We start from the raw sequence: 144,179 nt of genomic DNA, 5'->3' as shown, positions 1-144,179 counted from the left end.
AAATCATATTTTGCTGAAACTGTTCCTATATTCTGACAGTAGTATATGAGACGGATAATCTGTGAAAAAAAAATCATGTTCCTCTGTCTCCACCTGGTGCTCGTAATGGCATCTGTGAGACTCTACAGCACCTCACAGAAAACAACCAATCAGAGCCAATGAGTCTTTCACGTTAATCATTAATCAAACAAACAGATTCTATAACTGTAAAGCCTATTTCTCACCTCAAATGCTTCCAGAAACACATTTTAGTGTTTGGTTTAGCTGTAAAAGGAGAGTATAAGTCAATATAAGTCAAGTAGCAAACTAATCATTTATTAATCCTTTAGAAATTTATGAAAACGATTTGTTAAGTGTATCGGCACTTAAATGATCGGCTCATAAGGGACCTAAAAACAAAATCATTTGATGATCTACTTTCAAATGTTGTACGAATTAGAAACTGCAAATGAAAAGAGTTTATTTCCAAAAGCAGATATCTACATTTTTATGACTTTTCACAAATCTTGTTTAGTTTTTTTTCTTTTGTGCGTTCTAGGTTATACCAATCAAATCCATGTTGGGTTGCTCTGATAACATAAAAATAATTCACATAAAAATAGGTAACAAAATTAACTCCAATGCCTTTTTTTCCAAAAACATTAAATAGCAGCAAATTCACTGGCAATATTACCCGTTTACAAGGTCATACCCTGGAAATCTCTCGCCGGACCACAAACCAGTCATGCAAATGTCTCTACCTGCAGGGTTTTATAAGAACTCATCATACCTTATTTGAAGAGCTTCCTCAGTGGTTTGCCTCATATTGAGTCTAAATGTTACAACCCTTTTTTAATTCCCAATAAATGTATGGGAACTGCATTAAACTTGGGAAACATTTTTTCACTGTGTTTCTCTGTATTAAATATTTCACGGATGAAAGAATGAACTCAGAATTACTCTGTATTTCAGTGTTCAGTGTATCTCATTATTCCACATTGTAATAATAACAAAAGATACCTTTGAATTGTCTTTGTTTTAATCTTTTGTCTTGTCTTCCTTTAACTCTCCACAGTGTCCCTACTAACTTCAGCACCCCAGCTATTTTTGGAGACCAAAACAACACCAGTGGTCGATGTCCTGAGGTAAAAGCCCAGGAATGGCACAGTACTGTGCTGCCGGTGTATATCCTGATCGTCGCTGTGCTGGGAATAGTGTTCAATGTGTTTGTCCTGATAGTTTTCGGCTTCCACAAGAAGTCCTGCACCGTGGCTGAGATCTACTTGAGCAACATGGCTGCCGCTGACCTCATCCTAACGGCTTGTTTGCCCTTTTGGGCTGTCTATGCAGCCAACAAATTCAACTGGCCATTTACTAAGCCCCTGTGCCGACTGGTCACCCTTTCTATCAACATGAACGCCTACTGCAGCATCTACTTCCTAGTTATGATTAGCATAGATCGTTATGTGGCACTGGTGCACCCGCTGTCCCATGGAGGAATACGTAGGCCGAAATATGCAAAACTGGGCTGTCTGCTGGTGTGGTGTTTCGGCTTGCTCCTGAGTGTCCCCACACTCGTCTACAGGGAAGTAAAATATTTTGATGGACCAAAGACTCATTTATGCTTTCTTGATTACCCAAATACACAGGTCAGACTGATTTTTGGTGGGTTTCTGACAACATTCAGCTTTGTCATCCCCATAATTATTATTTCCTTCTGCACTCTCAAGATTATTCAGGCTTTGAAAAACCGGCTAAGTGAGGGCTTAAACAACCAGAGGAAGGAGCAGACAGAGCAGAAGGCCACCACTCTGGTGCTTGCGGTCCTCCTGGCATTTATGATCTGCTGGGTGCCACACAACCTGGTTATGATACTACAAACACTCCTACTAGCTGAAGTCCTAACAGGGTGTAGCCTAATCGCAGCCCTAAACATTTGCAGCCATATCTTCATGTATTTCGCCTTCTTTAACAGTGTTCTTAACCCCATCCTCTATGTTATTGTAGGAAAAAACTTCCAGAAGAAATGTAGGGAGCTATTCAAGCAGTGGAGCTCTAACAGAACAATGACCCTCAACACGACCTCCATACGCTCAACCTTTTCTAGTGTTAATACAACGGTTTAAACTGAGGGTGTCTCAATCGGATCTCAATCCTTCTTTTGGGGAAGCTAGGGTTTTTGTTCCCTAGAGGATAGGAGAAGTATTTAAGTATTACACTATTTAAGTGTGCGTAGGCTGAATATATATAATAAATAGGAACCTGCTAAACATGAACTCCCTCTTTGATTATTTGCTCTGGGTAAAACATAACCCTGGGCTTTAGCTAACAGAGAGGTGTTGTGTATGCCGCCACAGTGTTAACTATCGTGTTGGATCTGTTCCTGGTTGTTCTCAACACCCTCTGCTTTGTACAAGTGTTCGATGAAAAGATATGTCAAACATTGAAACCTGACCTCAGTTTTGGAAATTGGCCTTTCTAAAAAAGTGTCCTGTCTTCTTTGGGCTTCTGGAGGAAAGTGAGGGAGAAGGATCATCACAGATGATCAAATAACGCCACATATCTATGCTTTCTCTTTCATTATGTTGTTTCGTTAGAGATGCTTTCAGATTTAATATGATAATAACACTGCTACATAATTAAACAACATTACCAGAGTGTGTTTTATATTGCAGAAGTAATGGGCGCAAATTTAGATAACGGATTTAATAGATGTAAACAGACTTTATGTCTCTGTGTAAAAGCAAGGGTTTAAAGTCTTAATGACACTTTAATGGTATGTTCACGCCCATCTGTATGCATGTCTCCATGTGTCTGATGTGTTTTACTCTTCTCTGTAATGTTACACAGTGTTGTTGTTACTGTCTTGTAATATTTTAATGCTTAACACCCAAAAACAAACTCTACCATATTGTATAACCATGTATTCTCCATTCTGTAACCCATGCATCTTTCATTTGACTCCAGTAGGCAAACAAAAGAGAATGGCCACCTACATACTGTGCATACATTTGCAGGCTTGTACAATTTGTTGCTTTGTACAGTTTATTTACTATTCAAAGTCACAGTAGCCTGAGGAATAGAGACACAAATGCAGTCATGTTGGTATTTCTTTACAGTGTGAACAAGCATCAATGTTGCTGAAACAACCCATGTATTGTTAAACAATTTGCATGATCAATTTAATGTGACACCTGGAGTGGCATAAATGCAAAGACTTGTCCTGACCTATACGAATAAACGTACACCTATGGGACTGTATAAAGAGATGCTGTTACAATGAGTACTTTTTGTCAGCACTGCAAAATTGTGACAAAGCTCTCCTTAATGAACAACTAGTTCTTGTGCAAGATAGATCTCTTTGTGTTTTAGAAATTGACATTTCCATCCAGCAAAATACTTTTATTTGTTCTCTTTTCTCTTAAGTTTGATAGAAATATTAAACTATAGTGTAGTATAGTACTTACCAGCTCTTATTCTCTTCGATTTATTTTCTCGGTTATGATAACATTGTTGTCTCAGAGTTAAGTGCTGTACTCTGGGAACAAAATGTCACCTCTACAATGGCAGTTAATCAGGAATGTTATAAACTGGCCAACACTAATTGTCAAATTATCTAAACCACCATATATGGAAGTTAATCCAAAAGTGAGTTCACCTGAAATGTTGCCAGTAATCCACATTTTTAGGAAAGCTGTAAGCAGAAGCAACAATCGGAGACACAGTTTGTCAGTCTGAACTGTAACACATGTTCCTGCTCAGTCCCCTGAATCATTTTCACTGATGTTGTACCCAGATCATAGCAATAAACTTAGTGAGTACAATGTTTTATTGGAGATAGGAATAATAGCCAAAACTATGGGAGCGATGGGTTTGTGTTTTAAAGGGGAAGTGCTCTGATTTAACACATCAAAGTGAGTGAGTTTACCAGACTTCTGTAGCCGACTGCTTAATGCTAGACGCTACAGACACATGCATTACAGACCCAACTAAACAGTTAGATTGGTCAGGCTAGAATTGGATAGGTCGTTGGGTAGCGAGTCTTAGGGGAGTTTTTGGGATTTTTAATCTAGGGTTAACACCTAGACATGACCAGGTTTTGACAAGGAATAATAATAAAGTGTATTACTCTGGTTCTACGGCTTTGTAATGGTCCAATGTTAGAGACGCATTACTACATTGATGGAATACTCGGCTTTTAATGCAGGCTCAGAGGAAACTATATTTAATTCAACCCACCATAGTGTCACTACTTTGTTTAGTCAAGTTCTACATTGTTAATATGTATACAATTGCTTCTCCTAGCTGTTTGTTGTGCTGTTAGAAGCAATACAATAATCAAACTCAAAATTAAAAAATCAGACCTACACACTGATTTGCAGAGTTACCCACATTCAAATGATTCTCTAAAAAGAACTTAATAGAAAATGGGAAAAGTATCCACACTGCCTGATCAGTGAGTCATGTATTTATTCGGAAATGGTAGGCCGTTTTTTTTTTCTTTTTTTTTTACGATGGAATTCCAGCAACTCGCACAAGCCTTTATTTGGTGAGCTGTAATCCCAGAGTAAAATGGACCTAAAACAAACATCAGGCCGCTCTGTCCTCTCAAAGGATAGGCTTCTTAGTGTCAACAGATTCTTGTTGTGATGTTAACAACAAAAACCAGATCCCTATTCACATTGTGGTGCTGTCTGTGCCTGCCTTACAGAAGATGACTGCCAAATTCCACCTAAATGAAATACAACTAAACAAACAGATTCCGCCACTGCACCACATTTGCACCAACAGCAGGGGATGAAAGGACATGCAAATATGTTGTACATGCTGTTACTGGGCAGTCCTATAGATAAAGTACCAATGCTACAATGTAAAAAATAGTCAGTTACAAGTAAAAGTGCTGCATTCAATCCTATTCTAGAAAATGTACAGACACATTATCAGCAAATACAAAAAAATAAAAGTAACAAAGTTAAAATACTCACTGTGCAGAAAAACAGCATAATAGTAATAGTATATTTTGATATCTATTTTTACATTTGTTTAATTGATACTGATGCATCAATGCATGAATAGCATTTTGACTGTTGTAGAAAACCTAGGCCGGTCTCCCCCCCCTTTAAAAAAGTCACAAGATAAATGTGAGGGGTCGTGAGATGAGTTGTGGGATACAAAAGAAAGAAAAATATTATCTAGTTTTCTTTTTTATTAAATATTGAATAATTTCCTATTTGAATGATTTGAATTAAAACAATCGAGAGGTATAGAAAATGGAATTTTTCTCCCTCTCAACTTTAATCTGTGGGTTGATCTTTTGTTGCTTCTGAACGCTGCTGAAAAAAAAGCATGAAAGCATTGAATGTTGTTTTCATTTCAAACATGACAGCGTGTTTCACCAGGAACTATTTGCATTGTGGGGCTTATCTCAGTTCAACAGGACACAGTCCTCCATTTCCATTTCCATCCACATTCAGATTTGGTCATCGACACATTAGGATGGACGCCGCTCTGCTCAACCAGACAAACATGAGTACATCTACCTCATGCACCGTGGAGTCCTCAGTGGAAAAGCACATGTATCCAGCTGTCTATTCCCTTTTTTTTATTGTTGGATTTCCAGCTAACTGCCTGTCTTTGTATGTAGCCTGGATGCTGATGAGGAATGGAAACAACATGGCGGTCTACCTCATCAACTTGTCCATCTCTGACCTGCTCTACACAATAACTCTGCCTGTGTGGATTGAGCTGGCCCTGCATAGGCCTCTGGGTGGTCTCTGCAGTTTAGTGGCTGTGGTCATGCACAACAGCTTTTACATTGGCTCAGGCCTCCTTTGCTGCATCTCTGTTGACCGGTACCTTGCAGTGGTCTATCCTCTCCACTTTCACTGGGTCAGAGAGATGCGGACATCTGTAGTTGTGAGTATTGCTGTTTGGACTTTAGAGATTGCAATCCACATCATCTTGCTTCACCACACGGGGGCGCTGCAAGCTTTCTCCTCAAGACACTTGTGTGAGGAGCACATACCAATGACACGAGAACAGGCCAACCTCGCCCTTACACGAGTCACCCTGGGTTTCTTGGTCCCTGTCTTCATCATGACCTTTTGTTTTCAGCAGATCATGCATTCACTCCGACAGAGCACCTCCATCCTGACAGAGGAGCGCAGGAAAGTGGGACTGCTGTTGTTGCTCCTTCTTCTAACCTACATAGCAGCCTTTATGCCGTACCAGATTGTCATGCTGCTCAGGGTCATACTGGAGCCTGGGGCCTGTGTCTGGGCTACAACGCTCAGAGATCCATACCTGGTCACAGTTGCCACGACCACCCTAAACAGTACACTGGATCCTATAATATACTGTTTAATCAGTGAAAGCGCTCAGAAAGAGATTAGGAAAGCTTTAACCGAGTGTTGGGGAGTTTTTGTGAGGAGGAAATGGTCAAAGAGCTCTAGTGGAGTTCTCTCAGTTTCCTAACAACTGAAGTATGTATTTGCTTTATTTACATGTCATACTGATAATGTTATAATAATGTTATGTTGGGTATGCAAGGGTGTCATTTCCCCTGGAACACCAGTTAAAGATAAAACAGATCAGTTTGTATTGAAGGTGCACATGTATTATCAGTTGTATTTCCAGAAAGTAACGAAGGAAAGGAACTAAAAAATATTTCAACTAGGGGTAATGCATACATATAATGTTTACATATATGTATATGCATATATTCTGTACAAACAAATGCGCTTGTGTTGATGTTGTATTGAATGTTTTTTACTGGAATGTACAATGGTTGACTCTGAACAACATTTACATTAAATTCTTATTTTATTTAATGCTTCAAGGTTCACCTACAGTAGCTGTGCATATTCATCTTTTCAGTGTTCACTTATATTTTGTTTTTTTACTGTTCACATATTAATCATACAGGTATCTTGCATTTTTACTGATGTGTTTGTTATTTTACTGCCCCTTTACTGCTGTAACACCGCAAATTTCCCCGTGGGACTAATAAAAAGGATTACCTCATGATGATTTCATTTGAAGAGCAGACATTATGAATAGCCTCTTCTGAATTGTCTTTCCAGGTACATTATTGCATTAAATGATAGGTTCACATTTTTGTACATTAAAAGAGCTTTTGGTCTTTTCAGTTGAAAATGTGCTCTTTGATTCATTTTTATACATAATGAGGACTGTAGATTTTTTTTCCCCATTCACTTAAGTTGCTTTCAGAAGGGATCTTTTTGTGGCCAGCAAGTACAGGAGGAACAATTACAGGGACCAATAATGTTTTTAATGTACATATGGAGATGTGAGTATTGTCTTTCAGAGCACATAAGCTCACCCATAACCTCATAACTACGTGATGGAAACAATCAGACAACATATTCCTTTATCAGACAATAATCAGCATCACCACTACCTGCGCCCATGTCTGTATTGACACACCAAACATTAAGACAGCCTCATATAGACTTAGTACCAGAATTAAAATTGTGTGTGTTGTCCTCTAACACCGGTAGTTTGTTTTGCCATGGCCTGTCACCCAGTAAATGACAAGCAGTAGTCAGGGACGACAAGACTGCAGCTGCTGACTCTTCCTGTTTCGTTAAGCTGACTGATTAAGCAGTTGAGGACAAGACGACTGAATGAATGTTTTCATTTTGACGATAATGATTTTTCTGGACAGAATTTGGAGCAGAAACACAAATAAATAAAGAGTAAGTAGACCTTCATATGAGACATATTGAGTGTATGGTTTTCCTTATAAATTACTTGCTGAGTATATGTAAGTTTATGGTTGACACTTGAAGACTCAAAGTTTTTACATATTTTTAGCCAGTTAAATAGAATATTACTGGTGAATAGGCCAATTCTAAGCAACTGAAATATTTAAATTAGGCCTACACTTGAAACTTACTCTAGGAAGATATCACGCATAACGTCTGATCAACCCCTGCTTTTGTTACATCATGTTTTTATCATGTGATAATGCAGGATGAGTTGTGAAAGAACCTCCTTCCAAAAAAGTGCAACATCAGAGATTTTAGAACTGGCTACATTAGTTGTGTTGTTTCTAGGCAGATTAGAATGTAAATTAACACAACTTTGACCAAAACTAAAGTAGATTAAAGTTATTAAACCTTGCAAGATGATGTTCCAATTTTTCTGAATAGCCTGGTATCACCTAATTCAGAGCCAGCGCAAATGAAACATGAGCTCAGCAGATTAGTCTGGTTCCCAGACTAGAAATGTAGGTTAAATTCCCTTTAAGACTGCCAAGAAAGTGTTCAACAGTAGGGTAAAATAATTTATTATTATTGTGATGTTTTGTAAAGAAGCAGAGGCCTCAGGTATCCTGACTTTTAGTCTCAAGCAAGGGTCAAGCCCCAAAAACACTGAATTCTACAATTTCCCACAAATAGCATCTTTCAGTAAATTCTCTCGAGCCATTTTCCCATGTGAGCTTCAGACGATGTCTGATGAATTAGTTCTAAACACTGTCCAAATTTGCTTTTTCACACATGTTGCATGTAACAGCAGATTTTCGGTGTTAGACGCTTTCTCATGTACTGGAAACACAGTATTTGGTTTAGGTGAAGCGTGGTGTCTGTGTGTGCAGGAGGTAGGGCATGATGCAATTTATACCCCTGTCACATAGCCAGTTCTTGATTTGGTCGTTTGGTTTCAAATTTCATATTGTCGTCTTCTTCGTATGAATTCCTATTGTTCTTCACCCTCGGATATTTGTTTTGTTACAGTTTTGAGCGATCCGCATGATAGAAACAGGGAGCTGGCAGAGTAAAGGCTTTCTGTTAAAAGTTTGTGGTCACCAAGTCCAAATTAGCCTTATCACACAATTCTTAGACTTTAGAAAGCTCCCAACAATACCACAGAAGATATTATTTAACTGTTTTCACAGGCTGAATAGTACTCTGATGAATAACTGAATTCATATGCATTATTATTCTTCCTTATTTCCTTTCTTGTTTCTTTACAAGGTGTGAGCATATGAACGCCACATCTGCCATGGAAAACGTGACACTGGCCACAAATCATTCAGAATGTTACTCAGCTGACAGCGCATCCAGGAGGAGGCCATTTCTGTTGTTCTACCTGGCAGTCATCGTCACTGCCATCCCGTCCAACGCCTTCTCTCTCTACGTATCCTGGCAGCACATCAGACAGAAGAACGAGCTAGGTGTGTATCTATTCAATCTGGCCCTGAGCGACCTGACCTTCACCATCGGCCTTTCTTTGTGGCTGGACTTCCTCTGGAGAGGAGTTTGGGCCCACGGGGGCTACGTCTGTGTGCTATCTGTCTACTCTCTCTTCACTAACTTTTACACAAGTGACGCTCTCCTCTGCTGCATCGCTGTTGACCGTTACCTGGCAGTGGTTCACCCACTTAAGTACACTTTCTTGAGGAAAGTTAGCACTGCAACAGCAGTCACTGTTGCCATTTGGGTGTTGGTGATCTGTTTCAACGCCGCAACCATCACCTGGGAGGACTCATACCATGAAAATGACACGTTTTCAGTGTGCTTTGATGTCTATCTCCCGATGTCAGAGAACCTGGCTCGAGCTAATGTAGCACGCTTCATTCTGGGCTTTATTGTTCCCGTTCTCCTGGTAATGTTTTCCACCTGGGGGATCTGTAATGCAGTGAAATCCAACCAGGCCACAGAGCAACAGGAACGTAAACGGATTTCAAAGCTGCTGATGGTAGTTCTGCTCTGCCTTGTGTTCTGCTTCGGACCTATCCACCTCATGATGGTCCTCCGCAAATTAGTGGTTGACTGCAGGAATGTTGCATGGTTCCTTTATCCATACAAGATAAGCATAGCTATCTCAAGCCTCAACTGCCTTGCAGACCCTCTCCTCTACTGCTTCATTACCAGAACAGGAAAGGCAAATGTCAATCAGGTTGTTCTCTTCTTCCAGGTAAAGAAGAGGAGCAAAGATGAAGATGTGGTGTAGTTTAAATAAAGTACAGGACTAAATAATTTAACAACCTCATACACTTACTGCATACAGTTAGACATTAAACAGTAGAATATGATCCTGAAGTTAACAACACAATTACAGATATTTCAAATGTAAGACAGGTAAAGACTCATTAAAAAGGACAAAGCTGCATTTTTTATTTTTCTTATTGTCTAAAAATAAAGGAAATGGAAATAAATTAAATTAAAAAAAACAAACCCAATAATTGGTTCGTCTGTCGCTCAAAACTTTCTTGAAAGTTCTTGAAATTAACGTTTCACATTTTAAGGTTTGCATTTACATGTAAACTTAACAACTTTTATCACATGAATTATATGATGCACATCATTTCAGAATGTGAAATGTTTCACTTCACATATGAAAGATTGTATTTCACATGTGCTGAAGTTGCATGAAATGGAAATACTCACGTAAAGTACAAGTATGCTGAATTTGTACTTTACATACCATTACAAAACACTGTACATTGGAAGAACATATTGGAAGATGAATAGAAAAGTTAATCACTCACTTCCGACACGTTATGATCTAAAAGGCTGTGGATATGCAAATAAATGGCTCAAGAACCTTTTCAGTAGTAACTGAAACTAAGATTTTACAAGTGTTTTCAATCACTGGACTAAGGTGTGGTCGAATGAATGTGGATATCTGAAGCTCTCTAGTGGACAATTATGGAAGTGCAGCAAATTGTCTTACATTGTTATAGTTGAAGAGTTGATCATTTTAGATATACACTAAATCCATTATGGGTTGCCTCTGCACAAATGTTTGCATAACCTGTAGTGTTTTTATAACAGCAATTAAACATAACCCAGAAATGCATATGCTATAAACAATGTCCTTTTTTAACAACATGGTACATCAGGATCTAATAGGTTATCTGTGGTGGTCTTTCTGGTGTGTGCATACATTAACAATACACAATCCTGCAACTCATACACACAAACATGTACAAACATACAAACATGCACACACACTTTGACCGTAAGTCTTAAAAATAACCAAAAAAAAGCATAAAAGCAAAAAGCATAAAAATAACATGGTAGGGACTGGCTTTATGTCCTCAGATGAGAGGTGAGTCCCCATATTTATGTTTATAGAAGACAACCTCAGAGGTGTTTGCATGCAAGAGTTTGCATCTCACGTTTTTTCTTCCTCAGGTGTTTAAAATGAGTGACATGTTGCCATTCTGCCTTCAAACCAATAAAGGCTGGCAAGGACACCTGCTTTTCCATGTGAGCTGTAGTCCTGCCTCTTTCTTCCAGCCATTCATCCATGTCAGATAATATGCTTCACCTGACACTGAAAAACCTGCATCAGCAGAATCTGGAGGCTATAAAGCCCATCTTCTCACTTCAACCTTCAACTGTCCTTGGCTCTTCAACAGCCTTCCTTATATGTAATGTACATGTGTATGGGGAGATAGAGATAATAGAGGATCAATGGGTTTTGTCTGTGAATCCCAGCTTCACCTGGATGTTGGCAGAGTTCCAGCGGTGGCACGTGTGTGAGAGTGTGAGAGTCTGCTCCCTCTCAGGCACTACGGATGAATAGTAATCCACACTGGTGATCTGATTGTACGCTCACGTAATAAAAACATGATCCCTGTCGGAATAAAAAAAACACGAGCGCAAAGTGAGCTGTTGGGGTTCTGTGTTCAAAGTCGAGGACAAAACATCAAAGGTGAATCTGTATATATTGACCAGATCACTCCTGGTATCTTGTCATTAAAAAAGGTTCACAACATGCAATGAACTTCTGGAAATTTGGCTGAAAGAAAAAAGAAAGAAAAACATCTTAAAATCAGGATGCAAAGCCACATTCAGACCAATCAGAGCCTTGGCAGCTGTGAGCGTCTTGGCAGGCAGGCTGTAGAAAGGGAAATGTACACATGCACGTGCTCCAGAGCAAACCTGAAACAAATACACAGATGTGCTAAAGAAGGAAACAGATGGATAAATATAGCAGTGTAGAGTTGTGTGGTAACAATATTACATAAGCCATTTGAAACTTAAACTAAGAATAGACTCAATGTAGTTTGACTACAGTGGTTTGACTCTTGTTTATACGACTATTATCTGGATTTGCTGCAGTAAAAATATAAAGCTGTAATATTTCCTCCCTCATTGAATCCTTAGCTCAAGCTCATTTAATGCTCATTTTCATGCTATTTTTTCTCTTTAAATTAGTCATTATTCTAATCTAAAACCATTAATGAATCTGCTTTTGTCAGACACATCTGTCCCCTGCTATCTCTAAACCTATAATCCCAACTTCTCACTCACTTGTTTCCATCCCATTTGCAAGACATGCACAGTCTGACTCAGCCATAATAACAGTTATCTTTAGTCACTTGGGAGCAGAGAGGAAGAGAGCTCTTCAGTGTTTCACTGTGACTCATTTCTATCGGAATTTGCAATGGATTATTAGTTTGTATGACATAATGCTAGAAATGTGAGCATATGATTTTTCTGCAAGGGCATCAAGTCATGTTAAAGTCTAATGAGAAAGTGACCTGACCTGCAAGAACATGAATCACATTGATTTTGAATAAAATAATCTAAATTATACCTTATGGAAACTACCAGTCTTTTCTCTGTGTAGTTTTGTCCTTTATTTCCTTTATTTTTCTCTTGTTGCAGTGAAAATTTAAGACGTCAAAAAAAAAGATAAAGAATCAAAAAGACATGCCCCCATGAAAACAATGTTCTTAACATTACATGAAAAAAAAAAACTTTTTTTCATGTGATTTTTGGATCTTAGAGGTTGAGAAGTTTTGTTTTTTTGTCTAGTATGTCCAAAGTGCATGGAACATTTTGGGCTTTCTAAGCAGCATGTCATGCTTAGTGTTTGATTGTGGACAGTTCAGGGGGTGACAGGATATGAGGAGAGAGGATGACATGCAAAAAAAAACGTCACCCAGTGTCAAAACTGGTGTTAGACCACCAGCACGCCCCAGCGCAGGTTTGTTGTAGTTGTCAACCCCATTTAATCTACCTTATGTTCAAACACAACTGTCACATGATGAACTTGATTTGGCAGCATCTCTTGACTGGTTAAGATGACATCATATTGCACCTCTCTTCAGTATCTCAGCTGCCAGGCACATTGTCAGGCAGATTTCACATCTCTCGTGTTGTGTTTGATGTCAAGCACGACGGATTCCTCCAGGTGACTGTCTGACACTCCCTCCAACCTTTCCTCTTCATCAACCTCTCTGTCGCTCTAAGCAGCGCTTTCACACTTTCCTCACAACAGGTCCTACACTGTAAAACCAAAACAGTACGTCTTAATAAAATAAGTAAGTTAACATAACTTCAACTTGGAAAAAAGTTGGAGTCACTCATTCCAAGAATTTAACCTGTCTCAAAAATAAATTGTTGACGTAGCAACTCAGTCGTTGGAGCATTTTATGTAGTGATAATAGAATTCCAATTTGTTTCACTGACTCATTTTCTTTGAGTTTACTTTCGATCAGTATAGGAAATTATAATCACTTAAAAAGGACGGCAATCTTAGACAAAAATGTAATTTAAAAAAGTTGTAGTGTGTTAAAAAGTAGCAAAATGTAACATTGGCAGCTGAAGCAAGACAGACAAACCAGAAATGTTCATCAGTTGGACTGGTTATGAACCAAATTAACCACCTTAATTAGTGACTAACAGCTGATGCTGAAAATAGGAATGAAAAAAATACAAAGTGGGTAAAAAAAAAAAAATGTAAAGTCAGTTTGTTTGTCTGTTGGTTTGTTTTTCTGTTTTTCAGCTGGATTATGGAAAAACTAGGTGTACAGGAGTTAGCCAGAGAAGGACCCATTCAATTTTGGATTTAGGTTCCAATAAGTAACTTAAGTCACATTTGCTAGTTACGTAAGTTAAAGCTGCAGCCAGCAAGTCTGGCAGATTAAGTTGACTCAGTCAATTTTTGAATGTTTACAACTCTCACGCCCCTCACCCACTATCACTGTGTTCCTCCGCGCTCTCCAAGAGTGCTCGTCAGTGCGCGTGAACCAGGTTCCTGTGAATGCGCCCGAGTCTTCTCTCATCAATAAAGTGCATAGAGTACATGCTACATGGAGGTAGGTTGGCCACCACGAGAAAGGATCCTAATTGAATTTCCATTGGCAATGTTTCTGTGGTCACCACTTAAGGTATTGTTAGGGGGATGTGATTTCTGTGAGATCATGCTGCTTTCAAGCAACGTCCATTCTGCTCTTCGTCTATTGTGCTTTCTGTCTTTAAGGCGTTAGTGATTTTTGGTGTTTGAGGGATTACCTAAAATTGCAACAATACATTCTCCAGTTTTAATTTTGGAGAAAGCACAAACTGAATCCCACCCACAGCCTTATTGAGTCACGCCACATTGCAGGTCAAAGTTCAGCAAAGAACTGTGTATAAGAAGAATGCTTTAAGATTATACTAACAAGAGGTAGCCAAGTGCAATTTCTGAAAATATATGTGGTTTTGGTGAATAAATGCATGTTATTGGAAAACATTATGCATTACTAGAGATGTACAAACATAGGAAAAGAGTTAGCCCCTTGAAGAGACCTTCCTTATGAATGATGCATGGTCATTTTGAAAATGTGTTAAAGGGAATTGAATACGGTCAGGATTCTCTATTTAAACCCGTCTACTTGATCTATTGGCAACATGGAGTGAATTTGTTCCATACCCTTGCATCACTCCAGTAAAATAAGTGATCTTTCTGTGAGCTGCCTTAGCTGTAGCTGTGTAGCTGTGGCTGCCTTCACTGAGATTGCCTTTTGTATAAGAGCATTTGTAGACTTGGTAAGATTAGGATGTGTGATCATGCCGTGTAAGGCTTTTTTTCTCAATCTTAAACACTCTCAAACAGTTCTTGATGGATGAATTTGTGATTCCGCAGCAGCCTTCAGGGTAAATTGCACAGCTCTCTAATGGCTTTCTAAGTGCTGTAACGTTGACATCAGTTGATGTTTCTTTAACTGTCAGTTTGCCATGAAAACCCCCCTCAGTGTTGTCATGGAGATATGACCTAAACATACAGACAAGAATGTTTTTTGTACCAAGCCTTAAATATGTTGATTTTTGCTGAGAAAACCGAAAAGCAAAGAGACATACATTTTATGCAAATTTTATTTAAATAGTTTTGATTTGTGACGTGAAGGAAGAAGACGTGAAACACTGGAAAAATCATGGTTCATTATGCTTTCTTTGGAGTTTAGTTTTGTTCAAAGTATTGTTACAAACTGTCACTGTCTTATATGATTTAGAACAAACATAAAGAGTAAAAAATAGATCTAATTTTCAAAGATTGTAGTGTGTTAAAAAGTTGCAAAATGGTACGGGTCAGGAAAACAGGAAACAGAAACCTGAGGTATTGGAACAGACAGGCTTTTATAGACTTCAGTGATGCAGGTGCAATCAATGTGACTGATTATGTATCAAATTAACCTGATTCCATCAGCTGGAAACTGACAGCTGGTGCTGAAAATAGTCCTACTGGTTCTTTTTTTCAGTTTGGATTTGTTCAAAGTGAAGGGAAGAAAGTGAGAAGACATGAAAGTACACATGACTAATGACAAAGACGGATAAACAGTGAAGGAAAGAAGGCCTGTCCAGTGGGCAGGATCAAATTAGACAAGGAGAGCAGCAGATGTTTAATTCTTTAATTATGTTTACTCTTTACATGCATAGTATTTTGCTATGTACAGTATAACTACAGTACTATGGTCACACTTGTGTTGTAGTGGTGATGCTTCTACTGCATTCTTCTACTTGTTGGTATTGTTTTGTTCTCATGTTTATACTAAAATATATATAGTAGTTTGTCTTTTAATGTAAAGCATGCCATCACCAACCACCTTACAAGATTAATGTACACTTTTTTAAATCTTTCTAGTAAGTTATTTTGGTTTAAAGATGTTAAAAATCACAGGCTTCCTGTTGCCTCATATGCAGTAGATGCTGTTAATTAGTCACACCTGTGCAATCCGATGCAACAGCCTTTTTTTCAGTATTCACTGACACTGTGCTTGTGATGTGTTGATTATTTCTTAGTCTGTATTTAGTGCCGGTGTTTTTCTAAACTATCGACTTTATGGATTTAAACTTTCTCAGTCTAAATACAAATACAACCAAGATCATTATGTTTGGACGACCTGACCTATTGAATGACTAATGACTAATAATGTATTCTAACTGGAAGAAGAAAATGGGATTGCATAACACTAGTATCAGGCTTCAATTTTACATTTTTGTTGCATGTTTTTATGTTTCAAATGTCTTTATTCTCCAGTTAGAGCACTGAGGTCGACTAATCAGATGCTCCTGGATGTTCCCAGAGCTATAGACACAAAAACGGCCAAACTTTTGCAGTGGCTGCCCCTAATCTCCGGAACAGCTTACAAAAATTGCTCAGACCACAAAACCCTTTAAGTCGCTGCTAAAGACCCACCTTTTCTAGTTGGCCTTTAAATGAGTTGAGCTTGACACCTTGACTTCATCTTCTGTTATTGTTTCCTTCTGTTCTGTTCTTACTTTGTTTTGTAATCTCTATAAACAGATTCTGCATAGGAATATGGAATCTGCAGGAAACGGGACAAGATTTGGGCAGTGGAAGCCGTTTCCGTTTGTAGTCCGCGTAGTATTGACCGATCTCGTTTGAGCATGCTTTGGTTGCATGCAGGTAAACAGTCCGTGTGGAGGGCAAAAGTGACTGAACGCATTGGCCGCCATGCAATCATGGAACCCATGTTCTCTGATGATGATTCAACTTTGCATTAGCTTTTTGTTATTATTTATCTGTATTTATATGCAGATACGTAGATCTGTCCATCTCTCAACTCCAAAACCATTCTCACATTTCCAGTTTCTGGGCCATATCCACTGGCTACACAGGAAAGCCTGAAATATTACCCGTTGCTCAATTCTTGATCAATGTTGTGTAGAGATGCTCTGTAGTAAAAGTTACTCTATCAGCCTCTTCCGAATCAATGACTGCGATTGACTGTCTACGGTCGTGTAAATAGGCTAATGAAAAACAGACAAATAGCAGAACAATATTGTATATGTTTTAAATAATTAAAAAAGATCAATGGTGGTCGATTCATTGTGAGTGGCGCAGGAACAGAGATAAGGATAGAGAGACAGAAAGATAATGAAAGACAGACAAATGATGGAGACGAGTGGTTGAGGTCACTTCCACCTTGAAGGGTAAACCCCCACCCCCCCACCCCACACACACCCTTTCTATTACATGCAATCTGTAGCTCTCCCTTTACTGACCTGTCTCCGTGATTAATTTATTTTGTGGTGCTGTCAGCTGCGTCTTTTTTCCTCGGTGCCATACACACGTTGACGCACGTGACTGTGGCTCAGAGCAACAGACATGCACGGGTGGAGACCTTACGCTCCAGCATCCTGCAGCACGCGAGGAGTCAGTTACATAATAAAAAATTCTGTCTTTTAATTACCCAAAAGCAGCATCAAGGCAATTAAATGCCATGTCTATTAAATGTATTTATGTTTGTATAAAAAATTGGTCAAGCTAAAATTTTGAGATAACTGAAAAAAGTCTGCAGAGAGGCGATGCTTTGTTGCTGATTGTTTTTGAATATACAATAAACAGTAAATTGAGAACATTTGTTGGGATTTCTCTTTAGAGTCATTACTTCAAATTCTTTAGGACAAAATGGTAAACAATAAAAACTAAATAGATGCACAATCCATATATATTACTAGTACTAGTACTAGTACATAGTAGTATTTTGTATATTTTAAATAACTAGAGATGTTTGGATTATATAATTAAACTACATAAAATGCTCAAGAATATTTGCACATTTGTCTACAATGTTTTACAGCAAAGTATGGAAATGAATTACATTATGCTTTAGGTGAAATGTATTTCTTAAATGGACCATAATTCCTCACAGCCAAATAGAATAAACACCGTCTATTAGAAATGTCTAGTAAAGTGATAAACATGTCTAACAAGGGAAGATAATAATAAAAACTGAAAAACTGTCTTCTAAAAATGTAAGCCAAATATTTATATACCACAAAAAGTAACACATGCTGTAACCCATGCCCTAAAGGAGCAAGCCGCATTCTGTCCACATATACTAATTTATTCCACCTAGTTAGAGTTGTTGTTCTAGTCGTGTAGATGGTGATACATGGTTCTTTCTTTGTATTTTGTGGCTTAGAGACTCTGAGACCAGCATGTTAGCTTTAATGGTCTTCTTTGTCCACTAACTAGCCAGTCTGCACAAACACAGTTCACGAGTTCAGTAAGTAAGTAACCTTTAAATTATAACCTATAAGTCTGCATTTTTGTGCTATTAATGGGCCTTCATCCTTCTTACACATGTATAATAGGCCTTTTTCAGGAGGCACAGTTTGACATTTTCACAGTGCGTCAATAATAAACTAAAAGATGGCCAAATCCCATTTAGCTGCTTCAGATTCAAGGCCCTGGTCCTGCCTCACCGTCTGACTGGCTGGGATCCAGGGGGGACCTAGTCTGGTTTACTGGATTAACAGTGTTGGGATAAAGTCTGATGTGAGAAGTGCATCAGATGTCAAGCCCCTTACGCTACCTATTTTGCCACGGCACAGTTGCTGCATCCGGGGCTTAATGTCACCCAAGATGGTTGGTTTAAAGAAATAAAACCAACCCAGAACATTTTTTTCCCCTTATCACAGAATGATAACTCGTGCAGCCAGACCATACTCCACTGACACAGCGCTGCGGAGATAGGCCTGGCAATGTGGGACTGAGGGAATCTGACTTACTTACTGATTTAAGAGGATCCGGGGGTGTTGAGGGGGAGCAAAGCCATCAATAATGTTATAAGTAACACCTGTGCTTTTTTTCTATCAATGCCATTGAAGAAGCAATACCATTCCAATATACCCTGCAATACAAACAGGGTATATTGAATTAAGATGCTAATGCTGTTGATAGTAGAACAAGTACCACGTTTGAAACTTCTTTTGTCATGTTTATTATCTGGAAAAAGGCACTCACTACATTTAATGTGATATGCTCATAAAATAAAGTGTACACAACAGACTTGTCACAGGTCATGGTCATGAAAAGGTTAATGATATCAGACAAACAGGTTACAACGTACGTGTGTGTGTGTGTGTGTGTTTGTGTGTGTGCATGTGTGTGTGTGTGTGTGTGTGTGTGTGTGTGTGTGTATTTGCCCTCAGAAATGCATGCAATGCACGCTAGTGTTACATTTAACAATTCTGTAAAATTTAAAGAAGGCGTCAGGTAGCAGTGTCAGTGCCAATTTGTGAAATGCAAATTAAATTATTCATGAGTGAAATATTTCAATGAGTAAACCTAGGAAATACAGGAAAACACATATCAGTGTGAAGATGTTTGACCTTGTTTTAGAAAATAACTACAAAAAAAAGAAACATGACATATTAAGTTCATATTTTACAGTTCAATGGAAAATTCAACTCAAGTGCTTGGTTGATATAAAAAGGAGTAAACACAGATGCAAACATGCTTGATGAGTACAAAATCAACAGCATCACATTCATTCATTAAAAAAGTTATTTAAGTAGTCTGAAGACATTTGTGATAAAAGTGAAAATGATCTACAAAAAAAGTGTTTTCAACATGGCTGACAATCTCACGGCCAAAGGTGATTAAATGTGTCCGTCAAGTGAATTCCAGCTCAGAGTTGATCCACGATGGTGGCAGTCATAACTGGATTACATGTTGTTTTTTTTATCACAAGAAAGCAGTAGCCTACATTTCATTTTATTAAAACAATAAGAAACATTATTACAGCTGTCATTTCTAGCTTTCAAGTTAGTCAATTAACTGCTATGGTTGTGTTTTAATAGCCATGCACAATCAACATGGGTAGTTTGTTTATAAGCGCTCTTGGTACGTAGTAGTTTATACTCTAGGGCTTTTCAATGTCACATACCATGTAGGAATAATTGTACATGTCGGCTCGGTAAATGCTTATGTTGTCTATTGATCCAGCAGAAGCACAACCTCCCACCCTCCATTCATTTAGCGTTGTAGTCCTTTGGAAGCTGAGCTAAAAATAGCGACCACAGTATGAGAAAAATACAAAGCAGAGATCGATAATGTTTCTGAAGATGGATGACCTGAAGCTAGCTGTTTCGACGTCCTGCCCACATTGTTAAAAAATGAGATTCAACAATAACAGAAAACTGTTGCCAAAGTGTCTCACAAGGTCGACAAGGCTGAAAGACAAAAAAGCTGAAAAAGATTGCTCCTGTAGAAACCAAAGTTATTAACTAGCCCATTCCAACATGAGGTATTTTAACTACAGCCTCTTCTGTCTCTTCAGTTTTTTGGCAACACATTTTCTTCCCATGGCTATGGCATGATGACTGAATTTCCTTGGAGCAGCTCCAATATAAGCATAGGAAACATAAAGGCACATTTATTGACATTTCAAAGGACCATGCATTCGTGTTCTCCGTCTCTGTCAATGTTAAGCCCACTGTCACATTCAATGCCTAGTCATTTTCTCTATCTTTGGCCTCCACTGGTGTGAACCCATTCAACTTGCTGCGCTCCATTGCATACTGTGACAGGTTTGTCAGACTGGTGTTTGCCTCTTTTCTTTCTCCGCTTTCCTCATCTGGCTCCTCATTTTCCTCTTCTTCCGTCCTCTCCTCACCCAGCATGGCACTGCTGGTATTTATGCATACACTCGCCCGTCGCATATCTTCATTGATGTTCCGCCGCAGCTCACGGTTCTTGTTGCGTCTGGCCAGCTTGGTGAGAGATCCAAATCGCAGGTTGAAGAGATTCTCCTCTGAGGAAGATGCTGTCTGTTGTGTTTGCGCGCTATCCTGATGGTCATACGGCTCACAGGCCCCCTTCAGCCTCAGATTGTTGAGCTTGGTGTCGATGCTCTCCTGGGAGGAAGTCTTGAAGCGGCCAGCATCAAGGCTGGCAAACAAGGCTCGCTTTTCTGGAGACAGCATGTCCAGGGAGTGAGCTCGCTGCTCTAGGCCAAGCTGTCGGCGTTCCATGCTGCGGATGGTGGCAGCCCGCTGGAGCTTGTCATGGATCTCAACACTCAGGCGCCGCCGCGTTTCACGGAACTCTGCTCGAACATTTGCCTTCCATTCAGCTGCATGAGCTTTAATCTCCCCGACCTGTGATGACAGAATAGTAAGGAAATGATCAGTAAAACATTTGGAAAGCACATATTGGCAAGACATAGTCATGGTTTTCAACTGTTCTTTCTTTAAGACCCTAAAAAACAATTTCTCAATCAGCAAAATCTTCTGCCAAAGTTAGTACCATTTTGGTTATTTCAGATGATAGATTTCTAATTTCCTGACTGGTTTTAAGTAAACAGAGCCTAGTCACATACATACAGTCACACAGTCCTGATGGATCCAAATGTTAACTTTGATTGTTGCTTATTTAATCCTGATTATCTAATGCTATAGAGAAATACTGAACCAAGTTTTCAGGGACTTAAAAATAAACTAAAAAAATACATGATTGAAGCTCCTCAGAAGGTGATTTGAGGGACAATGCCATTCCTCTTTTTAGCAAAATGACCAAAGTGCATGCTCCTTTTTACCAGTCATCTGCCCTCTCAATCTCCTGGTAGCATAGAGAGTGCAGGGGCAGCTTGTTTTAGTTGAATGTTGGTCTAGTCTGACTGACTGATTGATTCTTTATCTGACTGAGGTTTGTGATAGTATGAATCTATGGCCCCGACCAAGGCTCCGAATTATCAATAGTGTTCTGTGTATTGATAAATCCAGTGCACTGTCCTTGGTGCTAAAAAGTATTGTTCACAGAGGGTTCAAGATTGTGTCAAGTGAGGCATGCAATAAACCTTGCAATGTTCTCAAAAATGTAAGTATGATTCTGTGTTTAAGAGACTGTCTTTCTCACCAACGCCCGCTCTCTTGCAACAGTCTCTTACACACATCTGGTGTACATAGTTATTGTTTTAGGTGTAAAGCTGCACACTGGTGTAGTTGCATCTGTTTGAGCCTCTCGAGGTACAAGAGATATTACAATACTGAAAATCTGGCCTTATTTTACTCTCTACCTTTAAGGTAAAAGAGCTTTACATCTTGAACACCTGAAACAATAGCAGCCTGTTACAAGACATTTTGACAAGGTCCAAGTAACAATTAATAGGCAAAATAAGAGACCAGAGGCACAGCAGGCAGTGAGAGTGACCTTTTCTACCCCTCTAATGTAATAATGTGCAGTGTAATTCAATGAACCTAACCTCTTCTTTGGTCTTTTTAGAAAGTACTCGAAGCCAGTCTCCAATCATGCTGAGGACGGCCGCAAAGTACGCTAAGCCCACCAAGATCCAGAACCACACCAGGGGCTTGTACCATGTCATATATTGGATCCTACGGTCACCACCTCGAGGAGAAGGAAGAAATACCAAAAATAAGTCACGATTGTTTGACAAAACAGTAATATAGATCATGACAGAAACAACCATCCGTCCCATAGATCTACCTGCCACATAGTCTCCTATTCCCACTGTGGTGAGAGTGATCACAACAAAGTAGATGGCCTCTAGAGTGCTCCAGCCCTCGATGTGTTTAAAGATGACAGCAGGGATGGTGACAAAAACAATGCAGCCAGCCAGGATGAACAGGATGGTGGACGTCACTCTGATCTTAGTTTGGCTGATCTGTTTGTGTTTTTGCTGAGAAAACCAAACAGGAGATGTTATGAGAACATTACAAATCATTTAAACGGATTTAAGGGTCATAATATGATCAACAAAGCCCCAGAGGAACAAATGTGGAAAAAAAGAACAAAAACCAGCTTAAACTTGCAACTCACCTTGAATATCTTCTCAACTCTCAAGATGCTTTTCACAAAAATGGTCCCCAGCTGGTCTCCAATCCCCGCCAACAAGAAGCCAAAGAGAGGGATGCCAAATATGGCATAAAGGATGCAAAAGATTTTTCCGCCCTCTGTGCTTGGAGCTATGTTTCCATAACCTGTCACAAGCAAGGAGAAATCAGAGAAGAAGAAAAAACAGTGAAGAAACATGGTGAAGAGGAGGCGGAGGAGGTGGAGTGTTAAGAGTAAAATGAGAAGCCGAAGAAGACGATCAAGACTTTCTTATGCATACATACTAATCCATTGAAGCCTTTATGTAATGCTTGTGATGCAGGGGTCTGCGGTAAATAAGCTCCTAGAGAGACAATAATTAAGTTTCCCTTGGAGAGAATTGCATTAATTATGACCCTATAGTGACAAAGATACAATGAGGAAGCCAGGGAGACACATCAAAGACAAGAATTGCACATAATACAATTTTATTGACTACTTTGAGCAGAATAAATGTGTTTTTTATTTGTCATACTTGTGTAATCTGAAGCTAGATATCTTAGTTTGTGTATTGTAACTTCAGATACAGTATTTCAAAATAATATATCTGGGAAGAGAAGTAAATTAAGTGACTGTTCAGCGGCATTAAATGCCATTAATTAAATCTCATTAATTAAAAACAGGTCAGGGAGATTGTTCTTCACTTAAATGAAGGGACATGCAGATAATAGAGAGAGCGTATTCAATTTAATGCATCAGCTTTGATGTTATAAACATGGCTTCGAAATGGAACTATTGAAAGTGCTCAAAGCGTACATATTTCAAAGGCCTTTCACTTACAATAATTTTGCTCAATCACAAATTGTTAATACTGTGTTTGTCTTATAAAAGCAAGAAAGCCTTTTGAGGGAGAAAGAGCACTTAGAGACACTGACATAAAGTAAAACCACAGCAGTGTCCTCGATAATGTTGATCTTCACAGGTTGTTAAATTCCACTCCAGTGGGTTGCATCATTTAGCACCATCTCATGAGGCCAATGGATTTGTAAAACTCACCTGAGCTGCAGTAAGAACGGGGAGGATTTATATAGCTTTAGAGAGTTCTAATGAGAAAACATCTTTGACAAACTGAGAGGAAAAATCCCATCCAAGCACTTCAATTTCTTTTAACAAATGAATTATCGCCCGCTTAGTCTTGCATTTATTAGCTCATGTTGTTGTTTGGTGGATCATCTTTCAGATCACCAAATGAAAAGAGGAAATATTTTGAAACGAGAAGAATATAATATCGTTTTCTCTCTACACATAAGCAGCTTTGTCAGGTTGGGTGTGTATAAGTGTTAAATATTATATAGACAAATAAGTAATTATGAAATAAATGATTACATAATTATATAGATCAAATGAAAAAATTAAATTTCAATTTGTAAAGAAACATCTTTGAAGTCAAGTCATTATTACATATAGTATTTCATATCTTTTATTTAGATAAGAGTTTTAGAAGAGGGGATAATTGGCATGAAATAAAACTGTCATTGAGTTTTAAAAAAAAGACCTTATGCATTAAAAAAAAAATAGCAGATTGAACTGGTATTAGAGCATTAAAGAGTGGATTGGTTCAAACTTTACCTATGGTTGTGATGACAGTTCCAGCGAAGAAGAAGGCACTGCCCAGGTCCCAGTAACTGGAATTGTATGATGTGTCTCCAATAGGACTCACTCCTGCACTCACGGCATCTATAGCATGCTGAAAAGAGAAGGAAATTATACATTTTTATGTTAATGAGGAAGAGGAAATAATCTTATCCTTTATTTGAGTCCGTAAGATGTTAAAAGATCATTCTTTAGGTAGAAGGAAAAAATAAGAAAACATTTATGAATATATTTTCATTTTTTTTTCATCGTTTTCATGTGTTTTCTTGCACCTCAGATTTCGCTTGCAACCTCTTGTGGGGGCCCCAGCCTCCATTTTGGCAACCACTGTCCTCAAGCACAATCTTTTATATTCATTTAAGAGAATGTCCCCGGTCTGAAAGTAATTCATTGCAGAGTAATTTTAGTATTCTGCAATACACTGATGCTGCCGTTTTATTATGAAGATAAAAAATCCACCATAATAATGTCAACATGTGAAAATATTCCTCCTGTGGACATAGGTATAATAAATGTGCAATCATCTAGCACAGGATATATTAACACTATTCAGTCTCTGGCTCTTCACACGGAGCTCTTTTCTCCACTCTGCACTCCTAACCACGCAGGATTTTACTAAAGCTACATAGATTTTCACTTGCAGCGGATGGACCTTTGTCTCTCTTGTCTTTTGTGTCAGCCTTTTTCTTTGGTCCCTCACGTTTTCCTTGTACCCAGCTTGTCTAGGGAAAACATTGTGAAGCGACAATGTTGTGCATTTACTGCATCATTATTCTCATTGATCTCCTTCTGAGCTCCATTATGTAGCCATTAAAACATAATCTACTATATCGCACTCTTTCTGAATTCCCTGTTTATGGGCATTTTATGAGAAAAGCAGTTACTTTCTTATCTCAGTGGAAATAAATAGTTTGAATTTTGCAACTGGGATCAAAATAAACATCTCTTCTGCCGATATGAAAGTCAATGCCTTTGGTAAGAAATACCTTCAGCTGCTTCAGTGCATTTACCCACATGGTGAGATATAAAGTGTAGCTTCTTCATCCAGGGCAACCCCCAATGTATCCATGCAAGCTGTTTGTAAGATGCACGTCCAACTAATAAAATATGTATCAACTCTTGTGACATACATTTCAAAGCAGACGGTGTGGAGGACCACTTCCACACACATCACTGCACATGCCTACTCATAATCTTGCATGTGATTACCTCAGCTCCATCAGTGCAGCCCCCCTAATGAGACAGATTGTGGTATCTAAAATAGCCAATTGCGGTAATGCTATATCATAGGTTTTAGCAGACACAGCTACTTTATAGGGGCAATATCAAAGCAGTAATTATATAATAAACCCAAAATAGCCTAATTCTGGTGTCAAGAGAGAGCTAAAAATAGCATCACAATTGTCTGAATACTGTATGAGAAGGTCTATTTTTGTCTCTCGCTTTTTTCACAGCCAAGTTCACGCTGCATTAGAGATGTGGAAAATCCTCTCTCTCCGCAGGCACTTTTGAGACACAAGGATACTGATTTTGATTTGTGTTGCAGAGTGTTAATTAGGACGACAAAAGGTGTTTTTGTTTCTCGGGCTCTCCTCCGTTCTGATCGCACAGAAGAATCAGCAAACACGCAGACATTCTTGCAGACACACACATTAACCACCAGATGCTTGTGTTTTTATATTCTTCACTGCAGGATCATTAGAGTGCAGGCTAACTCACTGCAGATCTTTATCCTCTCAGCGTGACTTTCTAACTCACAACAGGTGGACGGCGGTGATCCAGCCAGCATGGTGCCTCACTCGCTGTGAGCAAGTGCCAAGCACTCTGCAGCACTCTCCATCATTAATGTCTATAACTTTGCCCTAACCACCTTGAGGCTTTTAAAGGTGCACAGACGACTGCCAAACAGGAAGACTCTGGTCCATCACATGTAAGACCGCTTTGAATATTGTTTTATCTTTCGGCTTTTTGTATTTTGTTTTGACATTAAAAACATATTTCTTTTTATCTTAAATATGGAGTGTTAATAAGGTGCTCAGATTCTTTACTTACACAAAGTAGACAAATACTCCATTGTATACTGTATATATTTCATTCAAAGTCTTACTCAAGTAGAAGTATACTGCACAAAAGTATTACCAATGAGCTGTACTTAAAGTAAGAGAATGAGAGCAGAATGGCTCAAGGATTTTTTTTGTACATAAAACGTATAGTCAAATAAATGTAGTGGGCTTATAAAGTGCAGTATTTCCCTCAGAAATTAATGTAACTTAGCTTAAAATCTGAATCAAGTACTTTCAATTTGTACTTAAGTACAGTAATTGAGTAAATGCAAGTTACATTCCACCACTGTATGTACAGACATTTGAAGACATAAGTATCTATAATTATTGACCTTGATAGTCACTCTCACAAATCTATAAATCCACATCACCGCAATCAACTTGAAATCACGTAGTTTATGCCGTAAAATGACGGGATTGGTTGCATGGCCTGACGTAGATTCACTGCAGGTAGCTCATTGTTTATAAAAGTTTATTTGTAAGTACTGTGAGTGACTCATCAATAAATGAGGCTTGACTCGTGTCAATTACAGTACGGCTTCACATTGTGCCAAAGTGTGAGTCATCCCGACAGCGCTGGAAAAGCCAATTAGCTCTGTTGCCTTTGCGGGGGCACAGTGGGGAGGTGGACAGCACATACTGAAGCGACATGAACAGGTCAACAGACGTCCATGGACACACATACACATTAAGTTAACACATGCTGAGGAGCAAAGTTTTACAAGTGCATGCTCTATCGTCTACTTCCGTCTCACACACACACACACACACACACACACACATAATAGATACAAAGGCTTCCCAAGGTTGCCATTTTTCTGTCAACTCCTACGCCAAACAGATCGGCACAGTGAGTCACCACTGCTGTGTCACCACAGAGGATCTTTGTCTGAGTGACAGGCTTTGACACACAACACGAACGGACCAATAACACAACCTGTTAGAGGACCAGACAGACTCTTTGATGGAGTACTTGTGAAGAAGAATGTCCTGAAGGCCTTTTCTTGAGATAGCAAAAAAAAAAATAAGAAACTCTATGAGAGTGATGAGAGAATACCAGTGTATAACTAGGGGAGCTGGAGAGTTTGTTGTGACTCCAGCCTTTTGGCTTATCAAAGGTCTCCCGCGCAGCCTTTACCTTTCGTTTCGTGTTTTCTGGGTCTCCTGGACAATTTGGTTTCAAGTCAGCTGCTTGGTAGCAGTGGTTGTGTTAATCATTTTAGTGTTTTATTTCATTAAGCACAGTTTTGTTTTTTGTGGCTGTCCAAATATAGTCCGGTACATAAACCATGTGTCATTTTTACACTTTGTTGTTTGTACAAATGTAACGGTTAAGGCGTACTATGTATATGTTAATTTTATAGGTGCCAGTATGCTAAGCTAAGCTAACTGGCTACTCATGGTAGCTTTGTTGAGCTTCTCATCCAACTCTATGCAGAAAAGCAAATATCTCAACATGCTAAACCATTCTTTTAACATATTCAATTTGTCTGATGTAATTTTGTAAATAGGTTCAGGGCAAATAACTGTTGAGACATGGTGGCATACATTTTGTGTCTGAATCTGATCATTTGTGCAGGAGACAGTCTTGTCTGTGATTCAGCTGCTGCTACTATAGTGTTGCTGATTCAAGCTGGAGGAGGTCTGTGACTACTGGCCTGTGCAATGAATAATTGATTCCCTCCGGACCACAGGCACACCATGCTAAAGGTTTTTATTTCCTTATGTCTCCAAATACTGTTATTGATTTTTTGATTTTTCTTTTTACAAATTCTGATAGCTCTTTTGTGGCTCAAAGGTTGAGTGCTGCAAGGGAAGAAGAAAAAAAGGATGCTTCTCTGAGAAGGAATAACAACAGATGTGGGTGTACAGAAGGATAGAGAGAAAAATAGGCAAGCCAATATTCACTGGAGCAGTGTTGAAAAACTACCATCGAATGGAGCCATTCTAGTGGAAAGTGGTGCAAATGCCAATGTGGTCGGTTCTGTCTTTGGGGTGATTTCATCTTAACAGAATCCGAGGGGTCCATTGTGAGTATTTAATTTACAATTCTCAAACAAAAGAAAAACACGAAAAAAAACATTATTGTAAAAAAAACAACAACTAGCTTTTAACACTTTTCTCTTCTGTAAGATCTATTGTATTAACATATGTGTTCTGCTAATTCAGTAGGTTAAGTCATGTTGGCAAAAGGGATTTGCTATTTGATCCTTGTGTCACTAACCCTTACTCTTCAAATAAAATGTCCCATACTGATGCAGAATATCTCTCTCTTTTCTTTGAGAACTTCCTCTGCTAAGGAGTGTGTGAAAATGTTCCCTCCATACCTTTTTGCAATGCCTATATTTCCTACATTTCCAACAGCAATCACTGTCGTGCAGGCCATCCTAGTTAGGCAAAGTGTTGGAGCAATGAATTAGTTGGTTAATTTATGATTTAATTAATAAGTTATGAAAATGAATTTGGTTTTAAAACCATGCTTTCCATGATGGGTTGGTAGAAACGGACTAGGAGGTGTTTGTGGACTGAACTAAGGATGGGGGAGCATAATTAATATGGTTATATTTAAAATATCCCTCTTTGGTTTTCCTAATCCCCATGCAGTGGTTTAGTCCAATTAAGGTTGGGCCAGAAGCCACTTGGGCACTGACTGTGGGAGAGTTGTTGTTGGTAGCAGCTTGTTGCGAGACTATATTATTTTATCATCTTATTGACTCTTTGTTAATTTTCCCAGGAGTTTTGTTCTTCTGTACTTGGTGAAAAATACCAATGCCTGTTTTTGCATAGACTTCCTGCCTCCTGAGCCATTCTTCAACTCAACATATTCTTTTCTACTAACCTCCAGTGCCAGGCAGCTACACCAAAATTCCTCGTGTATATAGAATTACTACCTGTAATCCTAAAGAGTGATCTCAGTCCCACTTTTTTTCCTATCAAATCCTACTTTCCACTCTGCAAACTGCCGACACATCTCAAATGATTTTCCAATCTCGCCTCCAGTTACACGTCAGCTTGATGGAGTGACCTTAAATCTCAACCTATAATTCTGGGGGTGATATCACACAGCATGTGAAGCATCGCCATAGCGTGAGCTTTAAAGCGGCTGAAACCATAAAAAAAGACATGCACAGTTAAGTCATGTGATGGATTTTTTTTCACAATCTGCTTGTTATCTGGTTCAGCTCACACAGGTATTGGTTGGGAATAAAAGCTTCTCATGCCATGTTGGTAACGTGGAACATTGCATAAACGGCATGATTCAGTTCAGTTTTAATCAACCTCTGTGTCACAGTTTAAGGCTTGTCAGTCATGTTTTATCCAGGTTCATCTGTGAGAGATCTGCCACAAAATGAATCATTCTTATAGATTTCATATTTTAATTTTATGATGAGACAGACTTTGATAGTGTCATGTAGAGTAATAAGTATCAGGGTCGCTCAGCTCCTAACGTCTTCCTGGACCTTTCAAACCTCTAAGGGCGTACTCACACTGTCGTTCTGTACCGGGCCAAAACCGTTTTTTCAGCTAAAGCCCAGTACTTTTAAGCAGTGTGAGTGCACCCGTTCCGCGCATAACAGCCGACAGCTGGACGCTTGAAAGAGGTGGGCTTTAGCAGAGCCGTTTGCACATGTACGAGCACGAGCGTGCGCACGTGTACGAGCACGAGCACAAGCCCTACAGCGGTAGCAGTATGTGCGCCTGTTCGGACATAGTAAATAGAAGGACGGACCATGTGCGGACATTTAACAACAACAACAATGGCGGTGAAAGGTTCACGTTGGTGTGATGCGGAGGTGGAGTGTTTACTGCAGATTTGGTCGATGAAAATATTCAAAAACAGTCGACAAGAACACAAAAACTCAGAGGTCTGTGGAAATATTTGTAAACAAAGCCACACACACGCCATCAATGCGTATTACGTGTTACGGCGTGATGGCGTATGGACAGCAAGAAGCATTGGCCGAGGCCCAGGCAGTGTGAGTACAAACGGGGCTGGGGCGCGGGGGGAGAGGGAGGGGGGACAAATACCCTAAAGCCCGGGTCCCGGTGCGGAAGGACAGTGTGAGTGTGCCATTACTAAACTTCCTGTTAAAAAAATATCTCACACAGGGTTTAGATAGAAGAGGAAACTGGGCTTCAAATGTTTCTTACAATAAACACAGCAGTGCATTTGTGGCCGTGAGCTAGATTCCTTTTTTAAAACGTGTGGGTGTTGGTAAGCCTCACTCTGGAATTTCATATTGTACTAATACATTTATTATTGAGGGTATGAAGCATTCAGATACAACTTGGCCATAAATGTATTTCTCAAAACAACCCACTATGCAATTGTAAATAAAATAAGATGTAGGTTGTTTACAAGTTCTATTTGTTTGCACATGAATTGAAGACAACAAAATCCATAAAGGCCTTATTAAATTACATTTCACAATCTTCCACTCATAGCAGCAACGATTTAGCATAAAGGTCACGCTGAAGGGCCTTATTTTCTAATAGGATAAACATCAAGATGGTTCTTTGACCCTTTCTGCGAGATTACGTTTATGTACTGTTATGTAACATAAAACTGCATGTGCTCGCGTGTACTGTACAGTTTATTTGCAAACAGATGTGACATGTCACCAAGAATTATGGGTATCCCTGTGATGCCCTTGAAGATATTAATGTGCTTCCTGTTGAAGGGTGGACCTGCCTCTGAGTCTGCTAATGACATTTAGTAGAGGTCGTGTCTCCTGATGGTGCTTTAGTCACTGTATAAATTATGTATTGTCTCATCGACACAACAGAAAGACACCTAAGAAAATCACTGTCAAACTGCCTATCAATTAGCACTATTAATGTAATGACAACCCTCTGTTAGTGAAAAAAGTTGACTGAGTTCAATGTAACCCTCGATTCTTATAGATCTCAACTTCGATTCAGAGAATGGATCATTCCAAACCACTCACTTCCATACATTTTTCGGGACTGAGTGCCCCTAAATGGAGACGTACAATAACAACAATGCAGACTACTGAAGGCTAAGAATTTGCAACAAATACTACACTTGAGAAATGAAAGCAAAATGTACAGTCACTGCAGTGGGTTCACATTTGTAGAGTGGCTGAGGAGTGGACTCAAGTGCTCCAAGTTAACGCTAACACAATCTCATAATGATGCTTAAGCCATGAATGCACATTCATGAGGTGAAAACAAGTTCATTTTTTTAACTGTGGTCTCGACTCAAAAGGTCCACTTACTAGCTTTTCTGAGCTATCAACTGCATGTCATAATCTTTATTAATGAATGGAACAGGCGTAGGTGTCATCAAATACGTATCCATACATGACCACTTATGATCACATGGCTGACAATAGCCGTAAAGGAGCAACTTTATCATTCATTTGGACAGTTATTGTCACATATCATACATTGTTATTATTAAAATTATAAGTATTAAAGCCGCTACTCAATATTTAAAATAAAAATACTGTGTTTTATTTAAAACAAACATGACTGTTACATATTCTGTAAAATGATTCCTTCCTGTGATGGACCCTGGAATTGAAGGTTTAGTTTTCTAAATGTAATCTGGACATACAAGGATGTCGCATCCAAGCATTTCAAGATCATGTGACAAGCTAATGAAACCAGCATTAATTAACCTCTAATTACCCCTGATAGCATCATCTAGAAAATTGCTGCTGTAAAAGGTCAGTCCTCTGTCTTTCTTCCTCTCATCTACCAATCAAACACAATGACTCAGATAATTTTCATTCAGTTACTCTTATTGTCTTATGTGCTTACAAACAAATATGTTCCATGACTGATGAAAAGATTCAATAAATGCAATGTACTATTCCTGGAGCTTTCTGAGCAGTTGGAAGGAGGACATTTAAAAACCATGCCTCACTTTGTCTAAAACTCCAAAAGCTCATCTTCATTTTCAACCACTCACCTTGATGAGGGCCTCCAGCTCATCAGGAGTAACACAGGGGTGTCTCTCCAGGAAGGAAGCCTTCTCCAGAGTGATACTGGTCTTCTGGTTGCTCTCGAATGGCTGCTCCAGTGCCCTGAATGCCAGACCTCCACAAACCAGGTAGAGAACGACAACGATGAACACAGCCAGCACCGTCTTCCACTTCATCACTGAGTGGAGCGCAGCAATCGTGCCATCATAGCTGGCATCCATGCTGGCCACCACGCTGGCAGAGCGGGAGGAGATGGACAGGCGCGGCAGTGGACAATGACCATTGGCCTTGGGGTCACAGCCCATGGGGTTCTGCATGGTGGCCACACTGGCCTGGACAAGCGTTGACTTGGCAGTGCAAGACTGGACCTTTTTGGGAGGGACCACCATGTTGGTCTGTAGCGCTGAGAGGAAAGAGAGGACTACATTAATTTATGTTTGTCTTGTTTAGATCTGTGTTGGAGGAAACCAAGATGGAAACAGTTATTCTGTATCTTCTGAAAGGGAGTCTGATTATTTTAGGCAAATGAAAGTTAACACGCTGTTCTTGGCTGAATCCCCTGAATCTGTTGACTGGACATGAAAAAAAAATGTGAGACAGATTAAGTGTTGAGGAAAAACTTCTTCTCAGATGTTGTTTCGCAGTCTTTGAGGCTTTTTCACTGAGTTTGAAATTATTACACGCTGTCTGTGTATCTACACATCTCCAGTCCAGGCCTGTGATGACCAGTCGGTTATAATAATAATATATACATAATAATATATATATATAATAATGAAATGAACGCATGAAACAGGTTTAATTACATTATTCTCCCACCTTTAAGATTTCAATTGGTTTACCGGTACATGTCAAATACAGTAAAAAAATCCTTGTTATAAAAGTACAACAAATAAACTCTTCAATGCTTGAAGCAAAAATTGGATCTATATAGGTTTCAAAATTGATTGCCTCACTCTGTACCTGGGGAAGGGCTCAAAATATTGTATTTTTCTAAATTGAATAAAGTAAATAATTTAAAGGGAGTCCTTGGGAGGCAGAGATCAATGCACAGATTTGGACTCAAGTAAGACATGCGTCTGTTTTGCACAATGAACACTACTTTATAAAGACATAAACACAAGGGCATCACATCCGTTGAAAGTATAATCTTCTGCATGAAGCATTAAAAATGATTTCCTTCTATTGCTCTGAGCTAATATAGTGCTCTTCATAAATCCAACGCTCCATGCTTTCAGCAAAATAGCCTGTTATCCAACCGGTGTCAAAGTCGTCATCTCAACATTTTAACATGCAGAGAAATTGTTGCCGGGTCTATATATACAAAAGCCATTATTCCTGTGAAATGAAGCCTCGGAAGTCTGCAGCTACTGCCTCAACCACTAATGCAGAACACCTTCAAATTGAATTATTGTAATCAATGAAAGCCCTAAAGAAAAATGAATAAAAGCCATTCTAAATGAATACACCAACAACAGTTTGATTGATATTCCCTCGACTACACAATAATAAAAAAACGTTTGTATATCCCATGATGTACTGTTATATACACAGTAAGTAAAAATAAGAAAAAACGCAAACCCTTCGCAGCTACAGCTTTACAGTGTGTGGAGGTGGAGGTGAAATTTGAGTTACCCTCTTTGCTGAGAAGCAGGATTCAATTTTTCTAATAGACTGTAAGAGGGGGAAGGATAAGTGCCACTTTGAGTCATTGGCTCCTGGGCGGGTTTTTATAACAAATGCAAGGGTGCTGAAGCAGGTCAACCAAGTGGCAAGAAGCACCTATGAGGCAGCCAAATTTAGATTCCTTTAACGTATATTAAGCACAGTATAAGCTATTCGGAGCTCCAGCCTTCACCTCTCATGCCCCATCTCTCTCAGATGGGAGAGTGTGGTGTGCCTCAGAGCCATGGGTGGAGCCTGCTGTTGTCTACAATGATGCAACTCTCGTAGGTATATGAAATGGATCTGTTTCAGAGAGGCACTCTTTTGTTTACTGGGCTAGGATCACTTATGGGATATGCTAAGTAATGTACGCACTCGCACACGCACACATCACTTCTCATCCCACCCTGATGAGTCAAGGGCGTACGGGAAGAGTCTTATTCTCTGATCCAGGGGGCTATGAATCTTGTTAGTTAATGCTTGTATCAATGTTGAATCGATAACAGCAAAGTGATGTCAAAAGCTTAGGAAGGTGTAAAACTGACACTTTTAATTTATAGTACATGCCTTTAAGGGCGGCGGCTGGCTATTTTTAGAACATGAGATGAATTAGAAAATTAAGTCTGAGAGGTGAAATAGCAGGGAGAATATAACACTACATTAATATCTTCTGCTGTATTTGGAGCAGTCACGTCAATGGATACGTTTGAACATCTCCCGGTTAGTGAATTGCAAATTTACTGTCTTACTGTGACATTCATTGCTCTTCATCTCTCATTAAATAAATCAGCTCTATATGCCACAGCTATACACTGTATAGGGCAGTTCAGAAAGCTGGAGCCCATTGACTTTAGTACAGCTATTTAAAAAAAGAAACTGCTAAGTAATAAAAATCTCAAGTATAGAATGTATGTCTATATCTAAGTTTTAAATCAGAGAGGCAATATAATGTTACTGAGATTTTTGATGCTGTGTGTGGCATTCATCTAAAATCCCTTTTCAAACCACTGAACTTGCTTTATATTGATTTTTGCAAATTAAATAAGGCCTGAGTGGAAAGCAGTGCCTTTTATCTGAGTCTCTCTCTCTCTCTCTCTCTCTCTCTCTCTCTCTCTCTCTCTCTCTCTCTCTCTCTCTCTCTCTCTCTCTCTCTCTCTCTCTCTCTCTCTCTCTCTCTCTCTAGATGAAGGCAATGATGATGGCAAATGAAACATGGCATCAACCGTTACCACACCGTTCAGTGGGAAACTGGAAACATTCAGTTTGTCAACACTTCAGCATGTCAGCTGCATATCATATGTGTACAAAAGCTTTATTTCCGCACTGACAAACAAAAAGCTAAATTAGCAGTGATAGTAAACACGAGGGCACATTTTGGGTTCGGCTCAGGTCGGCCCAGTTATTCCCTATGGCACTAGACAGGTTTTGGGCGTTAAACTCACCACCTGAGACTCCAAATCAAGCGTCAAGTGTGCCTCAATCACACATGAAGGTCAAGGACTTCCGGCTGAAACTAATTTCAAAGTAAAACTTGGGACGTTGCAAGTAGTCTGTCTGCAGTTGTATTCTGTAACTCAATCTAACTATCTATATCTCAAAGCACAATGAGAACATTTCACTTCAATAGAAAAGATGTATCCTCATGCTATTGTACCTATATTTAAAAATATATAGCCTGTTTACCGTGGGCGCACAGATGAGGAGTCATAGGAGGAGTCATTTCCTGTGATATTAATAATTTTAATCCACAGTGAGTGACCAGCCATGTCTGCTAGTTAGAATCGGATATCATAGCTTCATATAGAGAATTTCGTGTGACAATTCCTTTAGGCTACATTGATATTTACGCAACAACTTGAAATGGCTTTATTTTGACAGCTTTCCGTTTTCACGCTGGTTATTTTTTTTGCGAGCTTGAAGCAATTAAAGCTCCGCTCCCCAGCAGCGTTTCCCTGCACAACTGAGCCCAAGGAGAATGGAGAATAAAGAAAAAACCCCGACCGCTTTGCCTCGTTAAGAGTCCTTTTTGCAGAATAAAAGCATAGGCTACAAATAAGAGAAAATACAGTAGAAATGGACAAAATAAAGAATAAGAAATTGTGCAAAATTGTTGAAGCCTTGAAAATGACTCCGCCTGGTGTTATTTATTGTGCCTCAGGTATCTCCATGAGATGTTGCTGAGATGAGTAATATTACATAACATTTCGGCACATATCCAAAGTTATCAGACAATAAGAATGCAGTATTCACTAACCTTGTTCGGGGTCCCAGTTAACTTGTTTCCTTGGGTTTTCTATTGGAAATTTCATCTCTTATTGTTTGTTCTCAACCAGAATGGCTATGGAAATGTTGGACAATCCGTCTATCAAAATAAAGAAAAATACTCAAAACACGAGGGATCCTCCTACATCTTCTCAGCATCTTGTTTTCCCTGGATGCGCGTGTAAATTGTACGGAGGAATAAACGTAGCGCAAAACCGCATTGTCTGCATCTGCTGCCCCCCTCCTTTTTTTTCTCTACCTCGCTTGGACGACGCGCGGTGCTCGTCTGACAAGAACGATGCTTGAGACCTTTCACCGAGCTGCCGCACCGCTCCGGGGACCAAACCACATCACGCCTCACACTCAAACACGCACACGCGCACACATCAGTGGTCCGGTCCACAAACACATCCAGAGTGTGTCCAGAAAAAGCAACTTTACCCACGCGTCACGCCGGCATCGAGAACAACGGGGAAGGATGCTCTCCTCCCTTTTATTCCCAAAGCGCTCCGCTCCACCTGCTCTTTAGCCTACTGTAACTAGCTGGAAATTTCCCCCTAGATTTGCATCAGCTACATTTTCGTTAATTTTTCATAATCCGTTTTTGAAAAGGCCTATTGACTGTTTTCTTTATCCCCCCCAAACAGGATTATCCTCTCGTCGTTTGGCAACCGGGGACGGAGCACATGGCGCAGGGCGGCAAGTCATAGATGTACGCCAAATCAGCGGCAGACTTAAACCATTACATCATTCACATGAATGGGAAACAGTGCATTATTAATGAACTAAAGCCGGGGAACCTCCTCCATCTCGTCAGACCCCTAAGCTGTGTAAACCTGTCTGAGACCCTTGATGGGGTTGCCTGTTTTAGGGTGCCATGATGGTTTTCAAGTTAAAGACATACTAGACACTTTGGTTTTTGCACCAATTATAATAAAACATCTAGGAGTTGTTCTATGAAAACAAAAGGCCTATTTCTTTCAAATTTTGTTCACAAACGTGTTGAAATCTGTGTCTGTGTGCACTTCTGGAGATAACCCATCCAGCTGACAGGTGTCACGTAAAAGGCCATTTGTTATGCTTATATTTTTGTTCAGTGTATATTTAAAGGACCGTACTGTTGTTTTTGTACGTTTTGTCCACCCATTTATGGAGTTTTTACTTTATTTTAATATATTCCAATTCATTAACTGCGTGAAAGTATAGGCTTGCAAAGATCTGAAGCATGCTTGAGAACTGCCTATATCTTTTTTAAAGGTATGTTACTGCAAATGTAATACAATCCTAACTTGTAAATACAATAATAATCCCTATTTTACAGTGAAAACAGTTACTCATTACCATTGCTACAACATATTCAAAAGGGGAAACACACCACAATATTTTTAAAAACTAAAGTGACTTCAAATTGATTTAAATTAATCAAATCATGGTTAAGAAAAATGGAAAAGAAAATATAAAACAAAGAAAGGGAGCTTTGAATATGGATTTAACATGTAGATACAGACAGACCTTGAAAAAAATCCAAAACAATCAGGCATTTTTTGAAAAGGAATCAGGACTGATGTAACATATGCTATATGAATTAATTAATTCAATCAAACCTTAATTTAAGCTTCAAAAATCAAAGAAGTGAATGAAAGAAGACACTCAGCATGTAGAACCATGGCAGGGGAGGATATGCACAGTGGGAAAATGTGAAGTGAAACTAGACTTGAAAAGACCTTTTTCACATGTCACTTTCAAACACGTGTAATATCATTCATTACTGCGTTCCATTGCAATTATGGCTGCAGGTGAGCCATAATTGCTTGTATTAGTCCCACCTGTTCCTTTCATGTTGACAGGCTGAATATGTTCTTTGAATCTGGTTTATTTTGGAACGATAAAGAAAGGGGGCCTTAAAGGTTCAAATTGTAATTTTGTGTTGAATGAAGTTTTTCTCATGGAAAAGAAAAGAGCACTCTGATTCATTTCCAGCCTAAAATAATAATGCAAACAGACTATAACGTTTCGACACGTATAGTAGTGTGTAGTGTGTCTTCAAACTGAACAAAGACAAAGCAAACACACTCTAAACCTGCAGGTGAGCAACCTTAGATAATTGGTTGAACAGTATTTCTTATCTACGGGATAATGAATCCATGAGTGGAAGCTGTCATTGTCAGTGTCCAAATGCCACACCCCATGCACCACAGTCACAACAGGAACAAAAAAAATACAAGCGTCTGTCTCATGTACCAGATTCAAGAAAAAGTCAGGTTTATAACATCCTGAGATACAGACTGACACTAGAAACCCATTTAAAACATGTTTTCTTATAGCCTTTACCCTTTACTGATGGATGCAATACTTGTATTCTTTGTATTTTGTATTTTTTTATATTTGTAACTTTAAGCGATATCTGTGTCCTTGTGTTCCTGATGTGATTGTGGTTGATGGGATGTGGCATTTGGACAGTGTTGGAAGATTAGTCTGTTTGCACTGTTAAAGGCTCCGTCCTTGAGCTGACAGGGACCTGATTCAGCTGCATGCTGCTGGAAGATGCAAAGAGAAATAAAGACTTTCTCAGCTCATCACAATTGAAAAAATAGTCCTGTGTTAGTCCTGTGTAGCCCACTGGGGTTTACACATTTTTAACAGCATGAGAAAACAGTAGGAATGTGTAGTTGTTGTCTAATTAATTTAAGAATACAGCATGTGGTATTGATAGACCATTTACTTCATACGTTAATTTGTACCCTTTTAAGGAGGTAACAAAATCAAACTGTTGAACACTGGAAATAAACTAAATGAAGCACAAATGTATTTGTGGTTAAACCATACTAGGAGCAGAATTAACAATGCGCTGCTGTCATTATGTTCCGATAACTGACATGCATTCAGTTGAATCAGTATATATATTTGTTGCATTCTGTGTTTTCCCACTTGGTCAGTTATTTTAGGCAACTAAACCTAACCTGACAAACTACAAATGTTATTTACATATTATCATATCATACTCTCATACAGGACTTTTTATATTGCACACTGCAAAAATAGTAATTTGATCTGTGTACATCTACCTGTAGACCAGCCAAGAATAGAACAAAATACATTAAACACGTGTAAAACTAACAGCTTTGTACTTTTCCTTTAACCTACAATCATTTTTGTGCCCTGTAATGCTTTTTAGTGTATTTTATTCACTGATGTGTTTTATCGTTCAATCATGGAATCAAAAACTGAGTTTGAGAATAGTTTTTAGGGGCAAGCTCCTGGAGGCTGAGGGGACGTAGCTGAGGGTCATTGTTTTGATTACAGGAGGTTGATTTCTTCCATTTGGCACACTTTGTTGAACCATCTTTCTGCTTTCTCTTTGTAGCATCTGCACACACACGCACACACACTCTCTCTCTCCCTCCCTCTCTCTCTCTCTCTCTCTCTCTCTCTCTCTCTCTCTCTCTCTCTCTCTCTCTCTTTCAAAACTTTCCTCCTTTGCAGCTTTGAAGAGAAGTGTAGTACATTTATACATTTATTTACATAATGTCATCTGCATTATAATGCCAAAGACTAGATTAGAATGACAAGTACATAATAAATAAGATGTGTGAACAAATGTGAGTTTTGTTGTTGTGCGCTGCCACAACACTCAGTGGTACAGTTATGATAACAAGCAGGTGAAATTGGGTGCTCATCCAGGGTCAGTTTTCTCACATTACAGTGAAATAAAAACAGACCCAAAACACTTTATTCAACCGCTTCTAATAAGAAATTATTATTTTCTAATCCTGCCATTAGATCAGATAGGCCTACTATATGAATGTGCAGTTAGCAAAAATGAGGCCCTTTCTCCTCTCTAGTGAGAAAGTGTGTCTTTTCTATGGACTCTGTGGAGGAGAGTCCTGGTTTCAGAGACACTGTAGAAGGACAGAACACCTGCACTATGATCCAGGTATTATTATTATTATTATCAAAGTACCTAGTCTGTAAAGTGTCCTGAGATAACTTTTGTTATGATTTGGCACTTTAAATAAATTTGGATTGAATAAAGTTGAATTGAATAACCAAGCATCTTGCCCTGGACTGGGAAAAATACATTAACAAAAGAGTGTATTTGTGGTAACCTAACCAAAATAATGTCAGCTAGATAGAAAAAAACTAAAGCGTCTCTACAGAAAAACACTTGTTCAACTGTAAGTAGAAAACTGATATAAGTGAAAGGTTAGTGAAACATGGGCTCTTTGCTGAGACACGTCGGACAACAGGCTTTATCCCAGCAATACACATCTAGTAAGCCAGACTATAATGACCAGCGAGAACAATATAGCCTGGCTGCAGTTTATAGGCTTCACACTGGCTTTACTTGCCGCACCCTGTTTGTCTAAAGTTCAAATGGTGGCTCCAAAAATCTCACTTCCACACGGAAAAATATGAATATTAAAGGTTGAATATGTAGAATCTTCATAAAAGCTTTATTTATAAAAAACGAATACACCCACGGGGCGTTTTGAGCAGTACAGAATGAAAGTATTGCTTTTCCATAAAAAAATATATTTAGTCTGAATAAATATTTTAAACATTTTTTTATGGGTTTGACAATGACTTTCTGTCACGTTCTGTTTACACTGTACCAGCCAATAGTGTCCGGCATTGCAGGGTTGCCAGGGTTGTCCGTTGTTTGGGGGCAGCTACTGTAGGCTGGCACTAAGTGAAGTGGTGTTTGCCAATCCTGCCGCTGCTTATTTGTCCCAGCAGCTGAGTGACTGACGGACAAAAACAGAGTCAATATTGGCCAAGCACTCACTCGATGGACTGAGATAAAGGAGATCAACGGCATTAAAGCTAACTTTCATGTTTACTTAGCTGTAACGGTAACTGGAGTCAAACTCCTCTGCAATACTTTTGTGGTGCGATTTGCAGGAGGGGATGGGTTCAAACATTCAAACAGACTGGAACAGACTCCGGTCTCCTGTAGGCTACTGGGCCGGGTCTGACCAATCTGGCAACCTGACTGCTGGAATTATTTTCTGTTGTTGCGACTACGATCTTGAGACACTAGATGGCAGTGTTCTGCTCATTCTCCATATTCAACCTCTAATGGTGAATGTAGTATGGGCCTAATTGTGTCTACTTTTCTTTCTGCTAGCATTATGTGTTGTTGTCAGTGGGATCAAAGCAAAGCAAAAATATTTATTGCATTAAAAATGATTTTAACAATCATAAAGTATGGGGATTTTATTGAAATCTTGCCATGTTGTTAGTTCTGTTGTGTGTGTGTCTGAGTGGGTGGATTTGAGGCGTGGACTTTCCTTACGCATGAGCGTGATGACGCAGGCAATCATAGCAACCAGCATGGCGACGGGGAAGCTCAACTTCGCCGCTCAGCTGCTTATAAGCTAGTATTAGGATGTTACCTTTACGTTAACTTCATTATCTTTCACCGTTGAAATGTTTGCAGTTATGTACACTGTAGTTTCTGGATGTGTCCGAGCTCTGCCTTCGTTGCCCCCAGAATATTTCGGAGGATAATGGGATACGATGAGTATAAACTTACCATGGACTCGAGAATAGGTGTGTAAATACTATTAGCATTAGCTAGCTGTTGGCTTGTTAATCAGCAGCAAATCCATAACGTAAAACTGGGACGTAGTTAAGTAGCTTGGGACACGATGCTTCAGTTAACGTTAACGCTAGATAACAGTAGGTTACTTTATTTTGCTACTTTGAGATGAGGACGACATGTTGCTGTGTCGTACGTTTGATGTTACTGTGTTCACAAAGGTATTGGTTTTTAAGATATGACCATTTATTACTGTAAACACGAACTAACGTTGTTAGGTAGTTAACGACCGAAATAAACAAATGTATGAACAAACTAAAATCAAAGTAAAATCGGCCAATAGCGGGGTTTTTTTGCAGATTAAAACATTATATTATAATATCTATCTATCTATAGTATAATAAATCTGACCAAAATTCAAAAACCCAAAAGGTTTTCAATTTTACAAAGATATAAAAAAGTATTTTTTAAAGTAACAAGTCATTTTTTGACACTTTTGAGAAGTTGTATGCATTGATTGAGCGATTTCAATTTTATTTCAAACATACAAGAAAGAAAACAGAAAATGTCATACAGAAAATTATATTTTACAACTAAATTAATAAAGATACTTGAATAACAAATATTATATTTATATATTAATCTCTTTTGACATGTCCAAAAAGGAGTGTGAAGAAGCATACACTTATTTACCCCCCACCCTCCATAGTTCAATTCAATTCAATTCAATTTTATTTATAGTGCCAAATCATAACAAAAGTTATCTCAGGACACTTTAAAAAACTAAGTGAAGACCACACTCTAGTTCAGTGTTAGATACCTAACAGCTTCCTCTGCCATACATTTATTAATTTATTTTTTTAATTTTTTAGAATTTTATTTCCTCAAACTCAAGCAAAAATATTTTTTACTTAACATGTAAAACAGGTACAAAAGTTTATCATTTATTTCTCTGTTTCCTATCAAATATATATATTATAATTTCCTTCACATTTCTTTAATTTAATCCAAAAATTCTAAATGAAATGCTTGGTTGATAAATGGCTCAGATATTTAAGCATTTATTAAAGCTGTACATTCATAATTTGTCAGTCAATCAAGCTATTAGTTGACTGAGGGGGTCAATATTTCCATATCCATCTATGTTCATCTTAGGGAGTGTATCTTCTGGAGCGTGCAGCCCTGGTGTGAGAGGACAGACTTTAAAAAGTAGCCGTAAGTATTGATATGTTCAAATAATGAGAAATAAGTCATTTGAGTATTGACCTTTTGTGAGATGAGAACTTCATGTTACAGTGCACTGTATGTTGCTCTTTGTCTTGTGTTTTTAGCTTTTTGCCCTCGCTCCTCCAGCAAGTTGACACAGTCCATCGTTAAAGACCACATGGTCTCTCATTACAAAAAGGTTTACTCAGCTAAAGGTGAGCTACATAGTACAAAAACATTATCATCCTTACACTGACACTCTTATGTGTTTAAACCATGTATCCATGTTGCTTAATAATTATGTTAATAACCTGTTGTGATCGTACACCTTTGCCTTGTACTGCAGCTGCCATTGATGCCTCAGTACCCAAAAGCATGATACACAGTGTAAAGTGTAAGTACCCAAGTGTCAAATATCCATTTAATTCAACTAAAACGCTTTTTCACAGTTGGAATAAGGGCTTGGTGATAGTTTGTTATGATTGTTTATCGTTTTTTAGTGGAATCTTATCTCGATGAAATCGTATATCAAGATATCATGATATGCAATTATGTCATCTAAATTAATAATAACAGGCACATACTAACTCAAATTTTTCAGAAAATCGGATTTAAAATATCAAGGTTTATATTTTACACGAAAGTTCCTAATGAAATACTCAGTATTTAACATTTATTAGGTTTTAAGTTCACACGGGAGTATACAAAAATAGGCTCTACCTTGTGGTTATTTCATATACTATTCATTTATTGAATTATTAGAGAACATGCTATATCGTGATATATGTAGTTATCGAGATATGAAATTACTCACCTTAGATATCTGGGCTAATTTTCTATAGGTTACATATATTTCTCAATTAAGCACACCCACTGTCTTTTTATAGCATGATCATTTGTTTGACTTCTCTCTAAATAAACCACTATTTTTTCCCATTGAGATCACAGATCTATTTTACTAACAGTCAGGTATTGGTTCAGTGGTTATAAGTTTCAAAGATGTTTTCTCTTTTAACTCGCCACTTTACACCATCGTTCAGTGCTCATGGTACAGGCAGAGGACAGTTGCTACACTGACAGAAGCCTCAATAAGCAATAATGCAATTCAGTCACTCATTACATTTGAGTACATGATGCAACTCCTCCTCATCATCATTAATGTTAAAAGTAATACCTCTTCACATAACCTTGCAAATCCAAATGCTCTGTCAAATGCAGTGAGCCTTATTATCGACTATTTCATTTGTCTTTTTATTTTTCATCGCCTGTTTACAGACAACGATCAGATCAGACAGGAGCGCTTGAGAAAAGAGGGTCGTCCTCATTCAGCCCACTCTCTCTCACAAAGTAATAGCAGAGCCTACTGCTCCTCAGCCCAGGTAAGAAATCAAAGCAGAGTCACTCATGTGTTTCTCATTGCTTCATTTGATGTAGAAAGCTTCAATGCAAAGCCTACATGATTTGTCATTCAAATGTTTCAGTATTTACGCTATCTGATTCAGTACATGATTGCTTTTCAGAGTCGATTATCGGTGCAGTATGATGACAGACCCTACCTCTCCTCAAGCAGTTCCACGGTCTCCAGCCCAAGGTTCAGCTCCTCCTTCCATGCCAAGGAGATAGTTTATCCAACGTATAAAGTCGGTTCTCAGTACCATTCTCATCACATTCGCCCAGCATCAGAAATAAAGTACCGTAGCCCGGAGGCCACTTCACGCAGAAAGCAGTCGACGTGTTCACTGGGAGCTTTTGGAGATCAGAGTTGCTACAAGACTTTCCAGGACCCCGTTCAGAAGACGTACAGCGGAGACTTGCTCCAAAAACATTCACAGCACTTTACCCGAGACAAACCTTTCACCCCTAAGACCCTGAAATCAGAAAAGAGTTCATACCTGTCACAGTATCGGTACTACAGAGCACCACCGCAGAGGAAACCTACTCAGGATTGCACCAACTCAAGACTGATGCGACAGGAGACATATCATGGCAGGTACTCAACAAACACCTCAGTGAGTCTCAAACCACAGTAATTGATGTCTTTACATCAAACCTCTTAACTTGTGTTCTAATGTGTTCAAAAACAAACTTGAAGTCTGTCCTTTTTTTTATGCAGCACAAAAACCATGGAAAAAACACAGGAATTTTTCGAGCCATCTCAGGTAATTATGAGATTTCATTTTATTATTTAGAGACGGCGTATTTTCTAATGTAACAATCATGATACAGTGTCCACACTTTTCCTATTAATGAATCCATTTATTGACTTACCTTTTTGTTTATGATGTGTGGTTGATTCATTTTCATATGTACTTTCTCACATCATTGGTGATGTGAGATCCTGTCTTGGTGCTCGCACTGCAGCAATTATTTGTTGCTCAATGTCAGTAATCCTTTCATGGTTAATCGTCCCAAGTTTAAACCATAAAGAACTGACGTGTTTACAGCCACGTTAAACATTTGATCACAAGACAGCCTTGACAATCTTCAATATACCCTCTCATTTACCATGCTTTTTGTTTTACAGGGATTTAATCCAGAGCATGAGTGGTCTGAAGATGAGTTCAATGGTACATATTTCTCAGCATCTAGACAACATAGTCAAGCAAACAAGAGCAGAGACCATGATTTGTTTGACTCATCATCCAGGTAAGATCATGAAGTGGGACTTCTATGTTGCATGTTGGGGAGAATGTTAAACCATGTGTATTTTCCGTGTTAACTTCAAAATAATTCAAGTCTAATCTTTTAGGGTCTCACCAGACGGTGGGAAATCTCCCATTATGAGGAGTATATCTGCAGAGTAAGTTGTCTTCGATAATGTCTAATCCTTATAAAGCTTTTAATTTACATGTGTATGGTACAAAACTATTGCCATATGTTTAGGGATTTGTGAGTGTGAATCTAAAATAATGTCTCTCTGAAGTGAATAATTCTCATGCGTTGTGCAAACAGGGAAGAAGAATTAATGTACCTCGAGTTCATTTCTGCTGTAACAGAGGATATATTGTCCAGGGGGCACATCTCTGACAGGTTTGCTTTATAGATTACTTATATTTACAGCACATGTGCAGCCTGGATAACATTGTCTTAATAGCATCTGTCTCATAATTGAGTATATTGTTAAACAGTGGCTAGTGTCTGGTACTACCTCCTGAATCGCTGTCTGTGTCTTCTGCAAGGCTCCTAGACCAGGTGATAAAGCGCCATATCAACATGAATCGACATCAGCTTGACGTGGTGAGTCTATATAACTTCATACAGAGTACCAACTAGGTTAAGCAAGCCTTGTTGAAGAGTTAGAGTAACAACTTTAAATAAATATTTGGTGGGGAAAAATGTTGTCACAAAGGACTCCTTCTCATGCATCTGATTGCACCGTTTGGTTTTAGGGTAAAATGCGCCACCTTCTGGACATACTACGTAAAGATTTTGAAGAGCCAATCAACACATCCACCTCCAGTACTCAGCACGAAACAAATGATCTGCTTGATTCAATACTACCACATCTGGAATCAGGGGGGAATGAAGTGAAGACCAAAAAAGACCTGTTCCCTTATGCGTCACTAATTAAGTACGACGATACGGCAGATTATGCAGATCTCCCATCTGTGTCTACACCCTTATGCTTTCCAGAAACGGCTGCTGCGTCGCCAAGTAAAACCAATGAAAAGGACCGAGAAGATGATAATCAGGAAAAGGGCATTAGCTCTCCTTGGAGCAGTGAGCCTGTTCCCAATAATACAGGAAACAGTGAAGAGGACCAGCAAAATCAAATTGACCCAACTGAGACTAACAAAGAAGTCAGCAATGAAAACGATGAATACACCACTACAACCAGTGAGGAAGGGTTTCATCGAGACCAAGCTGAAGTCAGTAATGATGGGCAATCTAGAGAGCTGGAGGATCTGGGCAGAGGTTTGTCAGACTTGCTTCACGTCTCCACACACGACAACAATGCAGAGGCTGCCACTGAGCAGAAAACAAATAGAGTTGCCTCTGTCAGTGATGATGAGTTCTGAGATTTGCTGTATTCAGGGTCTGAATGTCCTATACTGTTTTTGTTACCAAGTAAGCGTTTTTCCAGAGAGAAATGTAACATTTGAAATATCTGAAAGTATAATTTTGTAAATGTGATTCAACACCAGTTGTGTTTTACACGTTTTTGAAAGCCCCACCAATATGGTGTTGTAGTTCTCTTCTGCTTTTGTAGCTTTTTAAAGAAGCACAATGACATTTCATTTCACATAAGTAGACAGGGTTTTGCAAGTAGCTTACACCAGAGACCCATTTTGGGATATTGTTAAGTGTGAGTGGTTGAGCTCCAGTTGACTTCTAGAGTAATGCTCTTAACATTTTCTAAATGATTGCCACATTTTAAACTAGTATGATTAGCAAATAGTTAAGATAGTCCATAGTACTACACTGATGTCAGATGTGTGGAATTTGTGGTATCCTTTAGTTTGAGTGGATTTCGGAGAGCATGCCCAGTCAGTCTTGAGTATGATGCAGCTGCAGCTTTCAGAGTTTTAGAAAAAACACGTTTGTTGTAAAGAAACATATAGAATAGCCTATATTTTTCAGTGTGTTTGACTTGACATATGCCTCTGAGATGTAGCTACTAGGATTTGAGTGTCACCAAAAGTGTCTTTACAATTGCAATAAATGTTATATTCTTCGTATTCTTGTTTACTGGCATCTGATTATAAAGACTTTATTACAAATGGGTATTTATTCAACCTGCAACCCGCAACAACACAGTATGACCATCATACCACATTTTAGGATTGTGACTTTTTGTAACAATTACAGAGGGAAACTCTTTAATCATTGCGCAATAGTGTGTGTTTGCGATTACAGCTGTCAGTCGATGTAAAAAGTAAATAGACAGGTCAGCGGCCAGCAGTTCCAGGCAGCTGTCTCATTTCTGGCATTTTCATCGCTCGGCATTCCAGCTGTCTGATGTCATGGCTCTGAAAACCTCCGTGTATTCCTCCGCCACGGTGGGACTACAATGCATTTTTTAAGCGTCTGCCCCCAAAAATAGGGGTAAATCATATGATTTTGTGCGTTTATTCAGACGTCGCCCTGTATTGCGGTGTAATATGGTGATTTATCAATTCCTGAAGCACATTTAATTAGCACTATAGATCCGCGGATGTAGACGGAATCCGCTTGTTGCTCTTCCAATCCCAGGAAGCGAAACACGCTTGGAACTTGAGTGAACTGTTGGGCCAAGAGGCATGGGGTGCTACGGTAGTTTTGATCCACAAACTACAGACTAACGTTAGTGGGCAGCCTCTAATGCAGATACACATCTAAAAACGAAGAGTTAGTTTCACCTCGATGGCGGAATATCGCAGGACCGAATACTAGTCGGACTCCCGAATTGCACCTAGTGGCTAACGGTAATGTTAACATTTTTCCCCCAAATATTTACTGGCGACGTCAGCTTCCCATGGGTGTCGTCTATTTGCTGGAACGTATGTTTAGCACCGGTTAGCACGCTAGCCTTTAAGCTAAATCAACGCTAGTTGTACTTAACGGTTAAAGTTAAGGAGGTTTTAAAACTACTTATGAAAAGTAACTAGGTTAGTCAGGAACATATCAGTATTTGGAACAAATGGCTATGAATATAAGTAGCGCTAAGTCAGTCGAGTTAGATACATTGTAGTATAACTGATGCATGTTTGAGATGGAAAGGGATTTTGCAGTGTTGTTAGACAGTCACCGCGGATTGAATCAGGTCGCTCTTGTCAGTGTTTGGATCAGACTATTCACTGGACGGGGATGACTCTATACACACAAATTTGGAAAATTACTTGAATAGACAACGTTAATAACACAGATCGGGTAGACTATTATAAATTCCTCCACAGTTTTGAATCTAGTGTTAACTTAAATAACTGACTTTAGAGAAATGATAACGTTTTGTTAGCAAACCCGAGATAGCCACACTGGCAATTTAAAAGAAGAGGATTAACGTACTTTAACATGAATCTTGTTTGTTGTTTTTTATTCATAACTTCTTTTGGCAAGTTACATATATCATGTAACACAAACACTCATAAAACAGTTCGGCATCATACTTAATAAATACATACAAACATTACAATCTTACATTATGATGACATATCATAGGTTAACCTAAGAAGAGAAAATACTTAAATACACAATAAAAAAAGAGTAGTAAATAAAGCAGCTTATAGCGTATGATAAATTAATACAAAAATAATACAAATAATAATTGGAAGGTATGTTATATATTCATGTATTAGTAATTATTTGGATGGACTAAATTATTCTGAAATTCAATTTTAAAGGCATTAAAAGTTTGCCAGATGTTTCAGGGTGACAAGTCAGGTGTAAAGATATTAAAGTAATGTAATATATTCTCTAGTCATCAGTATAATGTTGTGCTATACCCTGTTGGACATCATGTTTTGGAGAGGTGATCTATTGGGCTGTTTCTTGTCTCTCTTCAGATCTGGCTATTGATGATGAACCTCATGATTTTCAACCTTCTCACAATTGTCGAGGGGACAGCAAGGAGAATCATTTCACTGCACTAAGTGAAGACCTCCCTCTTGAAGAAGTGTGAAACATGCCCTTGCCATTTGGCTTAAAACTCAAAAGGACTCGAAGGTATACTGTTTCAAGCAAGAGCTGCCTTGTCACTCGGATTCAGCTGCTCAATGGAGAGTTTGTTGAGTTTACACTTTCAGTGGAGAGCACTGGGCAGGAATGTTTGGAGGCAGTTGCTCAGAGACTTGAGTTAAGAGAGGTATGTATGTATTTTCATGCAATACAAGCGTTGCTCTCTTGTATACTTTTATACTATTGGAAGAGCTTCTCTTTTGGTCACATTCTTATTACGAACTAGTAAACAGGACATCAGAAACTGAGATAACCAGTCCGTCATTGTGTACTTATTTAATATGATCTCCCATAATCTCTGCTCATGACATGATTTGGGAATTTGTCAATTACATACATTACTATATAATTACATGTATGTATGAAACCAACTCATCACACAGATAAGCAAATATATTGTGCATAAAAAAATCCTTCAAACAGTGTCAGCTCTCACAGCATGAACAATATGGTCAAAGAATCTTCTGAATCAGGTTGAATAATATACTGAGCTTTATGTCTGCATTTGGTCACTATGGTCACAGTGAAAACAACCTGTAGGTCATGAGCTAAAAGAGATGCTGTCATTTCCAGTCGCACTTCAAACCGTCAGTTGTGACTGCTTGATACGCAGGCGATCTGGCCCAGGATCTTGCACCTATTTTTGCTGCATAATGTAGCAATACTTCATTTGTTAATGGTTTAGAGATTTTCTTGCATGCAGAGAGTAATGACCATATTGTTTGTTTATGATGTCCAATGTGCAATCATGGTTCTCAATCAATATTTGGTAGAAGGGTTATGCAGGTTCTGCCTCTGTAAATGGATTTAGGAATTAGATGTTGTAGTATTAATGTGTTTTCACTGATCAGACAACCAAATCTCACTGTCACACTTCTGCCATTCCTTATTGTGGGATTGCGCTACATATGTTAACAGTATTGGTTCTGTGTTTGAAAATGTAATTAGGACCACAGTTTCGTGTATGTTGGTCTGTAGACGATTTATCTTCAAACTAACTTAAGAAAGATGCCAAGACCTGTCTTAGTTGTTATTGTTATTTTTTATATTATTGAGTAGCCTAATATAAACATTATGTTTTCTCATAGCTGCTAACTGATGCTATCTAGTGTAAGTGTATGGTGGCGAGTAATTTTCTAGGTTTGGTTTAGACTATGTTCAATCACAATAGATCTCTTTCAGCTAAATTGTCTCTGGTAAAGAAGAAGCCTATAGGGGTTACTTTTCTTACCACTGTCATTCTGAGATGTTCAGGCAGTCACAAGACTGAACAGGGAGTGCAAACAGCCTGTAAATCTAGAGAAGTTTGCAAAGTTAAAGTTTCCAGGTCAAAGCATGTTTTGAATGTTATGATTAGAAGAAGACCTGCAGATATGTTCACATAGTGACTAAACAGAAGCAAAGTCTGATATTGATCCAGAGCAGTCACATAATATCTGAAGTAAAACGTGCACGATATACAAGTTGACTTAGAATTTCCTTGATGGCAGCGTGGTTCAGATGTAATTATTGTGCTTGCTTTCTTTGCTTGTTAGATAACATACTTCAGCCTGTGGTACTTCAACAAGCAGAACCAGCAGAGATGGATTGACTTGGAGAAGCCGCTGAAAAAGCAGCTGGACAAGTATGGGCTGGAGCCCACCGTTTACTTTGGAGTCGTGTTTTACATACCCAGTGTCACCCAACTGCAACAGGAGATCACAAGGTGATGTACCATCAGTGACACAAGGTTTCTTGTCAAAGCCCCTAAACGTATTAGCTTTGTGGCAATTTATCTTCATGAATAGCATTCAAAAAGTTATACATTTAGTTACGAAATGAGTGCCAAGCAAAGTTTGGTGCAGCCAAGTGTTTTTTGTTTTGTTTCTGTAAATACGCTTTGGCCAGGTTACAGTGTCCTAAAAGTCAAGACTATGATGAAGCTACTTCGGTGCACAGTTGTATCCTCTAAACCAGATGCCAGTTTATAATGATGTCTTCTTACCTCTCTCCACCCATCTCTTTTAATACTCAAATACAAGCATAGAAATATCAAGTATTACTTTTATAACTATGTCATATTTTTGTACTGCTGCGTTTGAGAAGGTTTGCTCTGTAATGGCTTTTCAGCTGTTTCTGCAAACCTGAACAAAGTTGTCATATTTGGTTGTTTGCTGCTTGTCTATTCTCTGCTCATAAGTAACCCTCTCTTTCCCCACAGATATCAGTATTACCTACAACTGAAGAAGGATGTTCTGGAGGGCAGGATCTCATGCTCACTAGAACAAGCTATTCGTTTAGCTAGCCTGGCAGTGCAAGGTAATATGAATGCACGGTACTAGCTGTTCAACATACATTTCAGTTTGACAAGCATGGTGTTTCTTGACATAAATATTTCTGCAGTGACAGCTTTAAGTCAGAGGCAAAGTAATTACGAACGCAATTACACAGAAATTAACCATAAATCACGATTTCTGCTGCTGAAACGCAAAACTTCCCCATAAATTGTCAAAACGGTACTGATAACATTATTTTCTATGATTCTCCCTGGCTCGTGGCAGTTCATTCATTTTATTTCACAAACTCTGCAAGTTTGTTAGGGTTATGGTTTTCAGCCAACTCTGATAAGCCTATTGATTCTAAAATAGCTAACTTTTAATCTCCGCCAGGGCAGGAGAAAAATAGTTTTTGCATCTAGATCTTTGTCTCATCTCAAAGCCCAGCTAGAAAAAATGTATTTTAGGTTGTAATTTAATATTTTTTTGTTGTGAACCACATCATTTTTTTTAATACCTCGCCTTGTTTTAACTTACCCACAGGTTTATAGGAACATTTTCAAGATTATTTTAATGTTCAGCACTTCACAAGCACCATTAAACCTAAACCAGCCCATGAAATTGGTCAGGGTTGTGTTTGTGTGTGAATGTGAACTCCCATGGCACGAGCTTTAGCCCTGACACGTCCTCCAATTTTTGCCCAGCAAGAAGAATCTCAAACGCTGCTGGCAAAGTTATATCAGGCCATGCAACTTGCTGGCCTGGGCGTTAGCATAGCAGAGATCCTGAGATCACTTACTGCTGCAGCCATGTTCCAGTGACTAATCAGCAGTACAGTAGTATGTGCATATAAAGAAAAAGAAACTTATTGCAAGTTCCCTTAAGATTTGGTCACTCCTTAAGTTGTCATGCAAACTTTGTATTAGTGCTGTTGTATTTCTATTTTCTGCCCCTGGCTAGGATATTTTGGAGTGAAGGGCAGTTGTAGCTTTTGAGCAGTGTTGATGCCTGAGATACTCAACATAGTTGTGAATGTTGCCAGCAGGCAGCCTGAAGCTGGTAACAGTTTTGGACCTCTACGTTGGCAGACGCTGAAGCAATTCCCTTTCTTAACAAACGAGCCCCTCCTCTCCTAAAATTAGTTCATCTTGTCATCATGCACTGCAGCTTTCCAAAAGGCATTACACCGTTCTGCAATTCATGAATGTCTATTTTGCCAGAAAGGGACATGTAATAGAATTAATCATAGAACAGTGTATGTAGAGTAGTAGTTGTAGTCATGTAGAGTGAGCCTTGCTGTATTTACTCATTTAGTGTCTTTTCTCCACAGCTGACTTTGGGGACTTCAATCGATATGATTCCCAGGAGTTCCTCCAGAAGTTTGCCCTGTTCCCTATTGTAAGCCGTTTTTTTTTTCACCATGTGAAATGAAACATGTTCAATTCAATTAAATTTTATTTATAGTGCCAAATCATAACAAAAGTTATCTCAGCACACTTTACATGTTGCAGCCGTTGTGTAATAATTTGTGATTCACACCAGATTTTTTTTATCAATCCTGTCTCTGTCTTTGCAGGACTGGATCCAGGATGAGCGAGTGCTGGAAGAGGCCACTCAGAAAGTGGCTCTTCATTATCAGTCATTCAGGTGAGCAGATGTTCTCAGCATCAGCCTGCCTGTTCTGTGTGTGGATCAACAGACAAACAGATTTGCATATGGCACAGACAGTTCTTTTGCATCTGTCTAGCTAATCTGCTTTTTATTATGTGTCATCATCTGGAGTCACATAGAATCTCACTGAGGTCATATATAAGCCCTCTCCTGTGATTTACACTTACACAGGCTGAATAGCTCTAACAAACCCAGCCTCATACCAGAACCTTTTTACCCACTCTGTAACAAACGTTTACTACAAACATAGCTGTTTCTTATCACTCCAGCAATCTCATTTAATGTATGACTTGCATTAATTGAAAAAATATGCACATTGACAGTTGCTTCATCTTGATTTTGTTGTCATTTTTGTCTTTCTAAGGGGTTTGTCAGCCCCAGAGGCAGAGATGTTGTACATGCAGGAGGTGGAGAAAATGGAAGGCTATGGCCAGGAAAGCTATCAAGCCAAGGTAGGTTTATGAGGTCCAGCCCGAGATCCCCAACAGTCCGAGCGGCGAAGAATTATGACGTTGGCTTAATAGAATCTGAACTCATATTGTCTGTCTGTTATTGACCTAAAAAAAAAACACTGTTCTGAATGTCTGCATTCTCTCCTTTTATCTAAACAGGACAGTACGGGCACAGATGTTTCCATGGGATCCTGCCTTGATGGCATCTTTGTCAAGCATAAAAATGGCAGGCCGCTTCTTTTATTTAGGTAAGTCTAGAAACAAGTTGCCAAATGTTTGTTTAACTATGTCGGCCATGTCTAGTCAGTTATATTGAGTTTGCACAGCTCTGAGCTGTGCAAACTCAGAGCTCCTACTGTGTTTCTTAATGCTTTCACCAACCTGAATGTGACCCAAGAGGAAATGAGTCATGAGTAGATTTGAACTGATAAGAATTGTGGGAGCATTGTCTGTCAGTCTAGTGAGTATGTGGACATTGTTCAACCTTAGCTGAACTTTATCTACTACATACCATGAATGCTAGATACTTTTTGATTGACTCCCACATGTGTATGGTTATTATTATGCATTATTAAAGCAGTGCCACAGTCTCTTTACTGCTTGACTCTTGACTGCCATGACATCATGTGTTTTTTCCCCCTCGTCTTTCTGGTGTAGGTGGAATGAAATTAACAACATGAGTCACAACAGGTCCTTCTTTGTCCTGGAGCTGACCAACAGAGAGGAGAGTGTCCAGTTCCAGACCGTAAGTCTCTGCTGCCGTTGCACCTTCTCTTCTCTACCCATCCCCAGGAACATTTCAGCCTTATTGGATTTAGCAAAATTAGAAAACTGCTGTCGTCATGAAGCTTACCATCCGCTAGACTGAACACTGCACCTATGTTTGTGTGTGGTTGTGGCTGTAACTGGGGTTGTTTGGGTAGGTTACGCATGTGTGAGTCATAAAATTACATACCATTAGCCGAAACTCAATGTAGAAGTATTTGAGGGCATACACATGAATGATTTTGCTTCAAGATAACTATGCAAACACCCCCACTGTTCTCATTGTCTCACCATCAAATTATTTTTCCTCTTCTTTTTTGTGTAGGACGACATGGAAACCTCCAAATATGTGTGCCGGATGTGTCTGGCCAGACTCAAGTTTTATAAGATTAACAAGAGTAGCCTGTAAGTGTGTGTGTTTGTGTTGTTGTGTGTGTGGTTTTTTTTACATGTCTAGCCTAGTTCCTGTCTCTTTGTTCCTTGTCTTCTCGTGCATGTCTCCTCTTTGGTGTAGCCTCACTTCTATCCTCCTCTCCTCCTCTCTCTTCAGAGAGGAGTGTGACCCCCTGCCTTCTGAGGGCTCCCAGAAGTCCCTTCTCACTCTATCCTTTCCTCGCTTTCCAATGCTCTCTCGTCCCTCTCTGCCTTCTAATAAGGGGTGAGCAACACTTTTAGCCACCGCCTACAGTATGGCTATCAAGCAGGTGCCAACACCAAAACTTTCCTGATTGCCTAGCCAGCAGTGCCACCACAAACAGGCTCTGAAATAGATCTGAAATGGGCCTTGGGTTGTGTAGCATGTAGTGGCTTTTTGTCCAATAAAGGATTAAATATATTTGGTTTATTATTTATGTATTGTTGTAAGTGATTAGACAACAGACAGACTAACATTTTAGTTCAAAATTTTCTACAGTTAAGGCTGTATTCTATTTAGATTGTGTTGGCTTCAACATTTAACACTGATAAGTCTGCTTTGTTTTGTTAAGCATCGTAAAAAAAAATGTATCGCGGGGACATGTAATTATAACACGTCAGGGACGTGATTTAACTTTGATGGACTTGGCCTGGTCTTGCTTTGTGCGTTTTCAAAGTTAACTGACAAAGGACAGAGTTGCTATTGGGTAGGCCATCCTTTTTTGACCGGCATTTGTTTTCCCACCAGACAAACCCAGCCTACAGTTGTCAACCCAGTCAGACGGAGATCCTCTACTAGAATATCTCTGGTAATGTCTCAAAACACACTTTTCACATTTTGTGTGCCCTCATTATTCCCTGATGAATTTCTGGCTTGCATTGCAGCACACAATGTATGGTCAAATAAGTGTCATAAGTATCCCCACAAAGTTATATTTATTCTTTGCTCCATGACACTATTCAGATCCTATGACCCATAACTGAATCCCCTCCTTGTTGATTTACAGCCAAAGCCTCAGGCCTACATGATGCCCCCTCCACAAATGCACTACAATGGTCATTTTACAGAGCCTTATACATCATCACAAGGTAACTATTCTATACAGTGGCTTGCAACTATGAACCTAAAAATTGGTGCATGGCATTACATTTGAAGTTATGACATGATGCAAAAATGTATTTTTTGCACTGTGCTAGAGCTGTCTTCAGCTAAATTCTAATGTAGCATTGATTTGTAAGTATAGTCCATTGCCCATCTGAGGATATCATTTGATCTCTCACAGACAACCTGTACATGAACAATCAGAACGGATATTACTACCACTCCCAGACAAGCCTGGACTGCTCTCCTCTGGAATACAGCAGTGGAGGGCGTTTACGCAACGGCAGTGTATACAGTGCCCACAGCACCAGCTCTCTAACCAATCCCCAGCACTACCATCAGCCCTCACCCATGTCCTCCAACCCCTCTATCACTAGCGACATCACCAGGCCGGACTATGTCCCCTCGCATCGCCACAGCGCTCTCATCCCACCTTCTTACCGTGCCACTCCTGATTATGAGACGGTGATGCGTCAGAAGAACCGGGGAGCAGGAGGAGGGATGCTTTTGTCCCAAGAGCACCGACAGAGCCACTCCATGAGGAACCTGAACATTGGAAATTCGTACGCCTACAGCAGACCAGACCCGCTAGTTTACAGCCAGCCAGAGATTAGAGGGGAGCACGGCGGAGCAGCCCAACACCATCACTATCCCTTCCATCTGGGCTCCAGCTTCCACAGCCCTTCTCCATACCCCTACCCGACAGAGAGGAGGCCCGTAGTGGGGGCAGTTAGTGTCCCCGAGCTCACTAATGTGCAGTTACAACAGGCACAGGAGTATCCAGCCCCTAACATCATGAGAACACACGTGTACCGCCCACCTCCCCCCTACCCGTACGCCCATCCTCGGCCTGCTAACAGCACACCTGACCTGTCGCGTCACCTTTACGTCAGCAGCAGCAACCCAGACCTGATCATCACAAGGCGTGTGCATCACTCAGTCCAGACCTTCCAAGAGGACAGCCTGCCTGTTGCCCACTCTTTACAAGAGGTGTCGGAGCCTCTTTTCAGCGGCCCCCCACAGAGACACACATACCATGCTCAGAAGCGAAACTCCATTGAGATTGCTGGATTAGCACATAGTCTCGAGGGGATGAGGGTCAAAGAGCGGACCGTGTCTTCTTCAGCAGCTGAGACTGCCACGCCCCCTCCGGCCCTGCATGGCGGTCGCTCTCAGGGCTCTCAGCTCAATGTGTTTTTGGAACGCACAAAGACAGGGGACAGGGGTGACATTAAGGAGGACGTGCAGTATGGACACAAAAAATCCCTTTCGGATGCCACCATGCTGGTTCACAGCAGTGGTGAAGAAGAGGAGTTTGAGGACGATGGTGGGCGTCACACTCCACTTTCTCAGGATGCGATAGCAGCGACGGTTCCTGACCAGACGTCACAGCAGCACCACAGCTTGACGTCTCTCTCCTCCCTGACATCTCAGCAACAGACTCCCATGGAGCCGCCTCCCGCGTATCCCATAGGCTCCTCTCTTGACCCCTCCATAACCAGCTCCATGACTTACAAGGTTCACTCCCTGATCCAGGAGGGTGAGCCTCTGTACCTGCTGTCAGATTTACGACAGTCCAGGATTATGCCCTCAGTCTCTGAGGGAGACCTTAGTGGGCAGTCCAAGCAGAAAACTAAGAAAGACTTCAAGAAGAGGCCCGTGTCTGATGTGCCTCCTGGGAAGAAAACAGTAGAAGGTTTGCCACCTCCGGTAAGTCCTGTTCCAAAATATATTGCCTTAGCGTACGCAGTAATTTATTTAAAACATTATGAAATTGAGAAATTGAGATATTTTCGCCATGCTACTTTGAGAGTGTTATCAAATTTGTCTTCTCTAAAGATTTCTAGACGTTTTTCTTTAAATGTGTATGAAAGCAAAATTGGTAATATAGCAGCCTGTTAATGTTTTTAGGATGTTGAGCAGTTTTACTGTAATTTATTCAATTACACAATATTCAATCATTCTCATGCTTTATATTGCTCTGTAGTTGCAGTGTAGTACCTCAAAGCAGAAAAATGCTCCCAGTTTTCAGGGTTTTTTTCTCAGTACCATGACGTCTTTGCCTCAAAGATCACATGGGTATGTATGTACATAGTGATAGAGGGAGTTTCAGTGGCCAGCTTTGAATGACACAAACAAGCTAACTTTGACACATATTAAAAGAATGTAGTTGGACTACCTTAGAAAACCGGACAGGTGACATTCACTCAGACAACACTCAGCGAGGCTGCGCTGTCCCTCCTCTCTTGTGTGCTTACTCCCTATCCGCGAGGTGCACGCACAATCATTCTCACTTTTTCTCTGTCTCTTCTCTGTCATCACACCAGGGCATGAAGAAAGGAGCTAGGTCAGAGGTGAAGAAGATGGGCCCCCTGAAGATGGCTCATCTAAATGGCCTGTCAGTGTCCAGGCAGCCAATGTACGAAGAGGTCAAAGATGAGCCTGAAAGAGCGTCTAATGACGAAAGGGTAGGACACTGCAGAGTCTTTAATTTTGTCAGTGAGTGCATCTTGACAGACACATTTACATTTGTGTTTGTAAAGAAAACACAAATGTAAATGTTTAGTTTAGGCAGTGAAAACATATGAGATGTGTGATATTTGTTCCATGTTGCTGGTGTATCCTTAATGACTTATCTATGGTTAAAAAAAGAAGCTCATAACCAGGAGCTGCTGGTTATGCTGGTATACTTAACCTCCCTGCAGGTGAGGCCTAATGCAGGGCTCCTAAGTGTTCAGACATCAATGCACAGCTGAACTGGTCAGCCTTGTTATACTTGATGCTTGTTGCTTTGACAATTAAGGTAAATTACAGATGCATTAAAAAAAAAAAAAGTATGCCAATCAAGTGGTTTCATCTGTGAGCATACATACAAAGACGAAGATTATTACAAAACATATTACAATAAAAAAAAATATATATAAATTGTAGTTCATTCCGATTGTATGATATGCATCCAAAGGTTGGTGTACTTCTGCAACACACAGCACAACTCAGAATATTTCTACAGTAACAGAAAGTGAAACTTCTGCAATAGAAAGTAAAGCACAAATGGGCTGCCGATGGTGCACTAAAGTCTCTTTATAATAATATTTGTGTGCTTTTATGTTGCAAACATATTTCATGATCCACTGGATTTAACATCATATTCGTTTGTTTGTTATTAGTATTCAGTATTCAAAATATTTTTATATCTGCTGATTTAATTTTGACCAAAGATCTGGGATTGATACGGTAAATCCCGCCACATCATTTATATATTTATAAAATTAAATTGATTTGGGCTTAGGGACTAAAAATGAGGCAAACTTGTGTACAAGTCAGGTCTGAATTATCCATGGAAGTGATTTATTTACTGTTTCCTTGTTTATGTGTCTGCTTAGTGTAAAGTGCTGGAGCAGCACATGGAGAGGGGAGAGCTGTTGAAAGAGTACGAGAGTATCCCAAAACGTCGTCCAGGGGGGGAATGCACCATCGCCGGGCTGCCAGAGAGCGGAGACAAAAACCGCTTCCAGGACGTCTTACCTTACGATGACACCCGAGTGGAGCTCGTTCCCACTAAAGAGAACAACACTGGATACATCAACGCATCACATATTAAAGTAAGGAGTGCAGATATGTTTCATAACACTGAAGATAACACAGCACCTACACACCCAGAAGAAATGTTGTACTGACAATGACAGTGCTTATGATGACTTTGTCATCAGTAAAACCAGGGCTCAGTTTTGCTGAAAATGCATTTTCTCTTTGATGTATCATTTCTGTGAATTTACCGTTGGGCGATAAGAGCAAAATCCAATATGTACCACAAAGCAGAGGCCTATCAAATACACGAATGGAAAACTGTAATAGTCCTGTTATATTCTTATATGCTCTTCAGAGTTGTGTTTGTATGTTTTTGCATGATTCTTAATCACCATTTAGTGCAGTTTTCCTCTATACTTAGTAAGTTAACAGAGACTTTATTAATTAATGGTATTTTTATCTCCTAGAAGAGAGATAATGTTGTAAATGCAGAACTGCTTTACAACTGTCCTCTTGGTTTGTGATCAAGCCCGGATAAGTTAGTTTGGATGGAACAGCTGTTCATATCTGGCTGCTTCTCGACCACTTCAGAAAATCCCAATATTAACACAGTTTAATATTAGCAAAATACTGTACTCTCAGTGCGTGACTGTTATTCAAAACAGGGCCATCTTTTGTTTGCACTAGACTCTCCCTGCCATGTAAATTCCCATGCCTGGGTTACAAAGTTAGTCAGTTGGAAAGGCAGGGATCTGTTATAAATGTGTAGCCTCTAAACTGAGATAAGAGAGTGGATTAAAGCTGTTGTTGAGTATGCATGCTACTCATGAAAGGGTGTTTAAATGACTGCTGCTTAGTCACATTCACGCCTTCATTATCAAGTCTCTGACACAATAAACATACTCTTCTGCTGTGCCACTCTTTCTTCTTCTGTATCTCACTGTTTTTAGAAGAATTACTGATGAGCTCCTGTGACTGGTGACTTTGAAAATAACCTCCTCATCTACTGTCCCATTAGATAACAGTAGGTGGACAGGAGTGGAGCTACATTGCCACACAGGGTCCCCTGTCGAACACCTGTCCGGACTTTTGGCAGATGGTGTGGGAACAGGGTGTCTCCATCATCGCCATGGTCACTGCTGAAGAGGCATGTTGATTTCATATTTACAGCTACACTTTTTTTAAAAAAATTCCTCATCATTACCTCTGGACGTAACTTTTATATGTCGTCTGCGTCCTTCAGGAGAGCGGCCGAGAAAAGAGCTTCCGGTATTGGCCCAGGCTCGGCTCACGACACAACACGGTGACATACGGTCGCTTCAAGATCACAACACGGTTCCGCACAGAGTCTGGCTGCTACGCCACCACAGGGCTGAAGATCAAACACCTCCTGACAGGCCAAGAGAGGACTGTCTGGCACCTGCAGTACACAGACTGGCCTGACCACGGGTGTCCTGAGGACTTCAAAGGCTTCCTCAGTGAGTGGGATCTGTATCCGTTTATCCTTTTATGGTCCTGCTTTTTATCATCCGATATCTACTTTGAACACTGAAGATATGACTGTATTGTTAGCATTGATAGCAGCATTAATTCCACACCGTGCCGTGATACTAGATCTGTTTTGAAGACAAAGATAACCAATGAAGATTCTAATAATATTTTAATTTTTCTCTCCAGCCTACCTGGAGGAGATCCAGTCTGTAAGGAGACACACAAACAGCATCAGTGACCCAAAGAACACCAACCTACCTGTGCTGGTCCACTGTAGTGCTGGAGTGGGGCGGACTGGTGTCGTCATCCTGTCTGAGATCATGATAGCCTGTCTGGAGCACAATGAGGTAACTCCCTAACTCAAATTTCTACTTGTGTATTTTCTTGGTTGCTTTGCCAGCCATGCTTTTAGGTGACACACTCGCATACTTAAAGCCTGTCTTGTTTCAGATGCTGGATGTCCCAAAGTTCCTGTTAAAGCTGCGTAGTCAGAGAATGATGATGGTTCAGACCTTGTCTCAGTACACCTTCATCTACAAAGTCATCATCCAGTACCTCCGCAACTCCAGGCTCATATGAGCACAGGGCGCACAGCTGATTTGAAGGATGGAGTTTGCTCCAGGTTTATGCCAAACTGCACTGTGATGCTGCTGCTGTATGAATCTGTTCACTGTAGCGGGCAGTATTTGGTGCACCCTGTTTGGTCAAGTATTAAATCAGGTAAGGCTGAAGGAATGAAGAGATACCACAGGAAGGAGCATAAGGACTTGTGACCTGCCTCTAAACAGTATTATATATATTTTTACATACCTTATTGCTAAATAAAGCCCAGCACTTTTACAGTACTTTGCTGTACATATGAACCAATGTTAAGCTGCATTAAAAAAATCTTTATTATAGATATGTATTAAAAACAGTTGTATTTTTCATTTGACAAAGGCCTCTTTTAAAAAGATTTTTGGATGCTGTTTGGTAACTATCTGATAAATAGTAATGAAGACAGAGTGGATAAAGCTCTAAAAAATATCACATCGTCTCATATGAAGGTTTGACGACGGAGCCCAGAGTTCAGATGGATTTTAACTTTATTGTTGGGGCCTGTGGGGCTACAGAGTAGCTAGGGTTTGTCCCTGCATCTCACTTATAAGAATATAGATTTACATTCAACAGAATGATGCTAGCGTATACCGTGTACTCTGATTCGGCTGTGCTACTCTGTGTGAGCAATTCTTCATGTTACAACCCTACTGTAGTACCCACCAAACATCTACAACCAAGCTCCTGCCAAAAACAAATGTATATTCTATATATGTGCACAAAGAGGGACGGGAGATCGGTCTTTGTTAAACACTGGATTGATGCGAAGTAGAAATGCATTAGAAAGGTTCCAGTAATATGTCGTCGATAAGTGAAGAAAACGAATGACACTGCAGGTTCTTGGGTCAAGAGTAAAACTGGAAAGTTAATTTTATACACCTATTTTTCATCCCTTTATCATGAGAAATCTGAGTGCTGTATTTGAGCAAGAGTAATATACTTTAAAATAATGTTAACACAAAGTGCCTGAATATCTGCATTGTAAAGTTAGAAGGATTTTATTTTTGCATAAGAAGGACATTTAGGAGTTTTCTCATTCAGTGTCATTTAATGCGTGTCTGATTGCAGTGATGTGCCTTTATAAATGCCATTAATGACAATAACAGTTCTTAAATTTGGCTTAAGTTGTGACAGTTGGGCTTTTGATTCAGTTTTCAAAAGTAACTAACAGTGCTGTGCAGCGTGTTGGCTGGGGTGTTTAGTGAAAATCTGAGGCACAGACCTTCTCTAGTTTCAGTATTCTGCCTGCCACGCTCGTTTTCCCTCCAGTGAGAAATGTCCCTGTGCAGACACTTCCTGCTGCTACAAACGCCCTTGTGACTAATAAGCAACACTTTAATTTCCTGCTGCAGCAACAGAGAGTATTTAGAGCACAGTTATGTAGTTAACCTGTACAGAAACAATGCTTACAGAAATGGCAAAGTTTACATGAAGTCAAATCTATTTTTAACCGTTAATTTGAATTATTTATCCTACATTATCAATCCAAGGTGCCAACTTAATGTATGATGTGGCCAAAGTGAAGTGATCAACCCCTCATTTGTCGTAACGTGATGTTTTTTTGTTGTTTGTGTCAGACTCGTGGGCAGTGATCCAACTTAACTGGAGAAAAATGTGTCTTTACCGATGTTGAGATGTGTTTTAACTGGATCCTTTTAAGGCCCATATGAATATGCTTCAGGTTTTGTTTTTGTTTTTAAGATACTGATTGAGTCTTAGTGTGGAGTGAATTTTGTGGCCAAGGTGTAACTGTGTTGTCTATGTACAGGTATGTTGTTCATAATGTACACAATGTAAAATTCTGCTTTTATGAATATTTGTTATTGTACAAACTATGTATAAACTGTATCTATTGAACAAAACATGGTTTGCCATTGGATTAAAAAAAAAACTGTAGAAAATCTTTTCAGCAAAGAATAAATATTTGGAAATAAATAAACTTTGTTCTCCATTTAGTTCCAAAACAACCACTGTATCTCAGTTGACGTTAATCTGTCACGCCACCTTGTGGTAGGACTTAGCCAGTGGCTCTCCACCTCTAGTCATGTACCCGTTACATCAAGGGTGTCAAACTGATCCAGTAAAGGGCCGTGTGGCTGCAGGTTTTCATTCCAACCAATCCGAAACAAACCTGGTCCAACAAATCAACTGTGTGAAGACAGTTCAAGTGATTGAGTAAGTAGAGTCAGGTTTGTTCTTGCTTGGCTGGAATGAAAACCTGCAGCCACACGGCCCTTTACTTGGTCAGTTTGACACCCCTGCGTGTTACATCAACATAAACAAGAGTTCACATTGGAAGAGATCTTTATTAAATAAATTCAGAAGTGAAAAAAGGTTCACAGCTGGTGCAGAATCTTAGAAAATGATATGATATGCTGATTTAAAAAGAGCGAGCCACTTCTCCTTAATCCAGTCTTCTTGTCTTGCTCGTTCTCTAACAGGTAGCAGTGGTTTCAGTCTTTGAGGTGCAGTATCACCTCTTTAGTCAGGGAACAGGTGCTTGTCTACACATAGTTATGCCGAACGTCCATCTTCAAACTTCAATCCATTTTTAAATCCGTCTGACACTTCAATTACATAGACAAAATATTTATAGTCAAATCATATTGTAAAAATAAAAAAAGTAGTAGTGCTTTTGTCTCCTTGACCTTGTTGAAATTGCAAGCTGTTCCAATTCCATACTACAAACTAATTGGATGCAGTATATACAGATCTGTATAGTCTCCTGCTTTGCAGTTAGTGTAAAGAAAATCTACATATTGTATGCTTAGTATAGTCCCTTTTACAGTGCGAACACAATACATACTCAAAACCTCCTTAGAGTACTCACTATGGGAGTATGGATCTGGGACACAGGTACAGCATTATGGTCCAATGTAGATGTTCCATAGTTTTCGTTTCATTTGTTCTTGTGCAAAAAAACAAAAAAACAAGCACTGGTGTGGTATTACTGGTATTTTCACTGATGAGTATGAATATTAAAAGAACACACTAATAAAAGTAAAAATAGGATCATTATAAATCATCTAAATGAAAATGAGTTTCCACTGCTATCAGATCGAGTGTTTTCTCACCCGTGAAGTCCGGATCACTTCCGAAAAAAAAAAAATCCCAACAAGAAAATGTCAGTTAGAAATTAATACTGGTACCGCCCTCTTTTTCCTCCATGTCCACCTTGGTTCCACCCGCCACCACCTCCTCCTCCTCCTCTCCAACCACCACCACCTCCTCCTCCTCCTCCTCCTCCTCTCCAACCACCACCACCTCCACCTCTTCCACCACCACGGCCTCCCCAGCCACCTCCTCTTCCTCCTCCATCTTGTCTTTTTTGCCAAGGCGGCATCTCAGGAGGCGGGGCTTGTATCTCAGAGGGACGTCCTCCTCTGTCCGGGACTCTCCCCATCAGGATCTGCAGATAAGAGGGAAGACGAGAGAAACTGTTGTGTCAGAAGAAAAACATGGGGTTGAAGGTCATTTATTGGGAAAGACGAAAAAGCTCATCTATACCTTGTTCACAGCACAGGCCGTCTTCTCCCTGCTGGAGCCGCTGCTGGTCTTCACCACGTTGCAGATGTCTTCCCTAGCGGCCAGCAGCATCGCCATGTCCACTGTGGTGTGCGGCTTCAGAGAGTACCTCCTAGGCTGGTAGGCTCTCGCCATGCTGTCCACCTTTACCTAACAAAACAGGAGAATAAACACATACGTACATTACGTTATCCCATTATTGTCATCAGTTAAGACTCCTCTGTGACAGACAAAAGAGGGCAAAAACAGTGTGATGTGTGTGGGTATTACATGAACGCACCTTGGCTCTGTCGGACCACCCAAACGACTGAATTGTCACATCCAGCCGTTTGATCAGCATCCTGCGTCGACATTCGTACTCTGAAGACAGAGCCGTGTTTATGTTGTGCAGCTTCTCCTGCAGAGAAAGCCCAAGTTAGCTTGATTAAAAACACACTTTTACATGATGCAATCACACCACAGCAACTACTACAGACACAATAGTTCATACAATTGTTCATTTACTTACCCACTGTTCACTGCTGAGAGATTTGTTTAGCACCGGGTTTCCAATGGAGCCATTTGAAAGATCTTTAAGTACTTTCTCAACCTAGAGTGACGCACACCGTTAAATGCATTGGCACAGTAAAAGGAGGGGAGAATAATAAAGCTGTCTTAAGTAATACAATACAACATGTGTGAAATTCAGTGAATGCCTAAAAGTCGAGTGTATTGGCTGTGGTTTAGATGTTGATTTTGTTTAAGGACAGAATCAAAAGGAAGGTCCCCATAGTTTTAAGAACATAGTGTAACAGTTCCTGCCCCATTTTCATTCAAATGGTATAGATAGATATAGACGAATGTAGACACATATGAATGGCTACGGTACTTATGGAGCCATTTAAAAGCAATATAGTACCTTAAACGTTGCTCATAACTCATTATCAAACCTAACTGGAAGTCAATGCCATATTAGCATGTTCAAAACAGTGCGTTCAAAGCATGCACAACTACAAAACACTTTTTATTGGCCTCGACTTATATATGTATAACCTGGTGGATGAACAAGAAAGACGCACACGGGTCATTTTGGTCGCCCTGATATAAATGTGGCATAGAAAAGTCTCACCTTGTCTTGGACTTGAGAGAACACTCCTGCTGTGTCCTGTCCTCTGGGCTCTGGTAGGTTCAGTGTTTCACAGATAGCCAGCAGCTCCTGACACGCCGGACTCTCTTGTTGTTTATTAGAGACGCCTCTGCTCCACACAATCTGTGCTGCCTGGAGCTCAGAGCTTAAAAATACTATGGAAGGGACCAAAAAAACACATTCTTAAGTTATTCACTGACCACGCTGAGATTTGAATAAGGGGAGATTTGATGACATACAGACAAACTTGAGATGATCTTTTGTTTTTCGCACGCTGCCCTTGAGAATCCCTGACAGGGCTTCTTCATAAGGACAGTGCAACTCCTTCAGCAAACCGCTCATCTCCACCTGAAGGCTGTCCATGTCGTCTGGAGGGAGGGAGGGAGGGAGAGAGAGGAGCAGCTTGAATATGAGAAATACATAACTTTTGAGCATCAGAATCAGGTATTGAACGGGTGTGGCTCACCTGGACCGGAAGAAATGCTCTCCTCCAGATCACACAGCGGCTTTAACCTGGATGTCAGCCACCTGCACAGCTCCACATACTCTGGGGAGGACAGGCCTCTCTCTGCGGCTCCGAGCAGCGCCTTCTCCTCCAGCAGAGGACCGTCATAGCTGCGGACGGCGAGAGAGGAGGAAACAGCTACTTTACTACTAGCTATTACAGAACCTGTGTGTTATAAACACAGGACAGGTAACACACCGGTGACTGTGAGGCTGTGTGCATCATTAAACATGCTAACAATATATGAGCTCACCCAAGCTGCTCCAACGAGTCCAGAATGTCGCCGTCCATCGCTGAATCCGTAAAAGCGTGTTTATTTGAACGTGTTAGTCTACTGCAAACATGAAGACGTTACTGGTACACCTATGTCAACATGTACCGGGTTTGCATCCATTCATTTCTGCGGTGTTCTCATGCTTCTCTTGCGCTGTTCCGGTTACGTACGTGAGCCGGGGTGAAACTTGCGACTTTGAATCTCTAGTTCCGCAGCAATGGTTCCGCCCCCAGGACTCGGTACATACTTAAATTGTGTATACTCCATTAGAAAACTTGAATTTAAAAGTCATATATAAAAACACATTTTGGCAATTTCATGTGCTGAAAAGTAAACGTAGAGGAGCAATGGTTATTGTCACAGTGTTAAACTATTGATGCATCAATTCAGTTCGTTTTATTTACAGTGCCAAATCATAACAAAAGTTATCTCAAGACACTTTACATACAGAGTAGGTCTAGACCACACTCCTATTTATGATTTACAGAGACCCAACTATTCCTCCATGAGCAGTGTTTTTTTTAACAAACTTTATTTAACAATTACAAAAAATATCAAATGCAACAAATCAGACATGTACTCAACATAAAATTGACAATGGACAATGCATTAAAAAAGAGAATAAATAAATCAGGGTAAAAAAAACCCCGCTATAATCAACCATGTATATACTGTATATACAGATATATAATTATATAAAAATCTTACTTTTCTATGAATACATTAAAGATGTTTTAAGATTTGAGTCCACAAATTTGAGAGACTTTAGATAATTCTGGATTTGGAAAGCGATGAAGTAGGGGATCGTTTTTGTTACTTCACACCTGTGCAAATAAAAATTGCCATATAAAATCAACACGTTAACAATAAATCCAATATTATATGCCTCATGTTCAATATACATACAGACAGATAATCCATCAAATATGTGTGTGTGTGTGTGTGTGTGAATGCAGCCTACCTTAGCTCCTCCCCTTCACCTAGGTGCAGTATAAAAGCCCAAAATGGCACAATTCATCCTTTGTGTCTTTATAGGACTCCCTTCTGCTCTCTTCTGTCTGGTTTTGGTTAGGTTTACTTTTAGTTTATTTAGCCATTTTTGCTTTCTTGTAGTTTTGATTTGTTTTCATGATCTGTTAAATGCTTGAGTGGGGATATTGTTCATCAATTGGGTTGTTGGTGTTGTTAGTTTTGTTAACTTTCTTTTGCTTTTGTTTCAGGGAGTTCCATTTTGTTTCTTCCTTGATTTTCAGTGCGGCCTGGGTGTCGTCAGCTGGGAGGCTAGGCGCTGTGGTGAAGACCTCACTCCTGTTGCTTGCAAGCAGGCACTGGGGCACCTTTAGTGCATGGTCAGGAGACTGGGATCTTTTGGGGTGCAAGGGGCACTCCTGAAGACCTTCTATGACACTGTGGTGGCATCAGCAATTTTCCATGTAGTTGTCTGCCGGGACAGCAGCATCTCTGCGGCTGACAGGAAGAGACTTGACAGACTGATCGGGAAGTCCAGCTCTGTCCTGGGATGCCCCCTTGACTCTGTGGAGGAGGATGACAAAGCATTGATCCATGATGGTAAATGACTCCCACCCCCTGCAGGAAACTCTTACAGCACTGGAGAGCTCCTTCAGTGACAGGCTGCCTCACCCAAAATGTGTGACGGAACATTTTCACAGGTCTTTCCTTCCTGCAGCTGGACAACCAGCACTGCACCCTGTAGACCACACACACACACACACACACACACACACACACACACACACACACACACACACACACACACACACACACACACACACACACACACACACACACACACAAAACAACAACAATAATAATGACAATAACTGCACTATAATATTCGCCAACTGGGTTCACTTCAATGTGAAAACTTGGTACTAATACTCAGGTGACTTCAATCTCAATGTACAATAATGATGTTTCCTCTGTGCCTTAGTGTGAATTTAAAAATATTGTATATATTGTTCCTGTTTATGTATTTTTCACATACAGAATTTCCTGGTTTATATTAATTTTCAATATTTTTTTTACAGTTTATTGATGCTTCTTCTGTTTGCTATCCACTTTGCTGCTGTAAAAAGGAAATGTCCCCTCTGTGGGACTAATAAAGGAATATCTTTGTAGTGTGTTGTCTCACACCCCAGGCAGTGGGAATAGGCACATACCTAGTAGTCTGCCCCCTACTGATTTTGGTTTTCTGTTATAGTTATCGGAGTTTAATTGTTCGGGTAGCTGCTCTTTTAGAATTATTATATTAATAAAATTACTTTTTAGATGGTTTCTGGTTATTCAAATTATTTTGTTATACTCATCTTGTTTCTTTTCTTCCTTAACAGCTCCAGTTTTCTTAAGTTTATTCTTAATTAAGCATTATTTCAACTAAAAAAAACTTTAATTTACTTACGGTCTCTACCTCCTTAGTCTCTCAACCTGTGCCCTTGTAATTTCTGCATCACACCAGTTTAATTTCTCTGTTCTTTACTTTCAGGGGTGCAAGTCCCCAGATGGTGTTGTCCATTTAACCCTCTGGATATTACACAGTAGTGCTGGTATGTCTTTGAAATACAGAAGTGGAATTGACTGGAGATTTCAGTCGTAATTGTTGAACTCCAATTAAGGGGAGAAGGTTGTTTAAACATTCTCCCAATCACAGCAGACTTGAGCACAAAGGGTTGATTAAGGGGAACACAATGAAGCCTACACAGCAAAAGATTAAAACTCACCATTTTATTATGATAATGTTATTTGATATGTCAAATTACAAGTGTATGATGTAACATAAAAACAGTTACAAACATGTATGCATATTTACATTATATATTTATGAAAAGTAACGAGCTACATCTGTATAAAGAAAATACAACTATGACATGAGTTATTGGGACTATAAATTTTACATCATATACTTGGTATTCTCGAACCATGATGAGAAATACCTAGACGTGTAGAAACCAATAGAACCAGAACAAGAGATGTTAAATTATAAAATGGAAACTAGGATGGACGTGAGGCACTTTTTTGAGGTTGTCAGGATGTGAAAGCCGATGGCACTAAAACTTCAAGAGAAACAAAATAGATGCACAGGAAAGAAATATGCACAAAGAGAGAGTGAAAGAAAGAATAAAAGAAAGAAAACAGGCAGTGTTTACAGAATAGTTAAGAGTAGTACCATTTATACTGCAAGTTTCAAAACACAAATGTCTTCCACTATTTAGAACTAATCACATAAATGTTACACCAAGCGCTGTAAGATGAAAAAAAGCTTACATATAGTATTATCAGTGCACCAAAGCATCAGAGAATTGAAACATAACCACTCAACTGCTGTGAAAAGTAACCTTTTAAAACAATACACTGAAGAGAAACAGGTTTATATAGCTTTTTTCTTTTTTTTAATCTACACAATGTCAAGAATGTACACTTGTATGCATTCCCCAAAGATATGCACAATTTTTCCAAGATTGAAAGAGGATAAAAGACTAGCAGCAAAGTGGTTAAAACTGAAGTCTTATATAATGCAGGTCAAAAAATATATATATATTAAAGCAGACAGACACATGTTGCATATATAATACAGTACATGACAGGAAGTTGCACTGTGCTGGTTAATGCAGAATGAGAAGTGTTATTTCAGCATTCTCTACACTTTGTATAAATGCACGTCCTACATTTTGCTTCTCAGCCAGCAAGTTTTAATCAGGTTCATCAAACCTTGGTTCAGCTTGCAATAATGCAGGGCAATCCAATTACAATGGGAGAATATGACAACCACCCAAACATTTGGTTACACACCAACCCCGCGCGCACACGCACACACAAACACACAGCACGCTGGAACTAACACACACACACACACGCATACAGTTCACACGCGCTCGTGGGCACACAAGAACGCACGTATATAGTAACACTTGCGCGCCCACACACATGCACAAGTGTCCACTTCATCACACAGAGCAATCAAACATTTAAAAACTCACTGTCATGGTTATATGCTGTTGGAGAACTAGGGTTTAACAGTCGTTCATAGCTGATTTTCTCTGTCAACACAATAAAATTAGTGATTGTATCTAGCAGCTTTATATGTATGTATGTATAAATGTATGTATGTGTATATATATATATAGGTGTGTGTGTGTGTGTGTGTATATATATGTGTGTATGTATGTATTTATATATCAAACTTTTGAAACAAGTGGACTGCCACTACTGTACCGTGTTAGCGCTATCCTTCCTTCTACCGTACAAAACTAGAGAGAAACTCTATTAGAAGCTCAATATTCATTTCCATCACAAACGCCCTCTACTTTTCAATGTGAAATAATACTAAAAGGTGACCTATGTACATAATGCTGTCAATTGAAGCTACAGTATATGCTGACAGCAACGATAAATACAGCTATATCTTTAAAATTTCAAAGACAAAAAAGCTGGGATTATTATCAGAACTTAAATATAGTGTTTAGTATTTACAGGTTTGTTTGGAGTTTGGTACCAGGGGTTGGTCGTCTACCTATATAGCGTTAAAGTGTCCGATCCCATCACTGACTCAGTCTGCAGAGAGGTCAATGCGTTTCCCACATTACAAAGTTTTTGCATAGAAAGTAAAGGGAGCGTTGGTCGGGGAGAATTAGGTAAAATGTTCCTCCTGTAACGCAGTCTTGCCGAGACCGAGGTGATTCATTTTAACCAGGAGTGACAGGAGGTGAGAGGAGGTGCATATCTGTTAGCAAAAGCACATGGATGTTGTACCAAATCTGCTGTTAAATACTGAGGTTAATCACAATTAGCTCTAATTTCAAACATGCCAGTGCCTTAGTTAGGGATACTTTCATCAGTTGTTGCAGCTAGATGTTTTTACTTTGGGGAGTTTTTGTTGTTAAGACTAGTTTGACATGTTCAATTTAAAATGTTCTCCTTTTTTTGGGTGGGGAATGGGATTCAAACACATATAGACTCCCTCTTTCCCAAATGATCTTAAAGGAGTGGTTTGATTTTGGGAATTATGCTTATTTGCTTTCTTGTTGAGAGTTAGATGAGAAGATTGATACCACTCTCATAGCTAAATATTAAGTATGAAGCTAGAGCCAGCAGCTGCTTAGCTTAGCATTACGACTGGATATGGGGAAACAGCTAGTCTGGCTCTGTCTAAAGGTAACAAAATGCTCCTACCACCAGCACCACAGCTAAGGGTCACCAATTAACACGTTATATCTTGTTTGTTTAATCTTTCACATGGCAACCTCTTGCTGACAACAGGATTCCGGGGAGTCATTGTGCCAATCCAAGAAGTAGTCCCACACATGACCCCCAGTGAAACTACAAATTTGTTTTAACAGATTAAACAAATGAGATATAACATGTCAATTAGTGAACTTTACAGGTGCTGGTAGGCTGGTTTTGTTGCATTTGGACAGAGGCGAGTTAGCCGTCTCCCCCCTTTCCAGTTTTTATGGTAAGCTAAGCTGCTGCTAGCTACCGCAGACAGATACAACAGTGGAATCAATCTTGTCATCTAACAAATAAGCACATTTCCCAAAATGTCGGACTACTCCTTTAACTTTTTCATCATCTCTTTGTTTTAAGAGGAAAAAAATGCTTTGGGAAACAGGAGACTGTTAGAAAATCGAAGCCTTAATCACGCGACACTAAATCAACGGTGCATATGACAACCTATGCACAAACACACATACACATACATAACACCTGTATGTTTTTTAATAGCTAAGATACTCAGCATTCCTGAAACAATGCATTCATTCATCCAGGGCCTGTTAAATGAAGACATACGGAAGGAGTGGACTTTTGAGGAACAAAGAAATACTACACTTACACAGTATATGAGGGGAAAATAAAAGAAACCAAACTGAAAACGGATTCATGGGACAAATGTGGAAATTTGGAGAGGGTGCTGCAACCAAAGCTTGGAGAGCAGTGCTTTCAGGAAGGGGTGCCAAATTGAATCTTAAATTAGTTAAATTTATGTACAGATTCATTTTAAAATGGATTCTCAATAAAATTAGAAGTGCCTCATCATTTAACAAAGGAGCACTGTAACCCCTTTACTTACCAAAACAAAACTTGCTGGTTGAGCAACATATCAGCCTTTGTTTCAAAAAATAATTATAAAATGAGCAGGAAGATAACAAATATGAAACAAAAACACCAATTTCACTACAGCAGTAAATAACTGGACTAAAACTGAAATTCACTGGAGTGCATGAAATTGCCATGTATCGGTTTCAATTTAAATGGTTCTAAGAGGTTCTAATGTTATTTTCATGACGTGGAAAAAGGGATTTTGGGGAAGTCTGCATGGTAAAGTCGTTACCATTTCTTCCCTTATTATCATGGAATCAATCCCTTTATTTTGGAATGCAATCAAATGGTCTAAATCTCCTCGGGGAAAGCAAGGTTATCATTTTAACATCTTCTTAATGAATGTCAGAAGCTGTACTTTCAAAAACAAACGGTTACCTTTTGATTCTTTTTTTTTTTTTTCAACATTCGATGGAAAGGAAAACAAGGAATTGGCCATACATCTACCACAGCAACATCTCTCAAATGTTAAATTACACAACATATGGTGGTTAATGTACCACAAGAATTTGAGAGGGTTGGCTTTACTTGGGGTGGGGGGGTACCATTTCTAGTGCACTTTTCTCTGTCTAGTAATTACATTGTCAGCAAATGCTTAAGCCATGAAGGAAAGGCCACTGTTACCCAACTGTAAATTCACAAAAAAGCAAGAACATATCCCTTTTAGCATACTCAAACAGCAAGTATTTTTTTTCTGAACGCAGAATAATTTTGTTTTCTTTTTTTGTCATTAAGTTGTCGCTCTCTGTACAAAAGACAATTTTTCCTTCATAAAGTTACACATTTCTTGTAGTTGAGTTCTGACATGTGTGGCCTGGCTTCGTCAATGCATAAATGTGAATGTGAGAGAGGTGTGTGTGTGTGTGTTTGTGTGTACAGGTGTGTTTAGTAACATCTCCAAGTCTATTAATCTTGACGCTGCCTCCTCTTCTCCTCGGATTAAGCTCCTGAACTTTAGCTTGATGCTCAGAGCTCCCACAAAGCATATGGTTTGTCCTCCACTGCTGCTTGTCGGCGACAAACACAAACTGAAATCTCCAAAAGCCTCAGAGCTGGGGATCAACATCACCCCGTCTAAGAGGGGAATGAAAAAAGGATGCCGGCTTTTAATTTTCCGCATTTATCCACTTCCTGTGTTAGCTAGCTTTGAGGGTGTCCCAGAGTCCGTCGTCAGGTCACCCCGCGGCCTTGTGCTTGCCCCCACAGCAGCGACAGGCCTCGCCACAGTGGTGGCAGGCGCGCAGGGGCAGGTAGCAGCACATGCAGGGCGCGATAAAGGAGAGCGCCACCAGGGCCAGCCAGCGCAGACAGAACTGCTCGTCGGATGTGTCACATGAGCAGGGGTCTGAGAAGTCGCCCTCGGAGTCGGACATGCAGTGGTACAGCATGCTCTCGGCGCACAGCATGCAGCTGACTTTGTAGATGCACTGTTTGATCGGGTCAGGGGCGTCTTGGCACTGCCCCCGCCAGTTGTCTTCGTGGTTGAACATTTCCCGACAGTAGATGCAGCGTGAACGCTCACCGTCCTCTCGCCGCCGCCGGGACTTCTTGGACTTGAGCAGGGGCGAGGGCTGAGTCTTGATGGCCGTGTCCTTGCCCAGACCGAGCCCCATACCTGTTCCAATGCCCATACCAGGGCCAGAGTGGGAGTCCCCACAGGGGCCATCTGGGAAGAGGTACTCACACTTCTTACTGTCCAGTTTGTGGAAGGTGGTGGGGAAGTCCAGGTCCTCACGGTCAGCCTCCTGTTTCCACATGACAGGGTGGCGGTAGTCCTCATAGCCACGGATGAGCACGTCTTTGCGTGGGTTGATACGAACAATCTCCTCTTCGTCCATGTGGAAACTGACATGACGAGTCGACTTGAAGGACACCTTGAAAAAAAAAAAATACCGAGAAGATTAGAATGAATCGGAGGACTCAACAAGATTATTGTAGTAACTAATAATAACAAAAACTTCATTCACAGAATTTTATCTCACAAGCTCCAATCTTCCACTCGAGACTTCAATCAGATGTAATCTTTGAGTAACTTATAATTCAAATTTTGTAGATGTGATTGGTTGTGTGGAGGAGAGGCAGACCTGTGGAGGCAGGTAGCGTCGGTTGCTGGAGGAGAACTCGTCGAAGGGTTGGGCGCGGACGTAGCAGCCCCTGAATGGCTCGGTGGAGACGACGTTGTTCAAGGGAGAGAAGGGCTCTTTCATTGGGGTACAGATGGAGGGGGGCTCGTCACACACCTGGAGAAAAACAGAAAAAAAATCAAGAAAGTTTGATTGATAGTTTGTGGAAAAACAATACATCCTGTGTTTCCCCTCAGAAGGACACACATAGAGACACAAAACATTTGACACGATTAATCAATGAACTGGTTACTTAACCTACAATACGTATTGGTTGTAGCCCTTAACCTAATGTTCTAGGTTACATTGAAACTAAAAAAAAAAGCACTCATGGTGGATCAATTCCGTTGTCTTGATCACAGCCGTTTTGACTCGGGGTGTGTAGGCTGAGTATGTTCCACTTGTAACCACCAGGGGGCATCCTGTGCCCACACTTGGCCATATGACTGTTCTGTGTGGCGATGACTCAAGGCCCTTCTGTTAAGAACTCAGAGTTCCCATCAGCCTTGCATGTGTTCCCACAAACATTTTAACTGATGCAAAATCTACAAACACAGGCCTCAGAAAAAAGAAGAAGGAAGCACTTGAACATGTGAATAAAAGAAGAGAGATATGTTGGAAAGTGTGTGAGGCAGAGCGAGCAAACATTCCTTCCAACAATCTCATAATTACAAAAGGGAAGCTCGCTGTTGACATCAATCAGAAGGAGGTCTATAAATACCATCTTGTGAATGCCACAGTCGGGGTCAAACACATTTTTAAATATAAAACAAAGCAAAAACGTATTTCCAGAAATAAAATAAATAGTTATAGATCCAAGAGAAGTAGTCCAATACTTCAGTACTCATGGCAACAACATCAAATGTGATGGCTATTCATGATTCATGTGTGCAGAGGTGATGAGAGATGGGGGAGGTTTGTCAGTTATTACATCAAGAGCTGTGTGATGCATTATTTCAGCACAACCAACTGTATAACTTACAGCTACATGAGCAAGTTACATGAACATAAGAAAGTAAAAAGTAAAATGTAAGTTGTGCCTTCTGTCTTAGTACAGTCCTTAAATAAATGAATTATCTGAAAATCATCAAAATAACCGGCAAAATAAAAGGACTTAGGTTAAAGGTTATATTTTTCTTCAAGTCCTACTCCGCACACCAAGGTATCTTCACACGTATGAGTTCGATCCAACCATATTTAAGCCTTTTACACACTGGCTAGCTGTCCCTCTTTTCCCACACACACCCCGACCTCATCAAGGCAGGGTTAGTCCTCCTCTCTTCTCCTTCTCCAACCCTCTCTCTCTCTCTCTCTCTCTCTGCTCTGCGTGTGGAGGAGGCTGCTGGCTCTGGTTAGTCAGTGCCGTGTGTAAAGTAGCCCACGCCAGTGCTTTAACGCACAGCGGAAATCTGGTTTGCTCCCAGCTGCTGCTACAGTAATTACTGTCCTGTGGTTGCTAAGAGATGCTTCCTTTGACTTCTTTTTTTCCCTCTCTTTCTCTTCTTTTTTCTCTCTCTCTCTCCTCCACTTGCTCCCCCCCTCCCCTCCGTCTCTAGACTGCTAACACATGGTGTGTGTGTGTGTGTGTGTGTATGTGTGTTTTATGTGTGTGTGTGTGTGTGTGCGTGTGTGCGTGAGTGACTTTGCTCCCTCTTTGCCTCCAAACATACCAAGTGGTGTAACGCACATCCACAGCGTCTGTAGGGGAATGTGAGGAATAGGAGACAGTGGAGGGAGAGAAGAGAAAGAACAGAACAGGAAAAAATGACTTTGTGTTGTATTTGTGTGTGTGTGTGTCCGTATGTGTGTGTCCATGTGTGTGTGTGTGTGTGTCTGTGTGTGTGTGTGTGTGTGTGTGAGAGAGAAAGGGAGAAAGAGAGCGAGAGGCCAAAGAGTCTGCTGAGGGAATGTCATAAACCAGCTCCAGCTGGAGAAATGCAGCACACAACTTAAAAAGCCAGATGACAGCTGTGTGTGTATGTGAGAGAAAGAAAGAAAGGAGAGGGGGGGGGGTGAAATGGGAAACAGACTTGGGCTTCCTTTTAAAGTGCTTGCCTAAGCCCCACCATTCAAAGGCATGCGTGGGGGCCAATCTGGAGCTGAGCTGACCCTAGAGATGTGGCGGGGTGAGGGAGAGGAGGAGAGGAGAGGAGAGGAGAGGAGACGAGGGATGGAGGCGGTGTAGAGCCAGGGGCCACCTGGCTCCACACCAATATCAGGGATCCATGCACTTCCGCCCTCAAAAGGCATAGGGAGCTCAGGACAGGGAGGCAAACCACGAGTGGTGCTCATTTCTGTGTCCTGTTTACTTAAAACAAAGCTGAACCTTGTATTGTGCATGGTATTGTTTTATGCGATGGGTTTGAAGATTTGTGTCCTCTAACATTGTCTTACAGTATATATTTATAGTATGTCAGTGTTTTAGAATAGAAATACTTTATTGATCCCAAGCTAGGAAATTGCAGAAACTTGTCCCTTGTCATCTGTTTAAATGCAAAAACTATCAATAAACAAAGAAAACAAAGAATTACAGCAAAGTTCCAGGCTGCTCCCTATGTATCCCTTTAACAAAGGGTTTGATATTTTGGAAAATGCACCTATTAGCTTTGTTGCGAAGAATTAGATAAGAAGATCAATTCCACTCTCATGTCTGTAGGCTAAATATGAAGCTACAGCTAGCAGCTGGTTTTCTTAGTTTAGCATAGACCCAAAGGTAACAAAACCTGCCTACCAGCACCTATAAAGCTCCTTTATTAACATGTTGTATTCTCGTTTATTTAATTTGTACAAAAACTCAAGTGTTTGTTGTGATTGCTTTGCCCCCAATAAAACACAATGTGTCATTTTTATGCTTTGCGTTTTGGACGAATTAAAACAAAGTGATAACATGTTAATCAGTGAGCTTCAGAGGTGCCAGTGGGCAGATTTTTTATTTTGGAATAGAGCCAGACTAACTGTTTCTCCCTCTGTTTCCAATCTTTATGCTAGCTAAGCGGCTGTTGGCTGTAGAGCTTCATATTTAGCAGACATGGTATCAATCTTCTCATCTAACTGGGCAACAAAGCTAATGAGCACATTTCCAAAATTGCCAAACTATTCCTTTCAAACACTCCTCTTCCTGGCTCCAAGGTGTTTTATGGAGCATTATTGAAACACACCAAACAAGTCTAGAAGTTTCTGGTCTGTGAGTGAGGCTGTAAAAGCCAACCGGCCAACAAAACCTCTGTGTACTAAACTGATAAGCGAAAACTTCCTGCCAGCGTTAAATTAGATGCGGATGTTTTCCTGTGGCATTAGAAAAAAAACAAAAAACACATTTTTCTTTGTACTAGCGGAAGGACTGTGGTGGTACGGCATAATTCCTGGCAGTGGGTCATCGCAGCTGAGGAGTATGGTGTTGTGCAAGCACGTTTGTGTTTTTTTTATATGGGTAAAAAATGTTGCGTATAGTGTGTGTGTGTTGTGTGTTTCTGAGTGAGACGAGAAGAATGTGGTAAGCTTGTGAAGGGCATACAAGTGGGTGCTGAGCCTCAGTGGGCAGGATGTGGGTGGAGGGGACAGTCTAGAAAGCGTGTACATTGACACACACACACACACACACACACACACACACACACACACACACACACACACACACACACACACACACACACACACACACACACACACACACACACACACACACACACACACACACACACACACACACACACACACACACACACACACACACACACACACACACACAAGCCTGCTCAAGGCCAGTAAATTCCAGTAAATTCTAAGAAGATATTTTTTTTGTTTGCGAAACTTGAATCTAATAAAGCAACTAAGCTTGATGATGACCTCCCATGCCGACGAAACACTGGTGTCTGTTTTGACAACAGACACCAGACAGAACTGATCTCCTGCTTCTATAGGGAGCCCAGTCAATAACACAAACTAAAAGCCAGAACATAGAATTTTTTATATTTTTTTCCCTATACTATACAATGAGTTCCTCCCAGAGTCCGTGTATGCTGTTAGAGACCATTTTCTATGAGGGTATCGGTACGAACTGCGGTGTGACTTTAGGATGGAGTGTAAAGCAGCACACCTTGTTGTGTACTGGTATTTGCTAGTTCTCTGGCTGCAGCTCTTGCCACTGGTTCACTTCTCTTTCTCTGTAGCCCAGGTCTCCGACCGCAACATTCGGATGCCAAATCACCATGGTGACACCCTCGGTGGCTCACTCACTGAACCTTGTGAACACCCCCTTCTACCCCCCCCCCCCCTTCCTACTGAACGCCACCCCCACCCCCCCTGCTGCCTAGCAACAGTGGTGCCATTGGATTTCCTGTATGTTCAGGCTGATTCCTTAAAGAGGAACTTCTACAGGAACAGGAACGCATCACCTTCTCCCTCCTCTTCTGGTCGGCATCACACAGGATTTAAGATACTAGGCAGGTCAAAGGGTGATGACAAGCCTCTGACAAGTGTGTGAAGTCATGGGAAGTAGAGTGATGTCAAAGCTCCAGTTCAAGCTTGTTTAGCTGGAGGGGCATCTTCAGTATACAAGAGTTAGCAAAACCTATAAACACCATGCAATTCAATACAACAACCCTGCAATAAATACTTGATGAGGCTTCTATTTTAGTTATTTGTGTGTTCCCTCAATTTTTCAGTATGGTTTGAAGCTGTACCTTTGTGTTCACCACAAACTTCTGTGTTAAAAAACGACCCCTTTAAACACTGTCAGTACATTTACAGTAATCAATTATAAGTTTCCCAAAGGTACCACCTATTGCAGGATTGTTGCATGTATTGCTTTTCTTGTCACTCAGTAAGTGTGCATTACAAGAAATGCCCTCCCCCCTTCCAAGTATGGGTCTTTTCACCTACATTGCACTCAGAAATAGAACAGGTGTTGTTCCTGTGACAGGCCCCATATCTAAAACAAATGACCATGGGTGTGTAGACTTGAACTACATTCTTATCCACACTTTGACAGTCAATAGAGTACCACACGCCAGGAACACGGAAAATATATACACCTCTTAACATAATGCACCTGAACAGTTCTCAACCTGTCAACAAAAAGAGGCCCAGCTCACGAGGAAACGCGTTCAGTTCGGAGAACAGTAAAATCACAGAGCATTTTCGCCCAGCTGCCTTTAAACAACCAAGCTCCTCAGGCAATAGTTATTATATCGGCATCAATTGTAACAAGAATGACAGCTACCAAGTTAGATTGATAGAGACAGCTAAGCACATTTGCTGGCCGACACCCAGCTCCACCTCAGGGTCTGGCTGGCACTGGTTTAACACCTGTAAATCTCCAAGAACAACTGTTTGAAAACAAAGGCAGGTGTCAGCACCTGGGTGGGACACATCAGGGCTCAAACATAAGGCTCAGGTTCGAGCTATGACCTGCCTCATATTTAATAGTGAGGGTGAGCCGAGTGAGTAATAAACCTAACTTCATAAAAACCTACAGTAGGTTCACTTTGACATTCTAATCAATCATCTCCCGATCCATGACAAAAAGATACCCAAAAAAATCATGTTTCTGAGAATGTGTTTTACTCTGTGGTGCAAATGCTAATAGCCTAATACATTTTACTCAACACAATTGGAGAGATAGCTAGACTTATCAAAGTCAACAAGATAAACATTGTAAATTATATATTATTATATATTCTTCATACTTAAAAACTCTTAGTTAGGACCTCTCAGCTTTAACCTCACTCACCGGTAGTCCATCCTCAGGAGTTTCCCCTTCCCCAAATGGCCGACAACCTGGAAGAGAGAAGAAGAACCCAGAGGGGGCAAAGGTCAGAGGCCTGACTGTTACAGTTAAATAAGCAACTAAAGGCTTACAACAGAAAAGAACTAACAGCACACAATCTTTGTATCCGAAATGTCAAAGGCATATACTTTGATTAAAACCTCACACGGTCACCTCAGTGGTATTATCGACATGTAGCATCAGGTGTTTGTACGTTACAAAGCCTGCTTATCACACACAGCACTAGTTTTAGTGCCCTGACTAAATTCTGTTGACAGTTTAAGGAAAGACTTGTTTTGGGAACTTAACCACTAGGGGGTAAAGCCTCAAAGAACTGTGAAATTGTGACTTACTTGTACTATTTCTATACCTTAGCTACTGTCAAAGAATATGAGTAACTTTAAATTGTATTTTTTATCAATCGTTCCACTATAACATCTCCTTTGCAAAGCATGTTTAAGTCAACAGAATAACACTGCTGATGCTTGTCAGGCCACAATAGGACAAGACTTCTTCTTTCCTCTGATCGTGGCCTAATGGGGAAATGAAAGCTGCTTTGTGTCAGTGGGGCACACAGACGTTAATAAAATATGCATGTCTAGAATAATGTAACCCCGACCTCGGATAAAACGCCATGTGCCATTTTCGCATTCAAAACACCTTGTCTGCTGATGCCGGGGTCAGAGCTTATGTTTCACTGCTTTTCATTACCACAGAGAATGAAACTGAATGGTGTAACCCGAGGAAAGTCACTAGTGTTACGGATATTTTTTATACAAAATGCTGTTTTGTGAAACCTTTTTCTACTAGGAAAACAGGGTGACATTTTTTCCCCATTGAGAGCATCGTTGTTTAACAGATAATACTGTTGTATTAGTCTCTTTAACAGGGAAATACCAAGAAGTACTAATTAAATACGGCATCAGATTTCAAAAATGAATCTGAAGTGATGTTGACAATGCACTATTCTTGATGTTAAATGTGTTCAAACATGCTAACAATAACATATATACCTAACTATCTTTATGTGTAATTTAGGAGTTGCTGTCATTTGTTTAAATCCTGCATCCATGGCCTTATTATTTAGACACCTTAAAAATTAAATGTCAGACATGTATTGTCCTTGTATCCAGCCATGGTAGCCACACAACACTAGCGGATGTCTAACGAAAGCAAACCTAGCACTTGATTTTCATAAAACAGAAAACACTGTTCAAGAAACTTAACATAAGAGAAAATGGTTGAGGCTAAAGTCTTGGCAATGTTGCAGAAAACAGGGATTAAACCTTTTCCACTGGGATGAAGGGGAAACTGTGTGTACCTGGGGCATCAAGAGGTTCTTTTTAAAACTTAGGTTCACTTAATTAGGATCACTAAGGCTTCATTTGAAGCACCAGTCAGTCTGGCTGCATTCAGGGAGGGAATAGAGCTATACAGAGGACAGAAGGATTCACTGGGCTTGTTTTAGACCCAGTCTGTCCATCAGTCTGTCTGCCTGTCTCTGAAACACATGGAGAAAGGTGTTTGTGTGTGTGTGTGTGTGTGTGTGTGTGTGTGTGTGTGTGTGTGTGTGTGTGTGTGTGTGTGTGTGTGTGTGTGTGTGTGTGTGTGTGTGTGTGTGTGTGTGTGTGTGCGCGTGTTTGTGTTTGTGTGCATTTCTCCACTACAGAGAGAAAGAGGCTTCCTGCAGCACGACTCTGGCAGTGCTGGGCCGCGAAGCTGCCTGAGCCATGTGCCCGGCGTTGCCATGGCAACAGAGGACTGCAAGACTGATACACACACGTGCGCACATACACACAAGCAAAACATATTCTCTCCCTCCCTCTCTCCCTTCCCCACATACACGCAGCAGTCCAGCAGCAGAACGATGCAACAGGAATACAGAAGAACCTGCCTGCCTGAGCTGAAGAGAGGCATTACACAACACTGGCAGAATACAGAAGATGCCAGGAGAGGGAGGAGAGCGGAGGGAGGAGAGGACAGCAGGGGAGAGTGAGAGAGAAAGAGAGAGAGAGAGAGAGAGAGAGAGAGAGAGAGAGAGAGAGAGAGAGAGAGAGAGAGAGAGAGAGAGAGAGAGAGAGAGAGAGAGAGAGATTGTGTGTTGCACTGGGGAAACAACATTCACCATCACCTGCTGTAGCTGACATTCACAGGACAGAGATGAAGCATTAGCAGACAGCCAGCCACTGGGTGAGGTGAGGGGATTAATCACACTGACCAGCTATCAGAGTTCATAAACCTTCCTTTCAGAGCACCTTGTTTCTCAATTAATTGTTTTGATTTATAAAAATGAAAATAGTGAAAAACATTTATATTGTTTAGTGTTCAATCAACACTCAGAAATGGTCAGAAATGTATCAAAATAGATGTTATGTTCTGTTTATTTTCCACTCAGTAAACACATGCTAAACCGTAGACTGTATATAAAGATGGACAATGTGGTTCCAGTCTTTCCCACTGTACAAAAGTGAAGCCTAATTATCCTGAATATGGGCGCAGCCATGACTTTGTAACCAGTCAGTGCAGCAGTGATCGTTTGGTCAAGTCATCTGAGTCCTGTCCATACACCATCACAATCACAGCTGTCAATCATGACGCTTCACCCAGTTTTTAGAGCATTAAATAACTATTTAAAATCAAACGTATAAGACAAATGAACAGTTGAACAAACAACAGAGCGATTAAAAACGACCTACATTGACAGAAACCCTCTTTGAGAAACATTTATTTAAGATGTACTTTGACTTTTTAGTTAGTTATCCCATCCATTGCCATGGAGGGGATGGGAAGTTTGGACACGCTCTCCCATTCAAGTGAATGAGATAGCATGTTCAAACTTTAATGTACTGTATTCTGCAGCCAGCCACCAGGAGGCGATCCAGATGCTTTGGCTTCACATTTGGGGAGCAGTCAAATGTCCATAGTTATATACACAAACTAGCTCTCACACCAACAAAGCAGCCCATCCTCTCATTAATGTATAGTTATGATCCATGATTCTATGGATTGATCATTATCTTCATTTGAAATTCACAGAGAGGTATTTGCAAAGCCAGCCCTGCAGTTGTTGCCCATGCTTACCTTTTACCTAGACTATGTGTGTAGACTTGTGCCCAGGAAGTACAAATCTCAGATAAATGCTTGTGGGTAAAAGGCGACTGATGCCTAGTAGTGATAAGCTTTTAAGATATGTTCTGTTGTACCTCCTCTATGCTCCCCACTGTTCCCAGGTCTAGAGAGCAAAGGAGATTATAGCTCCCCAGCCAGCAAGCCAGCCAGTCAGCAAGCCTCTTGTGTAACATGGGGCTGGGTGGCAGATTGCTGAGCTGGCGATTCTCCTGCTAATTGGATGTCTTTGCAACCTCTGGCACTGTACGGAAAAATATTGCTTATCAGGACAGAAAGCTGCTAACTTAACTCAGATACCAAGCTCCACCCAAGTGTAATATCTAGTTTAACTTTTCTTTTCTTTCTTAAATTGTATAAATGCCACACTGGACACAGACCGATGAAACCCTACCTTTTTTAAGACTAGACTAACGAGTCCTCAAACTTGAGCAGCACAAAAGCCCCACCTGGTCAAGTTTCTTCTGACTAAAGCTCTTCCCCAATCTAAGGTTGCCACCCAGCCTGTGTTTCCCTAACTCCTGCCCCCCCTCTTTCTCACCGACACTCCCTCCCCTGTCCTATATCCCCCACTGTGTTGCCCTGCCAGTCTCTACAGGAAGTGTGGAGTTTATCTGGGCAGCTGGCACTGATAAGATAATGCAAGAGGGGTCATGCAGGGGTGAGTGAGCAGGTAGCAGTGGGGGGAAGTCATCAACGCTAATCAACGCTATGCATCTCTCCTAGAACAGATGTTAGGTCAGCCATTACAAGCCAGTGACAAACAGGCAGAAATACAGACTGTAGAAACCTGCTTACAGAATTCATGCCATGTTCATACACATGCACCGGTATCATTTTACATGTATTGGATTGCTGCCAACACCCATAGTGTAGTGCAACCTCTGAGAGGGAATTCCAAACAAACATGGTGTTTTGAACTTCAAAAACACATACATGCATGCACCATTAATGACGAGCTTACACACACACACACACACGCAGACACGCACACTCACGCACACACACGCACACACACCTTGGTTGATGTCCTCAATGGCTCGACGTATGCCTCGGTCAAAGGCACGGGCGTCAGCAGGGCTCTGGAAAGTCAGTCCAAACTTCTTGTTGTTGATCCTCCAGTGGTGGAAGATGGGGTTGACCTTGTTGTATATGAGGTCTTTCTGCAGGACACACTCCAGCACCACCTGACAATGCACATGCACGCACACACACACACACACAGAGGGAAAAAGGCATATTAGCACTCAGCGGCACTGAAGCTCCATTTGGTAGAGCTAAAGTTAGTATGCTGACTGGCAGCTGCATCATTTAAAATGGTTTAATGATGAAACTCACTGGGGAACACACGTGTAAATCCTTCATCTTACTCCTCACCCTAAGTTGTTTAAATGTGCCACATTCAATCATTCAAGAGATTGAGCGTAGAGGCCTGCATCTGGAACTATGCGTAACTCCAGAGTTTTTAAAATAGAAAACGGAGGGGGGGGAAATCATCCTAAACCCAATAATTTTACATACTTCTTTGGATAATTTGTAAAACACATTCTTAATGGTGGGGTTTTCATTACAGTTGATGATAAAGTTGGAGAGCAGTGGTGGTGGTAGAAGAAGGGGGGTGAGTATGTCTTGGAGCCAGGCAGCACAAGTGTGCGGCAGGGAGAGACTGTGTTTCCAAAGCCTATTATTAATCAGGGCTACTGGGCAGCCTCCCGGCCTTCCTCTAGGCAGATTAAATGAAATGAGAGACGGCCATTACAGTCTTTGAGGTTTTTGACCGACGTGCACGGGAGGTGGCTTAATGGGGTGTGAATGTGTGAGCGTGTGCATGGTGATCTGCGTGAGCGCAGGAGCTGGTGTGATGAAAAGCTCAATGACCCAAGTGCTACGGCGTGCATCTCTGCAGTGCAAAATTCCTTGTCAGAGGATAACGGTCACAAACCGATACTTGTCTAGTGAAAGCAGATGGCACTGTTCTCCGTCGATCTGGACAACGGTTACGTGAACGCCATAAGAGGTTGATACGTGGCAGCTGTATGTGAGCTTGGTGATATGTGATATGTGTGTGTCAGAGAGGGTGCACACAGGTCTACATTTCATTCTGGATGTCTAGAGTGAGATCCGCTTTTTTTACACGCGAGTGGAAGATATATCTCACAATCTCTCCTCATGCCACTGTTGCATACATGCCTCCCCGAGAAAAGCAGGGGCAAAGGTTATGTCTGCGTGTTTACCCAGAGCCAGTGGATGAGGGGAGGGAAGACGAAAGGGATGGATGCGAGGAGGATCGTGTGTGTGTGTGTGTGTGTGGGGGGGGGCCTCTGGGGCTGATTGTGGAGGCGAGACTGAACGGAGCCGGAGCAGGTAAGGTGAGCGCACAGCGAGGTCGACAGAGGAGGAAGTATCACAGTGGCATGGAAGGACGATACTTAACACCGCATTCCACACTGCGCTCAGAGAAAAAAGAGGAGGAGGAGCCACCTCGACAGAAACGGAACAGAGGCGCGAGATGTTAGAGGAACGGAGACAGAGACAGACAGAGGTGAGACGTGCAGAGAGTAGTGGAGAGATAGTGTAAGAGCCGAAATGGGGGGGGGGGGGGGGGGGGAGAGATACAGGGAGACCACGTTTACGTGTGAGAAACCCAAGTGGCAGAAATCCGGCTACAATCTATGAACACTGCCTCTGCCATCGATCACATCGAGACTTTAAGCTAATAAAGCATCTTTTGCTAACAAACACAAGTCAAGAGAATCAAATGGTAAGGTTAACAGTAGAAACAAACAGATGTATCAAGTGGGCCTTTGCCCCAAGGCGACGCTTTTTAAGAGGAGCCACATTCACAGCTGTAACAATCAGAGGGAGTTACAGACAATGAACGTCAAAAAGTGAGGTGAGATCTTAGCCAGAGATTTGTCATAATCCGATAGCCGGTATGGTAAGTCATCATCAACCAATTAGATCTGTAGTTTTTTAAGAGAGTCCGTGAAGGAAAGTGAGAGTGAGGCAGGAGGGAGGGGGCAAGAGGAGAGTGATTGGTAGCTATATGGAGAGCCAGCTGAGTCATCACCAGTACACTCTGTGCCGCATCACTGCGCTTATAGACAGATCCCCTCCACCTCTTCTGTCTCCTGTCTATCTGGCTCCACCTCTGTTTCCTGCTTTTTGACTACACACATCTCTTTCTCCGATTCCTGTCATCTCCCTCTCACCTCATTTATACTAGCCAAAAATCTTGCCTTTGTGTTTTTGAAATAACTGTTTATTCCTCTATCTAGCTCAACTTCTCTATTCTTTCTATTTCTGTCTGAATTGAAGCAATTATCCCTTTAGACAACGAAAACATGGAACAGCACATTCCTTTTCTGTGTTTTAGAAATAACAAATCAGACCAAACAGCCTTTCAAACATTCAGAGGCTCCTTCCTCTCTTTTTTCCTGTTTTCAACATAATTATCGTCCTTTATTTACCTCTGAAATGAAAACACTGAAGTTGCTGTTTTAGACAATACTGTGGTAACGAGTACTGATCTTGCCCTGTGTTTTTTTCCCCCAAACGATGGCTAACATATTTTTATGTGGTTTTCTCTGTTGTTGTTATTTTGTAGACTCATCGCGCAGCCTCTCCTCTTCTGATGCGCTCAGACTGTCGGTAGCGCTGTGGTTGACGCCAACACCGTGGCACTGGGTGGCATCCTGACAGACCTACATATGGCTGAGTGTTTGTTGTGGTGGCTGGGGGTAGACTCTGGCGGTGATAGGGGTGTTTTTACCACATCCCAGAACAGTTGCCGGGGTCTCTGAGCCATGTCTATACACCCTGTCTGAACAACAGCATTCCCGTCACACCCTTTCCTGAGCCACACACGCTTAGATAGCAACGCGCAAAACACAAACATGGCGTAAACACAAAACACATATAAAATGTGTTCATTTAAAGATGAAAAAAGGTGATTTAGAGGCCCTGCCATAACAAGGCTCTAATGTCGGGTTTGTCAGGAGACACCAGACTCTGAGCATCATGGTGGCCTCATCGGTCTCCTGACATCTGACAGACAGTTCTCTCGCTCTCTCTGACACAGATTTACACTCTCATTACCACAGACCAGGATTATCCCAGAGCATCTACTGGATCTGTTTTAGATCTACAATGCAGAATGAGTCTGTGACAAGAAGATCATGAGCTTTACAGCAACTACAGCAAAAGCCATAAGGATTAGAAGTCAACAATGTAAATCTTGATCTTTTGGAGACTTTTTGTTACTTTGTGAAGAACCAGAATGACCATGCACTGTGCAGGTTGCGTGTTTGCATGTGTGCATGGTGCCAAAGATACGTGTGAAAACTCAAAACTATTTCACGTTAGTAACTACAGTACACATTAGTAATGTTTGAGCTCCACATGCTCCGGCGCTGAAGGACATTTCACGATCTGTGAATTAAATCCTAGCTGGTTCTACGGCAATTACTGACATTGTGCACATAAAGGTTTGTTTGTTTGATTTTTGGTTGGTTTGATTCTGTAAATGTTGGTGAGGCAGAAATATTATCTTATATTGATTTATATTAATATATTGATGAAGAATAACTTTGTTGAATTAAAATTTGCCTCAAATAGTAGCAATACATCGTCATACTATGTTGCTACAGAGCCAGTGGCGTACATATCAAGCCATGTACAAAATAGAGCCTAAATGAGTAGTCGATTAACCGACTCAAAAATGAATTATTCGCTTTTTTCAAGCACAATTCCAAACATTTGCAGGTTCAAGCTTCTCGTTTTTCTTCTTAGATGATAATTAAGTGAATATCATTCGGATTTCGACTGTTGGTCAGACCAACAAGCAAAGTGTTTAAATCTCCTTGGGCTCTGAAAAATTGTGTAGGGCATGATCAGGATTTTTTGACCAGACTAGAAAATAAAAATAATTGTAAATTGTAGCCATAATACAAAAAACCCTGCTTTTTTAATGAAATCATAATTTTTCTACAGACATTTGATGTCTACATTTGTAAAGCACTTTTTTTAATCCCACATCGAGAAAAAGGAAATGCTCATTAAAAAATGTAGGCAAATACTTGTGTACTCATGGAAAACTGGAGTGAGTGTGAATTTCCAGCCCCTATTCCATCATTTAGGTCCCTTCCAAGCACTTTGTGCGTTTCCCACATCCCTCATCCCACATTCTCTTCTCCTGAGTAATCTGCCCTTCTCCTTGATGATATCATCATGCATCACAGCATCACGCAGTTCACTCCTATTTTCAGATACCTGCGCCATGGAGGAAAGCCAAACAACCACTTCCTCTGTGGGTGTGTGTGTGTGTGTGTGTGTGTGTGTGTGTGTGTGTTTGTGTGTGTGAGTGAGTGAGACAGAGAGAGGGGAGTCTAGGAAGGGGGGCTAAGGGTGATCTCATCCAAGAGAATGCACCATCTCTGGTTTGTGCACCTGAATGTGCATGAAAGAGAGGAAATGACTAAAAAACTGAGAATGTAAACACATTAACTAGCTAGTTACAATCATGATATTATTATACAAATATTATATATTTATGCAGCGTAGCATAACCTAATATCTTCTCCCATTATGAGCCAGAGGTTTTCTTACCAATTTGTCTTTGAGCCTCTCGCCCTTGATGTGAAATTCCACAGCGGTGGGGCTGGGACTAGGGCTGGGGCTGGGACTAGAGCTGGAGCTACAGGGGCTGAGGTTGCTGCTGCTTCCTCCGCTGCCTCCACTGTGGGTGCTGCCGCTGTCCTCCGCCCGGCTGACTTTATAGACGGTGACACAGCTAAGGCCTCCGCCCCCCAGGGGAAGCCACCCACCGCTGGAGTCATCCCGAGTCATGACCACTGCTCTCACACGCGCATAACTGTCACTGTGGAGGAGGAAAGGAAGGAGCGGAAGATGAGGACGATGAAAGTAATAAGAAGAGAGGGAATAGAAAGGGGGGGGGGGGGAATGCTTTTAGTAACATAATCAGTAGTAATCAACATTTGAGGGTCTTTACTGGTGACCTTTTATTTCACTTGGAACATCATCAAAAGTAGACAGTCTACATGAAACATCACACACAGACATCCAGACACTGTAAAATAACACAAAGAGATGAGTTCAGAATGTCTATGTCACGTGTGTCCATCGATTTAAGCGTTCGCCACATGCCACATCACACTAGAGCTACTCGGATACTAAGATTAAATACGACAAATTAAACTACGGAAAAATCTGGTTGGTGGCAGAAGCTGTTACAATCAAAAAATTAGCCTACACTCCGCAACAAAACTATTGGATTAAATGTTTGATGAGTCTGAAGCTGTCAGTGTATGTTTAACCCTAGTCAGAGGGTGACTGACCATATGGCCAAGTTCAGTCTCTGGCTGCTGCTGATTTCCAACCTTTCCCCTAAAGCAGGTGATTTCAAACTAGACAACACATGACAGGGGCTCCAGCTCACATCAACCTCTTTCCTTTCTTATTCCCGACGATACCTGTCACATTCATCTTGTCGCCGACAAGAGATTTGAATCATGGCATACCACATTATAACACAGTTATGTATAATACATAACATTAGCTATGTAACTGAAGAAAAAAACATACAAATAAAAAAGTCCAGAAGTGTTTTTGGAACAAAGCATGACGCAGCAGTGTACATCAACATACAGTGACTGCATAGAGTGTGGAAGGAAACCATGCCTAACCATTTGTAGATGTTAAAAGAGCTGAAATGAGTAGTCGATTATATAAAGTATGTAAACTAAATATATCGCTACAGTTTATCGGTCCCAGTATTTCAGTGGCATGTATCACACAATACTTTGATACTCACAATTAATTATACACCATATTTCTACATCTAATTGTCCCTCATTCCAGTTTACCCTCCCTCCCCACCTCCAGTGCCTCTCTGTCCCTTCACTTTAGAGTCAGATGTTTCCCTGATTAGATAACGCAGACTGCATCGGGCCACCGGAAATGACAAAGGTCAGGGTGTGCTGAGGGAAGCGTTTTGCAGAAATTCCTGGTAACATATTAAAGACTGGGGAAGATCTGAGAGCTGACAGAAACGGGTGAAGAGTAATGAACATGACTGCCGGATGTCTCCCTGTGACACATTGCTCTCAGAAAGCGGACGTCACAGGGTCTGAAAGGTTTTTAAAGAATGGAAGGGAGAGAAAATGTCACTAACTGACAACATAGTAGCTCTTGCTCTAATCTTGTCTGTGTAACTCCCCTTTACTGCCTCTCCTCTCTGAATCTTGTCCTCCTCCATAAGGCTAACCTTTGCCCTCCTGCCTTCCACACCCTTGGCAAACCTCAGTGCCCATGTTATTGGTTAGTAATTAATGCAAAAGCCAGTGAGCATTAAATCTGAAGCTATTTTATTCTTTGTGTGAAGCTTTGATATCCTGTCACCTGGCTACAGTTTACCAAAGTTCTCTCAAAGGATTGATGAGTGTGACAAATACGGGTAATTCAAAATAAAATCACAAGAATCAACCACACACTTCATTCTGGTCTGTTCAGATACACAAGAACTACACTAAAGACATATTTAATCCAGCAGTTTCATCAATATGTAAAGACTTCATTAATTTCTAACTATGTATTGAACATCATTGCCACCTACCCAGCCATCCCCTCTTCCAAGAACTGTACTTAATCCAATGTAACTGTGTCTTTAAAGTAGCTATAATTGATATATTTTAGAATAATAATTTATGATGTGACAATGTGAAAGGGCTCACTGGTACTGCTGACCCTATAGAAAATGATCACCCAAATCTTCTGCTCCTCTTGACTTCACAGAGATTTCTACTGAGTTTCAGGTCATTGTTTAGCTGTCCAGCGTGCTCACGGTTTGGTTCCACTTGGTTCATTCCCCGCAGCAGGCTGCTGTTTACGGCGAAAAAGCTCCCGTAAGCCAACGGCACACTATCTGCTCAACACCAAGACATAGTTAGCGGCTAGCTGGGGATCATAGTAGAGCCTTTAGCAGCTAATGATACAGATATTTCTCTCAAATTTGATTAACAGTTTTCCACAATGCTAAAACAACTGCTTTAAATCCAAGCAAGGTGTTTTGGCATACATCTGTCATTAGGGAAATACCAAGAAAGCAAGCAGCTGACGTTATATCATGTTATACATCTAATTTATTTAAATGTTCTTCACATCCTTGAGTATCTGTCCTCTTTATGACCTTCCCATATATCCTCACAAATCAATACATCCAACCAATCCTTGAATAAGACTGAATGGCTATCAAATCCTTCAATGATATTAAATGTGGTAGAGCTGTGCACACTACTGCCTGTTTAAAATCAGTGCCATGCCAATCACTCTACATCAGACATTCCCAAAGTTTTTAATCTCAAGACCCTTAAGACCAAGTGTTTCGCTGGGACCCAAACTTACAAAAACACATGCTGAATTCATGCAATCGAGTGTAAGGGAATAAAACAAGTCACACTCAGCTTACTTTGCCGATTGGCGAACCAATGAAAAGGAAGTCTACAACCCATTTTGGGTCCGGGACCCTTACTTTGGGAAACTCTGTCAGTCACAGTGTAAACAACACTGGAAGTCTTTTGCTTGTTATTACAATTTTTTTTCATAATTCCAAGGACATTTTCAAAAATGATGTTGTGATTTTTCTCATCCAAAAGTAAGCAACTATTCTGCCAATTACATAAAAGTGAGCAAATGATAATGGATAGTAGGGCTGGACAATAACAGATACAGAATTTATCAAAATTATGAATCTCCTACCAACCTAAATGCACTCATATCACAATTGTCTGTTTTCTATCTCACGTCCCGCCCTCGAGCTAAAACAGTAACTGGTCGTGGGAGAGTGACAGAGAAAAACAGAGTAACACGACTTCCTTCCCCCTTGCAACCTCCCACCAACACCCTTTCTGATTACACCTCATAACAGCACCACAGAAGTAGCACTTAACCTTACTTGAGAACCCCTGCCACGGCAGGAAAAAAATGCATTTTTGAGCAGTACAACAGGCAGTAAAAAAAAAGGAAATACTGCTGCTGTTACACCCCTCTATGGCCCCAATAAAGGATGCGGGTGATGGGTGCAGGAGGGGCTGTCAGTCAGGAAGGGGTCCCTGGGGTGAACAGAAGGCAGGCGGTGGTGTCGCTCAGCCATGACCAGGGCACAATGACCAGGGCCTGACCCTTCAGACCTACCATCACACACATGCCAGCAACCATGACACTCACAGGGAGGGGGGCTGGAACCAGAGAGGAAGTTAGGTGGACTGCGTACACGAAATTTTTGCATCCCATCAAACTGGTTCCAAGAATAAGATAAATACCTAAAACTTATAATTACTGAAGTTAAATGGTCCAAAATGAAAATTAAATATCTAAATGAGACTTTTGAAACCTGCAAGCCAACAACTCAACCAACAACAAACAAGTGTACTAGATCAATTTGACAAAATCTTCAAAACAGGAATAAAAAGTTCTGCCCCCCCATGCAAAAAAAAAAATCGTTTTCCTTCTTACGGTAAAAAGTAAGTGCTCCAAAAAGATATCTGAGTGCAACCTGCTGCAACACACACACATACACAAACACACACACATACACAGTTCCGAGTGGAATGGTGGAGACAAAGGCTGGCCTCCACGCCCCTTGCTGGGAGCACACAGTCGACTGGACACACAATTGAGAGCGGAAGCAGATCAGCTGGCCTGGGCCTGGGGGGAGTTGGGGAGTGGGACGGGGGGAGAGATAAAGAGAAAGGAGCCTCCATTCCAAATTATTCCAAGTTATTCTGCTGGATGACTGACTTCATTTCCGACCAAGAGCAGGAGAGAAAAACAGAGGGAGGGGTGAGAGTGTAACGGAGGACTGTGGGGAGAGGAGGAGGAGGAAGCTGTCGCTGGGAACAGGGTGGAGACCAAGGTGACAGTCTCCTACACACATTTGAATACCGCCTTTTCGATTCATAAAAAGGATGTGCATAAGCTTTTATGGCATCTATTAACCAGATTATATGCAGCAGGAAAATGAACAGTATCTTACTATTTGAAACCTCATTTAAAGCTAGACAAAACAAAACAGAACACTGGGGCTTAAAATTAGAGTTCAGCTTCCGCTCTAATTGTGGCGGAGAAGAGAAGAGAAAAGTAGAGAAGAGAAGAGAAGAGAAGAGAAGAGAAGAGAAGAGAAGAGAAGAGAAGAGAAGAGAAGGTGTGATGGGGGAGCACGTGCAGAACAGGCCTGGGCCTCGAGGCCGGCTGCTCCAGTGTGTGGTGGAGAAGGGGGATCCTGGGACAACCATTTCCTAAGTTGACAAAGTGGCCATTTGTCTGCTGCTCCGGCCCATGGCTCACTGGGCTCCAGCATGCCATCATGCTTTGCTCCTGTCTCAGCCTTGGGCTTCCCACCCCAGAGGGGAGTGGTGGAGACGATGGGAGGACAGGGGTATGCAAGGGGGGGTTGGGTTGGGTATTGAAAGAAAGACAGGAGGGGGAGAAGAAGGGAAGGAGGAGAAGGAAGAGAAGGAGTGCAGGAGAAGAGGAGAGAGAGAAAGGATGTGGCCTGAGCCCTGGGTGCTCGCCAAGTCACCCTCCCTCTCCTCCGCTCCGTCTCCCCCCTTCTACCCAACCCCTCCCCGACTGCCTCTCTCTACACAATGGCCGCTTCTCTGCTGAAATTTCACGTTATTGGATCCCGGGCCTGGAGTTTTGTCCTCCCACAATGTCCAGGCAGCGGAGCATGCTGCAGGGGAGACACACTCTGCAAGCTAAAAGCTGGAAAACCATTCCTCCTTTCATTAGCATCAGAAAAGGGGAGAACACCCCCTCCACCACCACCACCATCTTTTTTTTTTCCATCACCCCTTTTCCTCCCCATCTCTCCCCTGTATCAAAACGAGAGGAAGGTTGTCAAGCTTGGTCAAGCTCCACTAGACCACTTTGGTTTGTATGACTTTTGAAGAGTGGGGTGGGGGGGATCATTAAAATATCATTGGGAAAATAAACACAAGCTACTTATCCCAATCCGATTCTATAGATTATCCTCCAAAATGAAAGCAATCACTAGGAAAGTAGGAGCGGGAATGGAAGATGGCGTCAACAGCTACTCTGTGTGTGACTCATTATAAATATTATTATCTATTCTTAATATAAAATGTGGCTATCTTCAACAGCTTTTAATCTTAGAGAAAATATACATGTTTCACATTTGCTCAACTTAAGTCTTACCTAAAATACAAGAAGTCTTGATGTATTCAGTGTAAATGAACTGGCCCAAAGACCTATGTGAGTCCAAATCTTATAGATGTAATGTAGCAGAAAAACAATGTGTTATTTGAATGCAGTCAATAATTTGTAAAAGTGTAATCCACCACAAACAAAAGCCTGGATTAACAACTTGGAGTTAAAGTTGTAAGAGGATAAAGTGGTGCAGTTTCCTCCACTGTGATCACGCCTCATTGAAGGAATAAATAACATGCAAACTGGGACTCGACCGTCGATTCCAGCAGTGCATCTAATCTGAACGGTGCGAACTAGCTGGCCAATTAGCCACGGTTCAAATCCCCTAAATAACCAGTGGCAAACTCAAGGGCACGAACATACTCAAAACAAACACTAACATGACCCAACATGGATGCAGTGCAAATTATGACAGAAGGCCAGAACAAGACACTTTTGAAGGGGCTGTCTGTTAGCCATTAATAAAACAGACCTAATAATGGGACAATGCCTACAGAAACACCAACAGGCAGCCAGCAGGCACAAGCCTGCTACATTAGCTGCAGTGAAAACTAATACATTGGCTATATAAAGAGAAGTGAAAGAGAAATTTGCCCTATCTCCTCTCAACACCTCAGGCTGCTGGTGAGTCATCTCCCTCACAAGAACATTCAGCTTAGCTACCAACTGACTCAGGAAAAAAAAAACAGAACAAGCCTACTCTGCTGCTGCTGCACCACACAGCGACTCTACCACCATCCTTTCAAAGAAATACCACCTAATATGTCGGCAAATGAACCGATCATAGTCACTTCTAGTAGCATCCGTCACAGACAGCAGTTAGTGGGTCAAATTAGCCTGTAGCCCAAACCAAAGATAGACCTAAAACAGCAAATGAATGTCAGAACTGCTCACTTAGACAGTGTTTCTAACATTGATTTTCTAACCAACCCCTCTATTACTGGATTGGGCCTGCAACCCCAACAACAATGTTCTAGGTGCCGCTGCGCAGTGGCACTATAAATCACAAAAACCCCACATGTGTATCAAATGCCAAAAAACTATTCTCAAACATCAATCAAAGCCACATATTGAGATGATCTTAATTTGAACCACAAGCATTTGGAAAATTAAAACCTTGTGCTTGCCATTACCAGAAAGAAAAAAGAGGAACCGCAAATTTCAACTGCTGCGTCTCTGGTCTTCTTTGATGTAAGAGTAGTCCTCAGGGACCTGCGCGTCTACCCGTCATAGTTGGTCTGAAACCAAGGGAGAAGCTGAGTGGACGAGGCAGCCATCTAGCTGTGGGAGAAACCATCAATACATCTCAGGCACATCTTGGGAAGGATAAACCGCCAAACCATGATGATGGCCCATGGATGTAAAGAGAAACTGCTATGACAAGCTGTAAACCATCACAGCATCCCCTGCTGTTGGAAATAACATTATTATCATTAGAAACAAACCTATTAGTCCATCTTGAAAATCAACTAGTTTCACATTCGCTCATCTTTCTCTAAGATATGAAGGAATCAAGAAGCACTTTTACCAAGCAATAACAGTCTGTTTCAAATCCTAAATATAGCCACTAGACAGGACAAAATCGGATCAAAAGTTACTGAGCAGATAAAAACATATATCTTTGCAGGCCTCCAATTTTTATCGTAATCGAAAACTTGACAATTTATTTATTTAATAACATAAAGCTATGACTGCTTAAATGCACTAATCTAGGATCCAGGCCTATCTCTCACACACACACACGCACACATACCAAATGTTCCCAGAGAAATTAACACACAAGTGTGTGCACACAGAAACCCCTTCCTGTTTTCAAAGTGTTTGGAAACTCAATCAAAGACACAAGGTTTAGGATTTACATCTGTGCCCTTTTATGTCTGTGGCCTCGTAGGAAAGAACCATCTCAGCCCAGCTGCAGCAAAGAGCTCCCAACAAGGCCCAGCCTTCATGCTCCCGCATGCAGCACAACTGAAAACAATATCCACAATTCAGACACTTAGTGCTAAAAGCTATGGTGAACATCAGAGGCTCTGCCTGACAAAGAAATAAAAGACAAGCCCTGCTATCAGGATGTTGTGATGGAGACACAGAAGAATCAGAAAGATGTTTTGTTAGGCCTACATACATGCGATTTGTCTTAGAATAAGACATTTTGTTTGAAATATGCTCTAAATACACTGCTGACATTTACGCCAGTTTATGCGTGCTCTTAAAATACTTGAAGAGGAAATGAAAATTATAAGAGGGAAGTGGCTCGGGTTTAAAATACACAAAATCCAGGCCTAAATCTGGGCATGGGAATAAAACAGTCCACCACTATACAAGGCCTGTTCAGTTTGTTGGCTTGTCTCAGTTACATACAGTCCAAGCCCTCTAGTTATACAGAGAACCATTGTCATTAATCACACAACAATACCCAACATCTAATAGAACAAGCAAACTCTGGGGCATAAATATTCTGTACACAAACACATTTTTATGATTGTGCAACTTGTATGTAAATAAGGTAATGCTAAGAGAGATTTATTGTAAAGACTGTAAAAGATTTTACGATATATCTGTACATCTTCGTCGTACACTTAAATCTAATAAAACGTGAGAATATGCCTAGCAACCAGTAAAGTGAAATGCTGTTACAACTAAGTCCCTTACGTATATTTGTGAAATAACACATTTCATTAGTCTCTGTAAACCACCGTAGTCACAAGCAACACTTCCCCAAAAGAATACAGAAGCAAAACCAAAGATATGTTCAGCTCAGCAGACTTTGTCAAAGGTAAGATGTGTCTGTAGTTAAGATTAGGCCGGCTAGTAAAAGCTAAGTGTTCATGGAGGTCATATCCAACAACTGCCAATAACCCCAAATAAATACCATCTATAAAAAAAAAGGTCCAGGAAATTATTTAGCTAAACATAAGGGCCACAGGATATAGGCAATTACCCAGGCCATAAAGCACTAGCCCTAACAGCTGAAGTAGCTGTCTCCCTTTGTCGTTTCAGGACACGATGGGGGTTGTTTAGGAGGAATGTGTTTGGAAAGCTCCGCAACAGGAATGGGAGTGCAAAACAGCCCTCAGGTGATAAGATCACGACACCCACATTGGCAGATAAAACGCTGAGCTGTCAAATCAATCACACAGATAGGAAGAGGACACAGAGAGAGGAATCACCTGACTGGCAACAAACAATGCCACAGAACTGCAGGAATCTAAAACAATGAGGCCATCCCCTATACAAGTTCAGTGGAATACAGAGGCAAATGACCTTCACTGATAAAAACGGATGAGGGAATTATTTGATTCATTTGAGCAAAAGCCGTCTGAATGCTTGATTTTTTTTTTCCTCCTTATGGTACGGATTGATGAGGACGGCGAAGATCCTCTATTTTGTCTAACTGTAACCTACTTAATATTTTAAAAAGAAAACTCTACATTAGAAATCGGAAATGTGGAATTTTAGCTTAGCAGGGCATGCGATGTAATGTGTAAATACAAGCTATCACATGTATACGATGACTATGTTAATAAGTATCTACAGTACACAGATAAAAGGTAGCACAGTGCAACTCAACAGACGACTGCCTTGGTTGAGATAAATATTTTAGATAAGCGTGACATTCAGCAGAGAGGCTGCTCGTGCATACTTTCATAAATCTCCCACTTCTCCCAGCATGACCATGGTCCTTGTCTGCAGAATTCACATTAGCCTTACATCACACCAATACACACCCCAAGCCCTGAGCAGATGCAACCCAAAAAAATGTGATGAGGCTTTATGTGCCTTCTTGTCATTTCAGCCTTGTGAACATGCAGCAAGGCCAAGTAACATGCTCTCAGAAAAGGGTGTGCTGCTGTGTGTACACCAGCTCGGCTTACCACTCATCATTCACACACAAAACCACTTCAGGACTACCTAGTCACACATTTTGTGGAAAATGTTTACAACGCAAGCTACAGGAGAACAACATTTGTACACTGAAGCATGAAGTAAAAACTATAACCACGCTTTATGTGACTCATCGCAGATCTGAATTTATCTTATCAATGAAAGGGAGCATAATATCACAATGCAAACAGGGACGCACAACTGTGAAAAACACTTATTATATCTGGCGCTGAAAAGAATTCAACAAAAAAATATCAGCCTTTTTGGAATCTGTATTATTAAAAGTAACATATTAAGGGGACTCTTCAGGAAAAAAATATAAAACGGCTCATGCATTGCTCTGTATTCTGTTCACTCCGATACTATGAATCATACAACAGCCAGAAAGGTGGTGGAATCATAGCAACAATGTTTGGATCACTTCGCCATCTTAGCTGCTGCCATCATTCAGTGTGGAACAAACCCAGCTTACACTGTAGACCTAAAGACTGTAGACTTGCACACCGATGATGCTCTGAAGGGTATGGCAGTAGTTCTCAAAAGTGGGGCCCGCGGGCCTCAAGGGGTCCCTGAGGCTATTGCTGGGAGTCCAGGCAAATTCAGGAATCACTTAATTCCACTGTAATACACCTCACTAGAGGTTAACACGATGGGAAAATGTATTCAGATGACTGCTCGAAACAGAGCTTCCACCCTCCCCGCTAGCATCAGACATGTTAGGTTATGACACAATTTAAGCTAAAATCACGACTTATTTAAAAAAAAAAAAATCAGCTCAGATAAATATCCCTAAAGCGATATGGAGTTAACAGAGGGCGAGTGGTTTAATTGTAATCTATTTGGTGTGGGTTGATGTGAGGGGAAAAAAGAGATCCATGGCATGTGTTATATAAAACACAGGAGTGTAGTTCAAGGACAAAGCGTCCACGCATTAAATCAATCGACCTCATTTAGGCCGGATGGATGGAATGGGGGGAAAAACATGGGTGTGTTTGGCACATTAAACCATGACTCTTGAAATGGCTGAAAAAAAGAGCATATGACTTCTGTGTGACAAATACATTATGAAAGAAAATCCTCTGTGACAGCCGGGAAACGTCGGTTAAATAAGACACGTATGTGAATAAAGGGCTTATAGATGGGCACTAGTGTCGTGTGCGTTATGCACTGTACAGTAAATGCAGGAAATGTGATCATTGTGTGATCGTCGGTGCAATGCGAAACAGTGTACAGTGCTGTGAATGGGCAGGCAGGTACTTTATGAATGGAGGGGATCATGTGACCGCAGCACCTCCCGGAGCAGATATTTCTCACTGACTGTCAACAAGCGCACACAAGGGATCAGCCCATTAAAACAATACCAAAATGCGACTCCAAATGGGCGCACCGTGCACAAAAACAGCTCCTGTACAGATTACAATTGATCTCCGGGCTTTGTGGGGGATTTGAATGCGAATGCGACGCCTTTTTAGAGCGTTTTTTATGAATGGAGATTGTGATATGTAAATGAGTGTGATTGAGAAAAAAAAAATGGCATCTTCAGCTTTTCAACGTTGACATTGCCGCAATCGACTCGAATTGGTTTTCATTAAAGAAAAGACTGGACAGGAAAAAATATGATCTGCACGATTTTAATCGATGATTCGTGGTGTTTTTTTTCCGAAATCATGGCGGAGAGCAGTTACATACAGATCTAGATTGTCAATACAACGCTTTATGATCACGATGTACAAGGCTGACATGTACATATAATCCCATTTAGACTAGGATTATTGCTGTGTGCATACATACATATACAACGAGCGATCCCTCAGTCATATAACTACCTATGTATAAAGCAATAATACATACACCAGGCCATATCATTTTCCTGTTAAATAAATCATGTGCAGGCAACCATTAATGGACATATATGCTGTGGCCTAATTTGATGTAATATGAATAATAAGACCAAAATTATTAAGAATGAGATGGATTTTTTTTTACAATGGGCCCTATGCCACTGCTTGTCAGACACTTCTCTTGTTAAACTCGTATTTCAATCCACTGTGCTTTCAATTGAACTATCCAAGCAAAAACAAAAAAAGATGATAATTACTGATATTAGTAAAGTGAGGTGATGAAATTAGAAATGTCATTGAGGGGCTGGTATTGCATAAGCCCATCGAGTAAAGCGTGTGTTAACATCTGAATATAGACGTAAGTACTTATTATTGCAGCTGTATCTTGTGTATGAACATGGAAAAATAGGTATAAACAGTACTCACTCGTTGTTTGGATTTGTTGAATCTTCACTCATTTTTTCCTCACGGGGATCCAAATCCTAGCAATAGCATCGACGACGCAGTGACGGCGGGATAAAATACCACAAATATCACCATTTTTCCTTCATATGTAGAATTGACCCCTATTTTTGGATAGTGAGTAAACGGTGTACAATGGGGCATTGCCTGACTATAAGCGTCCCTGTTCGAAGACGAAGCGGAGCTTAGCTTCACGTTAGCTTCGCTGCCTGGAACTAACGTTAAATCGCGAGGAGGAATGACAACCGTTGATTCATTTTATCCTCCCTGGAAGTAAAATCCGACCACAACAAATGGGCCATCGGCATCATCCTTCTGCAACGAAACACAGATCCCCCCGCTATGCAAAAAAAAAATGTGAATAGATCCTCAAAAATTGTTGTAGACTGTGGCGTTTGGCAGGTTATTTATGGCTGGCTGTCGAGCATCCATTCGCCCAACTTCAGGTCCAGGACAACACTTGAAAAAGCGCTGTGGAGCAGTTTGCTCCGTCAACGTGTCCGAGTAATTTGCAGTAAAGGCATCCGAAGCCCCCCCAAAAAAGGCTTCAACTGTTTGCTATATTAATACTGAGGCGTAAAGCAAAAAGCATCTAGAGTTGAAATTTCCTTGAGGAAGTTGGTGGACATCTGCTTTAATCGAACTCCATTTTCAACTCGGGGGGGAATGAAACATCGGAAAACTGGGCGGATGTGTCGACCCTCGCTTGAGAAAATTAGATCCTTCCGCGACGTAGTAAAAACACAACACTCTTGCGATAAAATACACTCAGCCAGCACGCTATTTATTGTATCTGGTGAAAGAGTGAAGCAAACAGTGCTAAATCGCGTCCCCACGTGTGGACATATGCAGTGAATAAGGAGTGTTTCTTTCCAAAGTTGACCCAAAGTAGTCCCTGCACTTCCCAAAAGAAGTTGCCCTTCAATCACGCATTGATACAAGAGGGAAGCGTCTGTGTGATAGCACGCAAAGTAGAAAATAATCTGGAGGAAGGACTTGGGGCTGACATACACACTCGGCCATTAAGAATTTCTGTTGTTTTCTTTCATTAAAGCAGCTTCACCATGACAGACCGCCCCCGAACCATTTTTTTTTTAATCTTACTGTGAAAAAGTGGGGAAATGCTTTACACAGTAACGACTGCTGCTGCACGTGGAATTACATTAGACCCCCTTTCACGATGAAAGCCAAAACAGTATTTAGCTTATTTCATAGATTAAAAAATGTTTTATATATATTATACAGTTAATGAATAGCCTACACAGAGCTTCAAGCCAAAATGTACTGAACAGAGGTAATTCACCAAAATGAGGGCATTTTTTATGAATCACATGTAATCTGAGGGCTAGTTTAACATTACAGTGTGGTATTGTTTCAGTAATGCAATACCCTATAATGGTGAATAAAAAATGAGGCATGAGATTCACCTCCATCACTACTAAGACAACCAGGAGTTTTGATACAAGCAGCCTGTCATATAGTTATGATGCCCCCAAAACTCTCTCCAGGCAGCTGGAGCACCCTCCAAAATAAAACACCCTCACAGGCAACCAGGAAATATCCTGTATGCACCTATGAATCTTATTTGCAAATGTGTTAAAAGCCTTGCAGAGTGAATCGGTGGCCTGGTTGCGTAAGACTTAAATGCTATTGGATTTCTGTGCTGTGTGGAATGGCAAGAGATCAGGCTAAATGATTCTGCCTGGTTGTCATAGTGACAGCATGTTGTGTGAGAAGTTTCTTTGTATTTCTCTGGCTTCCATACAGCTTGTGCCACAGCCTTATGTTGCAGCCATACAAACCATCCTTCTGTGTCACTGTATATAGATAGCCCATGCATACAGGAATCCCACATGTGTAGCCCTGACACTTGCTTTGGTATTTGATTAGATTTCCTGTCTGAGGCGTGTATACTGCTGCATGACTGTCTGAGAGCAAAGTAAATTGTCTGTGTTTTCTCATCAAAACCACAGACGTCCACTTGATATGAATGTTATATGTGTTTATTTCCATGTTTGTTTGTTTTAAAAAAACTTTATTTCTAGGTTGGGTAATCACAAAGGACTTATTATCTTCTATCTATCATTATTGTCATGATAAACCACATAAGTCCAAATAAAGTGTCCCTTATTTCAAATAGGGCAGAAAAAGCAATGGCCGTGAATTTTCCCACTAGCATTCTTATCCTTTAGAGTATTCAGAGTTCAGGAAGTCAGCCTTCTTTCTCATCTCACAAAATGTGGATGGCCCTAGTGTCTATTTCCTGTGTTTTTCACACACTAAACACAACACAATGTAGTGTGCTTAAACAAGGCAACAGGATGTTTATCTAACAGAAGCATCCCTTGACTTCCCTCACTAAGTGCAATCAGGGTCATCACAATTCTCTTTAAGTCGGCAAACAAGCTAACATTCCTGTATTGCCAAAAAGCAACCACAGCATAAAGGATGTTTTTAGCTCAACACAAACCTCATTCAGCAGGGTCCAACACAAACAGAACCTTACTTGACTTTCAGGAAGATGGCTGACATGGTTTGCAGATCATATTCAGATCATATTTGCGTTTGGTCGCGTTTCTTCATTTTCAGTTATTACTTTATTGTTGACACTCTTTTCACAAACTTCTTCTGTTTTCTTGGATTTTACTTTTTAATCTCACTTGTGATTTTGGGAGCTTTCATATCTGACTTGAAATGTGAGTTAACACTGTAGACAGACTGCGGCTATTAAAGAAAATTAACTAATTGAAAATTCAGACGAACTTGTTGACATGATAGTTTGCACAAATAGTGATAAGGGACAAATCAATCTAGCTTACGGCATTAAAACAAACAAACAGAAACCTCTATCCATGGCCACTTTTATTCATAGTTGTACACAAGATTCATTCCTTGTATTGGACCATGACGACTGGAATCAGATGACGACCCCAACACAGGTGATGTGATCACCAGCTCCCAGCGGCACAGGCAGCCTCTGGTCACAAGAGAGGAGAAGTGAAGGCCTTTCTTTGTACAGCAACCATGGAAAGGAAATTCAGTCTGTGTAGTTGCCGCCATACAGTCTGCAGAGACCTCAGGGCATCTAGCGAGAGAGACCGGAGATGGCTGATGACAGCTCTTTGTAAATAACATAATCTCAGGATCCTCTGCCTTGCTTACCTCCCTCCTTTTTGTCGACTCATTTAGGTTATTGTAACTTTTGCTGAACTTCCAGTTCTTCCAAGTGGTAAGAACTTTGTTTCTTTCATTCTTAAAAACACACACCTGTAGAATGTCCTTCGCCAATTAGCCTGTGGGACCCCTCGAATAACGACAGTGGAGTCATGGCAATCTGGGCCAAGAGGTGTGGCTTAAACAAGAGGTGCTGATTTTTAAAGACCTGGCAGCTGAACACAACAATGCATACCTATGATTAGTGTGGGCCTGGCCTCGGAAGCCTGCAACTTTTAGGCACGCTAATTGTAGGGTGGTGAGTAGAAAAGGTGTAGTGGAAAAGAGGGGAAGGAAGTGTGAAGGCCCTCAGGCATGTTTGACTATGTGCCGTGTACTAGCTCTAAGTCTCTCCTTCTGACTGTGTGTATAGTACGTATATGACCAGTGTGCAACTAAAGAAACATACATTTTACTATATTGTTCAATCGTTCTCCGAATACTGGTTGATCTGAATCTTTGAAGTTATGTAAGCGGCATGAGGGGATTTTTTCTATTTCAAGGTTTTGTTTCAAGAATGTCTCAGAAGACAGATAGATGTGGATAGATAAGTAAAGTGTTTCAAGCTTAGAGAGTCAGTCTTGTGACCATGCACGATGTTGGTTCAGATGGAAGGTCATTATGGCTGCAAAGCCCTTGAGAGAAAACACATCTCTGGGATTGTTTAAATCGTGTAAATGGTTAGAATTTGAACTATGTGAGCATCCAAAAACCACACCGGAGTGTATTTTAGAAGGAGGAAATATTGTGTACTCTGCTTAGAATGAACATTAATCAAAAATGTAGCACTATACTTCAAAATAAAAAGTGTTTTCTACTACAGCTCTCTATACATTATGCATTACATGTGTCGTCTGCTTGCCAGTAAATTTGTACCAGTTATATCTCAACTACGATAATGGGAAACGGAATTGGTTTCAGCCGCAGTTAGCTTTTTCAGCGCTTGAGACTCTGTTACTTCCTATTGTTTGAATGTTGTGCGTGGGCTTGATTGAAACCTGATCTAGCTGGGGAAGCTGTGTTTAGGGTGAGGTGGACAGGCCTTTGTTGCTGCCTGAGGGGTGTTTATTTGGGCGGCTTCAGTTGGCTTCCCTGTAATCATCATCCAGCCCCACAGGATAGAAGGGATTAATGAATATGTTGGAGGGGAAGTTACAGATGACTATTTACCATTCTCATGGGCATGAGTAGGAACAGCATGAGAGACGCGGGAGAAGTTTGCGGGTGTGTGTGTGTGTGTTTGGGCACATGCGTGTTTGTGCGGCTGTGTGTACATTTATATATATATAACAATGAGGAGCGAGGAAAAAGAGCAAGGCAGAATGTTTCTCTATCGTGATTTCATATTGGTATTTTAAGAAATGGTTTTGAGAATTATGCGTATTCCCTTTGAAGCCAAGAATTAGAGATGATTGATACTATTCTCATTTTAGCAGCATGTTAGCTTGGTTTAGCACGAAGACTGGAAACAGCTACACAGACAAATATTATGGTACATACTGCTATCTTTACAGATCAGATTTTGTACAGTCAAATATGACATAATGTATTTAAAAGTGAAATTTAGAGATGCTTGTAGGCTGATTTTGTTAGCTTTGGACGGAGCCGGGTCAGCCAGGTTTCCCCCAGTTTTCAGTCTTTGTTCTAATCTAGGCTAACAGGCAGCTAGCTTCCTACCATACAGTCATAACAATGTAGTATCGATCCTGTCATCTAGCTCTCAACAACAAAGCAAAAAAGCACATTTCCCAAAAATATTGAATTGTTCCTTTAAGCAATACACCTTAAATATACAGAGGTCATGAAGTTAGTTTACATGCTGTGGTTTTCCAACATTGCAAATACAGATTTAACATAAAGATTTTAATGTTAGAAAAGGCAGAAAGAAAGAGAACGATGAAAAGAAGATTCATTTTCATTGTGTTGTTTCCCTTCTGCATCAAACAAGAAGGAATCAATGACTGTAAAACCTCTGAGTCCGAGATGACTCCTCATGATGACTCCTTGCCTGTTCCCAAAACAAAACATCCCTTCATGCAGAACTACCTGTACACACAAATACACATATTTTGCTATGCAAATTTAGTAACAATAAGCTCCCCCTCTCTCAGCTGTGTAGCCCCCATCCCTTTTTTTTCTCTACCCGATGGCCTCCTCCACTTAATCCTCCCGCTCATCTGGGAACCACCAGCACCCCTCCATGAAGAGGCGCATTGTGCCCAGATTATTTGATTGTTTTCAGATGTTGAAGCTTTCTTACACAAAAGGGGAAGAACAGGGTTTGTCCAAAAGCCCTAGGCAACATGGCCAATGGATGGACACACAAGGGGGGGGGGGGGGGGGCTCGGCGTGGGGCTCAGGGAGCGGACACACGAGTCAGGAAGTGACCCCTGCGATGCCAGATTACAAACAATGTGCTCTCTCAACTTCTGCAGTCCTCGCTGTGGAACATACCACTTCTGTGACAGCCAAAGGGGTGGCGCTTGTAGGAGGAAGGAAGGACGGGTTGAGCTCTCTCTCTCTCTCTCTCTCTCTCTCTCTCTCTCTCTCTCTCTCTCTCTCTCTCTCTCTCTCTCCTCTCTCTCTCTCTCTCTCCCGCTTTCTTTAATGCTGCATCCATTCAGTGAGTGGCAGAGGGAGAAGGTGGGGTGGGGGTAGTCGGGCCAGGAAGGCACTTCACTGATGAAAAGTCGCCACATGGAAATGGATGAGAAGTGGGCTGTGGGGGGGGAGTGGGAGAAGGGCGGGAATTGGCTCTCCCTACCAGCAGACATGAACTGGGATGTAAAGGGGAAGAAAGGGAGGGAGGTGAAGGATGAGAGACAAGGAAGGGGCGAAAAAAAGGATAACGATGGGGAATGCAAGAATAGGGGAAGTAAGCGTAACGGTGAGGGAGGAATGCCAAAGAGTAATGGTCTGATTCAGGGCTTGTCAAGCATGGAGTCCCGTGCCTGTCAAATAGCATGCAACCAACAACCTTTTTCTCTGTGTGATGGTGGAATAGTGTGGAAGGGAAGCAGCACGTTAACACTGAATGGAGCTTTTGTTCTGGAGTTGTTGTGCCTTCACATTTCACCAAGCCCGCAGATTAAACCGACTTTACATGAGGCGAGCATCCCATTCTCTCTTACATCAAGCCATCCGTCTCTCTATCCCATTTTTCTTGCAGTTCTCTCCCAATCACCCCTTTTATCTCCTTAACTTGCCTACCTCACTCTGGAGAAAGGGTGATTATTGTCACATTCTTTCTATCTGTGCTGTGTTTGTTCACATTACAAACAAGACATTTTTTAAAATCTTTTATTCTTATTTCTATTATTAAGACTAGAGAGAAAAGATCCTAAGCAAATGTCCTGTTAAATGAAAGAAAAGATCTGGATGGGGACACGCACACACTACACACACACACACACACACACACACACACACACACACACACACACACTCACACACTCCACCCCCGTCTGCACTGTCATGTGTGACTCACAGTGCATCGCAGCATCGTATGAACTTCAAAAAGAGGCTGGCTGTACATTCACAGTGAATCCAACCCCTGCTCTTTAAATAGCTCAGCCTCCTCCAAACAGAAAAGTTCATGCATTAAAAATGACTGAATCATACAAGAATTAAAGAGGCAGAGAACATCTTTTCACATAAAGTGGCAGCACAACAGCAGCGCTGCACAGACAAAGCTAGTTTGTCTTGGTTTGAGCCTACGTGTATTCATGCGAGCAGCGTGGCACATGTATGCACGTACAGAGAAGATGTACAGTGTGTAGGTTTATGTGACTGCTTGTATGTTAAGCAGAATGTTAATGAGGTATAGGTTGATTCATATTTGGTCAACATACAGTATATCTATAGCTGTACTGTATGACCATCTATAAGTGCTTGTATGCACCCATGAGTAAAAATGTACGTGACTACACGTTTTGTATTTGTGATTGAGCTTAAAAGTGTTCCTGAACTGTGTGTTGTTTGTCCAAGTGTGTGTGTGTATGTGTGTGTGTGTGTGTGTGTGTGTGTGTGTGTTCTGGAATGCACCTGGCCTGATAGGCAGGCAGAGGAATGCTGAATACTGTCTCTCGCCCAGGGAGGCAGGGCTGGAATGTGGCCCAGGCCCTATTCTTCTCTCCACTGAACAGCACAGGAGAGCTGCAGGTTCACACACACACACACACACACACACACACACACACACACACACACACACACACACACACACACACACACACACACACACACACACACACAGAGTTGCACATCCAGTCCTGAGGCCTAGTTCAGCTTGCAACTAAGGTTCTGTGTGCACTTGTGTGTCTATGTGAATATACAATATGTGTGTATATGTTGATGGGGGGTGTAAAAGTTCTTTCCTGCCCCTACCCCATGTGTGTGTGTGTGTGTGTGTGTGTGTGTGTGTGTGTGTGTGTGTGTGTGTGCTTAAATGGACAAACTTCTCTAGAGTGCAACCTGAGAGCAATTAATTTTTTCCTTTTGAGCAAGAGCTGTGTAATTTTCATTGCTTCACTTTGCATTGTTATTAAGTTGTTCCATGGTGCTGCAAATTCCAACCAACAAAGTGAGCTTACTGCTCTTTTTAAAACTTACCAGATCCACTGTCCCTTCACTTTAACCCCCTCAAAACCAGATACAAGTCCTTAACACGAAGCATCTGAGTAAACCAGTTTATATTATGACACCATACTTTAGACTTTGGATGCAACAACAATACAAATTTTGCTATAGGATTAAACAATTGCATTAGACTACATATTATTCACATGTATAGAGCTGATCCTATGTGTTGCATACATGAATCAGTGTTAAACCCTGACAATGATCCTGGATTTACCTAATACCAAACTACAATCAAAGTATAAAAGAATATAAACTTTTATTTAGATCTAAACAGGAGTATGTCAGCATTTTTCTTTCTGCTGCGGTGAGCTGTATATAAAATGCTATCCATTCTCTCCTTGGCCCTCGGAGCTGCCTTTGGCCTGAGCTCACTATGTAGCACTCAGATCAAAGAGTTAATTAAAGAGTCAAGGAAGTATGGGGGAAGTTGGCCATTTTGGTTTATATGTCTGTCACCCGCCAGCACACATGCAGGCTGGAAAACTAGGTTTCTTAATTGATGGGGAGTAATTAGCCTGTTTCATACAGTGATTATTGCTTTTCAGGATGAAGTTTAGCTCTCTAAGGAGCCACGTGTATGAAAAAGATGTTTGGATGGATTTGTCCAGAAAATGGAGTTGATTTAATACAACTTTTATCCATTCCCGTAAGCACTGTCACAACCACAAAAGCTTGCTTTCTGTAAGTTTGACCACTAGGGAATGACAATACCACAAAACCAATCACATGTTTTCAGTCAAAAGTCCCTTCGACATGATTTTAGAGTAAGGAGGACAACTGTTAGTCACTCTAAATTCACCAAAGTTTAAAGAGGAACTATGAAAAAAAGACGGTCCACATAGTGCTGTCATTCAGAGCCAATTTACTGCATGGCAGTCTTGAGACTTGCACAGCCAATTGATTTTTGCCCTGCTTTTTTTTTAATCTCTTACAAAGTGCCAGGATCTCTGGACAGTTTTTTTTTAAATGGGACAAATAAACAAGATTCGTAAGTTTATTTGAAATGGGGAGAGGGAAGGAGAATAGCCTACAGAAAGGGAAGGGAGGAGGAAAAAAGGATGTGGTTGAGAGTGAATGGAGGAAAGTGGGAGATGGAGGGGTAAAAGTGGTGGGAGTAATTCTACTATTAGAGCCTGTTGCATTGACTCTGACCGTGGCCTGAAAGCCAAATCAAAGCTTTTCCATTCACAGTGAAAGTGGCTTTATGTGGGCTGACAGTAGCACTGGGCTGTATGACAGAGCTCTGGTGCCACATGGACACAGCTTCTTTAGCATCGCTGCCTGTTCTGTTGGTCTATAATGGTTTTCACTTGTTTAAATACCATTGTTTATTGTTAATGTATGCACTATTTATCTGCATATATATATGTTAGTGTTTGCATATGAATAGGGTTTTATGTATCAGCCTATAGATATATGTATGAATACTGTACCTGGACTAGTGTGCTTAAATGCACTTGTGATGGATTGTTGTGTGCATGTGAAAGTGGAAGGGCATCACGTGTAACCATGTAGGTGTGTGAATGAACAAGCAACAGCCCTGTTGCTAGGTGAAATTTGAACGGCTTCATTGTCAGTGCTTTCTTTTGGTCTATACTGCCATCAAGTGGGTGAAGGTAGTAAATATTGGTCATGACGTGCAAGAAAATGTCATCCACATTGTTTTAGTCAAGCTCTTTTGTAGAAGTAAGCAATGTAAAGACAGAGTCATGCCCGAGACCAAAGAGAGGTTAAGTCAAGACTCAGGTTTTGTCATATATTGTAAAACTGTAATGTAATTTGTACTCATGAGATTATTTTTCATTGGTATGGGGCTTATGTGCATAATTTTAAACAAAAATATTCATGCCAGCCAACGGTCAATTCAAGTCTGAAACATGGATCAAGTTCAGGACCAGACTCAGAAGCAATATGCCTTATCTATCTTAAAAAACAACACACAGTGGACACTTTTGTGAAATAAGTGTGGTTAGCTCCCCCTTGTGGCTGATGATGAATTGTTCAAGAAACTCCTCTCTGTATTTTCATTTATCATCCTGCAATACTGTATTGCAGCACAAGATGGTTGTAAATAATCTTAGTTTGCAAGACATTTTATTATGTTGAACATAAAATAAATCTGTTTTCAGTTTTGAAACGCCCTAGGCAATTCTGAAGTAGGATATAAAAAAATGTAATTTTGTATGTGTGGATGAGCTTTCTCTTTGGTAACTGTATTATCCAAACCTAGGTAAAAAACAATGGTAAACAACCCAGCAATATAGAAATAGAAATAAATGTGTAGAAATATTGTCAAATTCTGAATATAAATACACATATTCACATACTCAATGGAGGAATTGTTGGGTCTATGTAAATCATAAATAAGTCATAGACTGTGGTCTCTGTAAAATGTCCTGAGATAACTTTTGTTATGATCTGGCACTATAAATAAAACCGTATTGAATTGAATGAATGTAGTTTAACTTAACTGTGTGTGAGTAGTTTTCCCTGCTGCAACAACAAACCTGGAGCAATATATCAATATGGGGACGGCAGTAGCTCAGTCTATAGGTGACTTGGCTGGAAACCGGAGGGTCGCTAGTTCAAGTCCCTGTGTGAACTATGAATGGAGTGTGGACTGGTTGCTGGAGAGGTGCCAGTTCATCTCCTGGGCACTGCCGAGGTGCTGTTAATCAAGGCACCAAACCCCCAAATGCTCGGGGTGCCGATCGCCAGCAGCCCCCTCGCTCTAACATCTCTCCATTAATTGCATGGATATAGGTCCTGTTTGTGCATGTGTGTGTATTTCGGACCTGTGTGTGTAAAATGAAAAACAAGATAAAATAAGAGTGAAATTCCCCATTGTGGGACAAATAAAGAAATTCTTCTTCTTCATCAATTGAACACATTTAAATCCATGTTCTTCTAGGAGTCCCCAAACAGGTCATCAACAATAACATGTTTTCTCCTATTAACTGGACTATGGCATATTTCATTTAGTTTTTTATATTCCACATGTCTGTAAACTTTTGCATTTTCACAGAACATTTTGAAATTGAATGTATGTAATCTCTCTCTGGGAGAGATTGTTTCAAAATGATCATCATTGCTGATACTGGTATCACAGTTCATCTGTCTATCATGGGCCTTTTAAGGTGGCCTCTACATTTTTCTTTAATGTTAAGAAATATGTTTATAGCTGTGCAGAAATACCCTATAAACATTTACATATTCCTCTTTTTTCATCTTACTAGATGAAATTATTATAAGGTTGTAAAAAGTACATCACCAAAGTTACTGTTTCTCATCAAGAGTGCATTGTTTTATTGCCCTTTGAGCTAAATTCCCAAGCTCTAATGGGTGGGAAAGACATATTTGATTGTATATGTAGCCCCATTATCACCATATCAGAAAAATACTGACCTCAGCCCAGTTGTAGTATGATCAATATATTTTTTGCACCTTCGGTGTAACATGAATTTTTCTGCTTCACATGCATAGGCCTACTCCTCTCTGTGTTGTTTTGGTACCTAGACTGTACTGTATCTAAGCGGATAGCTATACACGTTCCGACCTAGTTGTGCCTAAAAAGCCTATAGACAATTTCTGAACCATACAGTCTAGTGGCCGATGTACACATTTTGGATAATAGTTCAGATTGGATCTGGAGATATTGTGCATCAGCATAAATCACAAAGACTGCATCTACCTAAACCAGGGGTCTTCAACGTTTTTTAGGCCAAGGACCCCTTAGCTACATTACAAATGTATTAAATTGAGTTGCCTGTTAAATTGGGCCTAACAGCTAGGGCGGCCGAAAGCCTTTACACACAGCTTCTTATGGTGCATACAATACTAAGATATGATCATTTTTAACATACGCATATATTTAGGCATCATAATGTGACACAATGAGTCCATAAACTCAATTATATCTGTGCATGGCTAACCTTACCTTATGGTATTCATTTATTTTTTTCACAAATGTATCTTTGCTAATAATACGTTGCATTCATGTTAATGTATATTTTTTAGACATATTTTTGATTAAAAAAAACAACCGTTGGAAAGACTATAATTTGCAGTAACTCTGAGGACCCCCTGCAGAAAATCTCTGACCTAAACTCAATGACCTAAATCAAACGCCCACAAGGGACCGCGCATTCAACAAGTGTCCAGTGCAATGCAACTGTGTATTAGGGGATGGAGAGTGTGTCGACACACAGAAGCGTTATTATAGCATTATAGCGTTCAAAACAGGAAAACTTAGACATTTTGGAGAAAGAAGTTTACAAACTAAAAATGTTTTATTACCCGAGTTGTCGTCGGCGTGCGAGGAAGATGCTCGCCACCAAGATGATTCGCCGGCTAATGGTGAGTGTTTATTGTGTTTGACGTTATGATGTCTGCTTTCTTGTTGTATAAAATGCGTGCCTTGTGCAGTCATGCACGCGGCACCCACAGTGGTGTTCACTTCCTTGGCTTCTATGAAATGGTTTATCCTGGTTCAGTTTGATATTGTTAGGCTAACTGAAGTCAGGCTTATTCCCAGTCAGCCCTGCTGTTCTGGACATGCTTTAGCTCCTCTTATGGTTTGTTACCAGATAACATTGTTTCACCAAGCTTCAGCTGGTGTTTAGGTTAGCATAAAGGGTTGTGTCTTTATTCTTCAAGTGTGGTCGAATACCTTAAACTGCCTAGTTTCTGTCAGGCATGGTAAATCTGGGTTATCAACAGTGGTGGGAGAAGTACTCAAAGCAAAAGTAGTAATATCACACTGTAGCAATACTCTGTTGCAAGTAAAAGTCCCCTGTTCAAAATGTTTTTTTTAGCATCAAAATGTACTTAAAGTACAAAAGTTAAAGGACTGAGTCAGAATGTCCCATTTCAGAATAATATATTATTAAATTAGAATTATAAATAGATTAATGTAAAAATCACTTTCATGTTGCAGCTGATGAAGGTGGGGTTGATTGTATTTACATGATGTACTGCTGTGTAGCTTAATCCATAACAAAGTATGCTATTCCATTTGTCGATAATATTTTGTATCAATAATTAAAATCTGTGTAGCTAGGAACTTACATGTTGTGTAGTAAGAAGTACAGTGTTTCCTCTGAAGTGTAGAGTAGTAATAGTATGAAGTAGATTAAAATGAAATTACTCAAATAAAGTACTAGTACCTCAAAATTGTACTTGAGTAAATGTAGTAAATGAGTTACTTTACACCACTGGTTATCAGTTCACAGTCACTTTTAGTCGATCAACATGATTCTCAAGCAACTTGAGATATGATAAACCTATGATCCTACTATCCTATACACGTTGTGTATATTTGGGCATTGTGTCTATTTTCGATTTTGTGAATTTCTGACATCTGTTTGATATTTTTAAAATTGGGCCTTTTATTTATATTTTATATTTGCACATGAAATTTAAGGGATAGTTCTGATTTTTTAAAATTGGGAATTTATGAGCTACTCATTCAAAGTCAATATACGGTATGACCCACGGTAGATGGCAGTTGATGCATCCCCAGTTTCTCAACAAACTGAGAAAGTGTCATTAGGAACTGATTTGGAAATGGCTGCTGATTGGATGAACCATGTTTCATTACATGTGAACACAATTCTTGCGTGATCTTGTGTTATTACATTGTACATTTTATTCTCAGAAAAGCAACCAAGCTATCAAAATGTTTCTATGGCAGTGAATGTAAAAGTGGGGTTATAATGTTATAATATAACTCTTAGAATCTGCAAGAATATTTCATGCATGTTTTTTTAATTGCTAGATTTTTACAAAGCTGTTGCCCCACTCTTTTAAATGCAGTTACTGAAATCAACATTCTTCAAAACTGTTCTTGTTTTTAAAGTGAAATATCAGAATATAGATACATCTTATAGTTTTAGATATTATTTAACTTTATAACTAGACTAGACAGTCGAACAAACTTCATCTTCCTTTGTATAAAACATCCCGTGATGAGTTTTATTTCAAATTTGAATAATAAAAATGCCCATCTGTGTCATTACTTTTGTTTTTAGACATTTATTTTATATGAAGCTTTTAAACTCTAATATTTAAACATATACTGGTGATAATTTGGTTTTTGTGCAAGGTAATGGAACTTTCTATACTCTCATCAAAGCAACCATAATCCATTGACTAATTTAAAAAAAAGTAGCAATAAAAATACCTGTTAGATTTATTTTATATTTTGAATTAGATGATAGATTATTGGAGCATGACATCCATTAGCTATAAATAAATAATGGCTATGCTGGATGTTTTTAGATAGCTGTTTTTATACATAGGACTAATTAATGAGTCGAAAACCAGAAAAATAATCAACAAGAAAAATAGCAATTCAAATTGCAAGTGCAAACGCCTCAAAGACAATTTTAAAGCTCACATGGAATTGGTATGCTCACTGCCTTAAATGCTAGATTTATTTTTTACTTGTATGCTTACATTTTGAAGATTAAACACCTACATCATTTGTGGAGGATGGCATTTTTACAGTTGTTTTGTTGTAGCATAGGCCTGGCATAAATAAAAGTAAACCATTTGATATTCAATCACTACCTTAACAACCTTAATGACAGTTATAGGCCCAGGCTGTAGTAGCCTATGTCTTTCAACTTCACACATGCTGGGTCTCGTGTTTCACAAACAACATTTAAAGCTTAGAATGATCCGTTAAACCAGTGGTTCCCAAATAGTCTAGTGTCAGGATGCAGATTTCTACTTAGTCATTAGTTCAAGGTCCACTCATAAGATAAATTACCACAAATTCAATTTTATTTCACAAAATGTTAAAACATAATGAAATAAAATGTATTGCTAAAAGAAAGTGCAAAACCTAAACCTCAGTAAATAAAAAGTACGGCAACCCACACAAATGAAAAATGATAACTTAAGGACCAATGACATACAAACACTGCAAAAGCACAGCCTTTTAATAGGCCAAATAATACCAAGAACAGGGCCAGACAGTTATTGCTGTGCTACACAATACAGAGGAAAAACAGGTTGGCTTGATAACATTGACAAAGTCTGTAGGTCTCATATGCCTGTTCAATTAGTTTCTTTTAAAGAAAAAATAAAACATGAATACACAGCAGATGTTAAATGTTGGCCTGCAAACAAACTGCAGTGAAGTTAATTGGAAAGTTCAAGAGTCTCAAAGAGTGATGGTGGACAAAGCAACTCTAAAATTTAAAGTTTAAAGTTAACTCTGTTCCTATGCTTAGTCTTCAGGTGGATCTGAGAAGCCACTTTCACAAAGATGCGTCGTGCTGAATGGTATGATATGTTTAATTGCACGGGAGGCAAGGGACGCTTAAACAGCACACCTAAACTGAGACTCATAGCACTGAATTTTCTTGCACTTTGCACTACGATGACCAATGTTATATGATGCACGGAGTGCCTGCTGTTGCTTTAATTACAAAGAAATTATTCTCTTTTGAGAGTCCTTGAGCCTTGAAAAAACTCCTCCGGTTTCTCAGCATGGCATGTGATTTTTTGGTTATGAAATGTCATTTAAGTCTTTTTACCGAAAACTGCTGGGATTCCTTATCTTTTTGCTTTTTATTTTATTGTGTAGCAATGCGTTGTTGTGTTGGTATCAAAACATAGTTAGCTGACATATTATAACATTATGTTAGTTAGCTTCCATATTATAACATTATGTTTTACCATATTTTATTTCCTTGCCATTTTTGAGTGGTACTGCTTCATTGTTTCAGCATGGATAGAGGGATGATATTTAATATTTCTGTTTATGATTAATACAGATTGATCGTTTGAGTTGTGCAGCATTATGTGAGGAGCCCTCAACATACTGTAGAAATACATATTACAAATAAAAGAGAATATCAGACAGAGATGACCTTATCAGAGACAAACACATGTTTGTTGCTAGTGAGAAAAAACTTTATTTGAATAGTTTTATGGATACCAAACCCCCACCCCAAACATGTATTTGCCTCCTCAGGGCGTGTCGCCAGTGCTTTGATCATTGTGTGTGTTTATCCTGTCCCCAATAAGGGATGAGTGTCATTGTCATTTAACACACCCCCTTGGAAAGCAGCACTATAGTGTGTAGCCAAATATTAAATATGTGCAATCACATTCACATGCACACACAGGAACTATGATTCCACCATCAGTTCTGTCACGTTGTGGCATCTTGGCAAAACGGTTGTCCATCGCATCAACATCTGGCATCAAAATTATGCCAAACAAGTACATGGTAAGAACAGCCAAACTTCCTCCATAGTGATATTGATCCAAGTCTACTTCGTTGTGGTGAAATTCTTTTGAATTTGATAACTTTTGGTGTAAAGGAGGGCGAGGAGCAACATACCAGATGCAGACTAACCTGTCGTTGCTATTCAGGTGAACTATTTATAGAGGAGGTGCAAGGAAAGACTTTTTAATTCTTCCTGTTATCTGTAAGGAGGTTACCAGGGTTGTAACTCTGAAGAACATTTACAAAGTAAAATACATCTATTTTAAAATGAAGTGAGGCTGCACAGTGTTTAAAACTAAGAAGATAGACTAAAGACTAAAGAGTTTGCAGCCGTTCGCAGCATGAAGAATATGTGCAGTGCGTGAAAATAATAACCTAAAAATAAAATCAAATCTAAATTTTACTCACAGGCATTTTATGCCTTTATACGATAGTGATAGTGGAGGGAGACAGGAAATGTTGAAAGAGTACGAGAACGACATGCAGCAAGCGGTCCAGCCATACAGGAATTGAACAGGGGACTTGCTTCCCAGGGCATTTGCACTCATGTGATGTGCACCCTAACCTAACAACTCATCTATTTGGTCACCTCTACTCTTTTTTGAGGATATCTAGTTCCAATTTTGGTTCTTGGCAGTACAGTACTTCCTGACACGCGGGTGTTTATCATGGCTAAGGTTAAATTCAAGCTGTAGAATAATGTTATTCACACAACTGCAACTTTTAAACACTGACTGAATAAACAGCAGCTTGTGAAAGAGACTATTACGTGACGTCACGTCGACTGCTCTAGACTTTAAGTGTAAATATGGGCTTCAGGGTGTTTTTATGCCCATACAGCACACAGCTGAGATGTGAGCCTGACAGAGTCGCTGCAGACAGCTGAATAGATTAAAATGAGAGCGTATCTGTTGCATTAAATGTTCTTGTTTGGGTTGGACAACTTAAATTTTTAAAATACATTATCATAAGCATGCAGACATTGGTGCCAATTAGTTGTTAGATAGTTATTGATGATCCCTTTTCATTTTTGATTAATCTACAGATTATCTTCTTGTATAATATGGATTCATTACTAAATTATTGGTCTACAAAAAGTCCTTGGTAACATCGTTGGATGTCTTGTTTTGTCCGATCAATAGTCAAAAACCCAAAGCTATTCAGTTTACAGTGACATAAAGCAGTGAAAAGCAGCAAGTCCTCACAGTGGAGAAACTGCAAACAAAGAACGTTTGATTGAATGATTGAATGATTGAATCGATTCATTGAATAATGATTGAAACTTCACTGACATCATGCAATTCCCTGCTTCCTGAGCAGTGGTCTGATCACTCACAATAATTGAAAACACCTGTGTGCGTCTGCAGGGCCTTTTAGTGAAGGACAATTGTCTAACTATGTCGCCTATTGACTGATGTTAAATTACAAATATTGTTGTGATGGGTGGAATCCCTGGACTATGGTACATGAGCCTGTAGTTCAGTGGGCTTTATAATCACCTACATTTATTTTGAAAAACCAACTGCATTCAGCAACGCTCGCTGCTGACATCATTTATGATTGACGCAAAGCTAATGTGATGTCAGTTTATACCCATAATAATAAAAATGCAAGCACAAGTAGGAGGGATTACATTTGACCAACTTCTGCAGTAGGTGTTGTGGTTTCAGTTAAATAACGATGAAGTATTGCCAAAAGAATATGCAAATTTGCAACTTGGTTGTCAGTAATTTGGCTTCATTTCCTGTATAGGCAAGTATTTGTGTACTAAAAGAGGGATGTGGATTTTTAAGAGGCCTAAATTTTGTTTTGTTTACCCCTGCGGCATCAAAACTCTAAAGCTGACAAACGTTAGTAGATCTGTGATTTAGTAGTGAACAGTCATTTTTGCTTCATTTTTATGCTTTTCAAATGAGGCTGGCAAAGTTTTTTATAATATTTTCCGTCTTTGTTTAAAATAATTGTGTGAAATCATGTGCTTCTTTATAAAATATTAACATTTCCGTGTTTGTTTTTGATCACATATTTAATGTTAGTGTTATAAAATATTTAATTAACCCCTTTAAAGGAATTTTCTTCTGCATTACACCTAACCTGGGCAGGCACAGTGTAGCACCCAGGAATTAACTATCGTGGATTTTGAACAAAAGCAGCATTTAAAGTTATTTAAAATAAAATATTTAGTGTTGTAGAGGGAGAACATTTGTCTGGTCATTTTCTAATTGACAAGCTTATATTTCGTAGCATTTTAGAAGAAAACGTTTGACTTTTTGCCATGAAATACTTCTGGCATCTCTGACCCTACTGTAATCTGGTGCTCAATGTCCGTTCACTTAATTTACTTGTAACAAGTTTGAGGACTGGAATATTTGTGATGGTTGATCTATGAAGTACTGCCAACAGAGATATGGTGTTATGGAATATTACTTATCATCATTATCATCATCATCATCATCATCATCATCATCATCATCATCATCATCATCATCATCATCATCATCATTCATTAGTTCACAAAGACTACAATAAACAACATTTCTTGAAATGCTGTTTGATAACAAAACCAAACAGCCTCAAGGAAGTTCTGTGGTTTCTGAACTTTGTAGTACCAGAACCTGTTGGTTCAAAGCACTTTTGGACGTGTTGGTGAACGTAGTACCATTTTGGCAGTGGTGCAAAATGTCCACTAGAGAGCGCCATTGATACTGGATTTAATTGCTTTGTTACTGAGTGTTGTGACAGTTGTAGTAGCTCAGCACTGTTTTACAGAATATTCAGATCTTATATCGTTCAGTGATAAAAACATTTAGTTTGTTGATATAGAGCTCAAGTAGGTCAAATAGGTGAAAATCTCTTTAACCACACGATAAAGATGATAATGATGTTTAAAATAATAAGAGGCATTGTCATGCGGAGTCGAAGAAGAAGGGAAATTGTATCAATCTAAAAAGAGACTTAAGGGAAACAACAGGGCAGGTGCAATTGAGGAGGTCTTGGACAATTTAAGCATGTATTTTCCCTAAAGAGGATACAACACAATATTACAGAAGTTGATTATACTGTGTGTCATATTAAGCTTATTAGATTGTAGCAAGAGATTGATGCCGACTGACGTATTTTTATGTTCATGTTAGTGGCCCTAACAAGTTTCATCATTAATTATTTTATTTCCCCGGTGGAAATGCGTGATTTCCAAGTTGCCAATATAATATTCTTTAGTTGAGTTCCCAAACACGTGTGTAGACGCTATGTAGGCCACGCTCATATACCCTATATTAAAGCATCATATATTCTCACTACTGTAAGTGTGCCACAGCGTCTACACAAGGACAAAACCCTGTGTTCCCAAAGAGCAGAGCTCTGTGTGACTCAGGCGACGGCTGATCCTCTTGCTCTCTGAACTTGGGTGCCTCACCTTCAACTATGCAGTCTAAGAGGAGAGGGAGGAAAGAGGAAAGGAGGGAGCAGAAAGCGGGGGGGAAACGTGCCACATTAAAAGAGGAAGTTCATCCTCTGATAAACACATAGCTACACATCCCACTGGACCCACTGTCTGAGATGGCAGCCAGTGCTAAATGTGAGCTTGTCTGAGCTGCACCACTACAAGGAGAGAAACCGCAAGGAATTCATGTTTTGTCCCTAGGTTGTTCGTTTGAGAGCTTTAGAGGATTTTAATGTGCCTCTCTGTAACTCACAGTTTCCATTCAAGGGTCTCTCCAGACGCAGTGCAGCTCTTCACAGAAGACATGCATAATCATGGCAGAGGGGAGGGGATGAAACAAAGAAGCGATGTGTAAAGCATCATATACATATGGCACTTTATATTGTACCCCTTTCAGGTATTCTTATGGGTGTTTTGGTTTTAGGTTTGATTTTTTGCGTTGTTACACACAAAGGAAACAGCCGCAGCTCAGTACTTCAAAGGGGCCCCGGCAATCCCACATAGACAGACCACATTTCAGTGGAGCATGCTGTGCTGTGCTGCAACGTGCTACATACAGACAAGAGCTGTTATGAAGAAGAGGAGACCATGGCTTCTCATTAAAAAACACTACTGTTTCCTCCATAGATTACACTGCTTCAGTAGAACTACACAGGGAAGACACCCTTGCCACATCTATAGCTGAAAGATGCGGTGTTACATGATTGAAACTGTCAAATAAAGCATACAGTTGGAGAAGGCTCAAAACAAGTGTTCACAAAAAAATGACAAAACATTTTTTTAATGGTAATGATTGACAGGTTGTTTACAGAGAACACTCACTTTTGTGGATGTTTAGAAATGTCTAGCCTTTTTGTGAGGGCTGATTGCTTTCAGCCCGTTGTTGCGCCTTACACCCGGTCAAGGCCTCGTGGCAGATCGTAATAGTTAAAAGGCCAGAAGAGTCCACAGTCTTGTATACACTAAGTACAGCATACGCACATAGCTGCCACCCCAAGGCTGCATGAAAAAAAATGTGCAGTGAGGGAGTTGTGTTTGGAAACCCATTGGGATTCTGGTGCCTCTTTCAATGGCTCCTGATATATACCAACATTTGAAAAAGACAGTTCATGCATTCATACATGGCTACCACTATATTTACTGGAAGTCATAGCAATTATGGGTGCCCTCTTGTCTTAGTATCAACAGGCTCTGTGCTCCATTGGATAAACCTTACTTGTTGTTTTTAGGCCAAAACCTCAGCTTTAGACCAGTCTCGTCTCAAAGCTGCTTTTTCATTGTTGCAAGCTTTTTGTTACATAAATTAAACTTGGGCGGGTTGGATTATTTTATAGAGATATTCAAGTAACAATTAGCGTGTATATAAGCGCTTTCAGTCACATTTTATTTGGCATACTTTACATGCAAAGTTTTGGTTTTGGTGTATCACTTGAGGGGGGACATCAGATTAGGGGATGGCCGGGTTGTATATTGTACCTCCAGCAAGGCGTTTTTTGGAAAGTGCAGAGACATTTATTAGTGAAGCTACGGGTGGTGCTCTTTCATTTCCTGGTTTTAATGGAGAGAGTCTCTGGGTCCTCACATGCAGCTTTTGAGGGCAGTGCAAACAAAGATGCCTGAACTCCCTATTTTTCACGTGTTCCTTATATTTTTGAGTTGTTTATAGTTGTCGTTATAGTTTAAAGGTGTAATTGGTAGATATATTTTGTTATTTTTCAATGTTGGTGAGGCTCAGACATTGTCATATGATGGTGCTGAAAAAAACGAAAAGATGACTTAATTCCTAGTTTAAAGGCACAGATACGAGACAGTATCCTAATCCCTTTGGTTATAATGCATGTTCTCTGTATGTGAGCAGGTTACCAATCAGCGTTTTCCCCTCTACTCAGATAAATGATCCAGTAAAGGTTGTCTCCTGCGAAACACGACTGAGTCGTGTGCATAAATAAAATACTGTACCATACTGTGACATTATCTAGGGCGGCTCTATTCTACAGTCAGTGTCCTCTTACAGTTACTTGCTGTCACACAGTGACCTAAATTGAAGGGCTGTGTGTGACAATAAGCTGGTACACAGGCATAAACTTACTGTTGCAATCAAGGCAGATCACACCTGCAAACACATATACACACCTGAGGGGAAACATGCACACTCTGGTATGTCTATGGCCTTTTGTATAGAAGACATCAGAAGTTAATGGTTTGTTTATTATGTTTTTTTTCTTTTCAAGCTTTGTTTGAGTGCAGTCTCTCTGATAATCTGTAAGCAGTGTAATTTAGCACACCGTCAAAGAATCACAAAAGTGGAACAAGTGTAAACATGGTAATTGACCACAATACCAAAGCTGCATTACCCAGAGTAGGCTCTGGATGGCAGTGTCAGGCTGTGTTACCCGCTGTCAGCCTCAGCTTTCTCATTAGTGAGGTATAGCAGGCCCCCTCAGACATGTCTCATAAATGTCAACACCAATACAGCAGGGGACAGTGGGCCTGGATGTAACAAACACAGACGCCATGAAAGTCCACTCTGTCTGTCAAATCAATCACCACAGCAAACCACAAGCTGCATGTTCACACCTCACAAGGAAACTACCTGCAAGTTGGCATTTGGTTAGTTTAAAGACACAAAGAATAAATCCCCGTGGGGTTGTTAGGAATAATTTTGATCTTGAATCTAAGATGAAATGTGTATCTTGAGTGCACAGACTGTGGCATTTGTCTTTGTAAATTCCTAGTATGCCTGTAGTGTGTCTCTTGAATTTATTGTCACCTTGTTGTGGTCAGTAAGTCCCCTTCACTATACCCTCCATCCTAGCCTCTCCCCTTTCCCCCCGCCCCTCTTCATTCTCCTTTCCATTTTCTCCTCTTCCCCATTATCAAGCCATGTGCTGCCTGCACTCTTTTCCATTCTCTTCCAATCGGGCCACAGGAGCAGGTGGATTGGAGATAACTTGCGCTGTGCTTTGTTTTCACCCTGACACTGTCATTAATCATTGCCCAAGCCACACTTCAACATATAATAATAAGGACTGGCTGCTGTGTGGGGGCTGCCGCCCAATTGCCTTTCATTGCGCGGATGCCAAATTGGAGGTGAACGGCCATAGCCAGACACTACTCCCCTGTCCCCAGACTGTCTCATCATATAGGTATTTATCCATCTCAGCGTTGTCTGTGGAGCTTCTTCGTGCCCTCCCAAGAGGCCCAAGATTGTTAGGGGGAGGATCAGATTTGTTGCTCAGGCTTTTTGGCTTTGATTCTGTGCCTATAAGTTAGGGATTAGAAGCAAATTTCCCACAGGGCAGTGCTGGATTTGCTGGTGTTTAACTGTTTAACCTGTCTTAGTCTTGTGTGGCAAAAGGGTGTGGGGGCAGTGGTGGGAGGGAGAGCAAGCAGGGTTTGCAGAGAGACTGGTCAACAGGCCCAGAGAGACTCAGGTGACTAAGCTAGAGCCAGGCCAGAATTGATCAGAGAGGCTTCCTTCTCCATCATATCTCCAGTGGAGTTGTTAAGAGTAGTATAGTGTGTGTGTGTGTGTGTGTGTGTGTGTGTGTGTGAAGGGGTGTGTAGGGGTGTGTGTGTGTGTATATGTGTGTTTGCCTGTGTGTGTGCATGTGTGTGTGCGTGTGTGAGGCAGGGACTGAAATGCATAAGAGGTTGCATATGTTTATGTGCATCTGTGAGTGGCTTCCCCTGGGTACCTCACACTAATAAATCAGAATCATGTTGGTCCTCCTTTGGTTACAACCCTCATGTCTCGCCTGTAACACACAACACGTGAGAGTGGGAAGCTACTGTGTATTTTCAAAATGGGCTAGTGAGTTATCAATTATATAAGGGACCCAGACATATTTACAGAAACTTGATTTATTTTATATATAAACTAAACATAGACACAAACAAAATAATCGCCATGTAAAAATCTTGAACACACAAATCAATTATTTTGTGTTGCAGATTGACTTGTTGTACTGTATGTGAATTTGTATAGTGTGTACACACGCAATATAACATTTAATGTAAAATGTGAAGCTCAGGCTATATATAAAAACAAGAAAGAGAGATACTCAGAATCCTAAAATTCATGTCTAAACTAACTGAAAGTGGAATTTGAAAAGAATGTTAGTTAATGAATACACCAGTTAAAAGGTCCATGTTCTCAGGCGTTTTATGGACGGAAGCAGGTTAGTGCTTGGTCTGGGTCCTGGGTTAGGGTTTTTGTGGGCTTTACTCTGGAACGGACAGGGGTACAGACCAGCAGGAGGATCCCTGTCCTGTCAAACATAATCCAGGAGGATTACAATGATCTGAGCGGAACTTTGGAGCCTTGAGCGTGAAGGTGTGCTCTTTTGGGCCCTGCCATCTTTACTTCTACAAACAAGGACTAAATCCTAAAGTGTGCACATCTGGATGACAGTTGAGAGAGTGGTCTTGGCTTTGATCTCAGCCATCACCATTGCTACTCACCTCCTTTGCACAGTGCACAGGTGTATTAGTAAGTGATGTTAGACAGGTGAATGTCAACAAAGATTGGAAGATTGGCCGGACATTGTTGCTGGACCCATTAGCACTGATCTTAATGGGTTTGTGTGTTTGGGATTGAGTTCAAACCTGCAGTGAGGTGAACTCACATTATGGCTTCAAACATAACTCAATCCATAAAGATGGTGTTAATACATCTTTCACACCATCACCTTAGCAGTTTGACATATATCAGCTTGGTTCTATACTTGCAAATGTCCTCATTTTGCACTTTGAATCTCTGTCTATACATATCTTGTGAACTTCTATATCACTCTGACATGTAGACAGTAAAGAGCTCCATGTCTCCTTTGGTGTTGTAGAAATATACTGCAAAACCGTATTGATCTTTAATTAAAGAAGCTCTTAACCTTGGCTGGGCAGAGGACCCCCAGGCCAGTGAGTTAATTAATGTACTAATAGTCATAATATTTGTGCTGTGCACGGGAGGTACATAAAAGATTATCTATTGTATGAGCAGTTTATCAGCCCAATGATGCTAGAGCCCCGTGCTGTGCGTATATCAATATTATGGGCGAAAATCTGCAATACAGACAGAAGACGAGGGAGAGTCGGTCTTTTAATATCTCCCTCGGTTCATCAGCAGTTTAGCAAGGCCTCGTTTTACCTCCTGGGATTCTCCTCTGATCGTAACCAGGCGGCATCGATGGGCCTTTACAGGCACTTATGCTTCGCTACCTTGACAACACACAGCATCCATAAGCCCCTTAAAAGATCCACTTCTTCTCCAGATGAGTCAGGGGTCCCACTCCACCGTTTACCCCACGCTCCCAAGGAGGGCATCTCATCCCTGGATCAAAATCTCATACTACTGACCTTTCAGTTGCTCCCACCAGCCACCAGACCCCCTCATAAACAGGTCCCACTGAGAGAGGAAAAGAGGAGGCGAATGTGTACGCGGGGGCCCAGACGCACTGTGATATCACCCTTTATAGCTTTATTGATTTCCTCTCAGGATGCAACTATTAACATTGAGCTGCTACGGTGGCTGCTGCTGTGTTGTTCGCTGCAGGTAAGAACACTGGCTCACACCCCTGGCCTTGTGGATTGGTAATGTGTGTGTGTGTGTGTGTGTGTGTGTGTGTGTGTGTGTTGGGGGGGGCAAGCACTGGGAAGGCACATGCTTTTATAATTAAGGTCAGCTGGGATGCATTACAGCATTTGGAGGTGTTAAAACGGGCCCTCCTCAGAGAGTATGTTGGCATTGCCCACGCTCGTAAATTAGCCACGCTCCCTGCTGATGTTAGGAACAGGAGATGGGGGGCTGGGGGTATTAGGTAGATGACTGGATGTAGACATGAGGGTGGATTTGATTGTATTGGGTTTTTATTAGATGTCCTTTCTTCCCAAAATCACTCATTTTATGTGTGTGTGAAAAAGGAACCATAAGAAACATGTTGCATTTAAAAACATATGAAGTCCTATGAAGTCTTGTTTGATGTATGTAACCTATACATGAATTGAATGAATTATGCATATTGTGCTTTATTATGCTTTATGGTTTAATAAGAAGATACAGAACCAATACTACTATATAAGGATTGTATATATTATCATATTTAAAGATATATTGTTTTTAAAGTGATTAAATTAGACAACAGTGGGGCTGTCAATGGGACAGACAATTTGACAGTTATATAGTTTTCCTTAATTATTGGTACAATCATATTTTTACTATAGCATGATCATTCTACTTAAATATGAATTAGATATGAATAACCTACCTATATTAATTCAGGTGTTACTATTAGCAGCACAAATGAAACACAAAACCTCCCCAAAAAGTTAATTAATAGGCAGGAAAAAGTTAAATAATGGACAGGTAAGTCAACAGATGCTCTGAAAGAATACGCAGAGGTGTGTGTGAGCTCGCTTTGGACCAACACTGGCTCCAATGGGGCGGGCAAAACAAAGCAGGGCCCTTCAGATTCACAATGGGGACACTGTCAGTAAGGACAGGGGAGGGGAGAGGGAACAAACAGAACACAAGAGTTTCACAAACAACCTGTCATAAGGCATTCAGCAGGACAGGTCTGACTGCGACGCCCAGCTCACACCATGTGCCAGGGTTGAGGCGGAGGTCACCTCTCTGATGCATTGTGGGAGCAGTATGACAGAGCACAAGGAGTGGGAGAGATAGAGGCGAGTAGGACATATCGAGGGCTTGGTTACATGGCATCTTCATATTGCTGACTTCAGACATTTGAGATCTATTGTCTATGGTCTGGTTTCTGTAAAATGTTGTTATGTCATAGTTAGAAACATGCTTTGTTATAACAGTGTTTACCTGAAAGATACAGGTCAGATCAGTTCAGACGTTTTTTTTTACCTTCTAACAAGGTTTCAGAGGTGGGACTAATTGTTTTATTAATGGTTAGTACATAAATGTGAGACATTAGTAGGGACAATTTCTTCCTGGATATGAACAATCCAATGGATTGAATTATATCCTGTTAAAACATAATTTGTTTATTCTTTGTATTTAGGTTTTTAATTTACCAGGAAGACCCCTATATGACTGTAGCTAATGATTATTTTAAATATTGAATAATCTGCTAATTATCTTCTCAGTTAATAAATGAACCATTTGGTCTATAAAATCTCAAAGTAAAATAGCCTTCACAAGTCAGTGTTTGCATCTTCAAATGATTTTTGTTCGACTAACACACAAAAACCTAACGCTAGGAGGAAACATGTTTTGACTGGGAAGTCAGCAAATAACCACATTTAAGAAGCTGAAACCTGAGAATTGATGGCAGAATTGATTACAAAAATGCTGCAGTGAGTGAATTTCAACCAAAAGGCATTTATTAATGGCTTATTACTATAAAGCATTACTAGTTGATAAAGACAGATATTGGAATACAATCCAATTCTTTTAAAACACGTGTTGCACCCTTCCTATAAGATAGCCTGTAGCAGTGCTTATAAATAGTTTGACTGAATAGGTAAGGGAAAAAATATTGTACTAATGCTAAATCTCCCCTTTTAATCTCACAGCCATTATTGTCATTTTGATTGTGTGGTATTGATTTCAGTTTGCAGTTGATAATTCGGGCCTACTTTGACAGCTTGTAGATACCCAGTCATCACTCTGACCCTCCTGAGACTAAGCTGAGTGCCAAAACGCTGACAAACAGAGTAATCAGAGCCTGTGCCACTGACCATTGTTTATGTTTGCTAACCAGAACTGACCAATTCTCTGAGTGTTGCTTCTTTTTGAAACAACTGACATCTCTTTGTGGATGACAGCAGGAAGACATCATTTCTTCACCCCTTTGAAAGAAATATCACAATCATAATTAACTATTTGTATTTGTGTATGTATTTTAATTTTCTTCTGAAGTGTTTCATTTAAACTGATCAACATTTCCTTCTATAAAGGAAGTATTTAAGGGATAAATCTATCCACACTGAATCACACAGGGCACAGTGCCAAGTTTACGTCCTCTGACAGTTGCCATAATTACCATCTTTGCACTAGTACATACCATTCACCTTGTAATCCAGAGTAGTGGAATGTGGTTTGTCTTAAACTTTTGAACCAACAGAGAGTAATGCAGCAGCAGCATGACTTAGCAGTGTTTGCATCTTAATATTTTCCTGTAGTCAAATTCATTTTCCATAAAGAAAACAAATAGCTTGGTGTCGATCTTCCTCGGTTGATTCTAAAATTAAGACTTTGCTGAGAAATCATCAAGTGTTAATAGACATTCCTCTGGAGAGTAATGAGTATGCGAATGATTAGAGAGTATAATGAGGAACTAAGAGTAAGAGTTTCTCATTATTTCCCCAGATCATTGCATTTCCCCGTTGCATCCTTTCCTTGCCAGGTTCACTGAGCTGTACTTGCACTGCATTTCCAGCATATAAAACCAGAATGCGACCCTCTGCTTTAGCAAAATGGAATGAAATCTGTTGTACACAGCTGAACTGTCACACAAAAAATATAGTAATGGGCCTCAACCTGCCACCACTGTTCACAGGTGTTTTTTTACAACAGTATTTATTTGACCATTATGTTAAATTGTCCCCATAAAGCCGTACTTGGCAGCAGCATCCTCTGAATCTCTTTGTGAGCCACTTAAGTATACCACTGGGGGTTAGTGTGTTCCATGAACCCAATATGGTCGCTTTTAACTGAATAAATAAAGCCAGTTTAGTAAGGCTGTGGCCCCTTTTTGGGGAAGCAGTATTAAGGAAATAGCTCTCAAATGTTGTGGGTTTTCATGCATGTTTTAAGTGTAGCTTTAACATTTTGAGGTGTATATCTATAGGACATGACTATGCTTAATGTAGTATTTAGCAGTCTCCTTGCATACTAATAAGGGATAATATTGATTACATCTCTAAGGTCAGGTTTGGAGGTTTAGTGTTAAAAGCAGATTAGGTATTCTATCTTGAACTAATTTGTAGCCCTCTTTTTCTGGTATGATTTGTTAAAAAGGGCAGCAATCAGTATATATCACATGATATATGTATAGATCTCCATAAATCTACATGATAAGCTGCAGATCTGGAGTCCTGGGTCAGGATTTCTCCCCATTTGTGGTGCTGTTGTGATCTAGAGGACTGCTGACCACAGGCAGGCAGCCATAAAATGAGGAGGCCTAACTCTGTTGAGACCACCTCTATTCATGGCCCCAGAGCCACTGGGTGCTAAGTGGCAGCCGGAAAATCACAGCTGTGGGATCAAGCATGCCACATTAGGAGAAAGAGTCCGGCCCCAAACGAGGGTACAGTACAGCACAAATAGAATACTCTTCTCAATGATGCTGAATATGTATGCTCCTGCTGATGCACTGGCAAAACTGTCACCAGAGGACTTGGAGACTCTTAGAGCAGTAGATTGCAGTTCCCATGCAGACAAAAGCTGTGATTTATTGTAGTTTTTGCACCTAAATGTTGTAATATTGAATTGGAATTCATAAGGGAAAGGAAGGAACTGAATATTGTATCTGTTTAGTTTATTGTAAAAAAAACAAACATGCCAAATAAGTTTCTCAAGCCTTACTTTTCTGCTTACACAAAGAGACACTTGGTACTTCATTATACCCTCTGGACAGGGCCTCACCATGTGTTTTTGCTGAATTTCAGAGACGGGGCATTTTTCTACAGCAATTTACACTCCTACAATTATAGCGTTCTGGTGCAGATATGGTGTCAGCCCCTCCTCTTTGACCTCTGCCCTTTGTGAAGCAGGCGAAAGTGTGTTTCCTGATTAACGGCTGGCTGAGGTACATGGCTTCAGCTCCAGCACCTTGTCCTCCCAAACTGAGGTGACAGTCTCTGAGGCTCTTTATGGAAATTAACTGCAAAACATAGCCAATTAGACCTGTGTTATTTAGAACGACTCAGCTTTTCACCCTGAATAAAAGCAGGCCCAGATAAGACCTGTACACTCAGCAAATTAATGTGAAGTTGGTGGCCTGCCAATGAGCCAGTCCATCTAAAATGGGGACATTAAAAGCATGAAGGCAAGTTTTTGTATAAGCTGTAAATTATTGCTGGATAGAACACAGGATGATTAAAGATCCTGGTTTGTGAATAATCTTTGCAATATTTATAAATTGAAGACATTACGCACATTAAGTTGGAAACAGTGAAGTCAGATGTTTTATTTGGGCAAAAGATACTGATGAAATGCTGTAAAATGATTTCTATCTGTCTAGCTTGAAATAACAGCGTAGTTCCTGGGCAAAATTTTCCCAGGTTTTGCACCTTTTTATTCCAAATGTGTAACTGGGAATTAAGCATCTGTATAACGTCTTTTCACACCACCAACTAAAGATAGGGCTCTTAGCCTGATACGCTGTCTTAATCTTCCTTTTCTCAGGTCACTGCGGAGAGCGACGGCATTAGAGAGAGTAGGAGGGTCCTTACTCTATGTGCAAGAATACACTGTGGAAGTTGCAAAGGGCAGAGTCTCTAGGAAATCTACTCTTTCTTTGAAAAAATGTCACGGGAGAGATAGGAGATTGGCACCACAAAGAGCCCAAAATAGCACGGGCTGCTACGCATTGTCAGACAAGATTTGGGCTGAGACATTGACTTTTGTTCTGCAGAGTACTGGCCCCTGAAAGGGAGATGGGAGGTGTAAAAATTGTGATTTCTCCTCTTCCCCTGGTTATGGGCAATACATTACCCTCCCAATAATACATGCTGCTGGGACTGAGGTTTGTAACGTCACAATTATTCCTTGTCTGCAACAAAAGAGGTGTGCTTATAGATAGAGTTGGTAAATGGGTAAATATGGACACTAGTTTTTCCTTTAGGTGAGGGGAATCGGTGGTTACAGGGGCAGTTATTTTTTAAAGGCATAGGGCCAAGTCCTGAAGATTAGGACAGATCCTTAACCCTTCTGCTTTCCCATAACTCTGCTACATTCAACATTCAACATTTCTTCCTTTTGCCTTCCCCATGATAACAAAGGCCTCATATATTTTGGCAGCTTTGCCCCTTGGCCACATAATAGGATTATGAATAATTTCTACAAATTTACGAAAACAAATCACATGGCACGGCTTAGAGTTTGCTAATAATTTCTCCATAGCTGATAGATCAAAGCAAGGAGCAGGGACTGCAGAGCCAGGCAGTAGATTGACCCTGGTCAGGCATTTTTAATGAAAGGGTTAATCTCCTCAGAGGTGACTATTCAGGAGCAAGCAGTGTGACCAAATGAAGAATTCAGGTCTGGGATAAGAAGGAGAATAGTGGTCTTGAGGGTGCTGTTGGGTGACAGCAAGGAAGCCCTGAGGTAAAAACTATGTGATGCTGCATTTGAGCCCATTGACCAGACCTCCTCCCCAATCCCTCGCTACAAGAAAGAGAAAGGTGGGAAATAAGTCAGGCTGTTTGAAGAAACTATGGCACGTAGGCCCAATGCTATTTCATGGATGACCACAAACAAACCTGCTCTATCTGCAATGAAAGCCCATGAAAAGAAATACACAAAAACAGACACAGGCATGATGACGGCTGTGTGTCTAACTATACATAGAGGCCAATGAGGACAAGTGCATGCACACACTCCAACTTGCACATACACACATACACTTCCCATTCAGACAACTGCTGTTGCTCTCAAAAAGTACCTGAATGCACTTAGAGTCCTGGCTGTTTGGGATAAACTTTGTCGTCAAGCACCTCTTGTGCTACTGGAAGCACACATGCCCTGTTGTGAGTAATTAGACTTGAATACCTTCCAAAAGGAGAGCAGGAGAGAGATGCTAGAAAAAAAAGATGCTTCTACAAATGTATAAGCCTTGGCTGGTTAAGGAGGTTTAGAAATCTCATCATGACAGTGGCAAAATGGGCCTCTTAGTAATTAGGAACAAATTAAATTGCTTATCACTTATTGAGTTACTGTGCCAGCCATTTGGCTGTGTTCAGAGGGATTAATCAGAAGGCTATTGACATTACATTGTTCCACAATTATCATTCATACGTTTTATGGTAATTGGGCATTTTTTTCACTGAGGAATTAAGGTGCCTACGTAATTCCAGACAAAATGAACATATGCAAATACAAACATTAATCAAATCCCTGAAAAAAAAATGCAGCAACATTTCAGCTGGTGATTATAAGTACTGAAATGAAACCTTAAAAATTAGGATATCAGTCTTATCTTAGAGAGCAACTGAAATGTCATTTTAATAATTAATTTACATGAATGATGGTTATTCACATGGAGTTATATTTGTGCATAAAATGAATCAGCGATTAAAGGAATAATAAGTTTGATACAGCCCCACCAAAATGTTTGTAAATTGGAAGTACGATGTGTGAAGCTGATTTATTACATCTTTTACTCTAGGAATTGCTATAAAAGTAACAGCTCATTTAAGATTTCTTCAAAAGCCTGGTTGCCGTTACATTAAGCCCTTTTATTAGGATAACAAAAAAATCACAATGTGACATCGAGCTAATAAAACCAATACAAAACACTTTGTTTTGAATGCAATTAAAACTTAGACATGTAACTCCTCCCATGTGCTCTTTTTCCAATACCTTCCAACATCACCTACATGTGAAAATTACATGCCATTGTCCTAATGGCCCAAGGGTGGGGATTGATAAAGGAAGACTTTGCCTAATGCTTCTATAAACGTGTTAGGCAAAGTCCAGCAGGATGTAATTGCATCTAATATATTTACAGAGGATTGATTTTCCCTACCACAAAACACCCACCCACCGGGCAGCAACAAGCTGCGTTCAGTTCACCCAGGTCACTGGATGAGTTCTGTGTCCACTCTGTCCTCTTTACACCAAGCAACAAGACCGAGCCTCAGAGACCATGGAAAGTATTGGAGTGCAGCTTAATGAGGTAATTAGTCAAAGGCCATGAAGATCCTAGGAGGCTAATACCTGTGACCTCTTGATCCTGTATTCCTGACACATGTCTCTCGAGACTGTACAGGAAAGACTGTTGCACAATCCAAACTCTGTCGCCTTGGCCAGACACTGCAGTCATTATTATATATATATTTTTTTTACCAAGAATGTGTGATATTACACTTCAAGAAAGGACACTTGGGATTCAAGCCCCCTGTTCTTCTTCCTTCTTTTTGTTTAATTACTCCCACAATGCAGTAATGGACCTGCCCCCTTTCCTTCCCTGAAGAAAAATAAACCTTAGCAAACTTAAACTACTTCATCTGTTTACTTAGAGAAAGAAGTTCTGGAGGATTGACAAAGGCAGTGAAAAAGCACAAGAAAGGAAAAAGGATGAAGAACACAAAGCGAGCTGATATTTTTTTCCTCTCCAATTCCTTTCTTTTCTTTTTATCAGGTTACATGACTGGAGGCTTCATTAATCACCACCTCGACAGCCTCTGCCAGGGGGAACTAACTGCATTTGGCCCAATTAGGCGCTGTAGAGACAATACAGCACAAGTTGTGCCTCTATGCCAGGAGCCAAGCGTTGCCTCCCTGTCATTACCTACAGAAAGGAAAAAATTAACCCCTACTAGCTTCCCTGCTTTCCTCCATTGATCCGAGGCTTTTGTGGTGTCCCTGGAGCGTGGCAGACAATTACAGATATTATTACATCTGCATTGATTTTTTTTTTTAAGAGAGCAGAGTGTCTCCAAGCAATTAAAAAAAATTACAGTTCGGAAGTGGGCCAATTAAAATGCCCCCGGCCCTGGAGGGTGGCAGCGGTGTTGGTGGGAATGGAAGGACAGAAATGACTGTCAGAATGTTGCAGTGTTTTTGAGACTGTAATGTGCAAATTGCATTGCACTGGCATTGCATTCAAAAATCTGGTCTAAGAAAATACTTGAATGTTTAATTTTCACGACAAAAAACGAGTGATGATTTGAAACATAGTGAAAAAAACATGGATGAAAATACTTGTCAGTTGCACATAAATTCACCAAAAAATAGTCTGCAATGTCCATCAAGATTATCATTAGCACAAAAAACGCTGTTGAATATTTGACTATTCATTTTACAAGTTTAGCCTCAAATGAATTTCTGTTTTAACCTCCTCAGGTTTACTTTGTAAAACATAAAGGATTCACTGATTTAAAAAAAATATATATTTTACATAGAATATATCCACTCTCCACTTTCACTTCTCAAGCAAAACAACATAGCCTGTCACATCGGCTTCCTATTCATGGTATTTTTCTGGTGTCAGGCACGTGTTCAACTAATGAAAGTTAGCAGTAATTTTGAATAGCGGCTGTATTTCTGTTCTGACATAACTCACTAGCAGCTACCTCATAAATATTCATTTGAAGTCTCTTCTGATTCACACTGTTTAAGTATCATACCTGTGCTCCGTCATCTTTTATCTGTCTGACCAAACCCCCAAACTCGTGAAAACTTTCTCGCGCTTATGATCTCTTTATATCTACATCTATCTCTTGCCCTCTTCGTTTCTTTTGCTTTCCCTCTCCCTCACTCCGTCACACACACACACACACACACACACACACACACACACACACACACACACACACACACACACACACACACACACACACACACACACACACACACACACACACACACACACACACACACACACACACACACACACACACACACACACACACACACACAACCACCATTCCGTCTTTCACTTGAACCTTGGCGTTAATTTCCCCCATGGAGAAAAGTTGGCCTTTAGCATGACCACCTGACCAGACTTCCTGAAACCACAAAGAAAGGCAGAGTGCTAATTGGAATTACAGATAGATGGAAGACAAGCCGTGTAGAGATAAGGGATCAATGTGATGCAAATACAGCCTGCATCCAGTGACTGCACAGCCTCCTAAGGACCCATTGTTTTGCTCTGCAACTAAAGCTAGAGAGGGAATTACTGTGTATTATGTTTGGTAGTTCACTAAGGCACACATACTTGCACACATAACACCTACCTGGCCCTTTTTTTTTTCTCGGAGTGGTTTGAGTTGAGCAGGTGGGCTCTGGGATTATTCAAACAAGCTTTTGACTAAGGAGGTAAACAATACCTCAAAATAAAAAAATGACATCTATACAGAGACACCCAGACACTTGGAACCCAAAAAGAAAGGATACAATTTAAATAAACAGCATTTGGCGCAGGAGGAAACAGGACAATGAAACTGTGGTTCTGAGCTGCAGTCGTTTTATCACCCAGACACGCTGCATTTGTTTGAAGTGGAAAATCACAGTTTCTTTAATCCATGGAGCATTCAAATACATTTATTTCTCCAGGATTAAAAACAGTAACAATAGCAGGCAGTTAAAAACAAACAAATGGCGACAAGGCTGAGGCACTTGGCACGGGTAAGCTCTCCATACATTGCGGTCTGTTTCATTAGCTGAAATGTATTATTATTGTTTATCTATTGAGCTTCCAGATAATAAAAAAACGAGCCATGCTTCCCCTTTGGATTACGGAGTTGGTAAAGGTTTAGGGGTAGCTTGCCGGTGTAATCCACAGAATTCTTTTCCAACAACAACAACCTCTGGAAGATGGGAGAAAAAAGAAGAGTTTTCAACACCTGAACACCGTAGCACAATTGATTAAAGAGGGCAAATTTTCAATATATCATCAAAGGAGCTTGGCTGTTGTGTGTGTTTGCAATGGTTCTGTTCATTGTGAAGTTCTGGCAGCTGTTTAAAGAAATACAGGAGTAGTGGCATGCAACTTTAAATTAAGAAAGTAAAAAGACTGGACAACACATCCTCTTTGACTTGTATGGAGACTGTTTTGTCATACCTTTTAAAGATGCACAGGGGATTTGGTACAACAAAGTAAAAATCTGATAACAAGGTGGCCTTGAGTCATAATGTCATATGTGTAGAATTGAACAAGCAGGAATTTGGGCTTTTTTACACTTAGAAAACAATTTCTTCGGCTAACTCTCATATTCAGTACGATATTTGCTGATATCTCAAAGTCTGCCATGATACGATTTTCTATTCACTTCAGGGGCCTGTGATCGGTATGAGACATTATCATATGCCCATTAACATATGATAATGCTTTTCCAGACATTTACATGAAAAACAAGCTCTTTTTTAAAATAAAGGTCATACATATACAGTGGGAATTTCAAAATAAATACTCATCTTAAAGATGACAATATGTTTTCACTTAGCAACAATGATAGTGGATCATTGATCAATAAATCGATATACTGATCCAGATCGATGTATCTTTACACCCCTAGCTAATTCAGATGCATGATCAGTGTAATACACTAACTGTACACCAAGTTGTGGGTATTCTTCACTTAAAACCATCATCTGTCAAATTTAATAATGTTGTCTTGACTGTCAGAGCTGCAATTCATCAGCGTGGTGGTGAATGTGAAATACACATCAGAAAGACAGAAAAGTATCAGTGATTACCGGATGAGCCGGGCCTGGGTCCGAGCAGATCAGATGAGCCTCACATTCCACCGGGGGTGATGGAGGGACAGGGAAGGCTGCAATGATTTTGGCAGCGTGAATATTCTGAGATATAAATGAGACAGTCGGCTCGTTCCATAATAAAATATCAAAAATTCACCTGGAATTGTCGCATTGGGTCCTTTTTAGGTGGCCGACTATGAAAGCTATTGGTTACAATTGAGCAGTTATACATTTATGATGAAGTAAGAGATTTTAAGAGGAGCCTAACTAAAAGTGCGGAATATTCCTAAGGGTTTTATTCAGACTATAAGCTGTTATCAGACAGATATGATTCACATTTACACTTTGAGTCCGCAATCATTCAAAACAGTCACCTCTTGAGAAAGCCCTCCCACTGAACTGAAACGCCCAAAAAAACATGAACATTTAAATGAAATTATGGGACCTGTCTCTCCCAACAGTCAGTGTGATGACACGCCTTCAGATCCTATTTGGAAGAGTTTGAATGTGCTGAAATGTAAATGACTGGACGCATGGAGGCTCAAATGGGAAGCTAGATTCTACATGGGTCAAAGACAGGAAGACTATAGAACTAAGATAAACGGAGGGAAGAAGGAGGGGGAGATTCTCATGCGAATCGTTTAACAGCGGACACACCATGCCACTTGCATTATGGTAACTGTTGCATCAAGGGACAACGCAAAGGGGCCCCCTTTTTTTTGCAGTGCACCCCAGGGTTTTTGGTCTTCTCTGGAAAAAAGAACCAACCGGATTTAAGATTGGGCTACAAACTCATGTTATGGAATCAGGTATCAGATTTTGCAAAAATAACCTAATATACCTTTATGCATATAAATGAAGTGGATAACTAACACATTTAGGACATTATAAAACTATATTTTAGTATGTTTGAGGACCAGTGTTTGCATTGAAAAATGTGAAAATAGTTGGTAGTATATTAAGCATCGGTATTAAAGTTCGCTGCTATAAAAAAAGTATGTGATTAATGCCTGAAGCTCATGTTTATGTCATGCACCTCACCATTTTACTGCCTGTCAATGTCATTAAATCTCCCTGTGCAGTTCATTCATGGTGTCTGACATGCCTTTCTCTATCAGTCTGGTGAAATACATACTCCATCCCCTCTGGAAGCTCAAAGCAGCCTTTTAATAGCAACGATGCCTTCTTGTTAGCCAGAAAAAAAAGGTCACGCAATTGGATTTCCGAGTTCTGGAAATCCCTAGATATTTACCTCAAACATAGTGTGCTCCTTGCCCTCTCAGCTCACCTTTCATTTTCCTCTAACTGCTCTCATGCTGACTTGTCAACCATAGATAGGATCAATTAATCTATTGAGACTGAACAGCATGGAAGATTTAAATTGTCCGTACACACACCCATGTGGCCACAAAGCCTATTTTGTCTATTTATAGTTCCCATCAGTTAGTGCTGTGAGTGCTATAGACAAAAGCCTGTCAATTAAAAATAAATCCCCCCTTTTGTCTTTTCGGAGTCTCTGGGAAAAATGTTTATCATTTACCTTGAATCTCATATGAGCTATTTTGTACAAGGCAATACAATGAAGTGGCGATGTGTTTTAATCTTACGAAACTCTTTAACTTGGCGTACGTTTCAATATTCATCCCATTTTTTTCACATCAGAAGTAAACAACTGGCATCGTACATGGTGAATGCTCTGAATTTTCAGCACTAAGACGGTATGTTGTTTCTTTCAATCTTAGAAGAGAAGATGAAGATGAAGATGAAAAAGAAATCGGTGATTCTCGACTCGATCCTTTCTTCCTCTGACAAACGGGCAGGTACTGCAGCAAGAGGTTCATGTCGAAGTTTCCCCTGAAGCCAGTAAGTGCCAAGCTGTGTCAAAAATGACATGCATCTCCTGTTTCCACGTCATGCCATGCATGTGATGTGATGGGGGAATGAAAGCATTTCCTGCATAGAATAGTAGGGGGTCATTATTAAGCCTCTTAAATTAGCGCCCCCCTCCCCTCCCACACAGCCCTTGCAATTTTGCTAGACCCACAACCACACACGCACACTAGACTCTACACATTTGACTTGACAAAGGAAATCATTTCCAAAGTTTACTTGCAGCAAACTCATTTCATATGTGATTGAATTGTACCTGTATGGTATGACCCATTTAAACTCAAAGTCACACGTGGATGCTTTTAGAACCTATTTGAGCAGAGCTGTGCTGTAAGTTAGCTATAGACTGTGCCAATTGCATGTCCTATGCAATGCAATTTACATGTCTCTCTATCACACTCGCTTATATGGTTCAACTCACAAGAGCTACCATTTAGATCGCTCATGGGGGAGGGGAGAGAGAGCAAGCTCCATGCACAGCACCGGTATAATACCATATGTTTGTACTGCAGTGGTATAGAGTGGGTGGCAACAGCAGCAGAAAGCTTAACCTCTGCTGCCCCTGAACTCCATCCTCAGTGAAACACAAATGACACCATGACAAGCCCGGCTCGTGCCCCTGCCGTGGAAATGGACTGTTTCTGGTGCTTCTCCTCCCCATTTTGATAGGCACTTCGCACCACTCCAGCATCTGCCTGGCCTATCTAAAGGCTCTTAATATTTCCAGATTAAAGAGACCCCAGCCCCAAGGTCAGACTCTGAGGAAATGACTGCCTCTTCTGGAGAGTGAACACCGTTTTTTTTTTACCGCACCCTTTGTCCCACTTTTATTCCACTCCCTTTCACTCGATCTCTCTCTATCTCTCTTCTGTTTCTCTCTTTTAAACTGTGCATCACAGCCTTTTCCCTCTTTCTCTCCCGCTATCACGTATATGTATATTTACAAGAGTGCACATAACTGGTGTCTGGGGAAGGGTAAGGAGCAGTGGGGAAGGGAAGCCATTAGGGGAATAAAGAGAGGTGCTGCCTCACAGCTGAGCTTCACAGGCCAGTGGAGCAAATCAAATTGGGTCTTGTTCTGCGGCAGGACACACAAGCGCACACACATGCACACCCGCATACATACATACAGTACGCTCTGTGACAGTGGTGGAGGCACACAGCTGACAGGAGGGCCTTTGGGACATAGCAGGGTTGGGCATGTCTAGGGCTAGCTCCACTAAGGGATGCATTCATAACCCCTAACTCTCCTGAGCAAACAGATTTTAAGAGGAGTTTATGATTAGTTAATATTGCTATTATATACAAAACAGTGTTTTTGCACATTTCCATAGTCAATTTGAATTGATGTGATTGTAAATAGTAAAAAAGCCCCATGCAAAAACAGTAAACCCTTTAACTTAATATAGATTATTCCTCTGTACTATAGACCTCTATTCTTGTTCAAAAAGTACTAAACACACATCAGTGAGCCACACTGTTGCACTGGGTGACATGTTCCTTTGTTACAATGAACATGGGCACTGTAGTTTATTATGTGTCAATACACTAGTTACTCCTGTTAAAGTAATTTGGAAGGAAAGGTAAACAAATAGGCTCTGATATCATAAAAAATACCCTTTCATATAATGGTGATGACATCCCATGTGACAGTTTTTATGGCAAGTAGCAATATCCATCCACCCTCTCTGCGCTAATACCTCATTTATAACTGCTCAAATCCTCTGTTCCCATAATGTTCGGAATGAGATTGAAGTTATTAGCAGGTTCGTTGCAAAGCTGAGGAATTGGCAGAGGACTCCAGGTAAAGGGCACTAAATCTAATGAAAAATGAGATGGAGAGTCTTTCTTAGGGCTTTAGTTTTATTAGAAATACATGGTAATAGCCACCAAAACCTTAGTCAACATAATGTTCGCTGCCATCTATATGATACCAATGCCTATAGGGCACTATTCGTCCACAGAGAAATAAAAGGAGATGGGTAAAATATACATGCAATGCTTACACTTCATTCAGTTTCTTGAAAGGATTACCACCACAAATCACTTTTGCTCAATTCATTACATGCCTGCAGAGAGGGGGCAGATGTGTGATGGATGGTTGTCTGCAAATGGACTCGTCGGCAACAGAAAAATGCGCACACTTTAATTAAAGAGGGCTGGACAAGTGTTTCCAGAGTGGATTTGGGTGTCTCTCCACATCTGTACAGGCAGGGTCATACATCAGAGGGTTCTCGAGGCATAGGGCAGTAAGCACAAGCTGTTCATGCTCATTCTGTGGACTTGTATGAAAAGAACATATTCATTATACTACAGCTCAGTAATCCGAAAGCCGAGAATGCAAACCAGATTGATACAGTTTATTCATAACTGAATAATAGACTGGATATAAGAAGCACTACTTTTGTGAAGTGCAGAACAGTCGGGCAGTGAAGAGTGTAAGCCATAGTGAGGCCGTGTTCCCACTATTACAGATTCAGTCAAAAATCACATTTATATGTTAAAGTTTTCTGTAACAATAGTGTTTTGAGATGTCGACGCCTGAATGATAACAAATAGTTGCATTATGGTCGTATCAAAATGGCCATTAACATACGCCATGTAAACTGTAGTCGTGCTTGCACTGTAGTTGTCTGTTTTTTTTTTTGTTTTTTTACTTTTTACTGGCTTTAATACGACTGATACTGGATTTTTCAGGATGATACTGAAATCGCTACTTGTTTTAAAAAATCGGATCAATTGTCATAAATTCTGTTTTGGACATTTCACAGGCCAGTTTTCATTTAAATAGTTAATTTACAGAACAATCTGTTGGACAAACAATGAATTGAAGTATTTTTGCAATTTTTTGTTGGTTATTGACAGTCCTGGAGCGGGAACTGGAAAAGAAGTGGATATGAGTTCTTTGCAAAGTGTTTTTATGTCTGTCATCCAGATTTTGTCACTGCGATAGGGTTACAACTGTGCATGATGCAGTCACAAAACTTTTATAGGTGTGCAGTTGTGATAGGAGTTCGAAGATGAATGTGGTCAAGCATGGGAGCCGGAAGTTGGGGGTTGGAAGTAGGGAAGGGCCGATTGACCCCTCCTTATTATCGACCAATGTATCAGCTCTGGTTTTATGATATTCCAGTGATATGTGGTAACGGTAATCCAACAAAAAGACTGCTAGCAGATGGATGTAAATAATGGAGGGTCAAAACTTTTTAAAAAAACTTTGCAACTGATTATAAGAAAGGAACATTTGTATCTATAGACCTCGATGATACCAGCAATGTGTTTTTATGATAAACACTGAATGTAAACAATACTTTTGTTTTGTTCATGACCGCTTCCCACCTTCTTTTTTAAAAACATTTTCTAAAAGATAACTTTTCTTGAGTATTTTATTTTTGCAGTATCTGAAATCTGGAATAATGCCCACTTTTGAAGTTGGCGTAGAGTTGAAACTAAAAACAAAATATTCTTTTTAGGTTTTCACGATGACTGTTCTTCTATAATTCACTATAGTCCTTTGCATTTTACTCCACTGACACAAATCCTATGCAGCTACTTTTGTTTAAAGCAGGCCATTAATGAAGAGCTCTTCAGCTAAATACATCTTTATTCTGCGATTAACGATGGTGCTTGAAGTAAGCACTGGTGTAAAAGGAGGCTAAGGCCCTTCAGCGTCCAAGCCTTTACAGCCACTCTGCCATCAATCAGGCCTTGTGTCCAGTAAGTGCTGCTAACATTTATGAAATATTCATCAGCAATTCACTTTTGCTTTCCACTCACCCTAATCATTGCGTTTAGGCAGCATTGTGTCACCTCTCCTCTTAAAAAAAAGGAGACGAAAAAGGCTACAATCATCTTGCTGAGTGGAGGTGAAATAGGGAATGCGTTCTTGCTTTTATGCCAAGCTTTCCAATGGGTGGACATTTTGTTGGGGAATAAAAGTGTCAGTCAAAGGTTTTCTCCTCGTTCCTATGATAATGCCCTCTGTTTTCAGGGAAAGTTTCAATGCATTAATTAACTAACTTGACATATGTATTTGTGTTTAAATTATTTAAATTTAACTGCTTTTGTAAAAAAAATTAAGCTTCTAGCTCTGGGTGATAATTAAACATGATCAGTGTTTCCCTTAGGTTGACTGCCTTGAGGGTGGGTGCAGCTTAAATGAGCATCAGCATGTCCACGTTTATAAGTCTCCTATCTGTATCATCACTGCGCTGCATTTTATAAACATACCTGTTGCCTGCATCCAGGTGCCCATGAGAGCACAACTTCCAAGTAGAATAGTG

The 144,179-nt window shown here is 40.4% G+C and overlaps 8 protein-coding genes across 10 annotated transcripts in view; 5 read left to right on the top strand and 3 right to left on the bottom strand.

Moving 5' to 3' along the window:
* LOC310955021 (B2 bradykinin receptor-like) overlaps positions 1 to 3,202 on the top strand; it is a 3,968-nt gene extending 766 nt beyond the window's left edge. The window contains exon 2 of the mRNA XM_083924741.1: positions 1,055 to 3,202. Coding sequence (XP_083780867.1) covers positions 1,055 to 2,105 — 1,051 coding nt within the window. The 3' untranslated portion in view covers positions 2,106 to 3,202. The remainder of the gene's footprint in view (positions 1 to 1,054) is intronic.
* Positions 3,203 to 5,553: 2,351 nt separating this feature from the next.
* On the top strand, positions 5,554 to 6,453 carry LOC310954884 (ovarian cancer G-protein coupled receptor 1-like; the record flags this gene model as incomplete). Its single annotated transcript, XM_083924572.1, has 1 exon — positions 5,554 to 6,453. One exon carries the CDS (start codon positions 5,554 to 5,556, stop codon positions 6,451 to 6,453), a length of 900 nt encoding a protein of 299 aa, XP_083780698.1.
* Positions 6,454 to 8,988: 2,535 nt separating this feature from the next.
* On the top strand, positions 8,989 to 9,957 carry gpr65 (G protein-coupled receptor 65; the record flags this gene model as incomplete). Its single annotated transcript, XM_083923911.1, has 1 exon — positions 8,989 to 9,957. The coding sequence occupies one exon, from the start codon at positions 8,989 to 8,991 to the stop codon at positions 9,955 to 9,957; it is 969 nt and encodes a 322-aa protein (XP_083780037.1).
* A 10,532-nt stretch (positions 9,958 to 20,489) lies between these two features.
* On the bottom strand, positions 20,490 to 36,450 carry kcnk10b (potassium channel, subfamily K, member 10b; the record flags this gene model as incomplete). 2 transcript variants are annotated; one of them, XM_083924781.1, is made up of 7 exons in its annotated part: positions 20,490 to 21,137; positions 22,241 to 22,383; positions 22,483 to 22,675; positions 22,816 to 22,976; positions 24,439 to 24,556; positions 32,464 to 32,897; positions 36,396 to 36,450. In XM_083924781.1, the coding sequence occupies 7 exons, from the start codon at positions 36,448 to 36,450 to the stop codon at positions 20,490 to 20,492; spliced, it is 1,752 nt and encodes a 583-aa protein (XP_083780907.1). The 2 variants fall into 2 exon arrangements, with proteins under 2 accessions (XP_083780907.1, XP_083780908.1); XM_083924782.1 differs by having other exon boundaries at positions 32,464 to 32,879.
* A 6,637-nt stretch (positions 36,451 to 43,087) lies between these two features.
* spata7 (spermatogenesis associated 7) lies at positions 43,088 to 47,170 on the top strand (the record flags this gene model as incomplete). Its single annotated transcript, XM_083924571.1, has 11 exons — positions 43,088 to 43,160; positions 43,277 to 43,366; positions 43,498 to 43,545; positions 44,427 to 44,530; positions 44,672 to 45,141; positions 45,265 to 45,310; positions 45,676 to 45,797; positions 45,901 to 45,951; positions 46,104 to 46,181; positions 46,331 to 46,388; positions 46,541 to 47,170. 11 exons carry the CDS (start codon positions 43,088 to 43,090, stop codon positions 47,168 to 47,170), a joined length of 1,770 nt encoding a protein of 589 aa, XP_083780697.1.
* Positions 47,171 to 48,388: 1,218 nt separating this feature from the next.
* Positions 48,389 to 64,003, top strand: ptpn21 (protein tyrosine phosphatase non-receptor type 21). 2 transcript variants are annotated; one of them, XM_083924196.1, is made up of 20 exons: positions 48,389 to 48,556; positions 49,634 to 49,932; positions 51,341 to 51,510; positions 52,006 to 52,103; positions 53,391 to 53,458; positions 53,637 to 53,707; positions 54,096 to 54,183; positions 54,343 to 54,431; positions 54,841 to 54,928; positions 55,274 to 55,353; positions 55,499 to 55,606; positions 56,111 to 56,171; positions 56,370 to 56,451; positions 56,646 to 58,174; positions 58,792 to 58,932; positions 59,848 to 60,066; positions 61,011 to 61,139; positions 61,236 to 61,470; positions 61,670 to 61,830; positions 61,934 to 64,003. In XM_083924196.1, exons 2-20 carry the CDS (start codon positions 49,753 to 49,755, stop codon positions 62,060 to 62,062), a joined length of 3,726 nt encoding a protein of 1,241 aa, XP_083780322.1. In that variant the 5' UTR covers positions 48,389 to 48,556; positions 49,634 to 49,752; the 3' UTR covers positions 62,063 to 64,003. The 2 variants fall into 2 exon arrangements, with proteins under 2 accessions (XP_083780322.1, XP_083780323.1); XM_083924197.1 differs by lacking the exon at positions 55,499 to 55,606.
* A 1,023-nt stretch (positions 64,004 to 65,026) lies between these two features.
* Positions 65,027 to 67,601, bottom strand: fam98b (family with sequence similarity 98 member B). Its single transcript, XM_083923829.1, has 8 exons — positions 67,490 to 67,601; positions 67,198 to 67,346; positions 66,971 to 67,099; positions 66,714 to 66,886; positions 66,114 to 66,194; positions 65,886 to 66,002; positions 65,588 to 65,755; positions 65,027 to 65,489 (listed from the first exon to the last, which is right to left on the bottom strand). The coding sequence occupies exons 1-8, from the start codon at positions 67,525 to 67,527 to the stop codon at positions 65,217 to 65,219; spliced, it is 1,128 nt and encodes a 375-aa protein (XP_083779955.1). The 5' UTR covers positions 67,528 to 67,601; the 3' UTR covers positions 65,027 to 65,216.
* Positions 67,602 to 70,326: 2,725 nt separating this feature from the next.
* spred1 (sprouty related EVH1 domain containing 1) lies at positions 70,327 to 102,794 on the bottom strand. The gene is made up of 6 exons (XM_083923810.1): positions 102,040 to 102,794; positions 90,248 to 90,518; positions 85,659 to 85,827; positions 81,479 to 81,525; positions 75,709 to 75,864; positions 70,327 to 75,498 (listed from the first exon to the last, which is right to left on the bottom strand). Exons 1-6 carry the CDS (start codon positions 102,069 to 102,071, stop codon positions 74,800 to 74,802), a joined length of 1,374 nt encoding a protein of 457 aa, XP_083779936.1. The 5' UTR covers positions 102,072 to 102,794; the 3' UTR covers positions 70,327 to 74,799.
* Between the last annotated feature and the right edge of the window lie 41,385 nt (positions 102,795 to 144,179).

This window comes from Echiichthys vipera, assembly GCF_963691815.1.
Source record: "Echiichthys vipera genome assembly, chromosome: 12".
NCBI classification, from domain to species: Eukaryota; Metazoa; Chordata; class Actinopteri; order Perciformes; family Trachinidae; genus Echiichthys; species Echiichthys vipera.
This window is presented reverse-complemented; position numbering and strand designations above follow the sequence as displayed.

What these genes read in the sequence shown, in the direction of transcription:
- spred1 (XM_083923810.1), bottom strand. Translation starts at nt 102,071, where the DNA reads ATGAGTGAAGATTCAACAAATCCAAACAACGA. An exon ending in CATTGAGGACATCAACCAAG is followed by an intron (nt 81,526 to 85,658) that starts GTGTGTGTGCGT and finishes TCTCTCTTCCAG; the next exon opens with GTTGTCGGCCATTTGGGGAA. An exon ending in CTCCTGAGGATGGACTACCG is followed by an intron (nt 75,865 to 81,478) that starts GTGAGTGAGGTT and finishes GTTTTTCTCCAG; the next exon opens with GTGTGTGACGAGCCCCCCTC.
- fam98b (XM_083923829.1), bottom strand. Translation starts at nt 67,527, where the DNA reads ATGGACGGCGACATTCTGGACTCGTTGGAGCAGCTTGG. An exon ending in GACTCGTTGGAGCAGCTTGG is followed by an intron (nt 67,347 to 67,489) that starts GTGAGCTCATAT and finishes CGCCGTCCGCAG; the next exon opens with CTATGACGGTCCTCTGCTGG. An exon ending in GAGCATTTCTTCCGGTCCAG is followed by an intron (nt 67,100 to 67,197) that starts GTGAGCCACACC and finishes CCCTCCCTCCAG; the next exon opens with ACGACATGGACAGCCTTCAG.
- ptpn21 (XM_083924196.1), top strand. Translation starts at nt 49,753, where the DNA reads ATGCCCTTGCCATTTGGCTTAAAACTCAAAAGGACTCGAAGGTATACT. An exon ending in CTTCATTATCAGTCATTCAG is followed by an intron (nt 53,708 to 54,095) that starts GTGAGCAGATGT and finishes TGTCTTTCTAAG; the next exon opens with GGGTTTGTCAGCCCCAGAGG. An exon ending in CCATGGTCACTGCTGAAGAG is followed by an intron (nt 61,140 to 61,235) that starts GCATGTTGATTT and finishes TGCGTCCTTCAG; the next exon opens with GAGAGCGGCCGAGAAAAGAG.